Genomic DNA, 144179 nt, shown 5'->3' with positions numbered 1-144179 from the left:
CTAAGTTAATCATCTCAGACATTTCGTGATAATGATTGAAAACTGACTAACATAGGAATGACTTAGAACCCAAAGTGATCAAGACTAGGAGCTGTATGTGTCAATGTGTACACATGGGAGTGCACACATGGGCAGTAACTAAGAAGAGGACTGAGGGGAAGGTCGGGTTTCACTCTTCATCTCATCCCTTTGAGAAAGATCTTTCACCAAACCTGAAGTTTGACATTTTCCAACTAGGCTGGCAGTCAGCAAGCCCCAGAAACCCTGTATCCCCCTCCCCATGCACCCCACCTATCGATGGGGGAGCAGGCATGTGCACTCACACCCAGCTTTTTATGTGGGGCCTGGGGATCCAAACTCAGGCCCCCATGTTTGTGTAGTGAGCACTCCCATTCAATAAGCAATCTCCCTGGCCCAAACACAGTATTTTATCAAAACCTACAAGTCATTTGTGTAATAGTCTGAGAAACTCATCAAAATTTCTTTGCTTAGTTTGTATTAGTTCTTCCCATTGTGGCAAAATACATGACAGAAACAACCTGTGGGAGGGAAGACTTATTTTAGTCTATGATTCCGAAGGGCTCAGTCCATAACAGGAGGGAAGGCATGGTGAAACGGAAATCAGACAGCAAGGTACCAACAGAGCTTTGTGACCAGCCTGGACTACACAGTGAATTCTAGGCCAGCCTGGACTGCATACAAAGACCTTGTTTCAGAATCTATATCAAGACCCAAGAGATGGCTCAGTGGGTAAGGGCACTTGCTGTTAAGTTTGAGGACCCAAGATCCCCGAAGCCCCCAAAGTAGTAGGGAAGCAATGTTCACAGGTTGTCTTCTGACAGTCTGGTGCACACACAAATGTAATCTTTTTCAAAAAGCCCATTTAGTCCAAGTGTCTCCAGATAGTCTTGAGAGCCTGCCCTTTCTCCACCCCATGTTTGCAACCTCACTCCTCTGAAGGCAGAGCAGGCTGGCTAATGGCACTTTACCCATATCAGTGAGCTCTGAGTTTGATTGAGAGACCCTGTCTCAATGAATACAGAGGAAGAGATTGAGGATGATTTCTGACTTCAACCTTGGGCCTTCCCGTGCACCTTCACATATGCACATGTACGTTAGCCTGCGCACGAGCAGAGAAACATGCAAACATGCACATGCAGCATACACATACATACTAATGGGTAAGGTCTCTGAAGATCCCTGTTTGCCGAGTTGAGGTAATGACGTAACAGAGTGGAAATGACGCGTATGGGAAGGTGAAGTGTGTGTTGGCGCTGGCGCTACAAACCTGGGAATCATTGCAGACCCTGAAAGCCGCAGAGAAGACAAAGGGGAGTGTGTGGAGGAAGTAGAGGGTCTCCATAGATTTAAGAGTAAGTCCCCCGTGGCAGGATAGAGGAGAATCTGAATTGGAGCAGTCAGTTGTCACTGATAGAAACCATGGGGTTCCACGGAGCAGGAAATGGCTTCTGATTCAATGGCCAAATGCTGCCCAGAGACCAAATAGGATGAAACCAGAGGAGAGGCCGCTAGAGATGGCTGAAGGAGCCTCTGAAAGGAAATTGTGTGAGAGGTGGGAGAAAGGGCAGGCTCCTAGTTTAAGGAAGGTGGATGCCAGCTTAAGTCACAGTAAACTGTCTCACCCCTGCTCATCTGCCCGAAACGATAGTATCTGAGCTGTAAGAGACATCGACACATACATGAGAGAGGCTTAACTGAGAAATAGGTCCGGAGATGCACGAGAGAGCAGAGGTCGGAATCCGTGTGGAGTGGGGCGGTCTTTGCTTTGTCTGTAGCCATGTCCTGTTGGCTATTGACTTGAAGCTGCCTGACTGAGAAGCTCTGGCAGGGCACAGTGGGGAAAAAAAATGAGCCTGCATCTAAAACTGGCTTTAGGAACAGGAGAAATGGCTCGGACTGGCGGCTCTTCCAGAGAATCCGATTCCCAGCACCCACACGCAGTACCTCAAAACCGTCTGTAACTCCAGTTCCTGGACATCTGACGCCCTCTTCAGGCTTCTGTGGGCACGGCATGTATATTGTATATAGAAATAAGCAGGGGAAACATGTACACATACAACTAAATAAAATTTTTAAAATTTAAAAACTAACATTAAAAAAGTAATTTAAATGAAATGAAAGACTTGAAGTGAATTAATGAGCATTTCCCGAAGGTGCTTTGAAAAAGCTCTGAAAACGCTGTGAAACGTGCTCGAAGAAATGAGTGACAGAACTTCGGAAGACCCTGATGATCAGAAGCAGTGCGGCTGTCTAGACTTAGAAAAGAGGGGAAGGAGCGCCCTCTAGCGTCCTTTCTCTGATGGAGCGCGGTACTAACGAAGCCGGTTGAGAAATGCGAATTTCTTAACTTTAGGCGACATTCTGATGACAGCATTACTGTCAAACACCAGTCATGTGCCTGCTGGATAAAAGAAATGTGGAAATATATCGTGATTCTGGGATCCTATGAAGGATTCCCTCCTAGAGGGTGGGTAGATGAGGTTCATGACTACAACCAAAGATGGATGGAGAGAAACAAGAGGAAGGCCACAAACAGAAGAATCAGACCTGGAAAGGACAGACATCAAAGTTCATGTGGGAGTGGAAATGTGTGTGGTTTAGACTCTTGAGACTACACTGGGCTTTATGTGAAGGCTCCCGTTTCATCTTTTTCTTGTCTCTTTAAGAGAGTTGGCCCCTTTACAGCAATCCCTCTACATGTGCACATAAATAAAATATTTTAAAATATGAAAAAGAAGAAAAAGAAATTATCTGACAATCCGATTTTCTTTTCTTTGTTTGTTCTGAGACAGGGTCTCACTATGTAGCTCTGTCTTAGAATTCACTATGTAGACCAGGCTGGCCTCGAACTCATAGAGATCTGCCTGCCTCCAGAGTGCTGGGACTAAAGGCATGTGCCACTCTGCCCAGCTAATTCCAGTTCTTGACAGTAGCCTTCAGTTGCTCTCTGAAAGCACGTGGAAACACTACAGCTCTTATCCTCCCAGCTCCTTGCCAGCACCTCCTCTGCTCTCTATGCTATGGGGAGAAACGGAAGGATTTCTAGCCCAAATACCGAAGAAGGAGGCACGGCAGAAGGGAGGACGAATCCACCTAACAAGGGGCAACTGTGAGGTGGGAAGAGATGTTCTTTGGAGTCTGACTCTCATAGCATAGCCCAGACTGCGACTCCATCTTAAATCTCCCAACTATAAAACGAGGGTGCCGGTTCTTCCCTGTTCCTCCTTCCTCTCTTCCCCCTCTCCATTCCACTAAAGGTCCTGTGGCTTCTGAAGTCTATAGTTTCTCTCTCTTCTCCCCCCAGCCTCGGGATGAGCCTCTTGACTATCCTGCAGTTCTCACGAGCTCATGTCCCTGGGATGTCCAATACAGTTGCACGCCCAGCAGGATCGCTGTCAAACCAACACCAGCTGCAGGGGAAGGAACTGTTTGTTTGCATTCCAGGGCAGGGTGGTGTGGGAAGGCCTTTCTGGACCGCCCTCATTACTTCCCCAGAGTTTCCGAGTGCCAACGCCAGGCACCCGAGATTCTCTCTCACCAACCTTCTCCACGTCTCCTAGTCCTGCTGTCGCTCTGATTCTATATCCTTCTAGCCTTTGGTCTCCCTTCACCCCTTCAGTTTAGCTCACTGACCTCTCTTCTCTAGAGAAAGGCGGGGGCTCTGCAACGTCCTTGGCACACCCCCTCTTTCCATCTACCCAGGCACCAGAGCCCTCTAAATGCAAGTCTTCCCAGGTAGCTTCCCCATTTAAAAGTTCTTATCAATTGTTCAGTACCTAGGGTGAAGCCTTGACTTCCTGGCAGGGCTTGGCTTCCTGTTTGGGCTCTTGATTAACTTTCCAGTTCTCTCCCCAACCTCAGGGCAGCTCAGACAGGTTCCTGTGGACGCCAGCTCTCGTGGGCCGTCCAGTCTCCAGAACAACTCATGGCAGCCAAGGGGCTTCCTAGAGATGGTTCTTGTTTTCAGCTTCCTCATCTTTCTTCTCTTTCTTCTTTCCCTTCCTCTCGCCTTCCCCTCCATCATTTCCTCCATCTCCTCCTTACATTCCTTTATATTTCCCTCCTCTCCCTTCCGTCCTCCCCCTTCTCGTCTTACCTTTCTCCTCCCCTTGGCTTTGGCGGAGCTGAGGATCATACCGTGGGCCTTGCATTTGCTCTCACTAAGCTATAGATCCGAGCCCCCTGAATGTGGGCTTTTTAGTCCTGAAGCCAAGCCATACCTGGGCAAACCAGGATAACTGACTCCTTGGTTTCTCCCTGGGTCTCTGACTATTTTGTTGGGCCATTTCTCTCTCGGAAATGTTCCCCCTTGCACATCTCACACCACTTCCGTTGACTGACTCATCCTTGTTTTTCTGCTGGAGCATCCATCCCGTCTGTAGCTCCTCCCAGACGGCTTCGTCTGTCTGTCTGTCTTCTCTTTGAGCTCTGCTGGAGGTACTCTGTTCAAGGATCGCTGTATTGGAATGACTGCCCTCTCCTCTCCCCGGCTTTTTAAGGTCCTTAAAAGCAGGAAAAGGTTTATTTCTCACAACCACAAAGTTAGATCTCTGTATCCTCAGGTTCTGCATTCTTGGGCTCTAATACCCACACACGCGCGCGCACGTGTGCACACACACACACACACACTGCTAGGAAAAGTTATCACAACATTGCTGATATACATCCACCATGCAGCCAGGCCTGCTATGTTCAGAGCTGTATTGAGCGTCAGTATTGTCTCATTTAGTCATAGTACAAAAGACACTGCACAACAACTACTCACATTGTGTTACTCACATTGTGTCACAAGTCCTCTAGAAATGATTTTTTTTTAAAAAATGTATATATAAATACACCGTAGCTGTCTTCCATGCACACCAGAAGAGGGCATCTGATCCCATTACAGATGGTTGTGAGCCACCATGTGGTTTCTGGGATTTGAACTCAGGACCTCTGGAAGAGGAGTCAGTGCTCTTAACCGCTGAGCCATCTCTCCAGTCCTAGAAGTGATTTAAAGTCTACGGGAAAGGCTGGGGACATAGCTCCCCTGCACAGCTTGTATATAAGACCTTGAGTTCAATCCACAGCACTGAAAGAAATAAAAATGACTAAATGGGAGGGGCTAGGGATATTATGATGTTAGTGGAATGCTTATCTAGTGCCCACAATGCCTGGGGTTTGGTCCCCAGGGTCTCATAAACTGAGTGTGGCAGTCCAACACGAGGAGATAGTTCAAGATCATGTTCAGATATATACTAAGGTCAGCGTCAGCCAGGGATACTTGCAGCCCCCTCAGATCCAAGGAGGGCAACAGAAATAAATGGGAAGCTGGTAGGAAAAGTATGTGAAAACCAGATGCATTTGCATGAAGTTCATTTGGGTGTCTGTGGGCGTCCTAGAAACCATCGTGTTCTTCCAGGACCTTGCAACCCTGCAAACTCCATGTTATCTTTGCTTTAAATTGAGCAACTGTCCAGCCAACTAAAGAAACAGAGTGACACTATGAACCTCCCATGACTGGAACTTCAAAGGTCACTCAGGCTCCACCAGGCTCACACCTCTGCTTGAGGCTTTGAGACGGGAACAAAGGCTCTGCCTGCAGCCTTCACTGAGCTCCTAGTGGATGGCTCACACCAAAGTCACGGCACTCCGCCATCTTGGATAGAGATCTTTCACTCTTCTCCGGGAGGGCCGAAAGCTGCATGATGAAGCAGAGCTAAGTTCTGCACACAGAGTCCTGCCCAAACTCAAAATTCATGAAGACTACAATCAACTCCTCATTGTAGTAGCAAGTAAGGGACAGTCTGATACACAGGGATAAACCGCTGAAATTCAGCCTAAGACCACTTACAGAGGCTGGCACTAACTAGATAAGGCATGCTTGACCTTGATAGCTCTTGTTCCAGATGGTTCTGGTTCATATTTCAAAGGGAATGACCCCAGCCTGGCTCATTTACTCCTAATGTGTATCTAGCTTATGACATAATCAAGGGTCCCCTGGGTGAAAGAGAGGTCCATCTGCAAACCATCCAGCTTCTCCATCTGCCCATGGCTCCTGGTATATTCTTCTGGAGCCTTGCAACTCTCCAGAGTCTGTGTTCCCTTTGTTTCAAATGGAACAACTTTCTGGCCAACTAAAGAAACAGAAGTGTCCATGAGGACACAGGTTCTGGGAAGAGGACACCCTTCCTATGGGAAAGGCACAGATCTCAATGTGGAATGATGCTTCAGTGTCACCCTATGTGGGACAAATGAAGCGATTATTACTAGATCGAGTTTTGTCCCTACACACACCACTTCATTCTGCACCATCTGGGCCACTGTTCAAAACTCTTTCTTTCTTTTTTCTTTTTTTTTTTTTTGGTTCTTTTTTTCAGAGCTGGGGACCGAACCCATGGCCTTGCGCTTGCTAGGCAAGTGCTCTACCACTGAGCTAAAACCCCAACCCCTCAAAACTCTTTCTGCGCGCGCGCGTGCGCGCGCGCGCGTGTGTGTGTGTGTAAAAAGATTGTCTGGCATCACAATGGACGGCCACGTTTGTCATCTTTTTCAATACTTTGCAACATATCTAAAATAGACAGCTTGCAGAGGAAGGATTTATTTTGGCTGCTGGCTTCAGAATTTCAGTCCTTGGCCACTTGGCTTCATTGATTATGGGCCCAGGAATGGGAAGGCAGAACAGTACAGAAGAAACCAGAACCACTCACCTCGTGGCAAACAGGGCAGAGAGTAAGACAGGAAGGAGCTAAGGACAAGTCAGACTCTTCAAAGTATGAATTCTGGCACCTACTCCCTCCAACCAGTCCCTACCTCCTAGAAGCACATTTGGTGTAAACTCTGTAATGGATTAGCTCACTGATGATGTTAGAGCCCTCCTGATGTAATCAACCCCCCAGTGACTGGATTTGCCACTTAGCAACCAAGCCTTTAATGCATCAGCCTCTTGGGGACTTTTTCATATTCAAACAATAACAGCGAACACTGCCTTTCTGTTATTCTACTTCACTTAGGTAACTGCATCTGCAAACAGCAGTTTCTGGGACACTGAGGGTAGGTACATGGGTAGGTGGCTTAGTGTAGAAGGTAATGTTTCGAGGCAAGCCCACCAGAGACCACCACAAGACACTTATAAAGTCAAAAAGGAAGTCGTTCTTGCTGGTCAGTGGCTGCACAGGGAGCTTGCCAAAACCATGCAGTACCAAGCCTTACAGACCTTTGCTATACACAAAAGCCACATCCTGGTTGTCACACATTGGTTAGTAAGGAGCAGAAGTAGAGAAGCCCAAAAGCAAGGTTAGTAATCTAGGGACTTTCCTGGAACTATGGCCTAGGTCTTTTTCTTTCCATGTTGGCAGGTACTGGGGCCTGCGCTCTGGGCTTTAAGATCAGAGCAGTGCCTTTAGCATACAACAGTTGTGTTGATGTCTGGGGTCTGTTACAGTAGCATTCATGTCTTCGTACTAAGTTGTTGTGGATTTGGTTTAATGCTTGCATTGTGTTATTTGGGTTTCCAGAATCACACGGGAATCTGCACGTTTGTATGTAAGACATGGAGGGTCCCTGTCCCCAGTTGCCTTTGATTGGTAAATAAAGTTGCTGGCGGCCAATGGCTGGGTAAGGAGACAGATGCGAGATTCCAGGCAGGGCTGGAGGAGGAGGAGAAGGCACCATGCTGGGGAAGGAGAAGATCCAGGCCTGAGAAGTGTAGGACAGATAGACAGAGAGACAGACAGACAGACTGCCAACATGTAAGAGTCAGAGATTGTGGTCCAGGAGGGCTGTGGGCCTGGGTCCGGAGTGGCCAGAATGGAATATCGGTTTCAGTGAGTAATAATTCAGGAATATTGGAGGGGAGAGTATGCTAGCAATATGGAGGATTACAAATCTACCTGCTGACCCCCTAACTCCCATACCTTATAAAGGGCCTGCATTTAACTTAGAGGAAGAGACTCTTGAAAAGACAGGGAGAAGATGGCCAATAGAGAGAGACTTTGAGACCTTGGTGTCACTTGCTGATATATCATCTCAAACTTCCAGTATTCAGATTGTGAGCTAATGCACTTCTATTGTTGAACCCTCTCGGCCTGTGCTGTAGCCCAGCACCCTAAGCATGTCCTTTACCAACGACTGAAGAGGCTCGGGGGTGTCTCCCTCTGGGGCCTGACCTTCCCAGTATCACCAACGAAGACATCAGACGTCCCCTCATCAAACCCAAGGCGTCTGTTGCCATATTTCCAAGGGTCTGCGTTTAACACCATTTCCGCCATTCATTCTCTTTTCCCGAGACACACAGACTCACAGGACCATTCACGGGGAGGTACTTAGGCCAAAAGAGTTTAATAGAGGGACTAGTTAGAATCCAGGTCTGAGCTGTGAAGAACACCTTGTCATTTAGAGAAAAGCCCTTTTCCATCCTTAAGTCAGCTTTGACTCTGGAGCCTCAGAGAGGGTGATGGAAGCCCAGGGTGATTCTGATGGTGCTCCGTGAGAACTTCGGTTGTTGCTTCGTGATCTGAGGGTGCCCCTGGCAGATGCAGAGGCCAGGCGAGACGAACTGGAACTTTTGGAGGGGAACTCAGGGACATCTAGGGAAGAAGGAGTGCCTGTTAGAGGGAGGTTATGGAAGTGCCAACGGAAACCATGTACTTAAACTTCTTATAATGAACGATGTGACGCGACGTAACGCAGTCGTAAGGCAGGTGGGGATTTCTAAAGTTCCCCAGGAACCTCTACATCACTCCCATGCCGTCTTCACTTTGAACTACAACTAGTAAATTTTCACCTTCAAATGGGCTTTCACAAACTCAATGTGTGTGTGTGTGTGTGTGTGTGTGTGTGTGTGCGCTCGAGCTCGTGTGTGCGTGCCCATGCACATACATGAGGACACTGAGTTCATTCCTCAAGAGTGACTCACTTAGGTTTTTGTTTTGTTTTTAATACAGGGTGGGTCAGTGGTCTGGGGCTCACCAGTTAGTCCAGGCTGGCCAGTGAGCCCCAGGGATCCGGCTGTTTCAACCTCCTAAGTGCAGAGATTATAAGCACACACCAGCACACTTCGCTTTTTACATGGGTACTGGGGGTCAATCTCAGGTCCTCATGCTTGCCGGGCAAGCACTGTACAGACTGAGCCATCCCTCACCCCCACCACATTTTATTTGGACCTCAAGAAAATCATGAAAGAGAAAGGGAGGGAGGAGCTATTCACAGTCTCCACTCTAGAAGTAAATGCAAGGGAGGAACACGCTTGACAGCTACAGGGCACAGTCACAGCTTCAGTGTCACAGCTGGCTCCGGAGACTTCCGAGTCTTAGACCAGGGGACACCAGGACGGTCCCCATGCTTCTCACTCTACGCTCTGCACGCACCCTTTTTAGTATATGTGCTGCCGAAGCGAGCACGCATGCACCCTTTTTAACAAGGCAAATGGCCCAAGGTGACATCCCAGCCCCAACTCACAGTGACAACAGATCTCTCCTTGACATCTGGCCGCGTGCGGGAAATGGGAGAGGGAAAGAGGGAAAAGCGAGAGTAAAACATAAGGCAGGCAGAGCGTGAGGCCAGGGGAGTGCCTTACAAAGTTTGCCATTGAGCCAGGCACATGGGAGGCAGAGGCAGGGAGGTCTCTGTGGACTCGAAGCCAGACTGGCCTGCACAGTGAGAGCCTATCTCAAATAATAAGTTAACCTTCAAAAGGTTTGCCCTTGAGCCCATTATGAAGGCCTACATCTATAATCCCAACTGTCTGAACTTAGAGGGAAGGCTGCCGAAAGTTTCAGGCCAGCCTGGGCTACAGAGTGCTAGGCTTATCTGACTCAAAACATACCGAACAAACACAAAAAGCAAACAGTTCGCCTCTCCCTTGGCTTAAGTTGTGATGAAAGATGATTCCCGTGGCCACAGCCCCTCACCTGCTGTCATTCCCTGCCAGGCCACCCTACCCCACCCCCTATCCCCGTGTTCCCCCTGATCCCCTACTCCATTTTGTCAGGCAAGGGACAGATCCTGTGACATCATTAGTCCATCTATGCTCAAGTGTGCAGGCCTCCCCTGAATCTCGGGAAATCTCTTCATCGATTCAGAAACCAGTGATTGCAGTTGCTTGCTCTCTCCTTAGCTAACTTGTCCCTTAAGGTTGCACTGTGTGGAATGGTCCTGCCCCACACCTCTGACCTGCCTTTCTTTCTATCTGCTAACTCACCCTCCAAGGTCCACTTTCTTCTAGAAGTATCAATATACAAGATCTCACATACCCCAGGTTGGCATTCTAGTGACACATGACTATACCCAGGGGATCTAATGTACTGTATGTGTTTTCACATACATGTGTATGTGGAGGCCAGAGGTTGACATCAGATGCTTTCCTCAATTGCTCTCTGGCTTGATTTCCAAGGCCTGGCTTGCTGAATCGTCTGGACTGACTGTCCAAGAAGCCCCATTCTTGCCTCAGTCTTCCCGGAGCTGGGGCAGTGGGCATGCTGAGATTGCAGGCACACACCACTATGATCGATTTATGTGGGCACTGGCTGGGTATCAAACTCGGGTCCCCATGCTTGTACAGTAAACATTTCATTGCCTGAGCCATCTCCTCTGCCCTGTCTTTGTGTTTTAGGATGAGATTTCTCTGTGTAGCCCAAGTTAGCCTTCAACTTGCATCAATGCTCCTGTTTCTGCCTCAAGGGCTGGGATTATACTTGTCCATGAGCCTGCCTATCTTGAATATGTTCATCTTCTGGGCTTCCCAGAACATCACTGAGCTCTCCATCTTGGCCTTGGCGACTTGGTCTTGTGCATCGATGTTCACTTCTGTGTTTTGGTCTCCCTGCCTGCAAAGCTGGGGTCTTGGGCTTCACTGTTTCTATGGGGCCATCTACAGAGAGGTCCAGATAAAATTAGAGCTAAAATAGCAAGTATCTAAGATCAAAGAGTCAAAGTATCAGCCTTGAGGGTCGGAGCAAGGGGATGAGAGCATATAACCTCCCACTGTTTGACATTGTCAGTGTTGCTTTAAGATCCCTGTAGAGGCTGATGGGATCCTGCAGAAGACCGAGGCAGGGAGGTTAGAGTTCAAAGCCTACCTGGGCTACAAGAAAGAGTTCCAGGTCAACCTGGGCAATTTAGCAATTTAGCTAAATCTTGTCTCAAAATTAAGCTGGGCATGGTGGCATACACCTTCAAACCCAGAATTCAGGAGGCAGAAGCAGGTGGATCTCTGTGTGTTTGAGGTTAGCCTGGTCTACAGAGTGAGTTCCAGGACAGTCAGGGCTGTTACACAGAGAAACACTGTTTTGAAAAGAACAGAACAGAAAAGAAAGGAAAGGAAAAGAAAAGAAAAACCCACCTAGAAAGAGTGGGAGGAAGGGGAAGAGGGAGGAAGGGAGGGAGAGAGAGAGAGAGAAAGAGAAAGAGAGAATTCAGTGGTAGAACAATTGCCAAACGCCAAACGCACATGAGACAATAGGTTCAATCCTCAACACCACAAAAAGGAAAACAAAGCAAAAACAACCAAAAAAAGCATAGAGCAGTTGATTTCAGATCCACACAAGGCAAGGCAAGAGAATAAGCCAGAGTGTCCTTTGTGCCCTCTCAGGAACAATACAATACAAAGTGCTGCCTGCAGAAGAAGGACCAGGCCGGGCTCTCCTGATAACAAGACAGGGCTCGTCTGCTCTCACCTGTAACACTTTCAGGATTAATCCTATTACTGAGCCCTGCTTATCTGTCACTGAATTAGAGGAACCCTTTGCTCGGAGCCCCAGGCAGGCACAGGCCTGGGCAGGCTCTCTGCAGCTCTCCTTCTTGATGGCAGGTCCCAGGGGCTCCCACCGCCTTGCTCCCCCATGGTAGCTGTCACCACCTGTCCAGACTGTTGGCTTTCTCTTTTCTGCTGAGAGCAGTTCTGGGAAGTTGGTTTCTTATATCTACTTTTCTTGTCCTAGAAAGCAGTTTACAGACCCTCTCCAGTTTAAGGTTGAGTTTCTGTTTGTTTTGTTTCTTGGGTGTGTGCAAGATGAGTGTATGTCCATGTGGAAGCCAGAGGACAACCTCCAGTGTCATTTCTCAGTGGCCATGCATCTTATTTTTTGAGACAAGATCTCTCAATGGCCTAAAACATGACTGACAAGAGAGGCCAGGCATTGACCTATTTGTCTTTACTCTCCCAGCTCTGGAATTACAAGTGTCCACTGCCATGACCAGCTCTGTGGTACACACACCTTACACAGGTGCTGGGGACCAAACTCGGGTCTCATGCTTGCAATGGAGCCATCTCCCCAGACCCAGTTTACGACTGTAGTGTCAGCCTGATGGTAGTGGTGCACACCTTTAATCCAAGCACTTGAGAGGCAGAGGCTGGCAGATCTCTGTGAGTTCGAGGCTAGCCTGGTCTACAGAGAGAATTCCAGGACAGTCAGGGCTACATGGAGAAATCCTATCTTGAAAAGAAAAAAAAGAAGACGACTTTAGTGTCTGCCTTTTTTTTTATTGTTGTGGCTGTGTGTGTGTGTGTGTGTGTGTGTGTGTGTGTGTGTGTGTATGTGTGTGTGTGTGTGTGTGTGTGTCTGTGTGTTTCTTAGAGACAGTGTCTTACACTGTAGCCCAAGCTGGCTTGGAACTTATCAATATAGCACAGGCTAGTCCTAAACTCATAGCAATTCTCCTGCCTCAGCCTCCCAAGGGAGTACAGGTATGAACCAAGATTCAAAAGAAAAACAGGGGAAGATACATAAAAGGGTAAAAACCTTAGAGGACTGGACCATGGTCTGTAACACCTGACTTGCTGAAATAACTAGAAATGTTCCTTATCCCAATACCAGGGCTCCCCAAACCTTCTCCTTCCTACTGACCTCTGCTATCTTGCCATGAGCTCCCCAAAATGTCCACCTTCTCAAACATAAACTTAGCAATGAGGAAAATTTTAGGAAGGTACTGTCTTAGGGTTTTAGTGCTATGAACAGACACCATGACCAAAGTGACTCTTATAAAAGACATTTCATTGGGGCTGGCTTATAGGTTCAGAGGTTCAGTCCATTATCATTATGGTGGGAAGCATACCAGCATGCAGGCAGGCATGGTGCTGGTGGAACTGAGAGCTCTACATCTTACTCTGAAGGCTTTTAAGAGAAGAATGGCTCCCATGTGGCTAGGAGGAGGATCTCAAAGCCCACCCTCACAGTAACATACTTCCTCTAAGAAGACCACACCTCCCTGGGCCAAGTGTATTCAAACCACCACAGAGACAGAACTCCTGATTTCGAGTGGTTCATTTGACCTCTGAGCACCTTGGGTTAGATCTCTCCCCCCTACATGGGGTTTCTTCCCTACCAGGTGTCTCCAACAAGGCTTCAGAGATTTTCCTCCCTTCCTTTAAAATTAGAGTTTCTTTATTTCTCGCATAGGCTACTTTTCTGGGTGATTTAATATTCAAATGATGAGAAAGGGCTCAATTAAACCTCCCCCCCAGTCATCTCCTATGTTCCCTTTCACAAGGCCAGCCAAGGTTATCTGCTGCTTTATATCTTCTAAAGATATCGTGTGCAATCACTATGTCCACAATAAATATAAGTGCAAATGTACACAGAAAATGCAAGCACTGTCCACAGGAGCACACACGCACATGTGCGCACACCACACACGTCAACACAAACATATTTTTTTGGTCTCTTCCTTGACAATTTCAAAATGCACATTATTTTGACCATATCTGCCCCCATTACCTTCCCTGACTCCTCCTACTCCCTCTGAATCTCTTCTTCCCAGTAAGTTCTTCTCCTGCTTTCATGGGCTTTTAAATTTTCATTATTATAACTCTGAGTTTAATTAATGTTTTCTGGGACAACTTACCAGTGGCCACAGTACTGAAGAAAAATGACTCCTGCTCCTCCAGCAGCCATCAGTGTCAACACTCCTTAGCTAGAACTGGGACTGCATGAGCCCACCCCTGTTCGTGATGGACTGTTGAGTGGCCCCTTCTTGTGCGGGTCTTGTGCGGCTAACCACCGCTGCTGCAAGTTCAGCGTTTTTACAGTGGAATCGATGGAACTGGCTTACTTTCTGGGCAGCTGGTCCCTCAATCATCATGGCTGAATCTACTTCTACTCTTCATTCTTTTTTTTTTTTTTTGGTTCTTTTTTTTTTTTTTTTTTCCTTTTTTTTTTTTCCGGAGCTGGGGACCGAACCCAGGGCCTTGCGCTTCCTAGGTAAGCGCTCTACCACTGAGCTAAATCCCCAGGCCCCTACTTCTACTCTCTTCCTGAGTTCTGGCTCTTAAGTCCAGACCTCCTCTGAATGGCACACCTGGAGACCACAAGTCCCTCAAACCTGTCGCATCTGCCAGGTTTCTAGCCTCAGTTGGTGCTTTCCCCCTCTAGCCTATAAACCACCAGAATGCCAGACTGGGTCTTGTCCTGCTGTTTCCCTAGTGCCTGGTCCAATGCCTGCCAAATACTTGTTGAATCAGTGAGATCTATGCCAGTGGCTCCTTCTTTTATTACAGGGCAATGGCTGCAGCAGGTAGACTCTGAATAAGGACAGAGGGTGCTGCTGATAGGTTGGGTGCTGGGAAGGTGAGTGAGAGGACCCAGAGGCTGCCAAAGCTGAGAGATCCATGATGTACTAGTGCCCTAGAAAAGTGTTAAGCTAGAAACCACCCGAATAAATAAACTGATACACAATCAGACCTGCAATTTTCATCCTGTAGCTGACTTAAAACAATTCATATTATGTATGTGCAGCCACTTGGAAATTATCAGTTATATGAACGACACCATTGGATACGCCCGTTGGTCAATGAAGAGAGTTAGGAAAAGTATTTCATGAGTACGGTAAACAAGCAGATACAGTAATGAGAGCAGTATGTAAGGTGCGCCAGCCGCTCTTCCAGAAAGCCAATGGCCATTGATGTAAGCACCTGGACTCAAACATTCATTCGTTCTCTTAATATTTCCAGCACTTCTGTCATGTGGAGAAGAAAGGGGCAGAGCTGGGCATAGGCATGAGCCTAGTCCCAAGTATTTGGGAGGCGGAAGCAGGAGGATCATTTGAGTTCACTCGTTTGAGGCCAATAAAATGAGATTCCATGTTGGAGAGGTAGGAGTAGAACATGGCAAATCTTTACTTTGTAGAAGACCTCGCTGCCTTTATCAGTGTTTAGGAATGGTGTCCCTTATTGTTTATATCATGACTTCTAGTTCAGATTATTACATGTGTCATAGTCTATCATGACTCCTAGTTCAGATTATTACACTGTGTCTAAGTGTGGATTATTATTTGACAGAGATGATTTAAGCACTGGCTGGTGACTGTCAGGGGAGACGAATTGCTGAGTGAATTCTCACTTCTTCTGAGCAGGAGCTGTGAGGGGTGATGGCTGAACTGTTTATGCCCGCTGTTTTGTAAGGAAGACCCCTGCCCTACTGCTGTGGAGCCTGGAAATCTGCTCAGACCCATCTGGTTAGGACCCTGCTGTGGTCAGCACCTGTGGGATGGTGTCCCCTTCCTCCCCTCTTGTCCTGGAGAAACAGAAATGATGCGTTAGGAGAGATCATCAGCACAGGCAGAAGATGACTCCAGGATGGCTTTATTCTTCCTTTTCCTGAGGCAAAACCATCAGCTGCAGAGGAAGACAAGGCAATATAGCCAGGGTTTTGAAACTGTAACCCAAGACTTTAAATCTCTGTCACTTAGCCATCCAAGTAGATGAAATAAGGCAGATGCATTACAAAATGTCCACAGGCCATATACACAGGCCTAGGATGACTCCTGATTCAAAACACCCACATGGGCTTCTACCAGATTTTTCAATAAAGCCCCATGTTACTAAATGCTGCACACACACAGAAATACATACACATATATATACACACATATACATAATATATGCATACATATAAAAACATTTACATATGCAATACATAGGCATACACACAAATACATATAAACATATACAAACATAAACACATAAATTCTCACAATACAGATGTATATGCAATATACATACACAAATCCACATGCATACACATATACATATATTTATATATAAATGTACACATATACACACATACATTAACACAACACATACATATACATACACACAAATATACATTCACACATATACACATATATTCACACATATACACATGCATGTATACACGCATTTTCACGTACATACACATGCATGCACATACACAGATGCATATACGTATGCACCCTCCACTACCTACATTCACATATAGTTTAAACACTATGAAAGGAGTGATTAAAACCTGTTCTCATGGATACGCACATAACTAGTATCATATAAGTCACAAGTAAAATTCTTTCCTGGTAGATTCTAAGTAGATGCTACTTGTTTTGGTGCCAAATGTTTTGGTTTAAATAGCCATTTGGCATCTATCTAAATGTTTGGTGACAGAGAACCAGGAAGGCGCCTCTTAGTAGGAAATGCCAAGGTCATTCATTATATCTAGAATGCTGACACAGGAGGCGATGAGACGGAACATACACTCTGCTTTCTGAGCAGTAAGGGAGAAATGCGGCTCTAGAGAGGGGTTCCTGGGCCTTTTCCTTTCAGGCATCAACATCGACAGCCAAAGTTGTAGTTGGTGAATTCAGTACACTCTGCGCTTCAGTATGGGAGGGTGGAGTGAAGCACAACTGTATCAAGGAGCCAGTGCAGGGAATGTACACAGATACACAACATATATACAGATACACAATATGTATACAAACAGAAACTGATACACAGTGACACAGAGGCCGCCTGGGCAAAGAGAACGCATGACTTGCACTTCCTCTTTTTTTTTTCTTCCTTTTTTTTTTTCTTTTTTCTTTTTTTCGGAGCTGGGGACCGAACCCAGGGCCTTACGCTCGCTAGGCAAGCACTCTACAGCTGAGCTAAATCCCCAACCCCTTTTTACTTCCTTTTGAGACAGAGCTTCTAGCCCTTGAACCCCTGTAGTCAAGGTTGACATTGAACTGATTATTCTTTCTCCATCACCTTAGAGCTGGGATTACAGATGCAGCCACCATGCTCTGTTTATGTGGTACTGAGGATTGAATGCAGGCAAGTACTTGAGTAACTGAGCCCCAGCCCCAACCACTTCAGAAGGCGAAGAGAAAAGAAAACTGGGGGGAAGATGGGTATGGTCTGAACATTCCTGAGACTGGTTGGAGCCCCTGGCCACTACCTTCTGTCTGTAGGGCTGGTCTCTCCGCCAGTTCCTCCTTGGTCTGCTTCTCAGCAGCTGTCCCTCAGACCTGCTGTGTGGTACCGGGCATGATTTATTATTATTATTATTATTATTATTATTATTATTATTATTATTTATTTTTGGTTCTTTTTTTTTTTTTTTTCGGAGCTGGGGACCGAACCCAGGGCCTTGCGCTTCCTAGGTAAGCTCTCTACCACTGAGCTAAATCCCCAGCCCCTTATTATTATTATTATTATTATTATTATTATTATTCTCCAGTTAGTTACAGTAGTCAGTATCTGAAATGCTGGTTTGGGAACATTTGCATATGGGTGATGAGACACCTTAGGGATGGGCCCTGAGATAGAGGAAATTCATTGATGTTTTATGTACACTGCATACATGTATCCTGAAGGTGAGTATCCATGATATTTTCTATACACTTTATGTTTTTCTGTGACCTGTGTTGGGAGGTCAGGTATGGAATTTTCCTGGGCGTCACTCGGAAAATGTGATTTTTAGCTTTGGTTGTCAACTTGACACAACCTGAAATCATTTGGAAAAAGAGTCCCAGTGACAGATCACCTAGATCAGGTTGGCCTACAGACATGTCTTTATCGCCTTAATTGAGGTGGGAAGACCCAGCCTGAACAAAACAGTGGGCAGCACTGGTTTGGGGTTCTGGCCTTTACAAATGTAGAGAAATACCAACAAGCATGCATCCCTTTTCTCTCTGCCCTCAGATATGACTCGATGCTTCTAGTTTCTGCCTTGACTTTACTGCAACAATGGATTATAACTCAGGATTGTGAACCAAATAAACTGCTCCTCCCTTAAGGTGCTTAATGTCAGGGTATCGTACACAGCCAGCAGAGGGGACATGAGAACACAGAGGGTTTCAGATTTGGGCTTGTCTAATTAGGGATGTGCCATGCATATTACCGTGACTGGCAACCACTGGAGGGTGCCCCCTTTGAGCTAAGAACTAACTGCCTTGCCTTCTCCTAACCCTGTATTAGTCCTATTAACTGTCTACATTTTTTCCAGATGGGAAAATAGTCCCCAGAAAGCTTAAATTCCCTGGGTTAAATTTCCGAGCTATTAAAGAAGTGATACTGGGCGTTGAGCCTAGGTTATCTGAGTCCTACTCTGTGTTCTTAGACAGCAAAGTAATCGAGAAAGATGGTGTGTAATGGAGAACACAAACACATAGTAGGTGCTTGTGATGGCTAGTGTTGCTGTCAGCTTGACAAGATCTAGAATCACCTGGGAGTGGGGTCTCTGAGTCTATCTGTGAGGGACTGTCTTAAGTTAATGAATGTGGAAAGACCCATCTTGACTATGGGTGAGACCACTGCAAGCAGGGAATGCAGGACGGTACAGAACGGAGAGGATACACTGAGCTCTAGTGTGTGCTCATTTGTTCACTGCTTTTGGGGCTTGACTGTGAATGTAATCTGACAGGCTGTTTCAATTCCCTGCTGCCTTAATTTCCCCGTCATGATAAACTATAAAGCTAAATGAACTGTTTCCCCATAAGTTGCTTTTGTTAGAGTTTTTTTTTTTTTAAGATTTATTTATGTATTACGTATGAGTACACTGTAGCTGTCTTCAGACACACCAGAAGAGGGCACCAGATCCCATTACAGATGGTTGTGAGCCACCATGTGGTTGCTGGGATTTGAACTCAGGACCTCTGGAAGAGCAGTCAGTGCTCTTAACCACTGAGCCAGCCATCTCTCCAGTCCCTTGTTAACACAGCAACAGAAAAAGAAACCGGTGCAGACATAGGTAGACATAGGTGCTTTTGCTGCTGTTATAAACCCAATCCTATGGCTCCGAGGCCTTTGAACTTTTTTGTGGGAGGAATGTGAAAGGCTCTGAAACTGTGCTAGAACAACCATTGAGTGCTGGGGTGGTTTGAATAGGTTTGGTCCCATAGACTCATATGTTTGGATGCTTGGCCCACGGGGAGTAGCACTTTTAGAAGGTGTGGCCTTGTAGGAGTGGCCTTGGAGGAATTGTGTCACTGTGGGGTGGACTTTGAGGTTACATAGTGCTCAAACACCAGTGTGGAGTATGAGTCTCCTCCTGGCTGCCTGTGGAAGACAGCCCCTCTTGGCTGCCTGTGGAAGACGGCCCCTCTTGATCAAGATGTAGAGCTCTCAGCTCCTTCTCCAGCACCGTGTCTGCCTGCATGATGCTATGCTTCCTGCCTTGATGATAATGAACTGAACCTCTGAAACTACAAGTCAGCCCCAATTAAATGTTGTCCTTTATGAGAGTTGCCTTGGTCATAGTGTCCCTTCACAGCCATGAACCCCTAAGACAAAAGCTATAGGACCTCTGAGCCAAACAAATTCTTTCTTTCTTAAATTGCCTTCGTGAGGGTATTTAATCACAATAACCACGAAAGAAACTAACACGATCCTTAGTTATATCCTACATTTATGTGCTGACACCAACCCTGCAAGATAAACGCCATGATTTCCATTTTACAGATGGAGAAAATGAGGCTCAGAGAGGCTAACTCACCCACTGTCATGCCATTTAGCAAAAGATCCTAATGTCATCTCTATGCATAGCCACATTCTTTCTGCCTCCTTCCAAATGACATCCCCAGATGTTTTCTTGTGGGAATTAAACTATTTAAAAATCTCTCTGTGAAAACGTGTAACTTTGTATATCCAAAGCAAATAGATAGTATAGAACAAACAGGGAGTGTTTGCTGGAATTCGAAAGCAGTCGTTGACAACTGTCAGGAAGGAAACCGGTTTAAATTCTCTTCTGTAACCTCTTTAGTCTTAGTGAATCATATTTCCCAAAGTTCAAAGAAAAAGATAGGAAAGTAAACAAGAATTATTGGCTTAAAAATTGGATTCTCAAATGGAATGGCTTTGGTATTCTATCTCATGGCACTTTAATCACAGCCGTGACCTCCAGGAAAGGAGAGAGAAGGACGCAGGAGCACACTCATTAGGCACCTAGGGGACCCTGCAGGGTCAGGATCCAGCCTGGAATGTGTGCACGCATGTCTGTGCGGTTGTAGGTGAGAGCCAGACAATCTCTGGTGTGGCTCCTCGAATATAATCCGCCTTGTCTTTTGAGATGGCCCAGGACTTAGCAGTTAGACCAGGCTGGCTAGCTGCTGAGCCTCAGCTAGCCCCTCAACCTTGCCTACCCAGCACAAGGACTGCAAACACATAACACCACTCCTGGCTCCCCCCTCGCCCTCTCAGCCCTGTGGGTTCTAGGGATGGAACTGAGGGATGGCCACATTCTTGAAAGGCAAACACTTTACCAATGAATTATCTCTCAACCCCCTCCCCGCCAATGACATTGTTAAAGTATATTCAAATTCTCAATCTATACACGGAAAGACAGAAGAAGCTCTACAAGATCGACTGTTAAAGAGTTGAAACTGAACCCTGGCTTGTTCCATTCTTCCTACCACACCGTCCAGAAGTCGTTTCAGTGTATATTTTCTCTCCTATTTGATTTAACGAAGCACAATGAGAATGCTCAAAGAAACATTAAAAAAAAAAAAAAAAAAAGAAAAAAGGTCAGGACACTAAGAGTGAAGTGATCCTGGAAAGAGGTGAGGAAGGTAATTGCCTTCTGGAGGCTGGAATTAGCAGCGGGTCTTATCTAAGGCAATTAGAGAGAATCAGCAGGTAATTAAAGGCTCAACAGCTTTCTGAAATCCCCAGCCCAGACACGACCTGGAAAGCAAGGACTAACTTCCAAGGAAAAGTCCAATGGAGACAAAGGTGTGTGGGTTTTATACTCAACCTGGTGGGAAGGAGAGGTCAAAATAAGAGGTCAGCTGAGGGTTCGGGGTGCAGCACAGCTGGAGGGACGGCTCAGTGGTTAAGAGCACTGGCTGCTCTGCCGGAGGACCAAGGTTGGGAGTTCCAGCTCCACACAGCAGCTAACAATCACCTGCAACTTCAGTTCCAGAGGACCTGACACCCTCTGCTGGTGTCTGTGGGCACTGCATAATGTGGGGCGCCAACATACATCCAGGCCAAACACATGAATGTGTTAAGATAAATATCCTCTCTCTCTCTCTCTCTCTCTCTCTCTCTCTCTCTGCATATATAATGCCATCTGTGGACCTACGATACTCACAAACTGTATTTTTGTGTCTTCTCAAAAGACTTCTGTTTTCTTGAGCTCGGAGACTTGTAAGCCCTTATTTGAATTTGAAGAGGCTTTACCACAGATCTTGTCCCTGGTCTCAAGCACTGTAGGCTTAGGCCTTCCCTCTGCATCCTGGTGTCTGCTAACACCATGCTCTTCCTGCCCCATTTCTCTCTACAAAGTCACCAAACCCTCCCTGCAGGGAGACAGCCTCTCCTCCTTCTCTAAATGGCATTTAGAGGGAAGCTGTCAAGATATGTGTGTGTGTGTGTGTCTGTGTGTGTGTGTGTGTGTGTGTGTGTGTGTGTGTGTGTTGATACCAGACTGGAAAACCTTTGAAGTTTAAAGACAGGGCATTGCGATGTTTTGCTTCTCACTTGCTCTCTTTTGGGATGGGATACCGTCATAACTAATAGTAGTGGGAATTTCTTCATCGCTATGAAAAGTTCCCAGAGGGGCTGGGGATTTAGCTCAGTGGTAGAGCGCTTGCCTAGGAAGTGCAAGGCCCTGGGTTCGGTCCCCAGCTCCGGAAAAAAAAAAAAAAAAAAAAAAAAAAAAAGAAAAAAGAAAAGTTCCCAGAAAATCTTGGAGAATTCAAAGCATTCCCAACGAGATCTAAACTTGATTCTCATCTTCTAACAGATGTTAGCAGTCTGCTACACCCTAGGCAGCCCCTGGGAATCTCATGTAGAAGAGAGAACACCAGAGAAAGCGGCTTCCAATGACTTCATAGCTGTTAAGCAGGAATGTGCACGCTCACAGTTCCACGTGTGAATTAGAAGCGGGTGCCCTGGGGATGTTTCTCCTTAGACTGAGCCTTATCTCAACTTGCTCTGAGGAGTGACAGGCAGAGGAGAAGCTGATCTCCGCAGCTGCAGCTGGGACCCTAGAGCAACAGAGCATTTGTGGTGCTCTGTCCTAGTGCGGCTAGGCTTCCTTCTTCCCAGGTCTTTCCATCTAACAACACTACCTTCTCCAACTATCACACGTCCGTCCCTCTCCCACAGGACAGGCACGAGTCCCCGATTACTGTAGTCCCTGGCAGTCCTCTGCTTGGGTGAGGGAGGCATACCACTTTAATTTTGCAGCTAGCACCGATTCCTCCCCAAACCCATTACTCTTCCCCAGCAAACCTTGAAAGAATCCTAGAATTTCCCATCAAAGTCCCTCCTTGGAATCACTTGGATGTGTTCACATGTGTCACAATATTCCCCTTCCTTATGAGGGATAATGTCTTCAGTGCCTGTTCCCTCCCCTCTCCAGGCTCCCACAGCATCTCCTCACTATCACTAGTTGGGGAGGGAGGTCAGGCACTGGGTCTTCTGTAGCCCAGGTTGACCTTGAACTTGCTACATAGCCAAGGATAACCTTGAAGTTCTGCTCTTCCTGCCTGACTTCCCCTGACTGGGTTTAAAGGTGTGAGCCACCATGACCAGGTTATGTAGTGCTGGGGATTGAACCCAGGACTTCATGCATGTGAGGTAATGGCTTTTCCTTTCCCAGGACTGGAGCCTACAGTGAGGGCAAGCTGCCACTCTGTAGGAGAGGGGTCCTGAGCTACCACATTGCAGCCTCAACAGCCAAGCTTGTCGCAGGCCAGCATACCATAGGCATGAGTCAAAGACCACAGTATGGTTCTGGGGGATCAGTTAATTATACTCCGTGTTCTTTATCAAAACTACCAAATGTATGTAGTAATTATAATTAGTGTACTTATAAAACCAAACAAGTAGATATGATAATCATGCGTTTAGTAATTGCTAATTGTCCTCGGTCGCTAATTCATCTGGTCTTCCCTGTTAGCCCTAATTAGCACAACCTCTTCATGATTATTACATTTATTCACTCACTCATTCATTCATTCATCCATTTAACCACTTATCCATCCATCCATCCATCCATTCATCTACTCATTCATTCATTTTTTTAACTATGCTTTTGAGGCAATGTCTTGCAGTTGGCTCTGGCTGGCCTGGAACCTGTGAGGATGCTTCTCATGCCTCAACTTCCTCAATGTTGGGATTACAGGGTGTGTTGGCACACATAACCATTCTTTTCCCTTTTGCATTTCAAGAATTTCTTTGTGTAGCCTTGGCTGTCCTGGAACTTGCTCTGTAGACCAGGCTAGCCTTGGACTCACAGAGATTCACCTGCCTCTGTCTCCTGGTGCTGGAATAAAGGTGTGTGCCACCAATGCCCAGTACCTAACCACTTTTTAATGTTTTTCCTTGGTGATGGGGGTACAGGGGTCTCACCTAACCCAGGTTGTCCTTAAACTTGCTATGTAGCCATGAATAACCTTAAAGTTATCCTCCTGCCTCATCACCCTGGTACTGGGTTTATAGGTATGAGCCACCATGACCAAGTTGTGTAGTGCTGGATTGAAGCCAGGACTTCATGCATGCGAGGTAAATACTCCACATGCCAAGTTACATCTCCAGCCCTCTACTTTTACATCTTTTTAAAAATAATTTATTTAATTTTATTGTATGTACATTGGTGTGAGGGGGTCAGATATCTTGGAACTGGAGTTACAGACAGGCATGAGCCTCCATGTGGGTACTATGAATTGAACCTAAGACCTCTGGAGCAGTAGCCAGTGCTCTTAACCACTGAGTATTTCTCCAGTCCCCATTTCTGAATTCTAAAGTCTACTTTAAGAAACTCTGCTACTGTTTGATAGATGGCTAATGTCCAAAGTCATAGACTTTTGTGCTTTTCAAGCTGGAGAAACAACTCAATTGCATTGATTATTTCTAAGCATACATTGCCACCAACCCTTATTATCTTTATATTCATATTCTCTCTCTCTCTCCCTCCCTCCCTCCCTCCCTCTCTCCCTCCCTCCCTCCCTCTCTTCCTCCTTCCCCCTCTCTCCTTCTCTATCTTTGTCTCTCTGGTAATCCTGTGGGCCACTGCATCTGACACAAATTCTGGTGGAAATAAGGTAGAAGGTTGTTGTTGTAAAAATATATTAATAAAAAATTACGGTTGTCTTTTATCCCACTGGGTCTACACCTCGGTGCCCCATGGATATCTGCTAGATATCTGGCGGAAACACATCCCAGCCGCACACTTTCCTACACTCAAACCCTCACATAAAAGAACACACAACATAATAATCTTTGACCCAATTGGTAAGATATAATTGCCCACTTAAATGTACAAAGCCCGGTACCATCCATCCCTTAGGAACATTGATAACAACCTGTAAATACACAGAGCAGAATCTTAACATCACCTGCCATGGCTTCTCCCCTCTCTCCGTCTCCTCTCTCTCCCTCCTCTCTCTCCTAGTCTCCTCCTCTTCCTTCAAACTTCTCTCCCGCCCATCCTTCCTTCTCCTCCAATGACAGGCCTCCTTCTATCCTGTACCTGCCCCTCACCTCTACTTTACAAATTCAATGGGGAGGTGGTTCTGGTGAAGTCACCTGAGTTCTGAGTCCTTGACTAGCTGTCCTTGGGGCAGTGGAATTAGCATCAAAATACAGATAACTTCAGGGCAAACCACAACAGAAGGTCTTGCAATGGCCTATGTGATAAGATTCATACTGTCTGCTGTTGCTGTTGTATTTCTACTTAGGTTTTTGCAATCAGCAGATTCATGGACAATGTTACTGCTTTGGTCCAAGCTTCACAGCCTATACATACCTACAAGGAGCCTCCCCCAGTGCAGTAGAACTGGTCTAGCACACAAGCAGGTCTATTTCTATTTTAAGAAGCTCATCTCTCTCTCTCTCTCTCTCTCTCTCTCTCTCTCTCTCTCTCTCTCTCTAATGTAACACTTGAAAATACATTTCAGCAGAAAGTAACAAGTTCTCAATCAGAACTGTGGAAGAGATTTACTCCCAAATGGGTGCAGATTATCCCACCAATTGATATCCATTCTTTATTAATTTTCTTGGAATGTGTTCTCGGTTTTTCTCTCTGTTATTATTACATTACATACATTTTTTAATTCCACCCCTATCCTTCTTACTTTGCTCTCAAACCTCTCATAATTTGATAAAAGGGACCCCCTGTGGTCCAAATCACAATCTGGGAAATTCTGCTACAAATTAACTGTGTTCCCTAGATACAGTTACTGACATTATTACCTTGCTGATTACCTGTTATATAAACTAGAGACAAAAAAAAAATTAACTCAGTGTTTTGGAATAAGTTTATCCATTTATTTATTCATTTCTTTTTGAGTCCAGGTCAGCTTTGAGCTTGCTATGTAGCCAAAGATAACCCGGAACTTCTAATTCTTCTGCCTCTATCTCCCCAAGGGCTGAGATTACAGGCAGGTGTCACTGAGAGTTTTTGGCTGTGCTGGTGATGGAAGCCAGGACTTCGTGCTAGCAATCACTCCAGCAACAGAGCAGCACCTCCAGCCCCAGAGACCAAGGTTTAAACAACCACTTGATGATTTTGATTTAGCCAACAAATTCAATTTCACAAATAGGATTAGGGATCAGGGTAATTTCCTGATTACAGGAGGAGTGTTCTGTTAGCAGACTTACCAATGACTGTGCTTTCCTGAGCCTGGCTCTGTCTTGAAGCTTATTTTTCTTATCTCGAAACTGCTGCTTGAAGTCTGGGGTCACTTCCTTTCTTTTTCTTCTTCTGCAAAATTGCAAAGTAAAGGATACATTATAACGGATCATTTTAAGTCTTTAGCAATCCACATAGTTATTTTTTCATTGTGTTGACTCTTGTTGGTGCAGTGATTTTTTAAAGACTGCCTGCACCCCACTGGAAATGAATCGAATGTCCGTCTATAGAGAGCTTGTTCAATTAATCCTGCATAGTAACACAGTGGATGGCTATGAGCTGTAAAAAGAAAAGCAGAACGTGGGGCTGGGGATTTAGCTCAGTGGTAGAGCGCTTACCTAGGAAGCGCAAGGCCCTGGGTTCGGTCCCCAGCTCCGAAAAAAAGAACCAAAAAAAAAAAAAAAAAAAAGAAAAGCAGAACGTTTCTATAGGCAACCAGAGTGAGCCTCAGGATACAATGACACATGAAAATCAGGTAAAGAAAGGCAAACCTATCATATGCTGCCATTCATCTCAGGAGACATCTAAAAACATGTCTATTATTTGCCAATACTCTTTCAAACATTGTTTTAATTTTATGTGCATGAGTGTTTTGCCTACATGTTTGTATATGCAGTGCCTGTGGGAGCCAGAAGAGGGCGTCAGATCCCCTGGAACTAGAGTTACAGGCCATTTGGGGCTGCCATGGATGGGGCTGGGAACTGAACTCAGGTCCTTTGCAAGAACAGTAGTTCCTGGACTTTCTTTTTTTTTTTTTTTTTCTGGAGCTGAGGACTGAACCCAGGGCCTTGCACTTGCTAGGCAAGCTCTCTACCACTGAGCTAAATCCCCAACTCCTTGGATTTTCTATTTGTTAAATTTTATTATTAGCCTTTTATGTACTGTTTAGTTATTAACATGTTTGTTTGTTTGTTTGTTTCTGAGGCAGGGTCTTACGATATAACCCTTGCTGGCTGTTTCTGAAACTTGTGTGTAGACCAGGCTACCCTAACTCCTGCTGCTCACCCTGTTTCTGCCTCCCAAGCTTTGGGATCACAGGCTTGCACCCATGTCCAGCACCTTGAACTTTTTAAAATGGAAGAATGATACAAAAAATTTGAAAAATCATTAACAACAGGTAGGATTCTCACGTGAATCCATCAGAAACAATCTGGAGTCTTAGGGGCAAAAGCGAGACTCCCCCAAACATAACCTCATTTTGTATGCTTGACTTTAGAACCATCTAAAATGTTCTCCAGAGTATGAGCAAAGATGACAGAGAGGAAATAATAAAAAGCAAAATTAAACAAGTTTGATCTTGACCACAAAGTTGGTGGCACTGCCATATACGAAGCAGGTTTTTCCTTTGCTTTTAACACCATTATTTATCTGAATATTCTTTGTTTTTGTTTGTTTGTTTGTGGGCGTTTGTTTTTGACAGGGTCTATTTTATATAGTCCTGGTTGGTCTGGAACTCATTATGTAGACCAGGTTGAGTTCAAACTCACAGAGATCCACCTGGCTCTGCCTCTCCCTGCCTCTGCCTCTGAGTATTGGGATTAAAGGTATGCACCACCATGCCCAGACTATCTGAATATTCTTAGTAGGATATCTCCCAAAGATAAAAGGACAGACCAGGAAATCTGAAATTGTTTCAATAATCATGTGTATTAGTGCTAATACTTGTTTACTAGCACACATGACTATCCTACATGCTAAAAGAAGGCAGGGGCCATTAATCCTCCGCCTACAGGGAAAACCAGCCAAATTTCGTTCACAAAGTTGTATCAGAAAACAGTGATTTGTGTATCAGAAAAGATGGCTTGTTTAGGCCATCTTTCAGGCTATGTTATCAGAGCTGAGCGGTTGTACCAAAGAGCATATGTCCTGCAAAGTCTAAAATATCTCCCGTCTGGCCCTTTATAGAATAAGTTTGCCCAAAATAGTGGAGCTAGGTAATGCGCTTCCATGGTTACCAACAATACAGAAAGAACCAGAAAAGGAGGTGCATGTCTTTGTTCATATATTCTAGGTCTTCTAGTTCTGACTATTAGTGTGGTCGGGGAAAGAGGACAGGGGACATGAGAAGATGCTCAGTGGTAGGGCACTCTTCAGAGTCCAGCATGCAAATGACCAGATTCTTGCAACCAACTGCAAGAAGGGGTGGGGCCTAGAAGGAGGAGGAAGGGCCAGTGGGTCAGCGTGGGTGGGGCAGGGCAGTTGTAGGGTGGGGGTGTAGGGTGGGGAGTCAGGAAGTAGGGGTTATAGGGTGTAGGGTGGGAGGGTAGGGGGATGGTGAGACACTACAGAAGAAGTGACTAGAAGGCTAACTTATAATTCAGATCAAGAATGAATATATGTGTGTTGGGGGATTGCAGTTGGGATGTAGAGTGAATTTAAAAAATGAATTAAGGAAAAGAAAAAAATGGACGCATGAGTCAAACACAGCATGTATTCGACACCTTATCTGGAACCTGGTTAAACAGAGCATTCATAAAGAAGTTAAGCATCTGTGTGACATTCAAGGAACCCTGAACACGGTTATCCTTAATTGTATTAAGGAGATATTCATTGAGTTAGATGAAGATGGTGTCTGTCTATGATTTTTGTAAAGGGTCCTTATCTTTTAGGAATACAAATTAAAATATATGACATGAAGTAAGTCATATATGAAATAATACGATGTTATTTATTTAAAAATAATTTAGAAGCCTGTCAGTGGTGGCAAACACTTTTAATTCCAGCAGAGCAGAGATAGGTGGATCTTTATGAATTCAAGGCCAGCCTGGTCTACAGAGTGAGTTCCAGTACAGTCAGGGCTACACAGAGAAACCCTGTCTTGAAAGATACAAACAAATTAACAACAACAACTACTACTACTACTAATACCACCACCACTATTTATTATTATTATTATTATTATCATTATCATTGTCATTGTCATTGTCATTACCATTATTAAGGGGAACCAGACATTGTGACAAATACTTGTGGTCTCAGCATTGGGAAGGTTGAGGCAGGAGGATTGGGAATTTGAAGCTAGCTTGGAATAGCTTCGAATTCTCAATCCTGTCTTAATCAGCAGTAGCAGCAGCAGATAGGGGAGGGGCAGAATAGGTAAGGAATAAATTACTCTGGACAGGTTACGGGTTAAGAACTATTAACAGTTGATGACAGCCAAAAAAGGGTTAATTTTGCTCTTTTATTCTCTATCATCTATTTGAATATCTGTCTAAAAAAAACTTTCTATTTAAAAAGAATGCATCTGCCCAAATATTACTGGGCACTTCATCTTCCAGACGTCTCCCCAGTTCTAATGGAGGCGTTTCAAGCAGAAGAGCTGGAAGACTCGCATAGGGGTCCCAGCCTTAAGTAGGTACTGACAGCACTTGGCTGTTCTTGGCTTTCACTGCACCCTGCACAGATAGAGGGTTGGGTTCCATGGTGGAGGTAGTTGTTTGCTTAATTGCAGAAATGACACACCCCTCCTTAACACGTCAACACTCAGCTCCTAAGGTGAAGACACTTGTCTGCCCAGTCACGCTAGCACCATTATGTCTTAAGAAATAAACATTATTTAATATCACTTAATACACAGTCCATGCTCAAATTCCTGCAGTTGTTCTAAGAATGCCTTTTGTTGTTTCTTTTTTCTTTCCCTCTCTCCCTTCTCTCTCTCTCTCTCTCTCTCTCTCTCTCTCTCTCTCTCTCTCTCTCTCCCTCTCTCTCTCTCTCTCCTGTCTATTCCACTAGGAACTTCTCTAGATTCAAGCTACATTTGGTTAAAGATCCTAGAGCTTTCCCTCACCTTCTTTCCTCAATACACAGATTATTTTTTGGAAGCCAGCTTCTAAAACATCCCAGAGAACTTAGCACAGGTTAGCTCCTCTTCATTATTTCCTTATAGTATCTTTTTTAATATATTGTTTATTTAACATACATGAGTACACTGTAGCTGTCTTCAGACACACCAGAAGAGGGTATCAGATGCCATTACAGATGGGTGTGAGCCACCATGTGGCTGCTGGGACTTGAACTCAGGACCTCTGGAAGAGTCAGTGCTCTTAACTGCTGAGCCATCTTTCCAGCCCCTTATAGTATCCTTTATTTGTTTCTTCATTACGTATACGTTTACAAAAATAGAAAGTTCTGCCAGACAAATGATTAGTTTCCAGTCAGACTTTGGGTAAGGTGTTTGTATTTAAAAGTCTTATATTCTATCAGAATAGTTGATGATCAGGATTTTCATAGTGATGGTAACATTGATCACTTAACTAAAGTGGTGACTGTTGGCTCTCTCATAAGTGTTGATACATTTTTTTGTTTGTTTGGTTTTGGTTTTGGGTTTTTTGCCATTCCTTTTTTGCCTTGTCTTATAATTTTTAGTGCTATTTTGTCATCCTGAGATGACAGGATGGTACCTCACACCTGTAACTCCAGCACTTAGGAGGTTGAAACGAGAGAATTGTGTTGAGTTTGAGACCAGCCTGCCCATTCTAGAACAGCCTATTCAGGCTACCGGGTGAGACTTTGTCTCAAAAAATGAAACAAGGAAACAAACAAAAGATAACCAACAAAAGCAAGTTCTTGCTAATTTTTAACTTCTGCCTTCCTTCTGTCCTGCATCTGCCTGTCCTGTTTCTGGTGTGCATGCAATGCTTTGTGTGCTCCGGGAAGAGCACACACTCTGGACCCTGAGTGCCCGTCTCATCCCCACTCTCTATTTCAAATGAGCAGGATGGGAAGCTAACTTCCAGACCGTGTTTAATCCTAACTGCCATAAATTGGCATCGTCTGTCTGACTTTGCCACACCACCCAGCTTGGCCACACATAGGAAAAATGAACAGCCACCAAATTATAATTTGATGAAGAGTGTCAATTTAGAGAAATTTCAAATGTACAGGAAATCCAGGCATAGTGGCACACATTTATAACCCTAGCACTCAGGGTTCTGAGGCAGGAGGAGCACAGGTTCAAGACAAGCCTGGGCTACAAAAGGAGACTCTAATTCCACAAACAAAGCAGTCTCCTAAAGGCAGGCAAGTTGAGAGACGAACAGTGCAGTGAGGAGCCATACTGTATCCATTTCATTTCAACAACTGGTAGTGTTTTACTACATATACAGCCACCCTCCCCCAACACACACACACACACACACACACACACACACACACACACACACACACACACTAGCTAATATATACCTATATATTCACTAAACGATGGGCTGGCCAGATGGCTCAGTGGGTAACAGCCCTTGCTATACTTGCCTGAAGATCTGAATTTGATTCCCTGAACCCAGGGTGGAAGCAGAGAAGTGACTCCTAAAAGCTGCCCTCTGACATCCACACGCATGTGCCGTGGCATGTATGCACAGTAGCCACAGTATTTAAAATACTAAGGAGCTTGCACTGCTGAGACATTAGAGCTGTAAGAACCAGATGGATGAGGATGAAAAGGACAAACTTCTTAAGAATGGTCAGTCCGCATCCGCCTATTGAAAAGCTTGTGTAGTTCACAGTGAGTTACCTCCACCCCCCCCCCCCGCACCCATCTACTCAAGTGTCAATAAATTATTCTGAAAAACAAATGGGCTGAGAGAGGCAAGGGGCTTCTCACCCTAGCCTGAAGAGCTCTGGGTCACAGTTGTCTAGATAATTAAAGCGGATGATGTCTGTGGGATGCTTGTCTGACGATCGCCATGGTGGAAGCTCTTTCTCCCCAGGGTTATTCTTCTTTCTTAAGGAGGAGGAGGACCGAAAAGCTAAGGAAGGGGACTGCTTCTCCTCTGGAGAACTGCCAGGGATGGGCTGAACATCGGCAGTTATGAATCCATCCTTTGGAGGTGTCTAGAGGAAGAAAATGAATCACTTCAACTCACAGAGTACTGGAATAACAACACCAGTAGACAAAGAACATGAGAACCTTCACCTCCTTCCCAATTATCCTCCTCCTCACTAAGACAATGCTGGTGAGGGTTACAGTCACTGTCCCAGGAGCACTTGGATGTGTGTATACGTTTCTTTGTGTTTTCTTATTCCATCTTTTTTTTTTTTTTTTTTTCTGGAGCTGGGGACCGAACCCAGGGCCTTGCGCTTGCTAGGCAAGCGCTCTACCACTGAGCTAAATCCCCAACCCCTCTTATTCCATCTTCATTTATCATTTACTTACACTGGGTCACGTGTAGCCCAGGCTCACCTCGAACTCCATGTATAGCCCAATGTGACCTCAAACTCCTGATCTTCCTGCCTCCACCTCCTGGGATTGCAGGCCTATAACACCAGGCCTGATTTACCTAGCGCTGGGGACTGAGTTTAGGACTTTGTGACTTATAGGCAAACTCTCTACTAGCCGAGTTGTATTACCAACCTTACTACTGGTTTAGAAGGACAGTTCTCAGTCTGTGACCCAGGCTGTCCCAGAAGACTCACTGCAGTCCTTCCCAACCCCAGAAGTGCTGGAGTTACAAGTGTGACTCCACGTCCACCCTTCCCAGTGAAGTCAAGAGAACTCGTCATTGCTCTATTTTACAGAGGCAGAAACCGAAGTCAGAAGAAAGGACTTAACTGACCCACAAGGACATAAGTAGAATTTGAATCCGAAATTCAAATCCTAGGTCTTACCCTTAATGGCCTAACACATTCAAGAGGGGTGGACTGCAGCTGTGGCGATTATCCAAAGACAAGCAACTCCCCGAGAACAATTTTATTCCACTTCCAAAATTAGAAGTCTTTTGTACACTCAGTTCATAAAGTGTTTTCAGTGTGGGTTTAGCCTGAGGGAGGTGGTACTGGTATGTTGGGAAGCCATTAAGAGCTCAATTTTTGTTCATTAAGAGATTAGGGGAGCTTTGCTTAGTAAATTGGCTTGCTTCAAATGTGAGTAAAAAAAATCAAGAATTTCCCCAGTTGGGACTGGGGTATAGCTCTGAGGTAGAATCTTTGCTAGGGTCTTATATTCTAAACCCAGCATCACCACCAAAAATAAGGAAGGGAGGGAGGGAGGAGGGGAGGGAGCAGAGAGAAGCAACCCTCCTAGTTCCCCAAGCATAACAAGGTAGTTATGCACTGTTTGAGACGCTCCTTGTTTGTTGACTTCATTTCTACTCCAAGATTATCCTTAGTATTAAGTGTTTCAAATATAGCGTTTATTTGGGTAAGTCATGGCTACCAGACCCAGTTCTGTGGAACTCTTGGTTAGTATCTCTGTACTCTTAACACCTAGCACATGACAGTGTTTGATAAATATTTACTTAATGAATGGCTATGGCTGTATCAAGATTGCTGGCTGCTGCTCTGATAAACCCCATGACCAAGAGCGACTAGGGGAGGGAAAGGCTTACTTTGTCTTACAGGTTACAGTCCATCAGCAAAGGAAGTCAGGGAAAGGGCCTGAAGCAGAAACCATGGAGGAATGCTGCTTGCTGGCTTGCTTGCAGGATCATGCTTAGTTACCTTTTGTATACAGCTCAGAACCACCTTGCCTAGGATTAATACTGCCCACAGTGGACCAGGCCCTCCTATATAGGTTCATAGTCAAGACAATGCTTCCCAGATACGACAACAGGCCAACCAACTTGTATGTCAAGTTGGTAATCAAGATTACCCCTCACTGTAGCCCAGTGGCCAACTAAGAAGACATTTAATATTTGCAAAATGCTGTCTTATACGGGTCTCACCAAGAATGGGCATTCATTTCTGTAACCTTATTTAGAAAGAAATCTTTGTCTTTTTGCTGGGGGGAGTTCGACTTTAATCCTTGTTGAAACTATCAATTTGACAGGACCTAGACTCACTTAAGAAACAAACCTCTGGGCACCTTCTGTGAGGGAGTTTCTAGACCGAGAAGACCCACCCAAACTGGGACAGCAGCATTCTAGGCACTGAGGTTCCAGACAGAACTAGAAGGAGGCGGTGAACTAAGGACCAGCTTTCAATGTCAGCTTCCTGGCTGAGGAAGCAATGTGACCAGCCACCTCAAGATTCTTCAGTCGTGACTTCCCACCATTATGGCTGTATGTGCCCTTGAAGTGGGAGCCAAAAATAAACCTTTCTTTCTCTGACTTGCCTTTGCCAGGTATCCCATCAGAGCAACGAAGAAAGCAAATTAACACAACACTATGGGGAATCAAATAAGACATTAAAAAAAACAAGGTGAGCATTTAAGTATAAGTGATTGTAACATACAGAAAAATCATTCCGAAAGGCACAAAGTGCTTGGCATGCTCACACACTGGCGACAATGAAATCCGCAACAATGAAGTGAGCAGGTTTTGCTCTTACCACTTGAAATCTTCTGTGCTAGAGCTGGGGTTAAACCCTGGGCCTGTGCATGCTAGGAAAGCACTTAGTCCAACGCACCGCTGAGCTGGATTTCCAGCCTGAATGAAGTCTTTCAGGAGTCCTGTCATCATGAATGGATGCTGAACTTTGTTACATGACCTGTTTGAGTATCTGTATTAAAATGATCTTGTATCTCTTCTTTAATCCTGTGAATGCTCATATCAAATGATTGTGTGTGTGTGTGTGTGTGTGTGTGTGTGTGCATTTGTGTGTGTGTATACAAATATGTGCACATGTGTATATGCCCACATATGTGACTATTATTGTGGAGGACAGAGTTAAATTTCGGAGTCAGGGTCTCTCAGTAGGACTTGGGACTCTCCCATTTATCCCAGCTAGCTGTCCAGTGAGCCTAAGAGTTCCTCCTGTCCCCATCTCCACAGCCCTGGGCTTACAATTATGTTAAACTACTTCTGGCTTTTTTTAATATAGGTGCTGAAGATGGAAACTCAGGCCATGATGCAAATGCTTACATGAGGCCCTAGTGTGGAACATCCATACCAGTGGATAAATAAATTAACAGCCAAGCATGGTGGTATGTATCCATAGTAACAGCATCCCTAATGCTGAGGCAGGAGGCTCTTGGGGTCAAAATCAGTCTAGGCTACACAAGGAGACATCATCTCAATCAGTGAACTAATTAACCCACTGACTGACCAACCAACACACTTCAGCATCTTATAGAATCATAGCAAATATGAATGTGTCAATTCTAATGGACCATAACTGAACACGATGCAGAATTCCCATGTCAGAGCTGTAAGGTGTCTGGGGGAGAGGCAAAGAAATTAGGGGTGGAGACACAGAGAGAAGTACCCAAAGTCCTCACTTCTAAAGATCTCTGTGATCAGAAGGCATCGGGCAAGAGCTCTTGGTAACATAACTATCCTGAGGAGGTGTGTGAAGCCTCAGAAGAGAAGCTTAAATTCACGGGGTATGTCCTTTGGCCTTTCCTACATTTCAAGCTGGACGACGAACTCACAGTTCTAGTATTTGCTACGGCTGCCAGTTTCTTAGCGTGCTGCTTTCTGTCTCAAACTTGCCTTGGGCTTGGTGACGTGAAGTTCTCTCACCATCTGAATGTAGTGCTTTTTCCAGACACCCTGCTCAAAGGGCGTTGGGGAGAAGCTGATGTACCAGTTAAAACGCAGGCACTTGAGCATCCAGAGCTGGTCCAGCTCAGCCAAGCTCTTCCAGTACCAGCTCACCTGGGAAAACAAAGCAGCCTACTCAGTTCCCAAACTCATTTCCTCCACTTCTGGAGCTGCTTTGTGGGATAATGTCTGTCATCTGTTGTTTTCCTTGAAGGCTCAGCTCAGTAACTTAACACTTCTGACTCTCCTGCGGTGTGCTGGAATTAAGGCACGCCCCACCAAACCTGCTTTACAGGTTTATATCTTAATTTAAGTCCAGTGTGATTTTTATGATTTTTGAAATGTTTATTTTTACTCTTATGTGTATGAGCATTTGCCTGTGTGTATGTATAGGCATACAGTCTACAATATGGAGTCAGATTCCCTGGAGCTAGAATTGTAGACAGTTGTGAGCTATCATATAGGTGCTGAGAACTGAACCTGGATCCTCTACAAGAGCAGCACGCGCTCCTAACTGCTGAGCCATCTCTCTAGCCCCTTACCTTTAGTATAATACAGTAAAAATTACTCATGAGAAATACTAGCCTCCTTTTTTCCCCAATCCCCTGAAGGTATACGGGCACACTCAGATCTACCTATATTTCTTTCTGATTTTTTTTTTTTTTTTTTTTTGGTGAGACAAGGCAGGGTAGTCCTGAACAAACAATGGTTAGCCTTAGCTATCCAAGTGCTGAGTTCACAGGTAGGTATGCAGCTTGGCATAGATACCTTTCACTGTCATCCTCTGTATATATCTCATGAACACCCTCTTTTGAGCTTTTCTATTTACAGGTGCCCCGCACTGCATAGTCTGGGGCAGCCGTTTGCAGCATGTAGGTCATGACCCGTTTAGGAAGTCAAATGACCTGTTTCACAGAGGTCACCTAAGGCCATTGGAGCACACCGATATTTACATTATGATTCATAATGGTAGCAAATTGAAATAGCAAGGAAAATAATTCTATGGTTGGGGATCACCACAACATAAGGAACTGTTTTAAAGAGTTACAGCATTGGGAAGGTTAGGAACCACTGACTGTAGGGTGTTATTGTAGCTGTGTGGGAAGTGGCAATGCTGTCCTGCTGAGCACACACACACACACACACACACACACACACACACACACACACACACACACCTGCTAGTAGTTTTCCTTTGCTCCTACAAAGTTAGACCTACCAAAAATAAAAGGTCAAGGGTCATTCAAACTGCAGAACAAAATCTATTGCTTGGCTTTATGCACAGGCATGTGGGTTCATCTTTAGGTTATTTCCCTTTCAGAGTTTCCTAAGGCTGTCCCAACTGACCTCCAAGTGCCACTGCGGTTACCTGTGCACAACGGCAAAGGCTCCGGGGATCCAGGAAGGAAAAGATGTAGACAGATAACACCCTCGGAAGCTTGGTAGTAAAGTCCAGGGCCTCTGCTGGAATTTTTTCCTGCAGTTTTCGACAACAGAACTTCTGCTGGGACAGGGAGCAGCGCTCTAGCAGGCCTGTAAGAATTCTTCTCCTTTGAGAGTCTGTCCATTTGTCAAACTGAGGAAACAGAACAAGAGAGTCTCATAGGTACTGTGTTCAACTATAGGGAAGAGAGTGGCACAGAAAGTGAGTATAGTAAGTTACGGCTAATGCATAGCATGCATTTATTTCTGTCTCAGCTCAGTGAATTCCACATTTCATTACCTGTGTCTCCTTTCTCACCTTTCAGTGCACGCGACTAAACAGCAGCTGCAGAAGTGCTTCTGACCTATATCTTCAGTGTATCTGAAACGGTTAGTGTCAACCTGACACAATCTAGAACCACCTGAGCAGGGTGTCTCATTGTCTAGATCAGGTTGGCCTTTGGGAAGATTGTCTTGATTATGTTAATTGTTGTGGAATGATCCAGCCTACTATGGGAGGTGCCATTCCATAGGCAAGAGATCCTGCACGCCCCAAACGCAAAGACAAAGCTGAGCACAAATGTGCATTATGCACTTATTTCTCTCTGCTCTTGACTACAGATGTGACTAGCTATTTTAGGTTACTGCTTTGCTATCCCTACTTTGGTGGACTATAATTGGAACTGTGGACCCAAGTGAGCCCTTTCTCCCATTAACTGCTTTTTGTTGAGGTGTTTTATCAGAGTAACAGACATGACCCTAGGAAAGTATAAATAAATAAATAAATAAATAAACAAACAAACAAATAAATAAAATGTGTATATAGAACAGAGAGAAATGAATTATCTTTGATTGCTCTTAGATAACTTTTTCCTGTCTGACATAGTTCAAATGCTTATGTGCAAGAAATGATACTACCTATAGGACAATCCCCCACAGACATGCCCTTAGGTCAACCTAGCCTCAGTTTCTCAAGTGAGACTCCCTTCTCAAATGAGTCTAGTTTGTGCAAGTTGACAGTTAAAACTTTCCTTCACAGTAAGCATGCAAATTCACTTTTCTTGGTACACAGATATGAGAAATACCACTTAGACTTTGCCCTTCTGGCCCTCACACTCCTTTCCAATTTCAAAGGAACCTTTCTTTAAATAATTTAAATCACCTAGTGATGACTTTAGAACTTGTCTATAAAAGTCCCATTTTTTTTACTTTCATGCAAACATTGATTCAGAGCTATTAGAACCAGTGTCTCTTGGATTAGTTTCCCAGACCTCACATAAAGTTTGCTTACACATTCTGAGTTTGGATTGTGTACAGGAGTACTCAAGGGCTTGCTCCCAATTTTCTACTGTTTGTAATATTCAAATTGTCCTCATTTATACATTAGAGGTCATTATATCTACATTGTAGGACATTGAGTGAGGATTTCATATATGTGTGTATGTATGTGTGTGTGTATACATATACTATGTGTGTATGTATATGTACATATGTATGTATATATGTGTGTAATTATATAAAAGACAATTATTTTATTCTAAAATGCCATAGCGATATTAAAAACAATATGTAAGTGGTAAATCAATGTAAAAAAGATATACAAAAAAACTCTAAAAGCACCAAGCTGTCATGTTTGTGCCTAGACGAGAATGGGGCCAGGAAGACTCACCAAATTTCCTGAATGCCACAGAAGAGAATGAACTCAAATTATAGTGTGACTTTAAATGAATATAAAAGAACATAAGAATCATAAAAACCTATAAAAGAGAACACTGAAACACTCTCCCTGGAGATTAAAAAGATAATTACACGGGCTCTTCATTTGTTTCCCTGATCAAGAAGGTCCAGGGTAATTTACATTTGGCTCCGATAGGTGTTTTTGCCTCCCGGATATTCCTTTCTAATTGTGTATGTTTAAGCTAATAGAAAATGAATCTGCATTCCTTGAACCCCTACCAATTCAAGGTGGGGGCCTGACTCAGAACACTGAGCGGCAGGGGAAAATGTTTAGAGAGTGTTAGGACAGACCGGAAAGTAGAAAACCCATGCAGATTCACTGCGCAGGAATTTAATAACCTCGCTTGTTTCTTGCACCAATTCTCCAGTAACCCTGGAGCCCAAAAGTGAGGGACCCGCATGTGAGGCTGGGGAGCCATTAGAGTTGTTCTCACAGCCTCCTGTCACACAGTATCGGGGTTCACTCTGGGACGACCCTGTTCTTTGAGGTACACTTGGTAACTGCATGCTACTTTTCCAAGTTGCTGAAGCTGGGGCTGTCAGGGTTCACCAATCTCAAGATGAACGGCCAGCACTTGGAACGCATAGGGAGGTTTCCCACCTGTGTGGTATGTGTCCAAGATTGATGCTGGGAATCACTGGCTAGTACTCTATACATCGAGGTGGGGCCCGCCAGAGGAGCATTCACAGCCAGGGTCATCCTTCTAGACAGCTTACTCGGGGGCTCCTTGGCTCTCCCCTCAGAGGCTAGACTTGCAGGCAGGTACCTAACCTACCTGGAATTTATCTGAGCTCTGGGGACCCAAACTCCCATCCCCACATTTCTGATGTGATCTCCCTAGCCCTACAGAGGATTTTTAAAAAAAGATTTTTATTTATTTATTTATTATATATAAGTACACTGTAGCTGTTCAGACACACCAGAAGAGGGCATCAGATCTCATTACAGATGGTTGTGAGCCACCATGTGGTTGCTGGGATTTGAACTCAGGACCTCTGGAAGAGCAGTCAGTGCTCTTAACCACTGAGCCATCTCTCCAGCCCTTTTTTTTTTTTAAAAGAGAGGGTCTCATTGTGTATCTCAGATGGCCCCATGAATTCACCATCCTCCTGCCTCAGCTTCTAGAGTGTAATTCCACACAGTGCACTTCCACACACGGCTTCAGTTTCTCATTATTTTGTTTGTCGTTATTCAAAATATTAAACAGAACTATGTGAACATATATGAGCATAAATGAAATTATTTATGGGGCTGGTGTGTTAAGAGAATACTGTTCTTGCAAAGAACCTGAGTTTGATTCCCAGTACCCTTGTCAGACGGTTCACAACTACCTGCAACTCCAGCTCCAGGGATCTGACTCGGTTTTCTGGACTCCCTGGGTACTGACGCTCAAGTGCACATACCCTGCCCCTCACATGTACACATAATTAAAAATAAATATTTAAAAATGTTAAGACTTTCGAGAGAGAGAGAAAGAGCAGAGAGGAGAGAGAGAGAGAGAGAGAGAGAGAGAGAGAGAGAGAGAGAGAGAGAGAGAGGAGGGAGGGAGAGAGAGAGCAGAGAGAAGAGAGAGGAGGAAGGGAGGGAGGGGAAGAGAGAGAGAGAGAGAGAGAGAGAGAGAGAGAGAGAGAGAGAGAAGGAGGGAGGGAGAGGGAGAGAGGGAGAGAGAGAGAGAGAGAGAGAGAGCAAGAGACAGAGAGAGAGCGCTCAGTTGGTAAGGCACTTGCTTGCCTTGCAAACCAAAGCTCTGAATTTGGATCCCAGCAGCCATGTAAAAGCTGGGTGTGCTGACACACACCTGCAATCCCAGGGTTGGAGACACTGAGACAAGGGAATCCTTGGGGCTCAATGGCCAGTGGGTCTGGCTGAATTCATGAGTTCTAGGCTTAGTAAGAGACCCTGCCTTAAAAGTAAGGTGGCCTAGCAGCTAAAGGAACATGATGTACATACAAATTCGGTGACCTGAGTTTAATCTCAGGAATCTACACAAAGGTAGAAGGAGAACAGAGTCCACAAAGTGGTCCTCTGGCCTCCACAAGAACATTGTGGCATATGTGCCCTTATACAGGTATCTCACACACAGCACGCACACACACACACACACACACACACACACACACACAAAGGAAAAACGTGTACAATAGACTGCATTTTAGTATATCCAGGAGATCACAAAGCCATCACCACTGTCTAATCTCAGCACATTTTTATCCCCACCCCAAATTAAAAACAACAACAACAAACAGACATGGTGCCCTGTTCTCTAGGGTCCCTTAAACCCATTTTTTATCTGTCATCTGCTACCTTTCAGAGACTCAGTGAGCAAATATCCCAGTCCGTGAGCCATGAAGCCATCTTATTGTCCATGTGTTTGGAGTTCAATCTCACCCTCTCCTCGGATTGTAGGTGAGACTCTCACAGCAGTGTCCTCCGTGAAGCGAACAACTTCACTCTTACTTTATACGTTTTTGAATTCCCATAAAAATTCCCATTATTAAAACAGTTGCCATTAAAATTACCATTATTAAAGAGAAAATAATTTGAGGAAAGGAATAGATAAGCATCACATTCTACTTTAAGCTTCTTTGGGGGAGGGACGTTGAGGGCTGGGGGGGATTGGTTTGTGAAAACAAGAGTCTCACGAGCTCAGGTTAGCCTGGATATTGGTATGCAACCTGAAGCTGGCCTTGTTCTGATTCTCTTGCTTCTGCCTCCCAAGTGGTAGATTACAGGCTTTTAGAACCATGCCTAATCAATATAAAATAAATATAAAATTCACAATGTTAACCATGTATGTGTAGAGTGGCATTTAAATAGACTCACATTACAGGGCAACCATCAGTATGACGTGTGTCTGGAACTTTCTCAGACCCATCAAACACTAGCTCCCCAACCCCTGGTCCCCTCTACTCTATTTCCTAGCTTTATGAATTTGCCCACTCTAAGCACCTCATATAAAGTGGAGCTGTACAATATTTGGCTTTGTACCTGGCTTGTTTCACTTAGCACACAATGCCTTCAGAGTCTGTCCACATTATAGCACACGCCAGAAATACTTTCAGATTGTCGATGAATAACTTCATCCTATGAGCATAGCACATTTTGTGTATTCATTTACCTGTGGATTATCTGTGCTTTCGACTGTTTTGAATACTGTTGCTATAAACACTAATGTGTGAGTTTTTGTATGTCCATATGTTTTCAATTCTCTTGAGTGGTGGAAAATAGTTAGTTGAGACTGTAGAGTAATTCAACAAGTAATTTGTTGCCCAGAAACACATAATTCGACATTATCCAGTCATGGGTAATGACCTTTGGGACTCTGTCTCCTCGTTAGAGGAACAAATGAGAGTTGCTCATTGGTGACGAAGGATAGCTGTGTCTTGTTAAGCGAAAGTGTGAAGCCATTAGTGTTCTCATGTGGCGGTTCAGTGTATACAGAAGGGTGCTGCCTGGATGCTGAGAACCCAATGGTTACTAAGACACCATCTCTTAGATCCAAGCCCATACCAGTTAGCTCTCTGCTAAATGCTGCCTGTGAAGAGGAAGGCACTAAGGGAGAAACTGAGGAAGAAGAGACATATTCCTCTCTGTGTTGCCTCCTGTTCATGTCAGAACTACCTTTGCCTTGATCCCTGGCTCCAGCTTTTCCTCAGACAACCCAGAATCATCATGCTTCCTTGGATATCAGACTCAACTGGCTGTGAGATGCCTACTTTATTCCTCAGGGGTGTGGATTCCGGCTGGGTTGGAGCCCTTCCTTCCAAAGTACAAGGAACATTGGCATTAGCCCAGTTCCGTCTCCACGGACCGTCATCAATCCCTTCCTGAGTCTTTGTTTTCGATATTTGTTCAACATTCCTTTTGATTAAATTATGGCCATTAAAACAGGAGATGAGTTCTGTTTTCCAGGTAGAATCTAAATGGAAATCATCAGTCATGCTTCCCAGGAAAGGGCCAGCATTGCCTAAGGTATGCATTCCATAGGCGCCAGGATAATGCTACAGCCTTAATGTTTATGTTCTGGAGCATTCATATGTTGAAATCTTTTGTTCATTCATTAATTAATTTATTCATACCAAAGCCAGACACCCTCTCCTTTCAGTCGTCGTTCTCAGTCTATCCCCCACTTCCCCTCTCCTATAAGAAGGGGGAGGCTCTCCCCAGGGCAACCTCCCACCCCACACCTCCTCGCTCTCCACTCCACATCCCAACACACTAAGACATTGTAGGATCAGGCACACTCTCCTGCCACCAAGGCCAGACAAGGTGGCCCAGCCAAGGGAACAGGATCCAAAGGCAGACAGCAGGTTCAGGACAGCCCCTGCTCCAGTAGTTGGGGCCTGAATGAAGACCAAGCTGCACATCTGCTACATGTGTGTGGGGAGCCCAGGTGCAGCCCATGTTCACTCTTTGGTTGGTGGTTCAGTGTCTGGGAGACCTCAAGAGTCCAGGTTAGTCAACTCTGTTGGTCTTCCTATAGAACCCCCATCCTCCTCAGGTATCTCAACTCTTCTACAAGACTCCCCTTAACCTCATCTAGGGGGAATAGCCACTCCTATAATCTGAGATTTATAGAGCTGAGATAGTAAGATTCCTGAAGGTATATAAATTTGAGGTCAGTATGTTCTTACCCAGTGAGCGCCAGGCCAGCCAGGAGCTACAGAGTGAGACCCTGACTCAGACAACAACAGTGAGGGCTACAGAAACGATTTAGCAGACCCAGATTTTGTCCCAGCACCTACATGGTGGCTCACAACCATTTTAAACTCCAGTTTCAGAGGATACAATGCCCTTTTCTGGCCTCCATGGGCATCGGGGACCCAAATGGTACATATATACACATGTGGGCAAAACACTCATATGTGTAAAATAAATTTAAACAAGAAACTAAAACAACATGAAATTCTAACCTTCAGAGTGAGGGATGGGGAGGTGGGGGTGGAGTGGGGCATAGGTAGGACCTCTGGGAGGCGGAGCCCTCAACAGGATCAAACCAGATCCCAAAGAACCCTTTCCCCTTTCCACCATTTTAGGATGCTGCTCTCACCAGACACTCATCACTAGCATGTTAATCTTGAGACTTTCAAACTCCAGAATTAAAAAAAAAAAAAGAATGACTAGCTGAATAGCCTTGGCCTGATAGTTCCTTGGATAGACTAAAACAGATAATATGCCACAATACAGAAACACTCTCACTCTCTCTGTCTCTGTCTCTCTCTGTCTCTCTCTCTCTCTGTCTCTCTCTCTCTCTGTCTCTCTGTCTCTCTCGTAGTACTGAGGACTGAACCCAAGGCCTTGCACATATTAGACAAGTGCTCTGAGGCCCAGATATCCCCAGCCTTGTAATATTTTAAATTCATTACCCATTTTCCAAGCAGCGCTCTTCGTTCTTCAAACACCTATAGCAAATAAAAGAAAGTAGGGTCATTTGTGCATGTGGTTCAAGACATTCATTCTAGACGACATCACTAAAGGGTCCGTGAGTAAGTATTCATGATCCCAACTGAGTAGGGAGAGACACATTGCACTCCAGAGGGAATTTTACTTATTTATTAAATGACTTGAACTCTCTACGTAAGCCAAGGATGACCTTGAACTTCCGGTCTTCCTGTCTCTTCTTCCAAAGGGCTTGGATTACATGCCTGGTTTATGCACTGCTGGGATTAAACCCAGGACTCTGTGCATCCTGGGCAAGCACTCTACTGCTGAACTACACTACCAGCCCACTTTGCTTACTTTTAACCCAAATGAGGCCTCTTTCTCTTTTTAGTTTTTGCATATGGAATAATTCATATGAAAGAAGTAATCTACCTCTCTTCTTTCTTCTTATCCTCCTTCTGTTCTTTTTATTTTTTACTTCTGGACAGTGTCTTAGACTCTGTAGTCCAGGTTGGCCTGGAATTCACTAATAGCCCAAGCAAGCCCAATGGACTTGATTTTCCTGCTGCTGTCTCCCAAGTGCTGGGGTTACAATTATGTACCACCATGATGACTCACGGGGACATTGTTCTTTAGGAGAAGTGAAATGTGAAAGAGAAGGAATTGTAAAGAATATTCAAGTCTCAAATTTGAAGGGTCATAAACTAACACCGATAAGCAAGAAAATGGAGATCCTGGAAATTTTCAATGTTAATCACACAAGAATGTATAAAATACATGAATGAGCAGCCCCCCCGCCCCCCGTGTGTGTGTGGGGGGGGCATGGGTGTAGAGGCCAGAGATCAACAATATCAGTTATCTTCCATAATCTCTCCCAACTTATTTTTTGAGACAGAGCCTCTCACTGAATCTGAACTCATCAATTTGGCTAGGCTGGCTGACCTGGCTGGCCAGCAAACCCTAGGTATCCCCTTGTCTCTGCCTCCCAGACACTGAGATACAAATGCATGCCACTGGGTTGAGCTTTTTTGCAGGTTCTGGGCATCGAGCTCAGGTCCTCATGCTTGCTAAGCAAGCAGTTTACTGACCGAGCATCTTTCCAGCTCTGCTTTTGGCTTTTGCCCCTCAGTGTATACTGATACACACAAACATCCAAGGCCTTACTAATTATAGAATTAGTCATTTCTGTATGTGTACCTCTGGGCTTGCAACTTTGTATCTGCACAGATCTGTTCTTATACATTATATTGGACAAAAACCATGTCTGCCTCATTTGACACACTCAAGCAGAGTGCTGGTATAGCATGTCATGGTAAGAACTGATGGCCTTCTGGGTGTTGCAATATAGTGTTAGCTAATGTACATGTTGGTGTTTTTCTGAGCCCCAGAGCATATGTGGATTTGAGCAAGTGAAGAGAAGGCCAACGTGGGTATATTTGGCAGATGAAGGGTTATGAAGAGAGGAGGAGGAGAGGATAATGAACATATGTGACTATCTCTGCAGCGCCAACACAGATCCCCTCTGTCAGCTTTCAAGTGGGGATCAGTGTCACAGCTCTCGTGCAGCTCTGCAGGGACAAGGGAAGGCGAGGCTATGCAGACCTTGCACCCTCCTGGCTGTGGAGGTTGAGAAGCTGGCTTCATGCTGCCAGAGGCTCATCTTTTCCTTTCTTTCTCATCACTTACACTCCAGTTGCCGAAGGCATATTGAAATGGGGGCTGGAATACCGGCTTCAACAAGAGCCATGAGAGGTCCTCACACTCTCCTGTGCGAGGAATCCCATCTATCTCATGCAGAAGCTTTTTCCATACTAAAGAAGGAAAATGACGCTTGCATCCTCCTGCCCCACTCACGCCACTGAAATGTTATGGCCCTATAGTAATGGCAACAGATAAACTCAGGATTATGCATCAAATTGAAGAGAAAGTAGAAAACACAGAAAAGAGAAAACTAAATCTGGATCCAAATGTTTCTGGAGCTCTTTCTCCTCCAATACCTCCTCCCAAGCCAAGCCACCAGCGCCAATGCAATTGGATGCACAGGGCCCCTCCCTTTCTGCTCTACTCAAGCTCCACAGGGACTAAAGAGTGTCTGGGGTTTTTTGTTTGTTTGTTTGTTTTTGTTGTTGTTGTTAATTTTTTTGAGACAGGGTCTCTCTATGTAGTCCTGGCTAACCTAGAATTCACTATGCAGACCAGGCTGGCCTCAAACTCACAGAGATCCTCTTGCCTCTGCCTCCTGTGTTCTGGAGTTAGAGACATGTACCACCATGCCAGGTTGACAGTGTCTGGTTTTGCCTCTCGTAGCTCTTGTTCATTTTACCTTCCCATATACCTGAGACCTCTTTCTCTTACATGTTCCCTGGAACCAGCAAGAACAGGTTCCGTTATCGATTCTCTATGACACTTCTGGTCAAGCAACAATAATGAAAAGGTTTTTGAAGTCAGAGGAGCTCAGGGCTGAAAGAAATCCTAAGGAGGAGCTGGAGAGATGGCCCAGGGGTTAAGAGCATTAGGACACTTATATCAACCTGTAACTCCAATTCCAGGTGATCTGACACCCCCTGCTGGACTCTGTAGGCACTGCACTCATGTGAACATACTCATGCACACATATACACATACATAAAAATATTAAATAAAAAACCCTAAAGAGATTTTTGTTCAATTTCCTTAGTTTAGATACTACATGTGGACTTCCATGAAAGTTGCTTTGTCCAGATTTTTAAAAACATAACAAGTCATTGGGTCTAGCATGGTTGTCTAGATTAGGGTTTTACTGCTGTGAACAGACACCATGACCAAGGCAACGCTTAGAAGAGACAACATTTAATTGGCGCTGGCTTACAGGTTCAGAAGTTCAGTCCATTATCATCATGGAAGGAAGGATGGCAGCATCCAGGCAGATATGGTGCTGGGGGAGTTGAGAGTTCTAAATCTTGATCTGAAGGCAGCGAGGAAGACTGGCTTCTGCAGGGAACCAATGGAGGGACTCTTCCGCACTGGGGGAAGCCTGAGCACAGGATCTCAAAGCCCACCTACATAGTGACACACTATCTCCCACAAAGCCACACCTATTCCAGCAAGGACACACTTCCTAATGGTGTCACTTCCTGTGGGCCAAAGATTCAAATACAGGAGTCTATGGGGGCCAAGCCTATTCTAACCACTACCGTGGTGCAGGACTGAAGTCCCCACACTCAGGAGACAGAAGCAGAAAAACAGTAAGTTTGAGGCACAAGCGGGATAACAAAAGACCAAAGGCCAAGCGTGGTGGCACACACCTGAACTCCCAACACTTAGAAAGCAGAGATAGGAGGATGTATGCAAATATATCCTCTACTACACAGTTTAAGGCTAGCCTGGCTTACATGAGACCAAAGACAAAAACAAGCAAAAAAGGAAGGAAGGAAGGAAGGAAGGAGGGAAGGAAGGAAAGAAGGAAGGGGAGGAAGGAAAGAAGAAAGGAAGGAAGGAAGAAAAGAAGGAAGGAAGGAAGGAAGGAAGGAAGGAAGGAAGGGGAGGAAAAAGGAAAGGAGGAAAAGGACCCTGGTATCAAACTCCTGTTCAGCTTAACTCTGCCCTGGTCTTTCCATCCTGACTGCTTGGTACTTATCGTGTAGCCCAGATGGCCTGGAACTGATCCTTCTCCTAACTCAGCTCCCTGAGTGCTGAGATTAGAGGTGAATACCACCAAGCCTGCAGCCCTAAATTCTTAAGGAACTTCTGCCAGTGTGCTACCTGGCAGTGGGAAGAAGACTGGGTCTTGACATCATAACCACATGGTGGTCTCCATGGGTATGGTTCATGGTAACCAAGGGCACCGGTATTCGAGGGGAAGACAGTCCACAGAAAGTTATCAGAAAAGGAATGATGTGGGCAGTGGGTTCTGTCACGCAGCAGGCTACAACAAACACAATGTCTGACTAAGCCAGACCTGGTGGTGTAGGCTTGCCATCCAGCTACTCAGGAGGCTGATGCAGGAGGATCACACACTCCAGACCTGCCTGTTTATATTTAAATAAATAATTTTGGCAAATCGTTCTGTAGTCATCAGTCCTCAGCTGGATTTGTACTCTTATGTGCCCTGAATTACAGTGAATTTTTATGCCGAAGATGTGCAGTCAGGGTCTTCCTTTTTAAGAAGCTGGAAAACAGACTATCTCTTTGAAATGGCAAATATTAAAATGGCTCTTCTCTCACAGACGGCTGCAGTCTGTTTATATCACAGTTTACTCACAACCTGCTGTTAAGTCAAAATCCCTTGGTTGGTTATTTTAGTCTGTTGACATTGAAATTACATATTTCCTTGTGTGACATCATTACGGCAGAGGAGGGAGCTATTTTGGAAATCCTAAATTATGATCGATGGATGGCAACAGAGGCGCTGTCTCCCAGGACACGCTTTTCTCAGGCACGGTGTGGTGCATGATTCCATGGCCCCAAAGAAGTGGGAATGTGCACTTTTCATGTTTTAAAATTATATATATTTAAGGCGAGCAACATGATGTTTTGGGATGCAAATACAAGAGAGAAATAATCGCTAGCGTCGAGGCAATTACCCTGCCCATCCTGCCCATGGCTAACTTTGCGTGTAGGGGAAGGCGAGCCTTCTAATTACAACACTGGCTGGCAGGACAGGTACTATTACAACACTCTCCCCTAGGAATCCTTGGGGCCCAAATTGCTCTGTAATCTGCTGCATTTGCCTACCTTGACGATGCTTTTTTTTTTTTTAAGTTATCTAAATTTGAATTCAGTCTCTCTGCTGAAAACCTGCTGTGAAGTTAAAACCCCGAGTCTCTTATTTTTAGCCCGAGTTGGTTATTATGTACTTCACATTTTACTACAGAACAGAGGGAAGACAAAAGTTAAAAACAAAATGAAGGAGTAGAGATGTAGCTCAGTTGGTGGACTCATTACTTAGCGTGCATGATGCTTGCCCTGGGCTCAACCTCCAGCTCCTCATACACGGTGCTCAGAGCTCTTAGACTAGGAGGGTAAATTCAGGAGGCTTAGAAGTACAAGGTTATTTATGGCAGCATAATGAGTTCAAGGCCAGTTGGGCCTACATGATACCTTGTCCCAAAAGAGGAGAATAGGTGCTGTAGAGAGGGGGCACAGTAGTTAAGATCATGTGCAGCTCTTGCAGGGAATCTAGGGTTCAGTTTCCACACTCAAGTAGGGTAGGGCACAACTGTCTGTAACTCCAGCTCCAGGGAATCTGACCTCTTCTGGTCTTCATAAGCTCTCTCTCTCTCTCTCTCTCTCTCTCTCACACACACACACACACACACACACACACACACACACACACACACTAAAAGTAAAATACATATTTTTACAAAGGATTTCATGATGGTATATATACGTTTTCTAAAATTCATTTGAAACAAGAAGCTAACTAAATGATATTTTTGCATCTGGGAGTTATGAATGGTGAGTATTTTCTCTAAAAATTATCATTAGATGTGACAAAAACCATTAAAGAACAAAGATAAAAGTCATGCCACGTTTGCTATGTTGTATTGATCCTTTCTAGAACTGGGGGATGTATTTAGTATCCATTGGGAGGCAGCTGGTTGACAGCCAGGAGTTCAGGAGCTGCCTTAGGCCAAGGTCATGACCTTGGAGGGGAGAGCAGCTGGCCACTGAAGGGTAGTGTAAACTCCAAAGGCCAGGCCTCCTTGCTGAGTTATGAGATGTCTCTGAGGAAACCTAACAACTGGTACCCTGTGGGGCCAGTAGAGATGTCATAGGGATTGCACTGCAGTCATCCTTTGCCACAAACCTATACCTTAGTCAGAGTTCTCTAGAGGAACAAAACTTACACACCTATATGGTATTTATTAGAATTGCTTACAGGCTATGGTCCAGCTAGCCCAGCCATGGCTGTCCAGGAAAGGAAGATCCAAGAATCCAGGAGTTGTTCAGTCTGTGAGGCTGGATGTCTGTCTCAGCTGGTCTTGAAGAAGTAGGCTCTATTGCCAGTGAAGGAACAGACTTGCCATTGAGAGCAAGCAGGCAGAGAGCAAGCTTCCTTCTGCTCTGTTCCCTTTGTTATTCTGGCTGCCACCAGAAGGTGCAGCCTGGATTAAAGGGAAATCTTCCCACTTCCAATGACTGAAGAAACAATCCTTCATGGGTGTTCCCAGCCACTTGGGTTTTAGTTAATTCCAGATGTAGTCAAACTGACAACCAAGAATAGCCATGACACCTTCTCCCCCCTTCTTTAGGGTTAACTCCTGAAGCTCTAATGTGCTCTTAACTGTGGCGCCATTTCCCCAGCCACCAAGTAGAAGGAAAAAAAAAAAAAAAAAAAGGGAACAGAGACTTGTATGCAGCCTTAGCTGGCCTGGAACTCACTCTGTATACCAGGGTGACCTTGAACTCACAGACATCCTCCTGCCTCTGAGATCTGGGATTAAAGGCATGTGCCACCATGTCTAGCTTAAGATAATGTTTTATTATTTTTTGTTTGTTTGTTTGTTTTGTTGTTTTTTTTTCACAGTGGCCAAATTGATCATGACTGTTCTTGGAAATTTCCTGAAAATCGAGACATTAAACAACTTTGTATTTCAACTCAAGTCACTTTCTCACACATGTGCAAAACCTTCACAATTCAATGAAGGAAAACAGATTTCCAAATCTGACACTGAAGTTAGAGGAATAAGCTGTTATATAAACTGTTGGGGAGCTGTGAGCATCACAACAGGTGCTCAAGAAATAGTTGTTGTGCTGAAAGGAAAAGATTTCCATACGTTCCTTTGTCGCTGTAAGGCCAGGCTCCATCTGCCTCTGCCTGTCCTTTTGTTCCTGAGTCCTCCTTTCTTCCACCAACCCCTTATGTCATTTCTGCATCTTTTTCTTTTATAGCTTCTCCCCACTTTATTTCTCAGGATTCCAGTCTCTTAAACACACACACACACACACACACACACACACACACACACACACACACACACACCTCTTACTCCTGTAGCACATCAGAGTAGGAGAACGTTTCTAGTTCTAAGATGAGCCAGGTTTGACTATGAGCTTTGCAAAGGGGATCAATACTTAGGATTACAGCAACAACAGTCCACCTCCAGCCAAGGAAGGAGCTGGAAGGCCCAAAGATAAAAGTCAATGATTGGGCCCAGTAGGTGACATACTTGCCAAATACAAGGACCTCAATTACATCCCCCAGAACTCCCACTAAAACACCAAGGGTTGTGGTGCGTCAGTGCTGGAGAATCAGAGACAAGCAGATCCCTGGAGCTCACTGGATAGCCCACAGCGCCTGTTTGGTGAGATGCAAGCACATGAGAGACCCTGTCTCAAAAATCTAGGTAGATCACACCTGAGGCATAAGAGCTGAAGTTGTCCCTTGGTCACCATACCCATGCATGCACATGTGTACTTACACACACACACACACACACACACACACACACACACACACACACAGAGAATGGTGGGATGACTGGACTTGTGTTCTGGAAGCCACATCCAGACTTGTGTATTCTGAGAGACTTGGAGAAGAGTATGTTAGTCTTGATGGGCTAAAGCTGAATGGGAAAGCCAGCAACAACACTGAGAGAGAAAAGGAGACAGGAAGTGGTGGTGCTGCTGAGGGGATAGTGAAGTGACTCACAGGTGATGGGCAGGAGCTGTGGCGCTGTGAACTTCACCTGGCTGGCCTCAGCTGCTAGGGAGTAGCAGCAGGGGTCTGGGAGGTTAGCTGGGTGCCAGGGTCTGAAGGGACCTTGAGGATGTGTATGTGTGGCGGGGTTGGAACATGCTCTTTGGAGTAGACTCCATTTTCAGCTTCACCTAGTAAGATTGGTACTTCAGAAAGATCTTTCTGGAGCCTTACTAGAATGGGTTAGAGGCGATGATAAGATCCAGGATGTTATGGGACTGTGCCCGGCAAAAGGTGGTGGTGAGGATGTGAACCGAGAACATGGAGCTGGGCTGACTAGAACTAGAGAAGAGTCTCAGACCCAGAGAACATGTTGGGAACGGTGTACAGATGGATGTTCCTCCACGAATTTCTGGATTCTAAGAGTCTGGGCATGCTGAGAAGCCACGGCCCTGAGAATTCTGGGACCTGTTTCCCAAGTTCCAATGCAGGAAGGCAGCCTAGAGGGAAGAGGAGTTTGCGTTTGACGCTCACTGTGAGTGGTAGGGTTCCCTGTGCTCACCAGTCTTCAGCGGCCAGGAAACCCATCCTGTGTTGGGCATTCATCTGGGTGATATGTGTCACTCAGCGGGTCAAGACTGACCAGGAGAACCAGTGGTTAGGCTTGATGCAGAATGCTCACCCCGACAGCTCTGCTGTGAGGGGAAGTTCTAGGTCCCTGCCCAGATTCTCGTGTACTTTACTGTGACGGAATAGTACTGTCGTTGGTTCCACCAGCAACAGGCTCACTGTAAATTATGGTCCCACACCTGACAGGGAAAGGGGAGATTTTCTGTACGGTGCCTGGCAAGGGGTGGTGGTACGGCTGTGAACTGAGAACATGCAGCTGGGCAGATGAGATCTAGAAAGAAGACTCACAGACTGAGAGAACATGGGACATGAAGGCAAAGGGCTGCAGATAGATGCTCCTAACATGGACCCAAATGATAAAGCACCTCGTGATGGTACGAAGTGGGGCTTTCCACCTGGAGGAAGATAGTGAGGTTGGTTTTAGACACTGAAACTGGTTGTTTTATTGCCAGGTAGGTGTGGTCCTGGGGTTCAGGGACTGATCAGAGTTCTGCAGTTCCTAGAAGCAGGGATAGAATACCCTAGAGGGCTGCCATTCTCACCCCCTCCCCCAGCCACATGCTTCAATCCTTTATCAGGGGTATTTTACATGTGTCTCACCAGAAGTCAGCTGGGAAGACTTCTTGGGAGAACATCAGTCTTGTGAGTACTTGGCTGAAATGTATTCATTAAGTGACCTCAGTTTTATCCAGAAACTGGGGGATTCGGGCGGGGCGGGAAAAATCCCTTCTGGACATCTTTCCTCCCCTCCCCAAATTCTGTTGGCTCCAAGGAGATCCAGTAAGGATCCAGTGTGGGAAAGAATGACAACGTTTCCCTTGGGCAGGACTCTGATCTATTTTCAATCTTGTCTACATAGCAAAGATACAAATAAAGTTGTTGTTTTTAAATAAACCTTTTGTCTTTTGTTCATAGATTGGTGCCATCTTAAACAATTCTTGCTCATATTCTGATGATCAGAATTTTACTTTTTTCGCCCCCCCATGGACCCAAATGATAAAGTACCTCTGGCCACTTACCTGGTCGTTCAGAAGCTGATGATTTAGAGGTGTCCAGGTACTCATCTTTGTCTGCATTTTTGGGCCATCGATGCTTTTGGGAGGTGCAAATGCCATCATGAAATGAACTGGTGTTTTTCCATAAGAAAGACTACACCTATCGGGAGAAATGAATCATTGAATCTTCTGAGAACCAAATAAAGTTAATGGGGTTTTTGTTTGTTTTTGTATGTTGAGGGAAGGTACGGGTGGGTAGATTATTTACTGAGGGCTTTGTTTATGTCAAAGACTTTAGATGTCTGATCAGCACAGGTGTGCAATGAGCTGGTGGTAAGGCTGTGGTTCAGTTCCTTAGACCACGAGAGAAAGTGAGGCTTACTGAGGTTACACAGCCTATCCAGGATCACCGTGAGAGGAAGAGGAATGGAACCACAGGCTCACAGGGGAAGCTCAGAGGCATCCTTAGCTCAGAATATAGTTTGCTGGCCAGAAAGAGAAGTGCTTCAAATTGTGAGGGTCACAGTGCAACATAACACCCTTCACCCCAACATTTGAGAGTCAGAGGTAGGTGAGCCTCTTTGAATTTAAGGTCATATTGGTCTTCACAGAGATTTCGAGGCCAGCCCTGGCTATACAGTAAGATCCTGTCTCAAAACAAACATCTACTTTTTGTCTTTGTGTCATTAACTCTTCTCCTCTGAGAGTCAGCCTAAGACATACTCAAGGAGCAGACATGTAGTGGTCAAGGCCATGGCTTTGGAGATGGACAGACATGCTTATTGGGGAGAATTCTGCCAGTTTAGATGATCTTGTATACAATCTGCCTACTTTTGATCAAGGTAGCTTAATTTCCATAAGAAAATGGTGTAGGTTGGTTGGCTGATTTTAGAGGTGTCTAGTTGTTGCTTTCTGTCTTCCTTTGGGGGCCATCATTAGCCCTCTCATGACGACAGGCGGTGGGTGATGGACGGACCATGGCTTATCCTTTTCTGCATTAGTCACCTGAGCAGACTGCAATGCTGCCCCCCAGGAGCTACACACCCTTTCCTCTTCTGCATTTATTGGCTAGATGCTGTGTCTAGTTTTGCAACTGTTTTTTTTTTTTTTCTTTTTTTCGGAGCTGGAGACCAAACCCCAGGGCCTTGTGCTTGCTAGGCAAGCGCTCTACCACTGAGCTAAATCCCCAACCCTGTGCAGTTTTTAAAAAAAATACTAGTTCTCTTCTATTCCTTTAAAAATTTCTTAAATGTATTTATTTTTGTGTGTGCATGTTTTGTCTGCATGTATGTATGTGTACCTCATGCGTGTTTGGTGCCTGATGAATTCAGAACAGGGCATCGGGTCCTCTGGAACTGGAGCCATAGATGGTTGTGCACCATCATGTGGATGCTGGGAATTGAACCTGGGTCCTCTACAAGAACAACAAACACCCTAACTTCTGAGCCATCTCTCCAGCTCCATTTTGTGCAGTTTTTTTAAAAAAATCTTATGTATGTGTATCTCGAAGATGATGCTTGGGAGGTAGTGAGAGAGGAAAAGTCTTGCAATAGTGGCTGAAGGGAGGATGGCCTGAGTAACTAGTAACCTCCTTCAGTCTTTGTTAGAACTTATCAGATATAGAATGCCCAAAACCTGTACTTTGGGGGACCATGATGGGATATTTTACAATGGACAGTAGTACCAGTACCTGCCTCAGTGTTTCCACCCTCTCTCCTCTCTGAAGATGGGTTTACACACACAAGTAGAACTGGCTGAGACGACTCTCTACATGAACAGTGTTGAGAAGTGTTCAATAGTCAACACCTTCCACAGTTTCTTCCTGCTACCAATGTCCTGGTATGAAGGGGCTCAGATTAGCCTTTGGGAGTTTCTCAGCTCCTAATGTTTATCTAAGTCACCATGTTTTTGGCTAGGTTACAAAAGGCACAGGAAATGGTTTCATTGCAGCACCATTAATTAGCAGCCAGGGATACACACACAGGTGAGAGCAGCCAAACTACAGATACAAAGCTATGCCACCAAGTTCATATCTTGCCCAGGTAAAATTGTATACTGCCTGTTGTTTTTATTATTTTTATTTTGAGACAAGGCCTTAGCGTAGTCCAGGCTGCCCTCAAACTCAAGATCCCACCACCTCAATCTTCCTTGTGCTGTGATTACTGGAGTTTGCCACTGCGCCCAGCCCCCTTCTTCTTTTAAGACGGTATCTAGTTTAAAAAAATCTTTGAGAGTCGTAAAGACTCTGGGACAAAAGCTATGCATCTCTTCCTAGAAAAATACACAGGAAACTAAAATTCTGCTTCCCTCAGGTTAAAAACTTCTGCATTACACTGAGATGCTCCCTTGTTTCCCAGTGTGTTTGGAAAGCCATTTGTGTATTCCATTTCTGAATGAAGCCAAAGCAGCTTTCCTCAAAGGCGCCCTAAGGGTCTGTGCCCGCTGTTTTCTTGCTCCTGGCTCCTTGGGTCTGAAAACCACTTTAGATTAGGTTTCCTTCGAAGCAGCTGTGGTTTCCAGAAGGTGGGCTTAGCCAGGAGGCAGCGCTCTTGGTGTCACTCATAAAGAAGCGTGACAGTGGGGATGTCTTACCTGTCTTACGTAATCATCCCTTTTACAGTTTTTCTCCCGTAATCATCCTTTCTCCGGTTTTTCCCTCCTCCCTCAATCCCAGAAGATGAACAGCGTCCATAGTTTGTATGCACACACAAGTTCACAAACAGACCACTGGCTACTATTTGAAACACAGACATTTTCACACAACACACACACTAGAAATAATGGTACCTTGTCTACCAAGACAACAACTATTGTCTCATCCTTGTCCTCAGATACGAGCTGCAGGTACTTATGGCTTCCTTTCCTTTATGGCTGCCTGTCACTGTGTTTCATGTTCCTTGGGATACAACTGTAGAAAGAAGGCCCAGGGTCTTCAACATGGTTCCAGACTCAGGTTCAACAGCCAAGCAGGGGTCTCAATCGTCACATATTTCCGATTTGGCCTTCTAAACCTTCTGAGCCGTGGTTCACGCCATCCCCATTACACAATAATTTTACTAAGGATCTATCCCAGACCTACTTATGTAGTCAAGGACAACCTAAACTTCTGACCCTCTTGCCTGTGTCTCACAAGTTCTCGATTGCAGCTGTTCGACACCTGATTTCTGCAGAGTTGGGCTTGGGCTTCATGTGTGCTGGACAAACATTCTACCAAGGGTTCGATATTCAAAGCCCTAAGGTTTGTTTCCTCTGTCTCGATTTTGTTTTTGTTTTGGGACAGAGTCTGCCTCATATCCCTGTTTGGCCTGGAACTTGCTATGTAGACTAGGCTGGCTTTGAACTAACAAAGATACACCTACCTCTCCCAGTGTCTGTGCTGCCACTCCCAGTTGTTTTGTTTGTTTCTAAATGATCAGTCTGTGAAGTCACTTTTCAACTCAAAACCTTCTCATCTCACTAAGGACTGGAATTCTGATTCCTCAACGTGAAGTCTGGGTCAACTCAATATAACTATTTCAGCCCTCCCCACCCCTTTTCCTGTACTCTGTACAGATCTCGGTAAGGATGGTGGCATGAGACCCTGAAGCTTTGGGGCTCCTGTGTTCTGGCACTGCTCATTTAAATTCCAATCACAGTCATACATAGTAGTTGCTCAATAAATGTTATTCGATGGAAGGAAAAATGTCATGGTAGAAACTTGAGGATTAAACCTTGTGGGACTGTACACTGAAACTCAGAACATGATGATCCTGTCACAGAGGAAATACTCAGGGTTGTCAGAGTTTTATTTGGAGGTTACAACAAAGACTAGGATTGAGTTTCTCTGCTAACATACAATTCACCCACAGTACACCAGACAAAGGGAATCTCACCCGGTATCAGAAATAGAGGGCGGGTAGGTTTAAATGCGAATTCACCCTATATTCAAACATTTAAAACCTAAATAAGCACTGTAACGCATGGTTTTTAAAGCTACTGCTTGACCTGCAAGTAGTTGTTGGTTGTTAATTTCAGTGGTGTGAAGCAGCCATTGAGACTGCAGCACATTTTAATCCCCAGGAGCCCCGGCAAGCTTTTGGGGAGCTGGGGAGCTCTCTCAGAATCTCCATCTTTTTCCTGCTCTAAGCACTGCTCACCTCAGCAGCTGGCCTCCTTCTTCAAGCCTCTGGTTCTGGGGTTGCTATCGTTGCATTAGGACAGCTTTCCTTGACTCCTTTCAGCCCCCACCTCACCGCTTCCAGCAGTCCAATCGCCACCTATAAATCCTGTCGCTGGCATCCGGGGTCTCTTAGGCAACAATGTGTGGCCTCTTGATTGGCCAGGGCATCTAAGGAAGGCTGGCTCCAAAACTGGGCACAGAGATAAAAGGAGAAAGTGTGGCGGTCGGGTGAGTAGGAGGAGCTGTAACATCTTGATAGAATTCTTGGAGGAAGTAGTATCCAATCCTGAAACCAGCAGCCTTGAAAAATCTTCCTTCAAGGCTCGCTGTGTTTGTGTTCCAAAACAGCTCTTCGCGACTGAGCATGCTCAGTTATGTTGCTCTGGTCACTCCGGAGCTCCGAAACGCAAACTCCATTGTGCCAGGTTTTAAGACTGCCCAGACTGTGGAAGAGGGTTGGAGGAAATAAAAATTGGCTACGGTTGGATAGGGAAAAAAGCACCTGCAGAGGAAAAGGGAGGTCGTGGGGGAACAGCTCCAAGCCTAGTGACAGATACGCCAGGGAACCAGCAGATGGCACGCCCTTGTAAGAATAACTCCGAACTTTTAAGACCCAGTCCCATTTAATTAGCTAAGTGTATCGAGCACCCTCCTTGTAGTGAGAACCAGAGAATGAGAAGATTAAAAAAAGAAAAAAGAAATCTGAAGGCGGGCATGGTGGGTCAAGGCTGCAATCCTAGCACTCCGGAGGTGGAAGCAAGAGGATCAGGATTCCTTGGAAAGCTTTGGCTCTACAAAGGGAGTTGGAGACTAGCCTGAACACCAAAACCCTGTCTGAAACATAAGAAATCTAATGAGAGAAACTGAACAGTGCAATGTGCAAATAACCAACATTATTAAGCCCAGGGGTCTAGTAGCTGTGATAATAGCAAAATCTGGAGAATTCCAAGAAGTTCAAAATCCCATGCCTGCATCCACAGTGCAAAGTGGTTTTGATAAGAAGCCGCAAACCAAAACTTAACCCAAACTAAAATAAAATACTCTCTTTGTTTGCTAAAACAATGGACATCTCCATCTTAAGCAGTCCTACAGATCCTAAATGTTTCATTTTATTTTTTAATAGTGTAGTTTTAAACTTACGTTTATTTGCCTGTGTGTATCTATGTTTGGAGTATTGGCCTGTATGTGCCACATATAGAGGAGATCAGAAAACAACTTTCAGGAGCCAATGCTCTGCATCACATATGTCCAGGTCCAGGGCTCAAACTTAGGTGATAAGGCTTGCCACCAAATACCTTTACCTATGAGTCATCTTGCCAGCCTTATGTTTCATATTTCTTAAATAGCATATCTCCCGTTTGAATGGAAAGGGGACAGTGGATCTCATGGAGGTTGGCGCTTTTCCTAAGTTAACAATGGATCGGTAAGTGGCCAAGCTGAAATGAGAACCTAGGTTGTCTGGATTCCAACTTAGTGGTTTTTCCAAATGACCAGCTTGTATGTAAATGAATAAACAAAGCCTTTGGGGATGTGAGGGGGTGGCCTGGGGGAGGGAGGTAAAGATGTCATACTAAATTACCATGCATTACCAGTTAACATTTATGGTTTCAAAAAACGGGTTCATCCAGAAAGGGACCAGTTTTAACAATGCCTAGGTGGCCGAGTCTCTCTGTGAAGTTCCCGCTTGTTAAAAGCTTTCTATTAGTGGTTACAACATAGAAGCAAAGGGAGATGGGACACAGAAAGCATCTGGAGTTATCCCCGTGGGATTTGAATGTTTCCATTCCTCATAGAAGATGCCTTTTGTCTCTGCTCTTCACAGCACCTTCTGGGTCTTCTCATGTCCTACAGCTCCTCCAACTGACTGCCTGCTCCCCCAAAGGGGAATGAGTCACCTCTTTCCCACTGTGTTCCTTGTGAGTCACCCCATTCCCACTGTATTCTTAGGGAACAGGCACACATAGCCCAGTGTCTTGGGATACTTTGACATTACTTCTGTGTGGAACAGACCACACATAAGAAAAGCTTAGAGACATTTATAACAAATACTTGTCTCTCCACAGGGATGTTAAGATGTTTCCATTATATGATGCTTCTCTCCCTCCCTCCCTCTCTCTCTTTCTGTCTCTCTCTCTGTCTCTCTGTCTCTGTCTCTGTCTCTGTCTCTGTCTCTCTCTCTCTCTCTCTCTCTCTCTCTCTCTCTCTCTGTGTGTGTATGTGTGTGTGTGTTTACAAGACGTAGCCCTTTCTGCACACAGATCCCATTGTCCTTGTCTAGAAAACCATTTGTGCACAGCCTTCTTGTTCCCCCCCTTTTTTTTTGACAGTTTCATTAGATATATGTTCCCTCTCGCTAGCGATGTATTCTTGCCAGGTTTTAAAGATGCGCCACCACTTACATATAGTAGTTTCCTTTTCTGTGACTTGGCAATGTTGATATATTTGTAATTGTGCTTGTGTCATTCCCATCTGCTGATATGAGCAGTGGCATGGCCTGTGTCTGTTTTAATAGCCTGATATATACACTGAGTGAGAAGGCTCTTGGCAGGCACATTTCCGGTGCTTTAGTTATGGGGATCTAGCAATACATAAAGCTATCACAAAGTTTCTCCTCCGTCCCCATCTACCACCTGCCTCTTTATTTACTCTCGTCAGGAGACACCACTGGGTTCCTGGGGTATGCTGACTTGCCTGGAATGGCCCTAGGAATCAATTATTGTCCTAAAAATGTTGTTGCACATGTGTCAATAAGGAAATTGTTGTTTCAGATTTTATTTATCATGTTGGCTTATCAATTCTATTAATTCTGATTTAAGAGTGACCCAAGCACAAGATTTTTCAGTATTTGCTACATATTTGAGAACCTTTTAAAAATTATTATATATGTCTTTCTGTCTTTCTCTCTGTGTGTGTCTCTATCTGTCTTTGTCTCTGCCTCTCTGCCTCTCTCTGTCTTTCTCTCTCTCTTTGTGTACCTATAGGCCCCAGGTAAACCAAAGGTGTGTTAGTTGGTTGTTCTCCACCTAGTTTTTTTGAGACATTTCTCACCGGCCTGGGGATTCATTTAATGGGCTAGACTAACTGAGAAGCTAGCCTCAGGAATCACCCTGGCTCCACTTCCCCGCACTGGGATCACAAGTGCCCGCTATTAGAACTGATTTTTTTGTGGGTTCTGGGAATGTAACTCTGGTTCTCCTGCTTGTATAGCAAGTGCTTTACCAACAGAAGTGTATCTCTCCACCCCATATGATATCACCTTAGTCATTTATAGACATAAGGCTCAGTAGTGTCAAGTACACAACAGGGCCAATGCTGCTATAAGTCCTGTGAACTACCAAGAAAACCAAATAATAACCTGGACTCTAAGTTGAAGATGGACATAAAGAAAGATAGGTAAAGTGCTGTAACAAAGAGAAATGCAATCACGATGAATTGAATCCAGACTCTTCCATTAAAATGCTGTGTGACGGGGTTGGGGATTTAGCTCAGTGGTAGAGCGCTTGCCTAGGAAGCGCAAGGCCCTGGGTTCGGTCCCCAGCTCTGAAAAAAAAAAAAGAACCAAAAAAAAAAAATGCTGTGTGACTTTAAGTAAGACATCCAACCTTTCTGAGCGTTCTTCTCCCCTATTGGGGAAAAATGTATTTAGATGACCTCTAAAGAACCTTTCAGTTCCTCAAGTTGTGTATGTAGCAAAGGGGTTGGGGAATCTTCTAAGAAGATGATGAGGCATGCCGCCAGTGAGCACAAGCTCCATCTGTTTATAGTAAGGTCTCCCTGGAGAGAACGCAAAGCGTGCACCTGCTTCGCCGGTCAGAGTGCAGCGTTGCAACAGGCCGGGTGTCCCTTGCTACCTGTGCGCGGCACTACTCCCCAACGCGGGTCCGAGGTTGGCACACTGGCTCTCAGAGCAGGTGTTGGCGGACTCGCACAGAGGGCTTAGCTTGGGAGGGCTTTGCAAGGAGGAACGGGCACATGTCAGATGAATGCCTCCAGCGCTGGGAACCACTAAGCCGACGCTCAAGGCGTCACTACCACCTAGAATGCCAGGCTGAGAACAACGAAGCCGGTCAGCGCTGCACGACTAGAATCAGGCTAGAGGATTGGGCACAGCGCGCATGCGCGGCACGTGCGCGCGCACCTTCCCGGGCCGCGCGCCCCGACGCTCGCGAAGGCTCGGCGCGCCGGCGGTCCTCGGCCGCTCGGGGGACCTGAGGGACGCGCGGCCGCCTGCGGGGCCAGCGGTGCTACCCGGGAGAGCCCGGAGGCCGGCGGTGAGGTGAGTCCTGCGGCCGACGTTTCCTCCGGGGCCGGGACAGGAGCAGAGCGTGAGGAGAACGCCGAGGCTCCTGTCCCAGCCCGGCCACCCCTCGTCAGGCGGCGCTCGCTGCTCGCGTCGCGGCCGAACAAAAGCCCGAGGCCGGCGCTGCCGAGGCGAGCGCGGAGCTGCGGCTGGCGAGCGGCCGGGCCCGAGTGGGGTCGGAGTGGGCGGCGCGGAGTTCGGGGCCGCGGCCACGCTAAGCGAGGATGCCCCGGAAAGCGGCGGGGCCGGTACGTCCCGCCCGCGCCGGGCAACCTGTGCGAGTGTGGGAACGCGGTGGGTCCCCGCGCCTGTCGCCTGCGGGGAGCGAGGCCGGCCCCAGCCGGTTTCTGCGCTCGGCGCCACGGGGGCGTGGGCGGGAGGACGATGCGCTCGGCTCTAGCGCCACTGCTTCCCTGCAGCCCCCGGCCGACCCCTGCCACCCAACGCCCAAAAGTTGTCCCCTGCTGCCCATCAGTTTGCAAAGTCGGATGCTCCCAGCGTCGCGCGCTCCCCAGTTATCCCCGCGGTGGGGACTGGGGTTGGCGGATTTGCCCTGGGATGCGAAGGTGAATTCATAGCCTCTGGAATATAGGCACTGGGATGCGGGTAACGTTAAGGTTGTAAACATTACATAGGCATTTCAGATCTTGGAACTCTTGGAGGTAGGGACTTCCTCAAGGGAAGAGAAGAGGGCTTTTTCATTTTTCTTTCCCCTTTTCCTATTCCCCTTTGTGGGTAGAAAAAGAACAAAAGCGCATGCTATTAATTAGGCAGAAGAGACTTAAAGTTGAAAAATCCCACGACTGGAGATGTCTGGGTTTTCGCCCAATGTAAATGAAAAAAAAAATCAGAATTTGTAGCTCCCTTCTCAATTTCTCAGGCTGCCGAACAGACGCACCAGCTCTAAATCTCACGGTAGAAAAGTCCTTCAGTACATCCGAAATGTTTGTTGATGGGAATTGGGTTACTTTGCAAAGCTAGTGCATGAGAGCCAGGAAACAAAGACCAGCTGGACTTTAAGGATGCTACCTCCCTCCTCTGCCTGCTTTGGTCCTCGGTGGTCTGCTGGTGGCATAATGGGCTAGAAGAGGACTAGATAAACCCCGAGTTGTGTATTAAGAAGCAGGTACTCAAGTCGAGCATAATAATGACTCATGCTTGTAATTTGAGTAATCGGGAACTGAAGTAGGAGAATCACAGAAAGTTGTAGGCCAGAATAGGCTGTGTAGTGGACCTCTTTCTCAAAAAGAAAGGTGGGGAGGTCCTCGAGGCGATAAGACTTTACATTCCTTCTTTACCTTTAAACAAATCAGTTTTACTGCCTGAGAAACAACACATTTACTTGAACCACAGCGTAAAGGTAAAAAGATTCAGGGTTAAGGAGCCAGCGAAAGAAGTGTAAACGTATGGAAGGATAAAACCAAGATAAAGGGGTTGGGGATTTAGCTCAGTGGTAGAGCGCTTGCCTAGGAAGCACAAGGCCCTGGGTTCGCAAGGCCCTGGGTTCGGTCCCCAGCTCCGGGGGGGGGGGGGGGGGGGTGAACCAAGATAAACTAGAGCCCAGCTGTAGCTCTTACCATGCTTCCCTATCCTTAGTAAAACAGTGCATAGTGTTGATCTATCTCCTAATGCTTTGAAACTGTTTAGGAAAGCAGGCATATTTTTAAATAAAGTCTAGAATTCTGTTTCATCTTTCTCATGGCTAATAAGCAGACGCCATTGATGAAAGGAAAAAGTGACCATGGGCTCCGCATTCCTTTTATTCTTTTCTCATATTTCTTTGAACTTTATTTTCTCTTTTGGGTCTTCAAGTGAGTTCTTTTTTTTTTTTTTTAAATTCCATTCTTGAGATATTTGAAGAAGAAAGATTTGAGAGGAATTTAATAGCGAAGTGTATAATACAGTATAATTCTTTGTATACTACAGCATGACTGACGCCTTTATCGTCTAGAAAGAAGGGGGGGGGGTTGCTTACAAAAGGTTGTTTCCCTGCTTTACCTCTAGGGCTTGGGAATCTACCCAATTTACATTTCATATTAGTTTGTTACTGAAACTCTACAATGATTTTGTATGTAAAACTTCTGAGTATGAAATAAAAGGCACCTGCCTTTTATCCCAGCACTCGAAGGAGGATCTCTGTGAGTTCAAGGCTGACCTGGTTTATATAGCAAGTTCCAGGATAGCCAGGACTACACAGAGAAACCTTTTCTCAAACAAAACAAAACAAAACAAAAAACAAAGAAAGCCTTCTGAGCGTATTGATTATTTTAAGGAGGCAGGTGGTAGGCAACAGTTCTTAGCACATCGTTATCTTCTGTCAGTGGCAATCAGGGCAGATAGATATAGTAAGGTCCTGAGGAAAGAAAATGAGAGTTTTCAGTGGAGGTACTTGTGAGGCTGGGAATAGTAACTCTTCATTGACTCCCAGAGTTAGCTGCTGTTTCAGAAATGCCTGCCTCTCTGATTTCCAGTTTATCATTCTGGGAACCACTAGCTTTAGTGTATCCAGGAATGCACTATAAATGAAGCTTTTGAAGACCATAACTCAAGGAGTGAGCTTAACACATTCCAGTCTCCCCCTCATTATGTCTCACCAAAACAGTACTTTAGTCAAGGCACACAAAGCATATGGTCTTGTTAAGAGAAAACACGAGGGGCTGCTATTTCCTTACAAACATTAAGAGTTTTCTGACTACCTTTATTTATTCTATTTATTTTTTGGCCAGCCTCTATTCAACTTTAGGACTGGGGATACAGCTCAGCTGGTAGAGTGCTTACCTGGCACCCACAAGACTGAGTCCAGTCCCCCCTACTGCAAACAAAACCAATCAAGCATATAGAATTTATCTTTGAATTTTCAGTTTTATTTACAGGTTAATTTTGAAAGATTGTTTGCTTTTCTTAGTTTCAGAGTTTAGTAGTTTGTCAATCTGATTGAAATTTGGTGCCTACCATTCATTTTAATTTGGAATCTAGAAGTACTATTTGGTTTATTTCTTTAAGCAATACCACTCAGCACAATGAGAGATTAGATGATTGTAATTAGTGGCATGAGAAAATGAAATTTAAAAGTTAGAAAGGTAACGAACACTAAGGCACATCCCTGTAATTGTAGCACATGAGTGGGGCGGGGGGAGCCTCAGGAATCAGATGATAACCCTAGCTACAAGAGATGCTCTTACTCCATGTCTCAGGTACAAATTAGATTGTTATAGTAAAAAGATCAGAGAAGAATTACTCTGATATTAATACAAATGTAGATTCTATGAATTAAATATGATATTACATAAACTTTTTTTGCAATAGCTAAGAGACAGTTTTCTGAGGATGAATTTTTTTTTCTTTAACTGTGAGATATAGAAGCCTGGGGAGGTGGCTTCATTGATAGAGTGTTTGCTGTGGTGAATGAGGACCTGGATTCGGATTCTCCACAGCCATGTAAAAAGCCTTATGTGGCAGTGTGTGCTTGTAACCCAGTGTTGGCTAGAATGGAAAAGATCCTGAGGGTTTGGGGGTCTTCTAATATAGCCAGTGAGCTCTGGTTTCAGTGAGAAACCCTGTCCCCCCCCCCAAAAAAAAGGCAGAAAACACTAGAGGAAGACACCTGGCATGTGCAGGAACACACGTGAGTGCAGACACACATATAACACCTGGCATGTGCAGGAACACACATGAGTGCAGTAAGAAATGGAAAATAGCAGGCTAAATACTGACTGGGCTTTAGGAAAAGGCAAGTGATACTAGAATAGGACATAGGAATATTTTTCTTATCAGACAGTGCTTTCCTTCAGAGAGACTGACTTAAAGCAACCCATAGCTAATCCTTTGCGATGCATTCTTGAAAACGTGTCTGAAAGAGGAGAACATCCTAGCTTTCCACACTGTAGCTATTGTAACTAGCATTACAACTTACAGATGAAATTTCTGAACTGCTTGTATTTACAGGATGTCAAAATTAAATGTAAGCTAAGAATAGTGAGATGGGCCCCGTCTGTGGAGGTGATAGAAAAGTATTTATGAACATAGTCTTTTGTTGCCATTTTTTCTTGATATGCCCCTTGTGGCACACTTTTCCCCTGGTTGCATCTGGGATCCTCCTGCTTTTTCCACCTGAGTTGTCTGGTTCTGGCTTTGATAGTCAGCCTGGGAAGACAGCCTTTCAACATTTCATTCATCTTTTTCTTGCTGTCCTTCAGATCATGTGCTCAGCTAACTTTCAAGACCTTTACTTTTTATCATCAACATGGACAACAATTGGAAAATGCCAGATTCCCGATGACCTATATTCATAAAACTAAAAGTGTATACAGATCTAGTATTTCCCATGCCCTCCTAGAATAGGAGCTCAAACCACATGCTAGGAAAGCACTTCAATACCAAGCTGTGCCCTAGCCTTAGTCTAGAATGTTACCAAGCACTAACAATCAATTTTGCAAATATTTTATATTGCTCTGTGGAGAGGTGAAAGTGCCTCCTAACCCACAGTGCATGAACTGTCAGAACATTCATTTTTGCTTGGGCTCTGGTGCCGAAACTGCTTACTCCTTCTGTTAGCTCAATGGGCTTCTTTTTTTTTTTTTTCCTTTTTCTCTTTTTTCTTTTTTTCGGAGCTAGGGACTGAACCCAGAGCCTTGTGCTTGCTAGGCAAGTGCTCTACCACTGAGCTAAATCCCCAACTCCTCATGGGCTTCTTTATTCTGTTGGAATCCTACAGATTCTTGCATATATATATATATACATACATACATACTCAAAATATTACCTCCAACAACCTTAACCTTTATTTAATGGGTTGCCATATTTTATCTTTCTGAGTCCAGAATTACCTGTTTCCTGCTTTTTCCGCCTGAGTTTGTGTCTGGCTTTGTTAGCCAGCCTGGGAAGAGTCTTTCAACATTTCATTCATCTTTAGATTAGAGCTTTTCCATGGATGAGCCTACTTTTTGAAAAATGGCATATTCTCCTGATTCTGATTAGAACCAGGTATTTCGGGGACTATAGAGATGGTTAGTCAGTAAATACACAAATGAGGCCTGATCCTTGGTACATACATAAAAGAGATGCCCTGTATAGAAGGCACATGTGTCTAGGTCCAGCTTCAGAGACAGGTGGATTGTTGAGACTAGCTCACTAGACAGCCTACCTGGCTCTTGGTAAGAAACTTGGTCATCTCAGCAAAACAATGTGGATGCTTCTGAGAAAGATACCTGGGACCACATCTTACCCCCACATGCATATGTGTGTATGTGCACACATGTATTTCACTTTTCAAACGTGATGTGGAATGTGTGCAAGATACTTTAAAGCACACGCACCATTTTTGGGCTGATAGGTACCCTTAATTTTTCAGTGTTAAAAAGGTCAAGTTTTGCTTGGCATTATGTGCATGCCTTAATCCCAGCACTTGGGAGGCAGAGGCAAGAGGATCTCTGAGAATTTGTGACCAGTCTGCTCTACAAAGTAAGACAGGACAGTCAGGGTTGTTAACCGAGAAACCCTGTCTCGAAAAACAACAGCAACAACAAAGTAATTTTGTTTGGTGTTTTATGTGTGTGTGTGTGTGTGTGTGTGTGTGTGTGTGTGTGTAAGACAACATGCATGTGGAGATCAGAGGATAACTTTTGTAAGTTACTCCTCTCTGTCCTGTGGCTTCTATGGATTGAACTCCTGTCAACCAGGCCCAGTGGCAAGTGCTTTTACCTGATTAGCTGGCTGGCTGGCCTGAAAAATCCATTTGAATCATACTAAATTATCACTCCTGCTTTTCTTACTACCTGCAGAATACAAGTCGTATATCCCTGGGCTTGTTGCTTTAATTACCAGCCAATAAACTGTTGAACTAGCATTTTTCCTTGTCTTCTACTCAGCACACATTTGTAGATTTGAAGTTATGTACCATATACACAAAGTCATATAAAGTCAGGTCTTTCATAAAATTCCACAAGGCACTTATATTACTTTTAAATAATTGAAATTCCCTTCCTCTTTTAAAGATGGTTTTATTTTGTAGCCCAAAATAAGTGTATATTTGTGTGTGTGTGTGTGTGTGTGTGTGTTTAAATGTGTAAATGTAAGAGTACTTGTGTAGTGGCACATGTCTGGCAGTCAAGACCACTTTGGATGTCAGTTTTTACCTTCCATCAAAAGACTGAAACAGTCTTGCTTACTGCTGTATATGCCAGGCTAGTTGGCACTCAGGCTCCCAGGGATTCTCCTGTATGTGCTCCTCTCCCTGTCTGCATGCTGGGATTAGAGATACGTGTTATCATATCTAGCTTTATGTGGGTTCTGGAAATTTGAACTCATTGCTTCATGCTTAACACCACAAGTGCTTTGCCTACTGAGCATTTTTCCAGCCCTATTTTTTTTTATCATATGTTACTATGTTAATAAATACAATCCATGCACATCTTTTGGAAGGGAGGAGCAGTGTCAGGGATTGAACACAGGTCTTTATGGTGTTGAGAGCACAGGTGTGGTGTGCTTTTAGGCATGTTTATCTTTTTAGTGTCTATATAGTCCATCATGTATTATACCACATTAGCCAAACTACTATTGGTAATTTTTTTTATTATTTTCAGGGGTTTTTTAGTCGTTATAAATTACTTATGTTAATATTTCAGTTGTATACCACATACACTTGTATCCTTAATTATAAATAGGTTCTCTGGATCAAGTTGTGCCCATTTGAAATCTTTTGGTATAAAAAGTCACTAAAAATTATTTACTTATGTATACCATGTGCCTGCATTCAGAAGAGGGTATTGAATCTCCTGGAATTGGAGTTCCTGATGGGTGTGAACCACCTGCAGCTCAGGAATTAGACAGAGGTTCTCTGGATGAACATTATGTGTTCTTAACCATTGAGCCATCTTTCCAGCCCGATAAGTATCCATTAAAAAAAAAAAAATCAACTAGTTTAGATTCTTATCTAAAATGCTAAATATAATTTCTTCCCTAAAATCCATGCCATACTTTGTTCTGTCATTGTTATTTTTGTACATCAATTAGCAAAAGTATTATGTTTGCCCTTTTTATTTGAATTTTTTTTATTAGTGAAGTTAAACATCACTTGATGCGTTTCTTGGCCATGTGTGTATTTTGGTCTTTGATACTTTTTCTAGTATTCTCTAATTATTTTATATGTATGAGTGGTTGTCTTCATGATGTCTATGCACCATGTGCATTTCTGGGGCCCTCAGAAGAGGGCATTGGATCCCCTGGAACTGGAGTTATGGATAGTTGTGGTTGCTGGAAACTAAAACTGAATCCTCTGTAAGAGCAACAAGTGCTCTTAAGCCCTTAGCTATCTCTGTAGCCCTATTAGTTATTTTTATATCCATTTACTTCTTAATTTTATGTAGATTATTATATATAAATATACTTTTTCTTTTACTTGTTCTGGTTTAGCATAGCATTTCTCAAGACCTGACTTATTGTAATTAGGACCATACTTAGGAGGTATTCCTCAGGTAGAGGTCCTTAGGTGATGCCTCTCTTTCAGCGGAGCTGTGCAGATTAAAGGAAGTTACCACTAACTTGGAATCACTCTTAGTCCTACCCTGGCTTGTATACATAGCTAGGCTGCAGGTGACCATTTGTTGGTCATGTGTTTGATATGCAAGGGGAATAAATATGGCATTATATTTTTGTGTTATCTAAAATGATGCAGCATTGGCAAACTGAATGGCAAGACTTTTAGAACCTTCTATTTGTTGTTGGTTGATAGAGGTGGCCTTGTCAACTGCAATTCAGTGCCCTATCTAATTCGTAATGCTACTTTTTTTTTGATACATTATCTCATAATTTACTTGTAGATTCTTGTGTTGGAGAAGTGATGTGTAAATAATTTTCAGGGAAGAAAAATATGGGTTAAGTGACAGTGTTTACAACGTAGTATTAATAAGCAGCTTTAATCTCTTCCCAGACCTTTCACAGTTGCTTTCTATCAAGTCAGTTAACATAAAAATGTACTGCGAAAGACCAAAACATGGAAAATAAATGTGAAATTCCGTAGTTTATTTTACAACATCATTTAAACACAGTTTGGGACAATGGAAAAAGCATTCAAAATGGATCAACTATATTTTGTGACAAAATTCTCTACCATGTGTTATATATGTAGCTTTGGATATAAAATTATAATTATAAATTAAATATTATTTAAGGACTATTTTTAGTGTGTGTGAATATATGCAATATATCATATATGATAAAATAGAAAAACTTACTTTGCGAATACCCTTGTATTTTCTTTATTAAATCAGGATGATGCCTCATCAAATATTTTAATGTTAAGTCTGCAGTATTTTGAGAAGTGATTAACTTTCCCATTTTCAATATTTTTCAGATATTTCAACAAGAAAGAAATCACTCTCCTAAGATGGAATCTGTGATTTGGGAATGTGGTTGATCAACTTGATATGCTGGCCAGATGTGCCCATGTAATAAAATGAAAAGAAGATACAAGATGATGTCATTTTCCCGTATTGTGAAACCAAAAACAAATGCCCTTTGTGAGACCAGGTTAACAGTCCTTTGATAGTACAGGGAGTTTTTAGCAGATATAGAAGAGGATACTTTCAAGCTGAGACCTGCTGGCATATACTGATCTAAAGCACATCTTGAGTAGATCTGACCATCCGAGGCTCATTTTGATCCAGGAAGAATGGCTGTGAGCTGGATTGTCTTTTATCTTTGGCTCTTGACTGTGTTTCTGGGGCAGATAGGTGGGCACAGTTTGTTTTCTTGTGAACCTATAACCTTGAGGATGTGCCAAGATTTGCCTTACAATACTACCTTCATGCCTAATCTTCTGAACCATTATGACCAGCAGACAGCAGCTTTAGCAATGGAGGTAAGACACTCCAGGAAATGACCTGCACTGACCACATGACTCACCTAATGTGTTTGATAGAACAGTAGGAAAATAGTGCTGCTTTCAACTTTATCTTACACATTTGAAAATATATATAGTTTAGCGCATACTAAAATAGATTGAAGAATTTGTGTTTAAAGAGATTTTACTCTTGAGTTTATTTTTAGACATGTTTTTATATAGAATTTGAAACACTAAAACATGGGTGATGATACCTCTTCAGAGATTGCATCTCTGTTATTTAATTACTTTAATATAGATAGCAGAGTATAATAATATTACATAATGTTCGGTAGCTGAATATAGAATGTAATGAAATTTGTTTTGTTTTGTTTCTTCAAGTCAGGGTTTTTTTGTGTGTAACACCGGCTGTCCTGGAACTCACTTTGTAAACCAGGCTGAACTCAATTCAGCCTGCCTCTGCTTACCCAGTGTTGGGATTAAAAGTGTATATTATCACTCCAGCATAATTGGCTGAATTCTTGTGTTTGCACTATTCTGTCCGTCCCCCCCCCCCCCCCATCTAAGATGATTTCCTGGTCATGTGAAGTTCACATCAATTTAAGAGTAACTTTCAAGCAATGAAAAAGGTTTTGTTATGCTAATTTTATTCCTGATGGTTCAGAATTCTATGTAAGTTTGTTGCCTTGAATTTTTCTTATATTAATTCTTCAGGTACTTCTTAATTTTGCTTCAGAAACTATGTCCTATTAATGGATATGGTTGATCCTGGGTTTAAAAGTGTCTGCTGGGGTTGGGGATTTAGCTCAGTGGTAGAGCGCTTGCCTAGCAAGAGCAAGGCCCTGGGTTTGGTCCCCAGCTCCAGAAAAAGAAAGTGTCTGTTATGGTCTTACGTTTGAGGACAAAGATATATTTACTAGATAGAGATGAGGAGGCAGTAAAAGTCTATGAAGAATATGTGCTTAAGAGACAGGAAACCAGTGTTTGAACCCAGGCCGTGGTACTTTGGCAATTTGTTTGAAACTTGCCAACCTAGTTCCTTTGATTTTAATAACACCAATAGCCTGCTGCTGCTGCTGCTGGTGGTGGTGGTGGTGGTGGTGGTGGTGGTATAAGCCAGTACTTGGAAGGTGGAGGCAGGAGGATCAGGAGTTCATGACAGTTTTCTGCTACAGGATGAGGTAAAGGCCACTGGCCTGTGTATAACCCTGCCTCAAAAAACAATAAAGTAAAGTTAGTAATAATGACACAAGATTTCATAGTACAAAATTAAAATATGCCTATAGTCTACTTAGTACATACTAAACACTCTTTAAGTGATGGGTTTTTCTATTTATTTATTTAAGACAATGTCTTACTCTATAGCCCTGGCTGACATGGAGACCTGCCTCTGCCTCCTGAGTTCTGGAATTAAAGATGTGTGCCACCCATGCCCTGGCTATCTATATTTTTTTTTCTTCTTTTTTCTTTTTTTTCGGAGCTGGGGACCGAACCCAGGGCCTTGCACTTGCTAGGCAAGCGCTCTACCACTGAGCTAAATCCCCAACCCGGCTATCTATATTCTTATATTAGCATGACCATGTAATATAATTTGGACGTTTTATATTTTTATCAGTTTGACAGTGTTTTCAGAGCCTATATTTGGAATTCTTCATTTTACAGTAAAACACATATTCACTGCTTCAAAGTCCTATATAAGTCTGGTGAAATTTGTAAAAAGGTTATTATTCATAGTATTTCAAAGTATATCAGGCATGTTAAATTATCCAAATATTTGATGATGCTGTAGAAGTTGAACAAAACATTTTCTGCTCTTCCTATGACTGTAAAAGGTCTGACTAATAAAGTGAAATAATTGTCCTCGACCATCAGACGAGGATATATGAAGGGGGTATTATCTGATGGCCATAAGTTGCCTTGGCGTGATAGTTGTAGTCTTTGCTATGTGCTGAAAAGATTGAAGTAGAAATACCCTTACATCTAGTATCACTGCAGAGTCAAATTTCCTTGGAAACAGGTGATAAGGATGCCTGTGCTAACTTAGGTTCTGCTTTGACTCTGTTGTGCATACCTGTAAGACTTTGGACAGCTTGCCTATCATTCCTTCATCTTGTTTTCATAGCGTATTTTAGACAACAAAAATGAAGAGAAAAAAAAAAAACCTAGACGTGTTGTGAGGATTAAGTGAGAGATTTGTAAGTAGACGTAAAATGCATGATTTACATATATTTTTTTTTTTTTGGTTCTTTTTTTCGGAGCTGGGGACCGAACCCAGGGCCTTGCGCTTCCTAGGTAAGCGCTCTACCACGATTTACATATTTTTACTCTGTTCCTGATCCTGTCTCTAACTTTGTCAGAGTTGCTAGTCAGGAGACGCACTTGCACTGTTACTCTTAAGTTCATAGGACATTCTTAATGATGGTGCAGTAGGCTTTCTCTGCCTTTTTACATTTGCCCAAGTACCCTGTGTAGTTTATTGTCAGTGCTCTGCCTCTTTGAATTTCTGACAGCCTAGGAAGCATCCATAAGTGGGAAGTGGTTCCTGAGAGAAAGCTTCAAAGATTTGATAGAACTCTGAAGAAGTTGCTTATTTCATGGCTGTCATAGGAGGGTAGGGTTGCCTCTGTCAGAATTATCAGATACAGTTTGAGAGTGTGAGTTTCATGCAGTAGCACAGGACTTGAAAATTAGCAGACACTGCAATGCTCACAGCTGTCTATCAGCTCAGTAATTCTATTCAAAAATTTTTTCCTAGTGCTGGAGATCAGGCCAGCACTGTTTTGTTTGTTGTTGTTGTTGTTGTTGTTGTTGTTGTTTTGGGTGGGGATGAATTTTTGAGACAGAGTTTCTCTGTGTGGCAGAACCAGGGTCCTAAGCTGCTAGAAAGATATAAACCATTTGTTTTGAGGGGCTGCTAAACTGCTTTCTGCAGTGGCCGCAGTTTCAGATTCCAGGTAACACAAGGATTCCTAATTTCTCTCATTGCTCATGAGCACGTGCCTGCCTTTCTTCTTATTCTTAAAAAAATATAACAGGTACACTGCTCCAGTGGCTATGATGTCTTTGGTTTTTAGAGCTGTATTGGGTTGAATACCATTTCTTCACTCAGTACTTACTAATGAACACTGGGGTTTTTTTTTCTGTCCTTGCTCTTACAGCATGTGCCACACATGGTTTTTTTTTATATATTTTTGCTAATACAGTTTTGAAATGAAATTCAGATATTCAAAGAAAATATTTTCATTGATAGTTTTAAACTCTTGATAGAAGTTGTCCAGTAAGGTTTTTTGTTTCTGGTAGCAATGCATGAGAGAACCTGTTTCTTATCATTAGTAGGATCTGCTCTCTGCCTCTGTTTAGACTGTTACTGACAGAAACCTACAGAAATAGTGTAAGGATAGAAAGGGTTATTTTGGCTCACAGTTCAGGACTTCTGTGGGGGATGGTGTAGCGGAATGACTCAATTCATAGTAGGTGTTTGTGGTTCTGCTGCTCACATTGCAGTGGACCCACAAGCAGAGAGAATACTTGAGCCAGCAGCGGAGTTTAACCCTAAGATGGTCTCTAGTAGACCTACTTCTACCAGGTAAGCCCCACCTTCTAAAGCCTTCCAAAAGAGCCACACCTGCTGGGACCAACTGTTCAAAACAGGAGCCTCTGGGAAGATTCAGATTCAAGTCATAGTATTCTGTGGTAGTACTAAACCACTATTGTAGCTGGAAGCTAGCATCTCAATGATCTTTGCACTTCCTTTACAGAGACAGAATTTGCATCATATGCAAAAGTAGTTAAGTAAAGATTAATTACACTGTAATGAAGAGGGGAGAGTAAGAAGTTTAGAGGTGCAGTAATTCAAGTCCAAGTTTTGTTACTTACAAGCAGTGTAGCTGGGACTAAGTGTCTCACACCACCATCATTAGAATATATTGGTTACAAAGATCAAACAAAATAGGAAAATTACTTTTTTAAATAGCAGTGCCAATTCTTGCCCAGAGGATTCAATTTGAAGCATAATAGACATTTGTAAATGGCTTCTACTTTAACAGTTAGTCTCAGTGGTCTTAAGAAGCCTTTTACCACACTTGCACAGTTCCTTGACCTTATCAAGTCATTGTAAACACTACATTTGCCTGGAAGGCTCTGCCAATATCTGGGTGATACCTTACTTATTTTTCAAGGCCTGGCTTGGGTCTGATTTTGATTTCCTTTTGGAACCTAGGAAGACCAAAGTTTGTGCCCTTAACCACCATACTTAGCAGTATGCTTTGCTTACTCCTGGTGTGTGTGTGTGTGGGGGGGTGTTACAGTATTTATTTTTTGTTCCCCCTCACTCCTGGAATTTGGAGGCTTGTCCTTAACTTACCTTTGTATGCCTAGTACTTAACCCAGAGCTTCACATAGAGTATTTACTAATAAGTAAATGTTTGAATTAAACTGTAAGTTTCTTAGTAATGATAGTAATCATAATTATGTTTCACAGCTATATCCAAATCTTACTCTCTTGGGGTTAAAAATAGTTTGGTGGGATAGTGATACTGGTCATAGTTTCAAGGCTACCAACTACCTGTGAACACTAGTGTGATATTTCTTTGTCTGTCTGTCTATCCTTTTTTGGTGGTTGTTTAAAGTGATTGGATTTCAAGGTATGTGTTTGCATTTTATAAATAATGTAACTAGTAAAAGAATGAAGCAATAGAACTTTCCTTTCTCTAGGATCTTGTTTTGCTTCTGCTTAAGTGTACCTTTGTTTGTCCAAATCTGTTGTTCTTGATCTGTTGTTAAGTCTAAGAAAAAAGTGCACAGGGTGTGTGGCTTAACCAAAACATTTGTGATACTGTGATGGTTAGTTTTTTGTCAGCGTGATGCAAGCTATAGTCATCTGAGAGGAGGGAACCTCGATTGAGACAATGCCTCCATAAAATCAGGCTGTAGATGTGCCTGTTGAACATTTTCTTAATCAGTGATTGATGGGGGAGGGCCCAGCTCACTGTGGGTGGTCACACACACACACACACACACACACTGCTGTAGTGTTAGGTTCTATAAAAAGGCAGGTTGAGCAGGCCATAGCAAATAAGCTAATAAGCAGCACCCTCCATGGCCTTTATATCAGCTCCCTTTATGTCCGCTCCTGCCTCCAGGCTCCTGCCCTGTTTGGGTTCCTGTCCTGACCACTCCAATGAACAGAGATGTGGAGGCTTAAACCAAATAACCCTTTCCTTTCTACATTGTTCTGGCCGTGGTGTTTGATAACAGCAGTAGTAACCCTAACTAGGACAGACTAATATAAGAACCTTCTAAATTAGAAAACAGAAAACCCATAATACAGATAGTGGAGAATTATTTGCAGTTATTTCTGGTTTTAGGAACAAAAATAACAGCTTTTGAAATTTTGAAATGTACCCCAATGTAACAATACCAATCCATATGATAGGCCTTTTAAGAAAGAAAATGCTTTTCTTTGAGCTCATGTTTTTAACTCTAGAATACACATTTACTTACTATCTTTTGTTTAGGTAATTCTTTTTTTTCTTTTTTTTGAATCAGGATTTCTCTGTGCAGCTCTAGCTGTCCTGGAACAAGATCTATAGAACAGGCGCACCTCAAACTCAGAAACCCACTTGCCTCCATCTCCAGAGTACTAGGATTGTAGGTTGATTTTTTTTCCTAAGCAAACAACATTGTAGTGAAGTGACCCATTTTATTATCTGTATTTGTTTTTGCAATGCTGGATATCAAACCTAGGGCCTTACATATGGACCTACATCCCTTGCCCTAATAGATATGGCTTTGGAAGCCAGTTTGTGACTAGAGTAAACCAAACAGAATTAAGAAGCTACTAAATCGCCTAGCAAGCACAAAGCCCTGGGTTCGGTCCCCAGCTCCAAAAAAAAAAAAAAGAAGAAGCTACTAAATCAAAACACACACAAGATAAAGAATTGTTTGTAGTTTCTGATTTTAGGAATAAAAATAACAGCTTTTAGAAATTTTGAATTGGTTTTATGATAAATTATATTAAAGGAACTTTTGAAATTCTTGCTTTAAATCAGATTATTAAGTGGAGTAAGATTTGTCTTATAAAGTATTATTTTTTAAGTATGCCATAACAGAACATTCCACAATAGTGTAATGTTAAAAAAGTATACTAACCAAAGAAGAGTATTATGTAGTGTTTTAGGAGCTGTACTTTGACTTAGGAAAGTGAATAGATTCCTGGGATAATGGCACATTTCCAAATAGATTATTCAGTTTCCCAGGCTATTATCAGTGAGTAGACTACCATGATCCAGTTTCGAAAATTAAGGTTTGGGAAAAAAAAAAAACAGTTACGGAGTTAAAGGTGTTTCGGATTTACGTTTTGTGGTTTTTGTTTTACCTAGAGGTTTTTGATTTAGTTTGTTTTGTCGAGACAAAAAACAATTCTTAAAAGTTTTGGACCTTACATCATCAGAAACTTTATTGTTTCAGAAGGGGAAATTAGATTTGAGGTTTTGTTTTGCTCTGCTTCGTTTTGATTTTTAGAGTCTCTTATAATTTTATTTACATAAAATTATTTTTATAAGTTGTTTAGAATAACTTCTTATTCTAATTGGATCTAAAGCAGCTATGAATAGGAGTTTTGAATTTTAAGACTGTTCTACATTGGTTCACATTTAGTGAGTTTAGTCGTGTTATTCCTAAACCTAGTGTGGCACAGTTTCCATAGTTACCAGGCTCTTTGTACAGTGACAAAGATTGGAATTCTGATTCTCCTGAGTCAGATTTTGTCCTTTGACACTGTCCCCTTTTCACACCCTTGTTAAGCTTGGACTGTTGCTATGCTTGAAGGCTTGTCAGTTAGCAGGTTGCTATGGTGACGAATGGAAATTTGAGAATAGAAAGAATGGGAGCACAATGGCTTGGTTGATTTGAATTTAAACAAAGAATGTGAGGTTCCTCGAAGTGCACCTTTGTTGTAGAAATCAGAACTCTAGTTTTAGAAAGTTACTTTGCAGTTTGTAAACTTCCTATACTCTGGTCTTGATTTAGGGAATAAAAACATCACTGCTTAGAGAAACACTCAGGAAGAATTAGTTAGAATTCAATCAGCCATGTTCTTTTCTCTTTCACAGATTGTGAGTTCTGTTCCTTATGATATATGTGTTCTCAACCTAAGTGTCCAGGCCACATCATTTAATTTTTATTTTGCTGTGGTAAGAAATTGTTAAGGTTAAGACCAAGATGACTTGCTTATTTTAAAAGTATTAGACTTAGCTTTATTGAGTTGTACCATATATAGTGAACTACACTTAAAGTGTTTCCTTTAATGAGTTTTTAACCGCTCCCATGTCACCAAAGTGCAGAACATTTCTACTACATCAGAAGCCTTCTAAATCCCTTTGTAGTCCATGATCTCTGCTCATGCTTCCAGCCGTCACAGATGTGCACTCTGTCCTTGTGGATTAGCGTGCATCCTAGTGTTGTATAGGCATGGGCTCATACATACATGATGGCCTTTTTAGATTCCATTTTTAGTTATGTATATGTGGGTTTGTGCAGATGAGTACAGTGCCCATGGAGGCCAGAAGTGGTCATCAGCTCTCCAGGTGGCTGGGAGCTACCTGATGTGGGTGGGTGATGGAAGATGAAGTCTGTCCTCTGCAATAGTAGTTTGTGCTGAGCCATCAGTCCAGGCCCACATTATCTACCTTTTAATATCTGGTTTCTGTCACCTTTGATCATAATTCATCACTATTTGGGGATTGGTTACCTACTTCGTTTGACATTAAAAAAATAACTCCAGTTGATTTTCCCATTTGACAGTTGAGAATAGGGAACAAAAATGACTCTGCTATAGCCCTGCCATACATGAAATTATTCCCTTACGTTTTGTTTTGGTGTCTTGAGTCAAACTTTACTTATTATTATTAGTGTGTGTGGAGGGATGTACCACAATTTGATTATGAAGATTAAAGAACAACATAGGAGTCAGTTCTTCTTGATGTGGGGTGGATTCTGGGGATTCTAACTCAGGTTACAAGACTTGTTCAGGTTACCAGTGCCTCTACATGCTCAGCCATCTCGTTAACCCCTGAGTTATTTATACATTCCAGATACAAATCCCTTCTAACTATAATCCCAGCACCTGGTAAACTGAGATAGGATTATGTTCAGGCCATCTTGGGCTGTGTGGCAAGATTCTGTCTCAAAAAAAAAAAAAAAACCTAACTCAACTAAAACAAACCAAAATCTTTTATAGTATATAAGATTGCAAAAACTGTATCCTAATTTAAAGTTTGTCTTTTCATCTTTTCAGCAGTCTTTAGAACAGGAATTTTCTATTGTCTTTTTGATTGTGATACTAGCATTTAATGGCTGGGCCATCTTTCCACCTGAGGAATTTACTATTTTATTGAAGTCCAGTTTATTCCCCCCCCCTTCCCCAACACACATTATGGATGTTTTGAGTTTCGTTTCTAAGACCTCTTCACCTTGTCCTAGTTCTGAAAGATAATATTAGCGTTTTCCTTCTCTGTCTCCTATCCCTCCCTCCCTTTCTCCCTCCAGTCCTGATGTTCTGTAGTTGTATTTTTAGTTAACACTGGCTCAGTGCTTAGACTTTGCATGCTTATTTCACCAGTTCTCTGTTCTTTTGGTTTTTTTGAGACCAGGGTTTCTCTGTGTACTGGTGGCTATTCTAGAACTCAATCTGTAAACTCAATCTGTAATCCAGGCTGGCCTTGAACTGAGAGATCCACCTGTCTCTGCTTCCCTAGTCATCAGGACTATATTTTTTGGCTTATGCATATTCATTAATTGAAGCACCATTGTGTCTAAAAGCATATATTTTGTCATAAGTTGTAGAAAAAGCTTGGTTTTGTCTACTAAAAGCCATGCTAAGTTTTTGAATATATGACTATTTTTTGTAGGCTGAGGATCAAACCCAGGACCTCATATATAGAAGAGATTTCATTATATTTTACAAATGATTTGGAGGAAGAATTGGCATCTTTACATAAACTCTTGTAGTCCATGAACAGTTAAGGGTTTGTATCTCCCTGAAATGCATCAAACATTGGAGTCCTAAACCTAGTGTCTCACAGTGTGACTTTATTTCAAAATAGGGTCATTCTAGATGTAATTCCTTATGGGGTAATACTGAAGTACGAAGGCTCTTGATATAACGTGATATGACTAATCTCCTTAGATAAAGTGGAAATTTGGGTGTAGAGAAAGGCACACCTACTGGGAAAATGATTGGTAGCCATGGGGAGAGTGCTAAGTGAAGTGATCCCCACCACCAAGGGAAAAACTTCCAGAAGTAAAGAGTTCTGGGACAGGTTGTTCTTGGTGGCTTCAGATAGAACATTGTCTCAGACAGAGATAATGAAGTCCTGTTGCTTAAGTCACTCCACTTATATCTCCATATATTTGAGTAATCTTGATTTCTGTTGTCCGTGTACAGTTTTCAGTTAACAGATACTATGCCTTACTCCCAGATTCAGCCAGTGCCTTCATTTAAATGTGGTTGCCTTTCAGGCCTTGTGGCCACACTCCCCTGCTCTTTGAGTGCATGGCTCTTGGGTTCTTTTTCATGAGTAGTCCTCCATCAGCTTAAGTAGGTAACTTAAAACTTATCTTTTAAGTTGTTCTTCATGGGAACTGCTCTATCATTCTTGGAAATGATTGTTGATTGTTACATGTTAATTCTGTATACCTTGCAGTTAGTTTCTTTGGGATTGATTTAACTGACTCTTGGTTTCTTGATACATAGAAACAAATTCTTAATCAGTAGATAATCCCAGTGGTTAGAGTATAACCAGTTCACAATCATCTATAGCTCAATTAATTTTCAAACAACTAGAAAGATATTCAATAGTCAGAAATACAGGTGTACTTTTGGGGGAACATTTGATCTCTTCCTTGGTTACAGTAGGTCTCCTGACCTAGTTTTATATTTGGGACCACAAGTTTTCATCAGTGTAGTGTCAAATTGTAGCATTAGCTATATTTACAACGTTTGATTTCAATTTAAATAATTATTTAGAAGTTTCAGTTACTTGTGTTTAAAAAAATACAGACCAGTCAGCAAAATGTGAGAGCTGTTTCTCTACCAGAACACCCTGTGTGCAATTTCTGGATGCAACTATTGAGAGACCTTTCCTACCCCCACCCTTTACACTCTAACTACCTGTCTTCTCCCTTCTTGCCTTCCCAGAACCCCTTTCTGCTACTAATTCACTCTTTTTGATTGAAAGAAAATAGAGAAATTGAAATACATAAAAGAAAGTTAAAACCCTTACAGTTCTACCAGCAAATAATAAAACTATAATCAGGGGCTGGGGATTTAGCTCAGTGGTAGAGCGCTTACCTAGGAAGCGCAAGGCCCTGGGTTCGGTCCCCAGCTCCGAAAAAAAAGAACCAAAAAAAAAAAAAAAAAAAAACTATAATCATTCTTGAGCTTTAGCATGTTCTTATTTCTTTTCCTTTTCCTATATTAAACGAGCTGTATTATTAGTAATTTCTAGCCTGCTTCATTAATATCACCTGTAACACTTAAATATGTACAAGGATTTATCAATTCTGTCATAGTCTTTGGATTTAACCGAAATAAGCCCCTTGAGAAATAGCTCAGAGAACATTTATTTAAAAAAACTTAAGAAATAATCAATATTCTTGAAAAGTTTTTAAAATGAATAAAAAAGAAACAAGTTGTTAACATTTGTCTGAAGCTTTTTATCTAATTATTCAATTTTCATTTTTTCCTAGCCATTCCACCCTATGGTGAACCTGGATTGTTCTCGGGATTTTCGGCCATTTCTTTGTGCACTCTATGCCCCTATTTGTATGGAATATGGACGTGTCACACTCCCCTGCCGTAGGCTGTGTCAGCGTGCCTATAGTGAGTGCTCAAAGCTCATGGAGATGTTTGGTGTCCCCTGGCCTGAAGATATGGAGTGCAGTAGGTATGGGTCATATATTTATGCTAATGCATGTCTTCTCTCTCTCTTTTTTTTAAAGATTTATTTATTTTGATATGAGTACACTGTAGCTGTCTTCAGACATACCAGAAGAGGGCATTGGATCCCAGATGGTTGTGAGCCACCATGTGGTTGCTGGGAATTGAACTCAGGACCTCTGGAAGAGCAGCCAGTGCTCTTAACCACTGAGCCATCTCTCCAGCCTGCATGTCTTCTCTCTACTTTATTTCAAAGAGCAGGGTGTTTTTTTTAATGTATGGGTTTTGCAGTACGCAATATTTATATTGCAAAACAATGCTCAAAACAGTTGAACACTGTTCATGGTCTCATTCTGGGGGGGAGGGAGGGGTTGAAAAAATAGAGCACTGTTTCATGCTCTCAATTTTTTGTAGATATTTGGAAGAATTAAAATGATAGGAAAAAGGGGTTGGGGATTTAGCTCAGTGGTAGAGCACTTGCCTAGCAAGCACAAGGCCCTGGGTTCGGTCCCCAGCTCCGAAAAAAAGAAAAAAGAAAAAAAAATGATAGGAAAAAGATACTTCTGTGGAGAAATTTATAAGAATTAAGAATTACATAAACAAAACCTTTGGTTGATTTTTTTTCTACTTTTAAAATACTTTTCTGGTCTTAGAAGTAATGCCATTCATGGAAAATTACCAAATATAGAAAAGAAAATAATTACAACTATCATTTTAGAAGCTTAAATGTATTTAATACAGACATATTAATATCTAAGGCTGTTGTGTTGGCTTTGTGGTTTTGTTTTTTCATTTTTTTCTATCACTAACACCCAGTTGAGAAAATGTTGGGTGCTTTTCAAATCTCATCTAATACAACTGTGAGCTGTTACAGAAGACTTAAGGATTTGTTCTGCAGATGTTCCTTTAGTGTTGTAGGAATGAGCATTGTTAATAGAAATAACATATTACTATTAGTAATAATATAGTTTTTATATGACATAACCTTTTTATTGTCTGAAATATTTAAAAAATAAAGAATAATAAGGAAATATTTATGTGCGCATAATGATCTGCCTTTTTCTCATCTCAACAATTTGTAATGTTTGCCTTCAGATCTTCTTTTAAGAAGTAGAACAGTATAGATACAAGCTGAGCTTGATGATGTTTGTAATCCCAGCATTTGGGAGGCTGAGGCAGGAAGAAGATTGTGAGTTTTAAACCAGCATAGGATACATAGTGGAACCCTGCCTGGGGTGAGGTGGGGTGGGGTGGAATGGGATTGGGGGACTCTACAGTACAGTTACAGGTTTTGTTGGTCCTTGTCTTGCTTGCATTCCCTTCTTTTCTCCCCAAGGTAAGAAAAACATCATGGTACATTAATCATTAATTACTTCTATGCTTGGTTTTATACATAAAATATAAACATATACATATATTCCATGAGCAAATGTTTTCCCCTTTTATCTCTCTTCCTCTCCCCCTCCCCTGCTCTTCCCCACCCTTCTCTGTATGTGTGTGTTTATATGCAGGTTTGATTCACTTTTTGTAATTACTTATTAGAAGCTAATATTTGATAGTTAATTATGTTAATATCCTAAGTTATTTAGCCATCTTCTATCGATAATTACTTAGGCTGTTTCACAATTTTCATTAAAAACTGTTCATTTCTTCTTTAAAGTAATTTTGACTGTGATCTGACAGTAAGTAGTGGAGGCATATACCATGTCCTCACATGGTAAAAGGTAGAAAGCAAGAGGTAAACTCTTTGCCTTCGTAACTAGTCCCACTACAATGAAGATTAAAATTCAGCTCGTGAGATTTGAGGACATTCAGACCATAGGACTCATTCCTCAGCTCCACAGACATCCTCCATTTCTTCCACACACTCTATTTTTTCCATTACTTAGTGTAAGCTTTGTTGCCTATCACTTGAAATGATATTTTTGTTGAGAATCTCAGTTCATTCTTTCCTCTGTACTTGTCCTGCTCTCCGAATGGAGTGCTCTGACCCACTTCTTATAAATTAATATGCTGTGTATTTATTTCAGGGACTTTGTTCTATTCATTGCATGTCTTCATCATTCACAAGAATCAGGCACACTGAAAATGCTCCATATTTTTTTTGAAGAAAAAGCAATGTGGCAGACAGATTTAACCTGAGCATGTTTATGTAGAGAGCCCAGTTGGCGCATAGTAAATACTTTTAAAAAACAAAAACAGCCAGGTGAGGTAGTGAAAGTGAGGCAGGTCTGAAAGTATTCAGAGGAAAGCAGCAGAGTTCATAACTAATTGGCTATAGGGATTGATTTGCTGGAAGCTAAACAGAGAGTACCTACAGAGAACTAAGAAAACAAAAGACATACATTTTAGGAATGTTAAAATTGAGATATTTAAGACAAATTTAATAATTGAGATCCTGGCATTTATTATCTAATTTAGAATCTAATTTAAACTTTAGAGTATCGTATCGAGCTGCTGTATTACACTGTATCAGACCAGTCAGTCTTGTTTCCTTTTTGTATCCTCTTCTTATGTGTTCCTTGTGTTAGGTCCCTTACAGGGTTCAGATCTTGCTTTCTTTTAAACTTTCCCTGGAATCTCACAAATAAGAATCAGCAAAATAAGAAAAGTGAAACAATTATGATTTGATTATAATGAAATAAAACTAGAAATCAACACCTAGAGATACTATAAAATACATAGGCTCATGTAGATTGAACAGCACACTATAGAATGATGAATGCATCATTGAAGAAATCAAAAAGGAAATATTTTTAATGCCTGAAGCCAAATGGAAATGAAAATACAGCTATGAGCTATAATGATAGCGGTCCTAAGGAAGACATTGTAGCTTTCTGAAATAAGATTTGTGGTGATAGGGACATACAGCTTTCTTTTTAAAAAATCCTTAATTTTATGCATAGCCATGTTTGGCAGTAACTGACTTTAAGAGTACAGTGGGTTGATGAGAAGTTGTCAGGATGTTAGGAAAAAGTGAGGTGACATTAAAGACCTTAGGTGCCCGTTAGTTCCCTAGGAAGATAAATGGAGACTGGGCTGGGGGTCACTTAAGTGGTGAGCACTTGCATTCATAAAAGCCCTAGATTCTAAACCTGGCATTGCCGCCCATAGATGATAGAGAGTGCATGAAATGTAAGTCATTCGTGAGGTTGTTCACCACTCATCTAGCTCACAGCACTGTGGACATGGAAGGAAGCATTAAAGGAAGATTTTTCAATCTTAGGTTTGAACTTTTAGTTGCCATCCTTTTGGTAAAATATATTTGCGCGCACACACACACACACATATTGCACATTTGGAAATTATAAAGATTATGCTAAGTACACATTCCATGTTGTATATTATTAATGACTGGATTGACTGTTTTAATGGAGTGCTGATTTTGAAGGTAAAACAAATTTAATTTTAAGACTAATGTAATTTAAAATCTATTTGAAGCCCTCCAGAATATGCCATTTTCTTTATTTCTATTTATTGTAAGTGATAGGAATAGATGAGGTCATAGATACTAAATTTAGAAATTGAAATTGTCAAGTGATGGCGGCAGATTTCCCTGGAAGTAAGTGTGGTTCTTGTCTTTTGATTTTAGGTTTCCAGATTGTGATGAGCCATATCCCCGACTTGTGGATTTGAATTTAGTTGGAGATCCAACTGAAGGAGCCCCAGTGGCAGTACAGAGGGATTATGGTTTTTGGTGTCCCCGAGAGTTGAAAATTGATCCTGACCTTGGCTATTCCTTTCTGCACGTGCGAGATTGTTCACCACCATGTCCCAATATGTACTTCAGGAGAGAAGAACTGTCATTTGCTCGCTATTTCATAGGCCTGATTTCAATCATTTGCCTCTCTGCCACATTGTTTACTTTTTTAACCTTTCTGATTGACGTCACAAGATTCCGTTACCCTGAAAGACCTATCATATTTTATGCAGTCTGCTACATGATGGTGTCATTAATTTTCTTCATTGGGTTTTTGCTTGAGGACCGAGTAGCCTGCAATGCATCTAGCCCTGCACAGTATAAGGCTTCCACAGTGACACAAGGATCTCACAATAAGGCCTGTACCATGCTCTTCATGGTACTCTATTTTTTCACTATGGCTGGCAGTGTATGGTGGGTAATTCTTACCATCACATGGTTTTTAGCAGCTGTGCCAAAGTGGGGCAGTGAAGCTATTGAGAAAAAAGCATTGCTGTTTCATGCCAGTGCCTGGGGCATCCCCGGAACTCTAACTATCATCCTTTTAGCGATGAATAAAATTGAAGGTGACAATATTAGTGGCGTGTGCTTTGTCGGCCTCTACGACGTAGATGCATTAAGATATTTTGTTCTTGCTCCCCTCTGCCTGTATGTGGTAGTTGGGGTTTCTCTCCTCTTAGCCGGCATTATATCCCTAAACAGAGTTCGGATTGAGATCCCATTAGAAAAGGAAAACCAAGATAAGTTAGTGAAGTTCATGATCCGGATCGGTGTTTTCAGCATTCTCTACCTTGTCCCACTCTTGGTTGTAATTGGATGTTACTTTTATGAGCAAGCTTACCGCGGCATCTGGGAAACAACATGGATACAGGAACGCTGCAGAGAATATCACATTCCGTGTCCGTACCAGGTAAGGGAACCCTTGTTACAATTCTCAGAATGTGTGGTCGTGAAAGGGGGGTTACTATAAAGAGGGGAACTTATCTATTGTTTCCTTTGTAATTCTTCATCAACATTTAGCATGCCCATTAAAGTTTTAAAGTGAAGATAATTGATAAGTATATCATAGTAAATATAGGCATATTTGTATAGAGATTCATTTTAAAAGTTGATTTATATTTCCATCCTAGGAGCTTAAAGCAACTTATTTCCATTATCACAAAATATTTATTGATTCTTGGAAAGTCAGGCTTTATAGGGGAGAACACTGTTTCAACTCTGGGGTAAGGGTCTTTTGCAGAAATTTTACTGGTGTCAGATTAGTAATTGTTTGAACAGTTTAACATCAATTCAATTACATAAACTCTCTTGTCATCATTTTTCTTGTTTGCATACTGAATATTTTGTGATGTAGTTTGAAGTTTGAAGAGTCACAGAATCAGAATTTTAGATGTAGAAGTTTAAAGATCATTTTTTGGATTCTGTATATAATTTAAATCTTTATACATGCCTATTTTGTTTGAATATTCGAAATACTGTGTGATTGCTTAGTGCGTGACCAGCTGGTAGTTAGTCCTAGGAGAATAGCTTAGAGGATCCCGTCCCCTACCTGGTACCTGATCTTCCTTTAAATTTTTTTTTTTTTTTTGGTTCTTTTTTTCGGAGCTGGGGACCGAACCCAGGGCCTTGCGCTTCCTAGGTAAGCGCTCTACCACTGAGCTAAATCCCCAGCCCCCTGATCTTCCTTTAAAAGGAGTTTTTTTTCCTTAATCTTTTAAGGTTTGTTTATTTAATTTTATGTGTATCAGTGTTTTGCCAGCATATATTTATATGTGCCATATGTGTGCCTAGTGCCAGTGGAGTTCAGAAAAGGGTGTCAAATCCCCTGGGACTTGACAGGTGGTTGTGAGCCATTATGTGGGTGCTGGAAACCAAACCTGGATCCTCCGAGAGCTGTAAGAGCTCTAATGGCTGAGCGCTCTCAGCCCCTCACAGGTTTTCCTAAGAGAGTGTTCTGACATGGCGTCCATTCCCTGTCTTTTAAGTACACCAGTCATTTACAGCTCCTGCTGTTTCTCAGACTTCTAAATGCTATTAAAGGGCTTACATCTTAGACTTAGTTCATGTATCCTTCTTCACAGTAGACAGTGAACTCTTTGAAAGCAAGAACTTTTTTTTCTTTTATTGAAATTAGAATCTATTCTCATATAATATATCCTGATTATAGTTTTCTCTCCCTAAGAGATAACAATCAAACATGAAAAAATAAAATATAAAATGAAGTGAAACCCATCAAATTGAAGTTGGGCACAACAGTCCAGTAGGAGGAATAGTCCCAAGAGTGGGCACAAGAGTCCAAGACTCACTCGTTCTCACCCTAAGGAATCCCATGAAAATACCAGGCTAATAGCTATGATGTACACACAGAGGACTTGATAGACTAATCAAGACCCTTGCTTGCTGCTTCAGTCTGTGTGTGCTCAGATGTACCTTGCCTAACTGATTCAGAGGGCCTTGTTGTGGTTTCCACCATATCCTTTGGCTCTTGCGATCTTTCTGCCTTTTTCATGGGATTCCCTGGACTTGTGGGAAATGGAGAGGGGGATTTGATGGAGACCTCCAGTTTAGACTTTCTCTTTGCATGATGTCTGCCTGTGGGTCTCTGTATCTGTTCTTATCTACCACCAGTGGAAGCCTCTCTGATGACGACTGGCTATAAAGCACTGATCTGTGAGTATAGTTGAAGATCATTAGAAATCACCGTACTGATCTTTTTAGACCAGTAGTGTTTGGTTTTACCCTAGGTCTCTAAGGTCTTTGGTTCTTGGCTACCCAAGCAGTGTTGGGTGTGGGTTCTTTCTCATGGAGTGGGCTTTTCAAATCAGATATTGGTTGACTACTCCCACATGTTTTGTGGCTGGCGGGGTTGGTGCCATGTTTCTCTTTCAGTAATGCAGAGTACCTTCCCACACCAGAGACTAGAAGATAGGGTGAAAGTTCCGTGTAGGCATCAGCTCAACTTATCCATGTTCAGTGAGTTGTGCGCATGTTGTCCTTAGCAAATGGAGCACTACTGTCACTTTGCAGAGAGCCATCCTTTGTCTCAACAACAGCCTGGGTGGTTGGGGGTTTTTCAGGGACCCTTTTGGCCAATTCAATTGAATGCAACCTTGCCCCACTACTGGAAGCTTTGCCTGGCTACAAGAGATGGCCAGTTGAGACCCTATATCCCTCATTACTGAGAGTCTTGGTTAGCATCACCTTCCTAGAGTCCAGGAAGTTTTCACTGAACTACATTTCCACACCATCCTGCAAATGCCTTCCAATTCCAGCTGTCTCTTCTAGTATTCTCACACTCCACCCCACCTCCCACCACACATGACTCCCAACAGTCTCATCCTCACCCCTCTCCCCACCCCAGTCTACTCGTAAAATCCATTTCCCCCTCCCAGGAAGAGTCATGTGTCCCCGCCAGACTTCTCCTCATTATCCAACCTCTGAGTCTTTGGATTATAGCTTGGTTGTCATTTAGTTAATGACCAATATCTACTTATAAGTAAGTACTTGCCACATTTATCTTTCTGAGTCTGAGTTAACTTCATTCAGGATTTTTTTTCTATTTCCATCTATTGGCCTGCAAATTCATTTTTTAAAAAAGCTGAGTTATATATACTCCATTGTGTAAATGTACCATATTTATCCATTTATCTGTTTAGGAACATCTAGATTATTTCTAGTTTCTGGCTATTGTGACACGGGCACTTGCTCAGCTATGTTTATAGAATGGAGTGTCTTTAGGTGAATGTCCAAGAGTGGATAGATGGGTATTGAGATAGATCAATTCTGAGGAATCATACTGGTTTCCATAGTGTCTGGGCAAGTTTGCACTCCCACCAGCAATGGAGGAGTGCTTCCCTTGTTTCTCATTCTCACCAGCATGAGCAGGGCTCTGGGTCATTCTAGAGGGTCCCCCTACCTCCCATTCCCTAAGGTTGCATATTTTCATTCTTTCTGCTGGCTCTCAGGGCTTCTCTCCTGTTTCCACCCCCCAATACCTGATCATGTTTCCACACCTACCCAGATCCCTCCCTTCCTGTCATCTGTGATTGTTTCCTTCTCTCACTCAAGTAGGATTGAAGCATCCTCACTTGGGCCCTTAAGCTTGTTAACTTTCTTGAGTTCTGTGGATTCTGTACTTTTTTGGCTAATATCCACTTATTAGTGAGTACATACCATGCATATCCTTTTGGGTCTGAGTTACCTTATTCAGGATGATATTTTTTAGTTCCATCCATTTCCTGAAAAACTCATGTTGTCCTCATTCTTAATAATTAAGTAGTATCCCATTGTGTAAATGATCCACATTTTCTATATCCATTCTTCCACTGTGTGACATCTGAGTTGTTTCCAGCTTCTGGCTATCACAAATAAGGCCTCTATGAATATAGTAGAGCACTGTCCTTTGTGGTATGGTGGAGCATCTTTTGGGTATATGCCCAGGAGTGGTATAGCTGGGTCTTCAGGTAGATCTATTTCCAATTTTCTGAGGAACCCCCAGATTGATTTCCAGAGTGGTTATACCAGTTTGCAAACCTACCAGCAATGGAAGAGTGTTCCTCCTCCACATCCTTGCCAACATTTGCTGTTACCTGAGTTTTTTATCTTAGCGATTCTGATTGATGTAAGGTGGAATCTCAGGGTCATTTTGATTTGCATTTCCCTGATCACTAAAGACTTTGAACATTTTTTTTAAGTGCCATTTGAGATTCCTTTGTTGTGAATTCTCTGTTTAGCTCTATATCCCATTTTTTTGAATGGGTTCTTTGCTTTTTTGGAGGTTATCTTCTTGAGTTCTTTATATATATTTTGGATATTAGCCCTCTATCAAACGTAGAGTTAGTGAAGATTTTTCCCAATCTATAGGTTGCTGATTTGTCCTGTTGACCATGTCCTTTACCTTATAGAAGCTTTCTAATTTCATGAGGTCCCATTTATCAATTCCTGATCTTAGAACATGAGCCTCTGTTTATCCCCCACCCCCGTGCCAATGAGTTCGAGGCTCTTTTCCATTTTCTCTTCTATTAGATTCACTGTATCTGGTTTTATGTTGAGGTCCTTGATCCACTTAGACTTAAGCTTTGTGCAAGGTGACAAATGTGGATCTATGTTGCTGTAAAATTATTTAAAAAAAAAAAGCTACCGTTTACCCTGCAGTAGGTCCAGCACTATAGTGCCCCAAGGTATTTGGTACATATCTTCATCTCAGTCAGCAGAGCCTCTCCCTGCTTTGCTCTATCCCATATCACTCTGCCGATAGCTTCTCTCTGAACCTGGCAACAATCTCTCTACCCATGTAGTTCCCAAGGCAGGTTTCCACCATGCCAAAAATATATATCCCAATTCCATGGTGGTCCAGTGTCTCCAGCCACCACATACTCTCTTGAACTTAAATTGCCACATGAAAGAACACATAACACAATAACCTCTGATTCAATTGAAAATATATAATTGCCCACCTAGACATAAAAAGCCCTGTACACATCCATCCCTTAAGAGTATTCATAACAACCTGTAAATGTGCAGAGAGGAATCTTAACATCTGCCTCCATGTTTTCTCTGTGCTTCTCTCCTCCCTTCGGTTCCAGTCTCCTCCCTTCTAAAACTATTCTCCCGCCCATCCTTTCTTCTTATCCAATGACCTCGTTCTATCTTGTACCTGCCTTCACCTGTGTAATGACATCATCTTACAGATCTATTATCATTTTTCTACATATAAACTGCCAGTTAGACCAGCACCATTTATTGAAGATACATTCTTTTTTCCATTGTATATTTTTGGCTTACTTGTCAAAGATCAAGTATCCAAAAGTGTGTGTTTTATTTCTGGGTCTTCAGTTCTATTCCATTAATCAACCTGTCTGTCTGTGTACCAATACCATGCAGTTTTTATCATTATTGTTCTGTAGTATAGCTTGAGGTCAGGGATGATGAGTCCTCCAGAAGTTCTTTATTGTTAAGAATTGTTTTCACTCTCCTGGGTTTTTTGGTTTTCCCATATGAAATTGAAAGTTGCTCTTTCTATGTCTTTGAAGAATTGTGTTGATATTTTGATGGGGATTGCATTGAGTCTGTAGATTGCTTTTGGTAGGATTAGCATAGTAAAAATGGTTTGTTTTTTCAAGACAGGGTTTTACTGTGTAGCCTTGGCTGTCCTGAAACTTTCTGTAGACCAGGCTGGCCTCAGATTCACAGAGATCCACCTGCCTCTGCCTACTGAGTGCTGAGATATGCCACCACTGCCCAGTGTATACCCTGTTTTTAAATTGATTTTACACTGCCCAGTATAAACCCTGTTTGGTTTGTTGATGTCTAGTTTCTTGAGTTCTTTATATATTTTGGATATTAGTCTTCTCTCTAATGTATAGTTGGTAAAAACTTTTTCTCCCACTGTAGGCTGAAGCTATGTCCTATTGACAGTGTCCTTTGCCTTACAGAAGCTTTTCAGTTTCATGAGGTACCATTTATTAATTTTTTATTTCATCTTCTGTGCTAATGTGTTCAAAGCTATTCCCTAATTTTTCTTCTATCAGATTCAGTGTATCTGGTTTTACATTGAGGTCTTTGATCCACCTGGACTTGAGTTTTGTGCAGTATGATAAATATGAGTCTATTTGTATTCTTCTACATGCAGACATGACCAGTACCATTTGAAGATGCTTTTTTCTAGCATGTGTTTTTGTCTTTGTTTTTGTCTTTATTAAAAATCAGGTGACCATAGGTTTGTGAACTTATGTCTGAGTCTTTGATTTGATTGATCAATGTGTCTGTTGATTTTATTACTATAGTTCTGTAGTACATCTTGAAGTCATGATGGTGGGACTCCCACAGTTCTTTCATTGTTTTTATTTTATTTTTACAATTCTTTTATTATTTTAGCTGTCCTAGGGTTTTTGTTTTTTCTGATAGAGTTGAGACTTGTCTTTTCAAGTTCTGTAAAGAATTGTATTGGAATTTTGATGGGTATTGCATTTAATCTGTAATTTGCTTTTGGTAGGATGGCCCTTTTAATGATGTTAATCCTACTGATCTATGAGCATGGGAGGTCTTTTCATCTTCTGATGTTTTCTTCTTCAAGTTCTTTCTTAAATAACTTGAAAATTTTAATACAAGTCTCGCACTTGCTTGTTTAGAGTTTCTCCAAGATATTTTATATAATTTGTGGCTATAGTGAAGGGTGTTGTTTCCTTGATTTCTTTCTCAGTCCATTTGTCATTTGTATATAAGAAGGCTACTGATTGACTGACTCATTGATAGATTGATTGATCTACTTTTTTAGTTAATGTTATTTCTAGTCATCGTGCTGCTGAAAGTGTTCATCCACTATACAAGTTCTCTGGTAGAATTTTTAGGTTCAGTTATATATACTATAATGTCACCTGCAGGTAACAATACCTTGACTTCTTAATTTCTATCCCCTTGATCTACTTCAGTTTTGTTATTGCATTACCTAAAAATTAAAGTACTGTATTGAATAGATATGGAGAAATCTTGTTTCTGATATTAGTGGAATTGTCTTATGGTTCTCTTCATGTAAGTTGATGTTGTCTATGGGCTTCCTGTAAACTGCCTTCACTATGTTGATTATGTCTCTTGTATCCCTAATCTCTCCAGGATTTCTATCATGAAGAGGTTTTGGACTTTGTCAAAGACCTTTTCTGTATCTAATGAGATCTGTCAGGTCTCTAAACACTATTAAAACATTTATATCTCTTACTAAAGGGCTCGTGTTTGTGTATCTTTTCTTCCTGTTAGTCAGTGAACTCTTTGAGAACATATTCTGTAAATTAGTGAATGATAGTAAGGATGTGGATACAAAGATGGAGAAGAAAGGCCATCTTAGAGAAATAGCAACAGTGCTGGGGTGTGAGACAGTCCCTGCTGACAATAGATGCTGAGAATGACAGTTTCCCTGCTCTTATGTGGTAAAAGACTGCCTTATAGCCAAACATTGTTTCTTTACTAGCCCTAAAAGGACATAGACTGAATACTAGGTCATATATATTGGGAAGCAGATAATGTGATTCTGCCACCTCTTTCATTTACTTTCCGGTCTGAAGATTGTATTAAGACGTTTTAGTAAGCAAGAGTGGTAAGAAAAGTTCAATCACTGTTTTCCCCCAGCCTACAAATTATTAGTTTTAAAGATAGTAGCTAATATTTTTACAAAGATAAAAGCATTGTACATACAGAGACAAAGCAAACGAGAAAGTGTCACTCATCATCTATGAGCACTGACTGTGTTAACGTCATATCTACATCCCTAGCACTGCAGTTACCATTTCCTCAAAATGACATTTCTTCTTTATCTATAACCCACGTTTTTTGTAACGTCCCAACAAAACCCACAATTGTTGCATTGTAGGATTCTTTTGAATCTTCAACTCAAGTGGCTATTTTACTTCATATTCAGACATTTGTTTCTCTTTTATATGGGTATCAGGCATGAAAGGTTCTGCCAGCCTTTAAAGTACTACCCCAGTGCTGTAGTGCTCACCCCCTGTGTTACTGGAAGATATTTCTGTGTGCCTGTTGTGCTTGTGGCTTCTCCTCTGTGGTTTGCCTATTTTGTTACCTTTGTTCACTGTTCTCGTGGGTTGTTGGTTTCCAGTTGTTTGCATCACAAACATCTTCAGGCTTTTGTGATTTAGAATTTTCATTTGTTTAAGGTTTTTTTGTTTGTTTGTTTGTTTTTAAGAAGTTTTAATGCAAGTCGAATCTAATCTTTTTTTCATTGGAAGATTTTCTAAAACTTTTTTTTCTATACTCACCTTTTGTGGTTTTGCTCTTTTTTGTTTTTTTGTTTGTTCGTTGGGGGTTTTTTGGTCTTGGGGGTTTTTTGCTTTGTTTGTTTAGTTTTGGTTTTTGTTTTTCAAGACAGGGCTTCTCTATGTAGCCCTGGCTGTCCTGGAATTTACTCTGTAGACCAGGCTGGCCTCAAACTAAGAGAAAGCTGCCTGCCTCTGCCTCCTGAGTGCTGGGATTAAAGACGTGTGCCACCACTGCCTGGCTTGCAAATGTTTTATTAGTACAGTGTACACAAAGTATAAAGGAGTAAGAAGTTTAAATATCTGCACAACAAACAGGTGGCAGTTCAGTATCCTCGGTGGAGCAGTGCTGGAGGGAGGCTGCAGCAGATTGATTCCCTTATGGAAAGAGCATCTTCATAGGCGAGGAGGTGGGGGCCCAGGTTCTGCAGCTTCTCAGGCTCCCTCTCTCTCTCTCTCTCTCTCTCTCTCTCTCTCTCTCTCTCTCTCTCTCTCTCTCGTTTACTCCATTCAAGGGGAGGGGTGGGATCTTCTGTTTCTCAGACAGGTCAAAACTCAAAAGTCTAGCGTAGTGATTCTCAACATTCCTAATGCTGCAACCATTTAATACAGTCCCTCAGGTGGGTACCTCCAACCATAAAATTATTTTAGTTCCTATTTCGTAACTGTAATTTTGCTGCTGTTATGGACCATAATGTAATATCTGATAAGCAGGGTATCTAATTTGTGATCCCTGTGAAAAAGTTGTTTGACCCCAAAGGGATTGCGACCCACAGGTGAAGAGGATCTCGGGGTGAGAATGTCTCTGTTTCTGGGTAGGTGACATCAGAAGCAGGAGCAGAACTTTGTGCTTTAACAGTTTTCTCGTGATCTTCACAGTGAGAGTTGGTTGGTTTTGTTTGAGGGGTCTATTAGTCTTCACTGACTTTTCTGTAGCTCTTTCCAGCCTTCCTGCCAATGTCAGGTAAGGCTGGTAGACCACTTAACACTTTGCCAACTCGTGGGTTTTTTTTGTTTTTTGTTTTTAATTGATTTATTTATTTTATGTATGTGAGTACACTAATCACTGTCTTGAGACACACCAGAAGGTGGCATCAGATCCCATTACAGATGGTTGTGAGCCACCATGTGGTTGCTGGGAATTGAACTCGGGACCTCTGGAAGAGCAGTCAGTGCTCTTAACCGCTGAGCCATGTCTCCAGCCCCAACTTGTGGTTTTAAAACCTGCTATTTCTATTTCCCATCTGAGGTTTCCCTACCAGACTGTAGCCTCAACCCATTCTTAGCCAGGTGCTTCCAGATTCTCCATTATCCTCATCAACAGAGACCAGAGTAGCCTTCCTGGATTACTCTAAGACTGCTCCATGTTTTCTAAAACTCATCGGGGACATTTTGCACATTCACATCTCATGGTTATGGACACTCATTTATATGCATACATTTAAATTTTTCTCTGTTAATTTTTCTTCCATATTAATATTAACCTTTTTCTTCAAATAGTAGTGCAGTCTAATGAATTCCTTTGTGATTTCATAGTTTTTAATCTTGTTTGAGTAAACGAGTGTTGAACCTGTTCGAAAAGGATGAAGTACTGTAAAGAATTCACTTGTTCCATTGACTTGGTGGTGGGTAAAAGCCAATGATGACATTTGGTATGCAAAGTAACTCATAAAGTATGTAATGTGGCCTCATTCTAAAGCACTTGAAGTTTTGTGACTTACACGGTCACATTAGGTAAGAGATTAGCAAAAGTGACCTATTCAAATCACATTTCAGTGACTACAAGGCTGGCCTCATGTGAGTGTAAAAATACATATTATGATCCTCACCCTTTTGCTTTCTTTTTAAGACAGTATTTTATGTGGGCCAAGTTGGCCTTAAACTTACTGTTTAGCCAAGAAGGACCAAGTTTATAAAATGTTAGGGATGGAACTCAGGGCTTTGTGCTCGCTAGAGTGAGGGGACGAGAGATGCTCACCAATTGAGCTATACTTGAGTCCCATTTAAGCATCTTTAAGTGTGTCATTCCGGGGTTGGGGATTTAGCTCAGTGGTAGAGCGCTTGCCTAGGAAGCGCAAGGCCCTGGGTTCGGTCCCCAGCTCCGAAAAAAAAAAAGAACCCCCCCCCAAAAAAAAAGTGTGTCATTCCAAGTACATTCACAATTAGCAACCCTCCCTAGCATTTTTTTTTATTAACTTGAGTATTTCTTATATACATTTCGAGTGTTATTCCCTTTCCCCGTTTCCGGGCAAACATCCCCCTCCCCCCTCCCCTTCCTTATGGGTGTTCCCCTCCCAACCCTCCCCCCATTGCCGCCCTCCCCCCATAGACTAGTTCACTGGGGGTTCAGTCTTAGCAGGACCCAGGGCTTCCCCTTCCACTGGTGCTCTTACTAGGATATTCATTGCTACCTATGGGGTCAGAGTCCAGGGTCAGTCCATGTATAGTCTTTAGGTAGTGGCTTAGTCCCTGGAAGCTCTGGTTGCTTGGCATTGTTGTACTTTTGGGGTCTCGAGCCCCTTCAAGCTCTTCCAGTTCTTTCTCTGATTCCTTCAATAGGGGACCTATTCTCAGTTCAGTGGTTTGCTGCTGGCATTCGCCTCTGTATTTGCTGTATTCTGTCTGTCAGGAGCGATCTACATCCGGCTCCTGTCGGTCTGCACTTCTTTGCTTCATCCATCTTGTCTAATTGGGTGGCTGTATATGTATGGGCCACATGTGGGGCAGGCTCTGAATGGGTGTTCCTTAAGTCTCTGTTTTAATCTTTGCCTCTCCCTTCCCTGCCAAGGGTATTCTTTTTCCTCATTTAAAGAAGGAGTGAAGCATTCACATTTTGATCATCCGTCTTGAGTTTCGTTTGTTCTAGGGATCTAGGGTAATTCAAGCATTTGGGCTAATAGCCACTTATCAATGAGTGCATACCATGTATGTCTTTCTGTGATTGGGTTAGCTCACTCAGGATGATATTTTCCAGTTCCAACCATTTGCCTACGAATTTCATAAACTCGTTGTTTTTGATAGCTGAGTAATATTCCATTGTGTAGATGTACCACATTTTCTGTATCCATTCCTCTGTTGAAGGGCATCTGGGTTCTTTCCATTTTCTGGCTATTATAAATAAGGCTGCGATGAACATAGTGGAGCACGTGTCTCTTTTATATGTTGAGGCATCTTTTGGGTATATGCCCAAGAGAGGTATAGCTGGATCCTCAGGCAGTTCAATGTCCAATTTTCTGAGGGACCTCCAGACTGATTTCCAGAATGGTTTTACCAGTCTGCAATCCCACCAACAATGGAGGAGTGTTCCTCTTTCTCCACATCCTCGCCAGCATCTGCTGTCACCTGAGTTTTTGATCTTAGCCAATCGCACTGGTGTGAGGTGAAATCTCAGGGTTGTTTTGATTTGCATTTCCCTTATGACTAAAGATGTTGAACATTTCTTTAGGTGTTTCTCAGCCATTCGGCATTCCTCAGCTGTGAATTCTTTGTTTAGCTCTGAATCCCATTTTTTAATAGGGTTATTTGTTTCCCTGCGGTCTAACTTCTTGAGTTCTTTGTATATTTTGGATATAAGGCCTCTATCTGTTGTAGGATTGGTAAAGATCTTTTCCCAATCTGTTGGTTGCCGTTTTGTCCTAACCACAGTGTCCTTTGCCTTACAGAAGCTTTGCAGTTTTATGAGATCCCATTTGTCGATTCTTGATCTTAGAGCATAAGCCATTGGTGTTTTGTTCAGGAAATTTTTTCCAGTGCCCATGTGTTCCAGATGTTTCCCTAGTTTTTCTTCTATTAGTTTGAGTGTGTCTGGTTTGATGTGGAGGTCCTTGATCCACTTGGACTTAAGCTTTGTACAGGGTGATAAGCATGGATCGATCTGCATTCTTCTACATGTTGCCCTCCAGTTGAACCAGCACCATTTGCTGAAAATGCTATCTTTTTTCCATTGGATGGTTTTGGCTCCTTTGTCAAAAATCAAGTGACCATAGGTGTGTGGGTTCATTTCTGGGTCTTCAATTCTATTCCATTGGTCTATCTGTCTGTCTCTGTACCAATACCATGCAGTTTTTATCACTATTGCTCTGTAATACTGCTTGAGTTCAGGGATAGTGATTCCCCCTGAAGTCCTTTTATTGTTGAGGATAGCTTTAGCTATCCTGGGTTTTTTGTTCCTAGCATTTTTTTTAAAGAAGTGTTTTCATTTTCTCAATCTGAGGCTAAACATTTACCAGTGAGTCCACCCTTAAACGCCCCACAGTCTCTGGCACTCACAGTTCTACTTCCTTTGTGTGACTGCTCTAGTACCTGGATCACAGAATCACAGAACATTTGTCATACTTTATGGCTTTTAACAACCAAATATTAGGATATTAATGTTCATTCAGAATTTCATTGTAGAGGAATGATACTGAGTATTCTTACTTTGAAGTAATATTGAACATTTCTAAAAGAACATGCAGGAAGGTCTGACAGTAATTTCTAATGGGAGGTTTTAAAGTGTTTTAAACAGTAATGGGGTAGCTGCCTCAGGTAACTTAGACTAAATAGCATTTGAATGTGTTTGATTAAAATTACTGACATTGCAAGCCCAGTGGGGGGCTTTATACCCATAATCCAAGCACTAACATTTAAGGACAGCCTGGTCTACATAGTGAGACCATAAATAACAAACAATGCACAGCAGGTGGGAAAAAAGATTTCTGGCTTCTAAAAAAATAGTAAAGCTGGCCTCTGATATCTAAAAATCAAGTTTGTGAAGTAATTTATCACATTGTTTAAAATACCAATTGGATTTAATGCAAATCACATGTACATAAGTTATGATTTGAATAAAATGAGCTAAATATAAGTCAGTTTAAAAATCTTTGAAATGAATGTTCTTCCTGAAAATGGAATTTCACTGCCTATACTTGCACTGTTTTTTTTTTTTTTAAAGAATGTTCATTTATTTTTTTAAATGTATTCAGTCACACTGTAAAAAGTATTATTTATGGCCAAGGATATGTCTCAGCAGTAAAGTGTCTAGGAAGCACAAAGCCCTAGGTTTCACCCTGAACAGCATGTAAACCCACTGTTATTGGGGTGGGTGTGTGTGTGTGTGTGTGTGGGTGTGTGTGTGTGTGTGTGTGTGTGTGTGTGTGTGTGTGTGTGAGATCCCGGTACTCTAAAAGTAGAAGCAGGAGGGTCAGAAGTTCAAGGTCATTCTTGACTGTATAGAGAGTTAAAGGCTAGACCGGGATATGTGCTATACTGTCTCTAAAGATTAAAAAATAAAAAAAGAATATTCAATCCTACATTTACTCAGTAATGCTTATTTCACAATTGAGAAAAGGAAAAGGGCTGGAGCCATGGCTTTGCGGTGAGAGTGTGTACAGTTCTTGTGGAGGACCTTACTTCATTTTTCCAGCACCCATTCTTGCCCTCCAGGGAGATCTGACTCCTCTGCCCTCCATGGGAGCTGCACATAATTTTAAAATGTCTTTCAAATCAGTGACATTTACTTCTGGAGCAGGTGTCCTGTTGGTAATTTCCCAGGTACTTGGGTATTTTTTCTTTGTTTGTTTGTTTTTCCTTAAATTCCTTTTATTTATTTAGTGTGTCTTAAGAGATTTGAAGCGTTTTACAAAAGTTAAATTTCTCAAAAGTTGTTGATAATCCTGGAAGAGATTTTTAAGTGTAACTGGGACAAATGAAATAGATTGATTTCACACCAACTGTTTACCATTTATTCATATAAGGAAATAATATGTTACCTTTTAAGTTGCTATGAAGACTAAACAAGATAAGTTTTAATCTTTTACCTGAGTGTCTTTTATAGAGTATATTTTCAATGTTAGGATAAGTATATAATTCTTGTTGTGTTCTCTGCTATAATCATTAGATTTTCTTCCAGACTTTAATTTTCAAAAGCATTTTTTTTTTCATTTTTTTCATGGCTTTGATTCATCTAACCAAGGAGTACTGTGTGTGTCCCAGGGAGTCTGACACTGGCGCTTTTGTTTGGGTCATAGAAAGTAATTTGCCATAGTACAAGCAGCTTAGACTGTGAGTTCACATTAGGACCATTTGCAGAATCTAAAGAGATACATTTTTATAGAACAACAAACATCATTTACCCTTCTAGACACACGAGACGAGCCATCTGTTGTTTATCTAGTCTTGATTCAGAAAAATATAAAAATAGAATGACATTAAATCTAATATGTTGTGATTTTAGCTTCATTTCCCAATATGAGTTTTCCCTTTGCCAGGAAGCTTCAAAGGAATCAGCCATGCTAAGGAAAGGACTGTGAGGAACATGGAGTTTTTCTTCTTACACCATGAAAGACAGTGAAGGATCTGTCTTGTAAATATATAGTTTTTCTCATGTTTTGACAGAAATATCTTCAAATCTTTAAAGTGGAAGCTGTCTTACTTGTTTTAAGTTCAATAAATTTATTCTCACATTTTGTAGTTTCTGTTAGAGAAGAAAAGAGTGAGGATGAAAGCTCTGCTGTGTGGCCTCTGTGGAGCACAGCAGCTTATGCTCAGTGGGCTCAGTTAGGTAGTGCTCTGTAGATACGCCTGGTGTACACGCTTAGCCCTGAAGACAGGACGCAAAGCTAGATCTCATTCTTGCTGTGTAGCTAAGGCTGCCCTTAAACCCCTGATGTCCTGTCTGTGGCCCCAAGTGCTTGGGCTATAAGCATGTGCTACCATGCTTGGTGGATTCCTTTTTCTCAGTGTAGTTGTGCCAATCTACAAAACGGTGCTGCAGCCTCTCTATAAAGGGCCAAATGTAAATAAGGGGTCTTGGGAGGCCAGGTGCTTAGCTCCGCTGCTGTCTGCAAACACAGTCATAAGCAAGGAGGCAAATGTTGCAAGAAAGTTTTACTTACTGAAGAGTGACTTAACCTACAGGCTATAATTCCCCAGCCCCTACCCAACATCAAGCATTATTCCATATAAGTGTGGGTATTATATGTTAGGAACTCCTAACGGCAGTTAGTACTTATCGAGTAAACTGTCAGATTGCAGTCGTACTACTTTGGTCATCATTTTATTGCATAATGGAACTAAAATATTTAGTATAGTTTAATATTGCTATGTCACTGTACTAAAAAAACAAACTGACTTACTTATTACTATAATGCATGTCAGTAATGTTTGCCCCTAGCAGTCTTTGAAAGTTTCACTGTGCCAGTTAAAGGAAGTCAATTTTGGTAGTTTATGCTAATCTAATGTCAGCAATACAGTTTAATAATTGTAGTAGCTGCCAAGGTGTGTGTGTGTGTGTGTGTGTGTGTGTGTGTGTGTGTGTGTGTGTGTGTGTGTCTATACATGTATGAGGGGTGTGTATGTGTTTTCCAGTATGTGTTCATGCATGTGGAGGCCAGAGGACAACCTCTGGTGATAGCTGACTGATAATGGAGTCCAAGAATAATTTTACAAAATAAAGAAACTAAGTGTGAAACACAGTTTAACCAAAGTTATATAGCTTGCATCCTTGATATTTTATGCCTTTTTCTATGCAAGAACACTGAGGTATTTCAAGGGCATTTTCCCACTTTTGACTGTGTCTTTCAGAAGCTGGGTCTTTAGGTCAGTCACTTGTTTATCATTTCTTTAGTTCTAATTTGCTTGTTTGTTTGTTTGTTTGTTTGTTTAAGACAATATCATGTAACCCAAACTGGCCTCAAATATACTATGTGGTGAAGAATGATCTTAAACTTAGGGTTTTCCGCCTCGGCCTCTCGGGTGCTAATACTAAGATGGGTGCTCTCACACCCAGCTTATATGCTTCTGGGCTTCGTGGCAAGTGCTCCACCAAGTGACTACGTCCTGGCCTCAGCTCTGAAGTCTTACAAGATGTCTGAAGTTCTTCTTACGTGTAAAATTAAATGAATCTAAAAACTGCCTTCCCATACACTACAGTGTATATTTTCCCTTTTAAAAAGCTCAGTAATTCAAAATGACTGTATCTCTACTCTTCTGACATGTTTATGGTTGCTATGGAAGGTAGGAGTGATTAAGATACAGCCACTGTCTTTAAGGAGCTCATAGCCCAGTGGAGGGAAGTAACAGAGTCAGGTAACTCTAAAACTAAGGCAGAATAATGTGTAAGTTCTTTCTGTCTTTAGTTCCTTAGAAAATGAACCCTTTGGCCAGGCGGTGGTGGCTCACCCTGGCTCACGCCGTTAATCCCAGCACTTGGGAGGCAGAGGCAGGCAGATCTCTGAATTGGAGGCCAGCCTGGTCTACCGAGTAGGACAGCCAAGCCTACAGAGAAACCCTGTCTCAAAAATACACACCAAAAAATACTTTTTAAAACATACACCAGGATAACAACAAACAAACCTGGAAACATCTAGTAAAAACAGCTTAGAGATAAAAAAAAAATTTAGTTTCTATAGCAAAAATTACAAAGTTTGTTAAGTGTACTAGATTGTATTTATCTTTCTAGCTCTTGCTAGATTAAGATGTCTCTGAGTAAGAAAACCTTATCCTGAGGTTTAGAAGTTTAGATTTACAGACAAGTGTTTTATTAACTCTACTTAAAAAGAAAGCACAGCAGTTAGAGGCTGGAGAAATGGTTCCACAGAGGACCTAGGTTCAGGTCCCAGTGCCCACATTATGGCTCACAGCTGATGGGGCAGTTTGTCTGTCTGTCGTCTGTCTGTCTGTCTGTCTATAAATCATGAAGTTGTGAACAATTACTGTAAGTTTTAAGATGTAATTTATAAGCCTGCTCTGCCCTTGCCGTTGAGCGTAAGGCTGAGGAGGAGGTTACGGATTTATGACAGGGTTTGGTAAGAAAGAGTCCTTGTTTTGTTTATTTTCCTTTTCTGATTATCTTTTAGTCTGCATTTGGAAAAGACAAAACCTTGCAAAATAACTTACTTTTTTTTTTAATAACTTACTTTTTGTGTGATGTGATTTCTAAGAGAGAAATAACACTCTGCCCGTGTGAGCATTGTCATTACGCTGCGTGAGGGAATCATCCCTGATGTTCCCCACTTACTGCATCACTATTGTGTGATCTGTGTGGACAGTGTTGTTCCTCCACTTTCTAGCCATCCTTCCCTGTGAGACACAGCATCATCAGTGACGATCAGCACCAGTCATGGAGAAGTGGATGGAAGTTCAGGATGTCGCCCTTTGCTTAATCAAATATAACTTCTTCATAATGCCAGCAAGACAAAGGATGGGAGAATTGAGATGGCTTTATTGTTTCTGTTCTCATTTTGCTTCGGGCAGTTTTCTATGGGGTTACCTAGATAACAGGTGTAGTCTTTATGCGTGACAAATCTGTCGGGTGGTGATACACCAGGATAATGTCTGAGCATCTGCACTCTGCTGAACATTTCCTTCTGAATCCGGTGGCAAGTTTTGCTCTCCTTCGTCTCTGTCTTCTAAGCTCTTCCTTGAGAAGTTGGGAAGTTAAGGGTTTGAATAATATGCAGATTTGATCTTTTTTTCTTCAAGTCATTGTATCTTTAATAACCGGGCAGTAAATCAAAACATGGAAAAAAAAATCGTTCCTTTTACAGGCGATGCCCATCACTACATTCTAAACAGCATGGGAAGGCTTCCAGGCTCACGGATTGAGGTGTTTGGTTGCTGATAATTGGCCAGGGGACAAGCAGCACAAGAGATTAACAAGCCCTCAGAGGGACAGGTCGTGGTTGCTGGGTCATAAGCACCTTGAAGCGTTTCTTGATGGTGATTTGGTGTCTTGAGTATTTGTCATCTGGGGAGAACCGAGCAGGATGGGTAGAGCAAGTCTGTTGTCCCATGGGGTCAAATTTCTTTAGAGTATAGATGCGATCGCCCTACTCACTGAGGTAATACTGGAGAAACATGACTGCCCCTCAGCAGAAAACACGCCAGCACGTTTACCGCCAGCTGCGTTCACCCAAAGTGCTGTTTTGTTTTGTTTTAAAGATTTATTTAGGGGCTGGGGATTTAGCTCAGTGGTAGAGCGCTTACCTAGGAAGCGCAAGGCCCTGGGTTCGGTCCCCAGCTCCGAAAAAAAGAACCAAAAAAAAAAAAAAAAAAAAGATTTATTTATTTATTATATGTAAGTACACTGTAGCTGTCTTCAGACACCAGAAGAGGGCACCAGATCTCATTACAGATGGTTGTGAGCCACCATGTGGTTTCTGGGATTTGAACTCAGGACTTCTGGAAGAGCAGCCAGTGCTCTTAACCTCTGAGCCATCTCTCCAGCCCCAGATTTGATCTTTATTCATTAATTTTCACATTTTATTTACTTAAAGGCTGACAGGGAATAGTTATTCAGCAGTCATTGTAAAATTACTAGAACCCAAGTTGTAGAACAAAGGGCCACATTGGCTACTCCTATTTTGTATGAAGTAATTATTTTAAGATGGCAGTCTCTTGTTTAGAAATTCAAAGATTATTTATAAAATGTTTGAAAAGCGGGGGTTGGGGATTTGGCTCAGTGGTAGAGCGCTTGCCTAGGAAGCGCAAGGTCCTGGGTTCGGTCCCCAGCCCCCCCAAAAAAGAAAAACAATGTTTGAAAAGCAAATTTATATTGATTTCCTTCCTTTAGTGACTGAAGGAAAATCTGGAGGTTGAATCTACTTTATTACACATTTTTCACAGTGGCACAAATAAATTGATGGTCCAAGGATTGGAGAGTAAAGATTTAGAGAAGAGGAGAAACTAAACTATGAAAGAGTGAACTGCTAACAGCTTTTTACTTGCCCAGCCTTGCGGGGCTCTAATTTAAAGCCATTGCTTTCCTAAAAGGAACAAATTACAGTATATAAGCTGTGCCTGATGTGCAGGTAACAGCATTTCCTGACTACTTCATCCCTGCTCCACTTGCTCTGTATTGCTTCCTTAGTCAGACATGAAGAGTTCACAGTGAAACTTGCTACCCCTCTGCTCCATGGCCTGCTTGTCTCTCTGCTACATTATCTTAATTATTATAACATTGTAATAGGCTTTATGTCAATAGGGCAAGTAATTGACTTTTCAAAGTGTAATAAAAGTAAAGGCTGATAAAGCCACATGATGTAATTAAGGAGTGTATAAAAATTTTAACTAGAAGCTTCTATTCAAGAACTGTGGCAATGGTTGTGGCCCAGAGCATTTGTCTGAACATATAGAAGGCCCTGGATTCTATCCTCAACTCCCAAGAAAACAACAAACAAAGGAATCCCCCCGACTCCCTTCGTGTTACTTGTATGACAACAGGCTGCCCAAACCTGATTAATAGTTTATTTTCATATGGTTTTATATGATTATAGGCTTGATATAAGTCAGGATTTTGTGATTAACATTTTAAAAAATAAAAGCTAATTCAGCACAGTATGTACCTCCATTAGAAAAATACAGTTTTTTCTTGGTAAGGGAAAAGAACTAAAACTTGATTCAAAGCCAAAGCCTCAACAGTGTAGGCCACCAAATAATATGATTATACCTTAGGTGGTTTCCTTTTTAGTCAAGACTTTTCCCTCCTTAATATGAGTAATTTTTTCCATTTACCTCAAAAGAATTTAAACCGCAGGGCTTTGTTAGGTTATGAATCTAAATAGGAAATCAAGATATAAGTGAATGTTTTTCGTATGACGCTTAAATAAAACAATTGGCTAAAATTAGAGTGATTGTGAAGATAGTGTTTAGAAGATTATACATATAGTTTATAGTTTATAATCTACATATAGATTATACATATAGTTATAGAAGATTATACATACAATAGCTAGCCAGGCTATTGTACAAAAAGAAAAGATTAGTAATCAAGGTCAATGCCGTTGTCTTCTTTGTCTGGGATTCTCCTTGGTTTCCTAGGTGACAAGAAATACATCAGATGAACTGAGTTGTTTGGGTTCTCTGATTGTCTGTTTTGAATGTCAACCTGATGCGGTCTGTTCAGAAACCACTCCAGAAGACCACCCTCAACAAAGGATGGTCTAGATGGTTGACCTGTGGCTATGTTGGTAGGGAATTAACTTAATTACAAGAAATGATGTGGCTTTGAAGGTCCAGTCGACTGTGGGTAAACACCATGGGTTTGGGTTCTAGACTGTAAAAGTAGAGAGAACTAGCTGAGCAGCAAGCATGGATGCATTCATTGTTTCCTGCCTGTATGGTGTGGTGTGGCCACCTGTCTCAGTCCTTCTGTTGTGACCCCACCCCCACCCCTGGAGCGGTAGACTGTAACCTGGATCCTTAACTAGGATAAACTCTCTGTCCCAAAGTTGTTTTTTATCAGGTTGTTTTATCACCACAACAGAAACACAACCAAGACAGATGATATTTTATAACGTGAGAAAGATCTTGGCATTTTCAGGAACTTTAAGGAAAAAAACAATTAAGTGCTTCTCATTTGTCCTCTTTACTATTTAAGGACTGACTTATTTTTCAAACAATTGATTCAGTTCATTATAAGGCCGTTTTAAACAAAACTGAACATATATTCCTTTTCTTTTATTTAAATACACTTATTTGATGGGCTTTCCTTGCGTATTATGTTTATATACTACCAACCTTCAGTATTTTCGTGCTCTCTACAATGTATAACCAGATAATGCACTCTCCAGCTCTCTTTCTCAGTCATAGAAGGGAAGGTCAGGCTGGAGAGATGGCTGACGTTAAGAGCACTGACTGCTCTTCCAGAGGTCCTGAGTTCAATTCCCAGCAACCACATGGTGGCTCACAACCATCTGTAATGGGATCTGATGCCCTCTTCTGGTGTGTCTGAAGACAGCGACAATGCACTCACATACATAAAATAAATAAATCTTTTACAGAATCCCTTGACCATTCAATGCCTCTGTGTCTCGGACTTCTGTTCCAATATTCCTACATTTTTTTTAAAGATATATTTATTTATTATATATATGTACATTGTAGCTGTCTTCAGATACACCAGAAGAGGGCATCGGATCTCTTTACAGATGGTTGTGAGCCACCATGTGGTTGCTGGGAATTGAACTCATGACCTCTGGAAGAGCAGTCGGGTACTCTTAACCGCTGAGCCATCTCTCCAGCCCTCCTACATATTTCTTGAGTCACTGTCTTGCTTTTAAAACCCTTGTTATCCACAGGTGCTGACTTGTTTCCCCTGGAATTTTTGCACTTAAATGGAATCTTGTGATACAAACTGTTGAGTGCTAAGTCCCTGCCCTCCTTCCTATCTCCCTGTGCTACTTGTGTAAGACTGAAGTGGTGATTGCTTTGGGTATTGCTGATTTTGTTTTTAGTACTCCTTCCCTTCAGTTCAAGCATTTTATGATGGGATTCTTAAGAGTGTGCTATACAGCGTATGGCACTAGAGGAAAGAACTTGGAAACAGGATTTTTTTACCTATGCTGTTGTCCCCTCCCTTCTAGATAGTCTTAAGCTCCCCATGTTTTAGGTGTGTATGTAAGCTCCAGAGTGCCCATTTGTGTGATGTTTCCCAGCTCAATTTAGAACTCTTACTCTTTCTCCTAAAACCTGATACCTGCATCTCACCCCCCGCAGCTCCCCTTCATTGAATGGTGTATGCATTCCCTTGGTGCTCAGACTCAGAATTTGGAGCTGTCTTTGAGCCCTGTCTCCTCTCATACTTAGCATTTAACCCATTAGCTTTGTACAGCTTCCGTTTCCTCACTACTTGTTCAGTGGCCTCCTAACTCATCTTCCTGCTAACATTCTTACCCTTGTACAAGAAAAGTAAATGAACTTGGTTGCCCCTTTGGACAAAGCCCTTCAATGGATTCCAGTTGTTCTGGAATAATCTGTATTCTTACCTTTGCCTGTAGGACCAGATACATTTGGTTCCTGTTACTTCTCTGACTGTATCTCCTGCTGTTTTCCTTGCATGCTCAGCTCGGGCTTTACTGGCCACTTTTTCTTCAAAAACAGCAGATTTTCTTAAGATTACCGTTATCAATGTTTCTGTTTGAAATGCTTACGCTTCAAACCCCGAACTCCCATTTATGTATGTCTGTGGAGAGAATTTGACCTTGATCTGATATCTAATCCCTGTCTGTCATTCACATCCTAATGATCCTCTTCTCTTTGCCCCTGACTGCTTCCTAAACCCCCGACTTTACCTCGTTCTTGTATAGTAGCATTCTACCCTGCCTCTCCCTAGAATGGAAATTGAACAAGGACACAGGGTTTTGTGACTCCTCTGCTGTGGGACATAGTAACACTCCAAGTTTGAATGACTGAAGGTGCAAATAAATTTAACCTTAAGATGGATCATTTTACATTTCTCTACTTTGATCCATATGTATGAAATGAAGGCTTACACAAAGTCCATGAGCGTTCATTTCAACTTCAGATGACCATTCCCTTACAGTTAGTTAGGTTCAAGGCATTTAACTTTTCAAGTGATTTTTTGAGGACACATTGCTCAGGCCACTACTTGACAGTCACAACACTCTCGGGATTATATGATCTCTGATGTGCTCTCTCCCACTGTACTTTGTTACAGTTTTCCCAGCTCTTATTTTCTAAAGTTACTATCCATCGTCTGCTTCTTTGTATTATTATTTTAATTTCATTATTATTATTATTTATGTGTATGAGTATTTTTGCTGCATGTATGTTATGTTTATGCCTAGTGCTCAGGGAGGCCAGAAAAAGACATCTGATCCCCAAGAACTGGAGTTTATATTATAGATTGTTGCAGTTCACCATGTGGGTGCTAGGAATCAACCCAGGCCCTTTGGAGGAACAACTAGTGCTCTTAACTTCTGGGACCTCTCTCCAGACCCTTTGTATTACAGAATTAAATTGCCTCTCAACGTTTAAAGTATTTTTTTCTGATCACTCCTCATTTGACATTCATTGGATATAAGCAAATGTGATTTGAAGCATATTTCTTAGCTGCTTCATTCTTGCTCTGTAGGGATTCCTCTTCTCAACTCTCGCCAGATACAGGCACCCCTACTTAACGCACATGTTAATTGGTTTGATCGATTTTTAAATCATGGAAAAGAAAAGAAATTAGATGTTAAATTTAGTCTCTCATTTTACTGTAAAGTTTTTCTAGTCCGGATGTGGTGTTGGTGCTTGGGAAGTTGAGGCAGGAGAAACAACAGCTCAAGACCAAGCATACACAGAAGCTCACCCTGTACTGTGCACCCCTGTAGCAGAGGAGGACGACTGCCACAAGTTCAAGACTAGCTCGGGCTTCAGAGTGACACCTTAGCTTAAAAACAGAAGCAGTAGAGCCAGAGTGTAGGAGAATGTGTGTGTGTTGGTTCAAGGGCAGCCCGTATTAAAAGACATTGTTGGGGCTGGGGATTTAGCTCAGTGGTAGAGCGCTTACCTAGGAAGCACAAGGCCCTGGGTTCGGTCCCCAGCTCCGAAAAAAAAGAACCAAAAAAAAAAAAAGACATTGTTTCAGAACAGAAAAATAAAAAAATTTCTGAGGTGAATAAGCTCATAGAGTATTGGATGATGCCTAGAATGTGGCCTTACCAGCTTCAGACTAAAAAAAAAAAAAAAAAAAAAAAAAAAAAGTAAACAGAAACTTCAACAAACTAATGTATAATCAATCCTTCAAGAGGTGATTATAGTATCTATGTTTTATTTCACTACAGAGTATCTTCTTTAAGCTTTATTTTTATTTATGTCTGAGTGAGTATTTGCCACATGTGTGGGTGCTTGAGGAGACCAGGGAAGGGTTTCAGATCCTAGGGGCGTTTGTGAGACTCCCCATCATAGGTGTGAGGAGCTTAAGTCAGCAAGTGCACTTGATGCTGAGCCCTCTCTGCAGCCTCACACAGGAGACAGCAGTGCTCCGTGAAACAATCTTTGAACATTTACTGGGTAAAGCACTGTTGTAACTATTTATGTATCATTTTTTTAGGGAATATACATTTGTTCTTAATATTTTAAGAAAGTCATCTGTTAAGAAAACATGTTCTGGGGTTGGAGAGACGGCTCAGATGCATAGAGAAGTGGCTCAGAACACTTGCTGCCAGTGTAGGAACCAAGCATGCAAAGAAGTACAGATAGGTGTACATGCAGACAAAACATCCAGACACATAAAATAAGGTGTGTTCAAGCTGGGCATGGTGACACACACCTTGAATCCCAGCAGAGAAGGGTGGGTCTCTGAATTTGGAGACATCAGGGCTACACAGAGAAACTCAAAACAAACAAAAAAGTAGAAATGGGAGGTTGATGGCTCGGGCCTTTAATCTGAACATCTGGGAGACTAACAAGACTGCTAGTTAAAGGCCAGCATGGGCTACACAATAGGCTGGACTGGCTGGATCAGAATTAGATCCTCAAAAATAAAAATACTGTAACATATCAGAGAATGAATATTAGATTATGTAGAGAGATGTCTGTAAATCTTGTGTATGAATAAATGCACTCTGTAAGTTTCTACATTGGTTCATTTACAAAACTTTTCTATCTAGTTGATTTTTTGTATCTTTGTTATCTTTAAAAATTTATGATATAAACTATATACTACAGACTACCTATCAATGTAATTATTGTAGACCATATATTGATGTGTGCCATGATCAAATGTATATTTTATTTTATGAATTTTTAGCATTTCATTAGAACATTTTAAGAGTTTTTCTTATTAAATAATTTGTCAAATTTAAATATACAAGTAACAATTTTACACTTAAAAATATTGACCCAGGCATAGTGACACATGATTTTAATTCTAGTTCTTGGGAGGCAAACATAGGCAGATCTATGTGAATTAAAAGCCAGACAAGGTTGGTTATATAGCAAGATTTTTGTCTAAAAAAAAAAAAAGCTCCAATTTTCTTTAAAGATTTATTTATTTATTATATATGAGTATACTGTAGCTGTACACCAGAAGAGAGCATCAGATCTCATTACAGATGCTTGTGAGCCACCATGTGGTTGCTGGGATTTGAACTTGGGACCCCTGGAAGAGCAGTCAGCGTTGTTTAACCACTGAGACATCTCACCAGCCCAAGCTCCGAAATTTAAAAACAACAACAAACTGTAAACTATGCCCAGAGGAAAAGCTTCTCTTCATCAATATAACTATGATTTATATTTTATATACTTTTCTAGACACTTTGGTTCTATGTTTGCTAATGTTCAGAGATGCCCACCCCCCAGACACTGTCTGCAGTCTTGTGCTCATCAAAGCCTTTGCTTTGAATTAGATAGTCCTTGACTTGGTTTTGATTAATAGACTTCGACAAAGGTGATTGTTTCTGCATGAACCTGAGGTACTCAGATGGAAAAAGGATCTTGTTCCAGATTTGCTAAGTAAAATTGTATAATGCCTGTCTCAAAGAAAGAAGGATGGGTGGATAAGAGGGAGGGCAAGAACTAGAGGCACTCTTGGGATGAGTGTAGAAATTTTTTTTTTTTTTTGGTTCTTTTTTCCGGAGCTGGGGACCGAACCCAGGGCCTTGCGCTTCCTAGGCAAGTGCTCTACCACTGAGCTAAATCCCCAACCCCGAGTGTAGAAATTTTAATAGGGGCTATGTAGAAAATATTAAAAAATGTCCATCTCCTACTTAGCAGTGATGTTAGTGGGGCTGAAGAGGCAGATGTCCTCATTTGAGGAGGTAAGTGTTGCTATGTTAAGTAAGACCCTGGCAGGGGGCTGGGTGGGAGCAGGTGGAAACCAGGAAAAGCATCCAACAGCCTTAACCCTCAAAACGGAGTACTGATTTTAATGGATCCTGTTAGAATGTTTGATATTCTTCAAAATGTAAATAAAACAATGTTTAGGAACATGATAGTAATCAGGATGACAGTTGAATATCAAGAACTGATTAAGCATAAATAAAAGTGAAATACAAAGTTTCAGAGATTAATCAGCAGATGAGAGTAAAGCCTAAAGTCAACATGGATGAAGAAAGAATTATTCAGGTAAGATATGGATCTGAAGAGTTTGCCCTGAGTATAGAATAGAGAAAAATCTTCAAAACTACGTAATGATTCAGTTGGACATTAAGAAAAATTGAGAAGCCTCAGTTTGGGAAGGTGGCTGTGAGAAAGACGAAGTGATGGCCTAGAAGCTAAGATAGCTTCGAACATTGCAGAATTAAAAATTTGGTTAAAGCCAGGTCATGGTGGCCTACACCTTTGGTCCCAGCACTTGGGAGGCAGAAACAGGTAGATCTCTGAGTTCAAGGCCAGTGTGGTCTATAGAGGGAGTTCCAGGACAGAAAACTGGTTGAAACTACAATCAGAATCCTAGTGATAAGTAAAAGTCAACTACTGTAGGAGCATTGAGTGCAAAGTTAAAGACACCAGAGACCAGAAGTCTCAAGGAAGGGAGGGGCTTCTCCAACAGCAGTACAAACTGCACAAAGTGGACTTTTAAGATGCTAACAGGTGTTAACATCTCTGTGCTGTATGTCCATTAGGTTAAGGGATAGAGGTGCTTTTAGACCAAGGCTTGGCATACTGTACCCAAGAAGGCATCCAAAGGGCATTATATGAGTAGGAAAGGCAGGGAAATCAAAAGGAGGAATCCATAGTTTGGGGCAGTTTGGGGTACAGTGATGATAAAATATTTTGTGAAAGTTACTCTGAATACTTTGAAAAATATGCAGAAGATAGCTAGCTATGGAAGACCTATCTTATGAAGGGGATTGTGGCACTGAATAATTTCTATAATACCTTGCTAATAAAACCAAAAATAAGTAGCCGGTATTTAATCCCAGCACTCAGGAGGCAGGTGGATCTCGGTGGGTTTGAGACCAGCCTGGTCCAAGTATAGAGTTCTGTATACTTACAGGGATATGCAGTGAAACCCTGTCAAAAATACATATGATTTATTGAGTATCAAGCATGTGTTGAAAACTGCTTAAGGCAAGGGAACCTCTGTCTTTACATTTTAGTAATGTAAACTACACACTACTTTTAAAGGTCACAGCTAGTCCAAACACAGGACTTCCTTAGGAAGTTTATGAAGATGGGTTGGGAAATCTTTGAAAACAAGTTGATGTGGGTAAGCAAATAGCTAATGATGGACAGTGTTAAAGTTAGACAAAATGTTAGGTGAAAAAGCGTTAACAGGGGAAGACAAATGGTAGAGCGACCTCCCTTACCAGCAGAATACAATGCGACAGTTGACAGGATGAGAATAGGCAGGTTCACAGTCTTGTGAGTGTCTAGTGTATCTCTGAAAAACTGAAAGGGAGTCAGAAGATTAGTCAAGAATGTAAGATTTATGGTTAAAGAGATAGCTCACTTAAGAGTACTTGCTGTTCTTTCAAGGATAAAGAAAAAATAAATTTTTTTTTTTTTGGTTCTTTTTTTTGGAGCTGGGGACCGAACCCAGGGCCTTGCGCTTCCTAGGCAAGCGCTCTACCACTGAGCTAAATCCCCAACCCCCAGAAAATTATTTTTAAAACTTTATAAAGATACTATATTTGTAACATAATTTCACTATTGTCTTTTATGTTTATAATTTCTATAATTGTCTTTAATAGATGCACATATTTAAGATGATTTTCTTTTATCTCCCTGCAGGTTACTCAGATGAGTCGTCCAGACCTGATTCTCTTTCTGATGAAGTATCTCATGGCTCTCATAGTTGGGATTCCCTCTATTTTTTGGGTTGGAAGCAAAAAAACATGCTTTGAATGGGCCAGCTTTTTCCATGGGCGTAAGAAAAAAGAGTAAGTTAATGAGTTTTCACAGTATTAACAGCCCCTCTGTGTGTGTGTGTGTGTGTGTGTGTGTGTGTGTGTTCGTGTGTGTGTGGTGTATTCGTGTGTTCACTCGCTCACATGTTGGACTTGAGAAGTATTCTCAGAAGATTGTAACTTTATCAGCAGTGACTGATAACATTGGCATAATAGCATAATTTAAAACAACTAGCTGCCTCATGCCTGTAATCCTTGTTATTGATTAGAGTAAGGCAGAAGGATTAGGAGTTCAAGGATAGGCTGGGCAACATAGGAAGATTCCATCTTTAAAAAAAAAAAAAAAAAACAATTGAAAGCCTCATTCTGAGAAGATGGTTGAGGAGAGGCATGCAAGAGTTTCAATATTCTACTCCTTTATACTGGAATTATGGAACATTCAAAGTATAATTTTCTTGAAACTAGAAACAAGTGGATGCTTTCTCTCTTCCTATTGCTGGCCTTCCTGACTTCCTGTGAAGGTTGCTTCGTGTGTATTCTCATCTTTTCTCAGAGGAGAAAACCAAAAGCAGTGGAAATGCCTGCTGTGCTACGCTGTTCGCTATGAGAGGAACTTCTACTTCTGTCAGTTTTCCATTGCTCTTCCAGGTCTGTCAGACATGTGAAGAAATAGACTATGCCATTACAATTCAGTGCAAGTTCAGATTTTATTGGTTTTAGTTTGGTTGTATTTTTTTTTTCCTTTTGAAACAAGGTTTCTTTGTATAGCCTTGACTATCCTGAAACTAGCTTTCCTCTTTTTATCTAACTGTAGTCTGAAGCTATTGAAAAAGTTAGTTAAGAGTGATCATAGTATATAGTATATCATATTCCTGATTTTAATGAAAGTATTTGTAGTTAGCCAAGCAGTGGTGGTGCACACCTTTAATCCCAGTACCCAGGAGGCAGAGTCAGGTGGATCTCTGAGTTTGAGGTCAGCCTGGTCTACAGAGTGAATCCCAGGAGCCAGGCAGGGTTACACAGAAGCCCTGTTTCCAAAAAAATCAAGTAAATAAGTAAGAGATATTTCTAGTAGTTAATGCTTTTCATTAAATAGTTTGTAGCTTTTGGAGTTGACATGTTTTCTCTCTGTAAGAACCTACTCCTCATCTGTTGGTGTTCTATTATGGTTTTAAATATCAAGAATAACGGGGTTGGGGATTTAACTCAGTGGTAGAGCGCTTGCCTAGCAAGCGCAAGGCCCTGAGTTCGGTCCCCAGCTCTGAAAAAAAAAAAAAGAAAAAAGAAAAAAAATATCAAGAATAACTTTAAATGGAGGAAAGAAGAAATCTATGTAAAGTACTCATCAAATATCAGTCTCCAGCCTTTCAACCCAGTACTGGAAACAGCAGGAACTGTAGCAGTGCTGCTGATTTGAGACTTAACACACTTTCTCAAACACCTTTTCAGTATATGATCCAGTCTTTAAATGTTGGGGGTGTGGGTTTTTTGTTAATTTTTGTAATTGCTTTGTTCAACATCATGCACATCTAATCTTTACCCTTTCTTTCATAGCATTTGAAGACCTTTTTTGGTTTTTTGAGACGGGGTTTCTCTGTGTAGCCCTGCCGGTTCTGGAACTCACTCTGTAGACCAGGCTGCCCTCGAGCTCAGAGATCAGCCTGCCTCTATGTCCTGAGCACTGGGATTAAAGGCATGGCCACCACTGCTTGGCCACTTTTAAAAACTTTTACCTCTGTAATCTGCCCCTTTAAATTGTTTAGGACTTCATTGAATATTTGCTTAATTTACTATTTCAAATTCTAGGGCTCATGTTCTAAGGTTGACCACTCATGATTATTCTAGCTTTGGGCAGCTATTCCCTCCACAGAATCAAGATGGAGTCTGAAAATGCTCTTGCAAGTTAAAATTTTACCCAGTTATTGGGAGGCCCTTATTACTTCTACAAAGCGTGAAAAAGCCCACTTTTTTCTCATATATGTGTGTGTGTGTGTGTGTGTGTGTGTGTGTGTGTGTGTGTGTGTTTTTTTTGGAGCTGAGGACCGAACCCAGGGCCTTGCGCTTGCTAGGCAAGCACTCTACCACTGAGCTAAATCCCCAACTCCTATTTTTAAAAATATTTTGGGACCCGAAGGACCACAAGGGTCTAGCAGAAAGAGCCTTTTAGAAATAATGGACTTACCAGCCTTCTTTTCATAGATAAAACGAAGGAAAGACCAGGATAGCAGTTGCTGAGACTGCCCTCACAGAATTGGAGCTGCTGTTTTGTCACACCACCTATTGGGCTTGTTTAGTTGTGTTTTGAGGGGAGGTCTTAGGTATGTAGACCAGTTTAAAGATGGCTCCTGATCCTTCTATCAACATCCCAGATGCTAGGATTACTGGCATCAAGTCTAGTTTTTGACAGGGATTTTTGTTATATTCTGTCCTCTGCCAAAACTGTTACCTCAAATTGGTCCCAAAGACTTAACTTGGGGACAGTTAACTTCGACTAGTAACGACTAGTATTGTGGAGCAGTAGTGTCTGCTGGTCCATAGGCATGTTAGTTTACATCTCACACCTGCTGTTGTATTGTCTAGGACAGTGAATGAGAGCCGGCAGGTGCTCCAGGAACCTGACTTTGCTCAGTCACTCCTGAGGGACCCAAATACTCCAATTATAAGAAAATCAAGAGGAACTTCCACTCAAGGGACATCCACACATGCTTCTTCAACTCAGCTGGCCATGGTGGATGATCAAAGAAGCAAAGCAGGGAGTGTCCACAGCAAAGTGAGCAGCTACCATGGCAGCCTCCACAGGTCACGTGATGGCAGGTAAGTTCTGAGTGCAACCCAGTTTATGTACTCAGTTAGGAGCGTACAGATTAGGAGCCAGTTCTGAAGTAGAAGTGGAGCATTATTAAGCTTTTTAAATTGGGTATAGTTGTTCCAGACTAGGGATTTAAAGCCAAAGGGTTTAGCCCTCATACATCAAGCAGTATGATTGATGTTACTGTAGGGCACTGAGTCAAGATAAGAGAAGGCAGACTTCTTAGTTTAGAAAGATGCATTTAATTGGGTGGTGGTGGTGCACGCCTTTAATTCCAGTTCTTGGGAGGCAGGGGTAGTGGGTCTCTGTTGAGTTTGAGGCCAGGCTCCAGGACAGCCAGGGCTACACAGAGAAACAAAAAATAACAAAGAGGAGGGGAGAAGAAGAGGAGGAAGAAAAAGAATTAATAAATTGATTAATTAATTTAGCCAGCATTTCCTATGCTGGTACTGTGTGAGCCTCTGAGAATAGAGAGGTTATGTGCCATGATCTTTCCACTTCATAGGCTCCTAACTTAGAAAGATGAAGTATTTGGGGTTATAGTTAAGAATGTGGATCTGGGAAGCTATGGAGATGGCTTAGCAATTGAAATTACTGGCTATTCTTCCATAGGACCTGAGTTCAGTTCCCAGCACCCACATCTGGTGACTCAGAACCATCTGCAACTCCAGCTCCAGAGGATCCAATACCTCTGGCCTCTATAGCAACCTATATGCATGTGCATGTGCCCTCATGCAGACACACACTTATACATAATTAAAAGATCAAAAGTAATCTTGAAAAAATATCTAGACTGTAAAGCTTAGTTTCCTTAGCTGTAAAGGAGAAATAGTAGTAGCCACCCCTTTAGTAACGTCATAAAAGCTCAATGAGATAAAGTGCCTAGTCACTAAAAACAGAGCCTGTCTCAGTGTTAGACCACGGTTCAGTTATTAATGTTAATAAATACATGTAGTAAAATACAGCACAGGGCTGGACCAGTGTTTAGGAGCCATATAGTCAATACTTTAGGTTTTCTAGTTAAAGTGACAACCACTGCTCAGTCCTGCTGTTGGCAGTATGCAGTCAGACAAGAAGCATCTCAGAACCTTATTTATAAAACCAGGAGGTAGCAGATGTGGCCATCAGACTGTCAACCCTGCTGTTTGGTGGGAGATACTCTGGTTTAAACCCAGGGCGTGGAGTGTGCTGCATCCCTGTATCCCAGCACCCAGCTCGTGTTTATTAGGAGCAGTGGAAGCAGAGACTAGGAGCAATTCTTAGTGGTATCATAGAAAGCCTCTCAGAAGATACTTTTACAGAGAAAGCTTGAGAGAAGCCTGGCTGTGGGCTTCTCATTAAATTTGACTTGGGATACGAGACCTAGGAACTGTTTCAGAGGTGCACATTAAATCATTTGAGAAAGAATAAGAGTTTATCAGAGAGTTGAGAAGCAGTGGGAAAGTGACTTGAAAGGTATATTTTTAAGAAAACTAACATAAATGTTGGAAGGATGGAGAGGAGATGGGAGGAACATTGCTGGGGAGTATTTAAATCATTCCTGTCCTGTGGGCATCATTATGGAAGCCCCTCAGAACACTAGAAGTAGAACTGCTTTATGACTCACTTATAGGACTCCTGAGAAGTCAGCATGATGCAGACAAGCCTCTCCCCGTGCTTGCTGCACCACTGCTCAGAGTAGTCACCTTGTAGAGTCAGCTTAGGTTTTCATCAGTACATGAGTGAGTAAACAATTTAGCCATAAAGGACAATAAAATAATTCTTTGTAGGAAATTAAGTGGAGCTAGAGATTATCATTTTAAATGAAATAAGCTAAATACTGAAAAACAATTCTTTCTCCCTCTTACAGAGAACCTAAATTGTGTGTGTGAGTGTGTGTGTGTGGGGGATTGGCACAAATGTGTACAAGATGCTTTAGCATCTCAGAGAAGAGCACCATCTACCTCCTCACGGACAGTCAGAAACAGCTTCACAACTGATGGCACTTCTACTTCAAATAGAGGTCAGAGGAGACACTCGGGAATGAAAGACAAGGGAACAGCATGCAGAGCAAGAACAAGCAGGCAAGGTTCAGTGTCTGGGTTGCCCAGAGCATGGTGTGTGTTGGGACTTTTAGGAGACAAAATCATGCTAGGGGTTTGTTTCTCTCTGACAGTGAAAGGATATTACAGGACTTTGAGTGTTAGAATAATGTAGCCTGACTTGAACTGTAGTACCATCCCTCACAAATAGCATGAGAAAGGAGAGTATAATGAAACCATCAATTTGTAGTCTTAACTTTGGAGGCTGATGAGGAGATAGGGGATCTGATCTCCTTTGGCATATACTTCATCCATGAACTCTTAGCAAAGACACTGAAGTCAAGATCTTTCCTTTTCAGTGATGAACAGACATTACTATCACAGTTGTACTTCTGTGCCTATAGAATTCTGTACAGAAATACATAGAAGAGGAAGGTTTGAATTTCTATATTCTTGGACCACAGTCCCTTATAGAAAAAGTATAGTCCACACATCTGAAGCAGAATGATGTGGATGGAGTTTGTGGAAGGCATTGTACCTGGGTGAGTGAATATTCGTCCACAGGACTCTCTTCAGTGCCCAGAACTGTAAGGCAGGTATGAGAGGTTTCAAGATGATGTGGAAACTAGAAGTCTGAACAAGGACATTCATGATCCAGAAGGCCATCTCATGAGGACTTGTGCTTCAGTCAGGCTTTAAATGTGTGTTGGTGCTGTCTTCTGGCCATGGGTCACAGATTCCCAGTACTCACTCTGGTTCACTACTTAGATAATTATTGATGTGTGTACTACATACACCTACGTGTAAACACCACTTCAAAGAATAAGTAATTGGTAGTTAGATAAGAGGATGGGTAGAAGAGAAAGTAAGTGGGTAGAAGTTTTGGAATGGGTGACTAGATTGGTACGTAGGCAAACTGCAAGGGAAGCTATGGAGTGAATAATAGCAGACTGCTGAACAGCGTTTGATTTCGTCATTTAGATGAATGAGAGCAGAGAGTAAAGAGAACCAAAATGAAAATCATCAACTGATTCTGGAATGCCCATACTATAGTGTTGAGGTTTGGTCTATTGCTGTGTATTGTAACGGTAAATTTTATACTGGAAGGTCTAGGCCTAGGAGTGACTGTTGATGTTTACAAGCTTTCATTGTGAAAACCTTGCTCCTTGATTGGAAACTATTGGTTAAATAAAATTGGCTACAGCCAATTACTAGAGGGATTAGAGGTAGGTGGGTTTGGAGTGACCTGCTTGGAGGAGAAGGGGGCGAGAGGAAGCTGTCACAATGTACGATAAATCCTTGAGAAGTTAATTTACTTTTTTAAAATATTATTTGCAGTGTCTCTGTGGGTAACAGTGGTTAACTTGTAACCTTTAACTTTGGGGATAATGTAAGAGAGGTGTTTGTGCCTAGTTCCAAAGTGCACTTTTCTTTGTAGCATGTCTAAGATCAGAAATACTTAGTTTTTTGTTTGCTTGGTACTGCCTGACTGACCAAAGGAAGATGGCTAGTATTTAGTTGTTGGGGCCTCAATAGGCCCCTCAGTTTGTTTTCTAATGGCAAGAGGTTACTTTGTATGTTTTGGGGTGACCAACAATTTTTAGACCAATGTTTACCCTTTTTACAGTTGTTACAATACCCTGGAAGTCTTTGGAGCTCATAGCAACCAGAACCTGTTTTATTTTATGAATACCATATTTTCTAGCCAGTGTACCTGTTATATTGAGCTCTGAATCTTTTAGCCTTAATTTTTTTTTTGAAAATCACCAAATTTACCACAATTAAAGCATCAGGCAGTTTGATTTTTGAAATTTTTAGCTATGATTTGCCCTATGATACTGGCATGTGCTTGAGAACCAGTACCAGTTGTCTCTCTTTTCCATTTGTCTGTTGGGGCTCCTCCTGTTTTTAATGGTCTGATTTCTCTCTTACATTTGATATTTGTATTTTTTAATCAATGGCTGTCTGGTTTTAGAGTCTAATATTTACAGCTGAACCCAGCCTCTATAAGAATTTTCTAAAGATTTTTCTTTTTTACCCTCCAGATTTTATTCCTCTCCCGGCCCACACCCCAGTCCCCAGAGTTCCACATTCCCATACCTCCTCCCTGCAGCCCTGCACCCCCCCAACCCCCACACACACACTCCACAAGAATGTCCCCACCCCACCAGTCCTCTATAGTTCCTGGGGCCTCCAGATGTTAGATGCATCTTCTCTGGCTGAACCCAGACCTGGGAATCCTCTGTGTTGGAGGCCTTATCTCAGCTGGTGTGTGCTGCCTGGTTGGTGATCCAGTGTCTAAGAGATCTCAGGGGTCCAGGTTAATTGAAACTGCTGGTCCTCCTACTGGGTTGCCTTTCTCCTTAGCTTCTTCCAGCTTTTCCCTAATTCAACCAGAGGGGTCAGCAGCTTCTGTTCATTGGTTGGTGCACATATCTGCATCTGACTCTTTTAGCTGCTTATTGGGTCTTTTGGAGAGCAGTCATGATACATCCCTTTTTGTGAACGCTCCATAGCCTCAGTAATGGTGTCAGGTTTTAGGGCCTCCCCTTGAGCTGGATCCCATTTTGGGCCTGTCACTGGACCTTTTCCTCAGGCTCTTCAAAAGACTTTTCTAGAACCCTGTATTATCTTAGTAAATGGGTTCCCCCGCCCAGGCTCCCCAGCCATACCCAAGCTCTTTTTATTATTATTATTATTATTATTATTATTATTATTATTATTATTATTATTATTAATTTGAGTATTTCTTATATACATTTCGAGTGTTATTCCCTTTCCCGGTTTCCGGGCAAACATCCCTCTAATCCCTCCCCCTCCCCTTCCTTATGGGTGTTCCCCTCCCAACCCTCCCCCCATTGCCGCCCTCCCCCCATAGACTAGTTCACTGGGGGTTCAGTCTTAGCAGGACCCAGGGCTTCCCCTTCCACTGGTGCTCTTACTAGGATATTCATTGCTACCTATGGGGTCAGAGTCCAGGGTCAGTCCATGTATAGTCTTTAGGTAGTGGCTTAGTCCCTGGAAGCTCTGGTTGCTTGGCATTGTTGTACTTTTGGGGTCTCGAGCCCCTTCAAGCTCTTCCAGTTCTTTCTCTGATTCCTTCAACGGGGGTCCTATTCTCAGTTCAGTGGTTTGCTGCTGGCATTCGCCTCTGTATTTGCTGTATTCTAGCTGTGTCTCTCAGGAGCGATCTACATCCGGCTCCTGTCAGTCTGCACTTCTTTGCTTCATCTATCTTGTCTAATTGGATGGCTGTATATGTGTGGGCCACATGTGGGGCAGGCTCTGAATGGGTGTTCCTTCTGCCTCTTTTTTAATTTTTGCCTCTCTATTCCCTGCCACAGGTATTCTTATTCCCCTTTTAAAGAAGGAGTGACGCATTCACATTTTGATCATCCGTCTTGAGTTTCGTTTGTTCTAGGCATCTAGGGTAATTCAAGCATTTGGGCTAATAGCCACTTATCAATGAGTGCATACCATGTGTGTTTTTCTGTGATTGGGTTACCTCACTTAGGATGATATTTTCCAGTTCCAACCATTTGCCTACAAATTTCATAAAGTCATTGTTTTTGATAGCTGAGTAATATTCCATTGTATAGATGTACCACATATTCTGTATCCATTCCTCTGTTGAAGGGCATCTGGGTTCTTTCCAGCTTCTGGCTATTATAAATAAGGCTGCGATGAACATAGTGGAGCACGTGTCTTTTTTATATGTTGGGGCATCTTGTGGGTATATGCCTAAGAGAGGTATAGCTGGATCCTCAGGCAGTTCAATGTCCAATTTTCTGAGGAACCTCCAGACTGATTTCCAGAATGGTTGTACCAGTCTGCAATCCCACCAACAATGGAGGAGTGTTCCTCTTTCTCCGCATCCTCGCCAGCATCTGCTGTCATCTGAGTTTTTGATCTTAGCCATTCTCACTGGTGTGAAGTGAAATCTCAGGGTTGTTTTGATTTGCATTTCCCTTATGACTAAAGATGTTGAACATTTCTTTAGGTGTTTCTCAGCCATTCGGCATTCCTCAGCTGTGAATTCTTTGTTTAGCTCTGAACCCCATTTTTTTTTCTTTTTTCTTTTTTTTTTTCGGAGCTGGGGACTGAACCCAGGGCCTTGCGCTCACTAGGCAAGCGCTCTACCGCTGAGCTAAATCCCCAACCCCTAAACCCCATTTTTTAATAGGGTTATTTGTCTCCCTGCAGTCTAACTTCTTGAGTTCTTTGTATATTTTGGATATAAGGCCTCTATCTGTTGTAGGATTGGTAAAGATCTTTTCCCAATCTGTTGGTTGCCGTTTTGTCCTAACCACAGTGTCCTTTGCCTTACAGAAGCTTTGCAGTTTTATGAGATCCCATTTGTCGATTCTTGATCTTAGAGCATAAGCCATTGGTGTTTTGTTCAGGAAATTTTTTCCAGTGCCCATGTGTTCCAGATGCTTCCCTAGTTTTTCTTCTATTAGTTTGAGTGTATCTAGTTTGATGTGGAGGTCCTTGATCCACTTGGACCTAAGCTTTGTACAGGGTGATAAGCATGGATCGATCTGCATTCTTCTACATGTTGACCTCCAGTTGAACCAGCACCATTTGCTGAAAATGCTATCTTTTTTCCATTGGATGGTTTTGGCTCCTTTGTCAAAAATCAAGTGCCCATGGTGTGTGGGTTCATTTCTGGGTCTTTAATTCTGTTCCATTGGTCCATCTGTCTGTCTCTGTACCAATACCACACAGTTTTTTATCACTATTGCTCTGTAATACTGCTTGAGCTCAGGGATAGTGATTCCCCCTGAAGTCCTTTTATTGTTGAGGATAGTTTTAACTATCCTGCATACCCAAGCTCTTAAAGCTGTAACAAGACAATTGGATTTGTTTTGTAAGTCAGCACAACACCCTTTACCAGCCCTCCGCTGTATTTTTTTGTTTTATTTCCACCACCACAACCATTACAATTGCTGTCCAACTTTCAGTACAGCTGATACTGTACTGTACTGTACTGTACTGTACCAGGCCACTCCAGACCCACCTACCTCTAACCCCTCCAGTAATTGGCTGTAGCCAATTTTATTTAACCAATAGTTTTAAATCAGGGAACAAGGTTTGCATAACAAAAGCTTGTAAACATAAAAAGGCACTTGTAGGCCTAGACCTTCAGGTATTAAATTAAACATTCCAATACATAGCCATAGACCAAACCTCAACACTGTATATTTAACAACAGCAAAATGGCTGCTAATATTTTGCCTAAGCATAAATTAAAATTATATTTCATGTACTATACTATATAAAATATGCATTTTAATCTTGTATAGTATATAGTCTTATTGGTTTAAATGGCTTTTAAAAGGAACAGAAATTTGATGATTCCTACTATTCAGGTTATACTAAACATTGTAATTAAATTTTTTTTCTGTATAATTGGTTATTCATCCATTGGCAGAATATTTATATTTTAGAATTTTGTGTAGTCATATGGCTCTCAGACATAATTATACAATGTAATTTTTCTTTTGAAAACGTATTCTTTTGGGGGTTGGCAGTAAGTTCAGTTCCAACAGCACACATAAAAATGTCAGGCACAAATGGCACATGCTTTAGTCTCAACACTAGGGAGATTTTGTTTTTGTGTGTGTTTCTATGTGTGTGTGTGTGATACAGAGGGCATCGGATATCCTGGAAGTGGAGTTACAGACAGTTATAAGCTGCCTTGTGGGCTCTGGGAACTGAATCCAGTCCTCTGGAGGTCTCCATTTCATATTTTTTAATGAATTTTCTCTGCTCTTCCCCCCTCCCCGCTGTGCCCTCTTTCCCTTGAAACCTTTTCTCTCTTTTTGCCTCTCTCTTTTTCCATTCCTCCTTAAACCCCACGACTTGCACATAGTAGCAAGTAATTTACAGTTGAATTTCATTTCCCAGCCAACCCCTTTCTGACTTTTAGTGTGTATGGTGTTGGTGCTTGTCCGTGCATGATGTCTGCAGATATGTAGAGATCAACAGTGGGTGTCCTCATCCTTTTTGAGATGAGGTCCCACACTGAACCTGGCCGGAACTCACTGACTGGGTTAGACTAGCTGCTAGTAGACTCCAGGAGCCTGTGTATCATTCTTCCTCCCCAGCTGGGACACTGCTGTACACAGCCATGCCAGCTTTTATGTGGTTCCTGGACACTGAACTCAGGTCCTTATGCTTGCATAGTGAGTTCTTAACTACTGAGCCATTCCCCAGCCTCCCTTTTTTTGGTGGGGGTGGGGGTGGTGGGGGGAGATGGTTTCTTGCTATATTGCCTAAGCATGTCTCAAACTTGCCAGTCCTCCTGCCTCAGTATCTATACCACACAGGCCTTGGGTTTATGGGTTTAATTTTTCTATCATTACTAGAACATTTGCTTTATTTGCAATATTTATATGAAATTGATACTTAGGAAGTCATTGAGAGGTAAAAGTTGGCAAGTCATATTTGGCTTGAAGAACAATAATCATTATGCAAAATAATAATTTAAAAATAGATTCCAACAAGCTCACTGTGACATATTTGCATTTGCAAGCATTCCGATTATTCTACTAAAACATTTAGTACAAATGTAAATGTCTCCAGGTTCTAAATGTAAAATATCATTTTTTTTTAAAAAAATTAGAAGCAGGGTAGGTCTCTTGTAATCCTGGTTAGCCTTGAAATTCAATATGTAGCCAAAGCTGAGTTAATCATTCTGCCTCCACCCCCCAGTTTCTGGGATTACAAGCATGTGTGCACAGTGCCTAGCTAAAGTGTTTACTCATTAATATGAGAAAAATTTAAAACATTGAAATATGCATCTGTCCTGGTTAGTTTTATGTAAGCTTGACACAGCTAGAGTCATTTGGGAAGAGGAACTCCAAATAGAAAATATCTTCATAGATTGGCCTGTAGGCAAGCCTGTCTGACACTTTATGGTAGAACCCAGTGCATTCTCAGTGATTCCATCCCTGGGCAGGTGGGCCTGAGTTATATAAGAAAGCAGGCTGAGCAAACCATGGAGAATAAGCCAGGAAGCAGTGTTCCTCCATGGCCAGTTCCTGCCTTGAGTTCCTGCCCTGACTTCTGAGTAATAGACTACACATTGTAAGCTAAAATAAACCTTTTCCTCCCCAAGTTGTTCTTGATTGTGGTATTTTTTAATCACAGTACTAGAAAACCCAAGACAGTATCTTTATTTTTTTTTTTTTTTTTTCGGAGCTGGGGACCGAACCCAGGGCCTTGTGCTTGCTAGGCAAGCGCTCTACCACTGAGCTAAATCCCCAACCCCCAGTATCTTTATTTTTTTTTCTCTCTATTCAAACTGGAAGCAAGCCTGGCAGGCCTTTGATTCCAGCACCCAGGAGGCAGAGGCGGGTGGATCTTTGAGTTTGAGACCAGCCTGATCTTCAGAGCAAGTTCTCAGACAGCCTGCACAGGGCTGCAGAGAGAGACAGGGTCTCCCTATATTAGCCTTAGTAGGCCTTGCACTTGTAGAGATCTGCCTGCCTTTGCTTCCTTGTGTATGCTGAAATTCAAAGTATGTGCCATCATGCCTGGTTCCTAGGATAGGATTTTAAGACTGTTTTCAAAGGACTTCTCAATTTTAAACTCTGTAATTGAGTGAAAACACCCATTGGCAAGCACTGCTATAGCTAGATGGCCACCTCAACAAAGTTCATGGATCTCTCCTTCAGAGATCTTAATCTTACTAGCGATTCACCTTAAGTCATGGCATCTTTTATAGTTATGATGAAAGAGTAGTAGGTGAGTGCTTTTTTCAAGCAGTAGTCCTTTAGCGGCTTATAATGGTTTATTTTGATGACTATTAGAAAGGGAATGAGCTGGGCATGGTGGCACACACCTTTAAACCCAGCTCTCAGGAAGGTTAGGCAGGAAGATGTCTGCAAATTCACAGCCAGCCTGGTCTACATAGTGAGCTCCAGAGCAGCTAGAATTATTTAGAGACCTTGCCTGGGAAAGAATGAATGAAAAAGGGAGCGAGACTGGGACTCATTACTTCAGTGAGGGTCCCTTGCCCAGTATGCCCAAGGCCTTACTTTAATCCCCAACTCTATAAGCAAATCAGACAGACAAAGGCCAGAATCATTTGCTATATTCTGAGTTGTTGTTTTCTTTCTTTTGCAGTGTTAGGGATGAAACCCAAAAACACACGTCTAGGTCAGCATTGTACAAGTATACTGCATGCATTCTTTTCCCTTGGTGTTGAGACAGGGTCTCATGTTGCTCAGGCTGGCCTTGAGTTCTTAATTCTTTTGTCTCATCATCCTGAGTGCTGGTATTATAGGCCTAACAAATATTCCGGGACCTGATTACTTTTAGAACATTACCTAAAACATTGTATCTAGGCAGGACTTGTAGCCCAGGGCCTCTTAAAGACCCTGTACTATCAACAAAAGCAGCATATTCATTAAAGTCATCAAAGATACTCAGTTACTTTATTATTCTAAATTATGTTTTCCAAAAGAGTATGTGTATGAACAAACATTTTAGAAAAAAATTTCTCAAGGTTCTAAAGATTAAAAGATAAAATAAGGGACTGAAGAGATGGCTCAGTGGTTAAGAACACTGGCTGCTCTTCCAGAGATTCTAAGTTCAATTCCCAGCAACCACATGGTGGCTCACAACTGTCTGTATTGGGATCCAATGCCCTCTTCTGGTGTGTCTGAAGACAGTGACAGTGTACTCATATACATAAAATAAATCTTTAAAAAAAGATCCAGAAGAGAGGGCACCAGATCTCATTACAGATGGTTATGAGTCTCCATGTGGTTGCTGGGAATTGAACTCAGGACCTCTGGAAGAACAGCCAATGAAAACCTCTGAGCCATCTCTCTAGCCCATTGTTTTTTTCAGGTCTTGCCTCTGATATGTCTCTGTGAGTCAGGATTCCAACAAAAGAAAATCTGAGCAGCCACTGTTGCATTTCTGGATAGGAAGACTACCTGTAGTAAGCTGTGTAGTCCAGCTGATGTGTGCAAAGCCCAGCTAGGAGTACAGATAAATCAGCTGATGAGAGAATTGGTTACAGAGTATCAGGATGCAACTTCCAAGTAGATCAAGTAGATGTAACTTCTGTAAATTAGTATGGTCACAGCTCTAAGCCTGAGGAAAATAATTAAGATCATTTTCAGGTGACTGATTCAGTTGTTAACTAGCTCTCATCTAGATGATATGGGCACTGATGTCATCAGTGCATGGCAGTTCATTCACGGATATTTAACTTACTCCTAATTTCTCCTCTGGTTCATGTGTTCCTTCTTCCAACTCAAGTAAAACTGACGTTCGCACTGCTGCTGACTTTACCAATCTTGAAGAGTCTAAAGGCAGCGCCTCACTCCCTTTTCTCATCTCTGAACCCAGTGTTTTTGAAGCATATTTGAATAAAGAAAGTATCCATATTGACTTAGCATAGCCCCAAGTAGGCCAGCCTTACTTATTTACCTTTTGCCCTTTGTCAGGGAATAGGACCTTCATCCTGGACCTAAGTGTATTATCTCTCCTGTTAGCCACATTGGATAATTTCACAGCGTAATGGAATTACTCTAAATAATCATGTCAGCGATTGCCTTCTCACTGTTGATTTACTGAGCACTTCAGTTACTAAGGCATAATAATAATGAAAATTGTTAGTCTATTTTCTGGTGTGTTCTGTTACCCACTCCAAAACCACCTCTTGTGCAGGTACACTCCCTGCAGTTACCGAGGGATGGAGGAGAGACTACCTCACGGCAGCATGTCACGGCTGACAGATCACTCCAGGCACAGTAGTTCTCATCGGCTCAATGAGCAGTCCCGACACAGCAGCATCCGAGACCTCAGCAACAACCCCATGACTCACATTACACATGGCACCAGCATGAACCGTGTTATTGAAGAGGATGGAACCAGTGCTTAGTCTTGTCTAAGGTGAAATGTGTGCTGTGGAAAAGCAGGTGTTAGTCTTGGCCTTCGCATGGCTGGCTGCTGTTACTTGCTGTCACTCTGCTTTCTCGGGCAGAGTGTGCCCACTGGGAAAGTAGATCTTTGCTCTTTGTGTCACATCAACCTTGGGATATGAACACATCCAAAACACTAGGAATCATGTCATCACAAAAGTAATTCTTTTAGGCTGTGGAGAGATGACTGTCTGGTAAGCATTTTTATAAATCCGCTTATTTTATATCTAGAAAAATCCTCTATGTGTGGTGACTGCTTTGTAGTGAATTTTCATATAATATGAACTAGTTGTGAAATGACATTCTGGTAGCTCTGTTAATAAAACAAAGTTTCAGAATTAAAGAAAATTTCTATGCAAGGTTTATTTCTGAGATGAATATTAGGACTTTGTAGGTTTATTTCCACAGAGTGAAGAAAGGAACTGTTTATAAACTGTAGAAGACTTTTGATAAGCCAGCAAGGGTATTTTAACTAATAGGATAACAGGGCCACAGAAGATCTGGTTAGCCTGTGGGAGGTTCTGTCAAAGTCTGTCAATCTACCCCCAGATGTGCAGGCTGTGGATGAGCACTGGTGTAAAGGCAGAGATGAGCATTTCCCCTGTAGTTGGATTGGGTTTTGTTTTGTAAATATTACTTTTATGGGCTATGCTTTTACAGTATCCATTTGCATGATAGAAACGTTTTAATTTGTGGCCATTTTCCCAGAGAAAAGTAGACAACTTCATGTTCATGTATGTTCTGTGGAGGCATGCAGTAAGATAAGCATCACACGTTATAAGGGGTTTAGTGGTCAACAAATTATGAATGGCAAAATATTTTCTGTGTAGTCATTGTCATGTTTTTCTACAGTGAGATGTGATCTTGCCAAAGCCATCAGACCTTGGTACCCAGGCCCTCCTATAGTGAGCTGATTGTCTGCACCGAATTCCCCAGTAGTCACTTGGCTACAGCTTTTGCCCCACATCCCTGTTTTCTGAATTACTGTGATTTACAGCTGAAATATATATACTCTAAGTCCAAAATGGTGATTGATTTGGGTTCTTGAAAATAATTTAACTAAGTGGAGCATGGTTACTCTTTCTGTGAATACCGGTTAATCTTAAAAATATCAAGTAAAAACCTCTTGACATGTTATCTTGTTAAGCTTAAATGATTTAGGATATGAACTGTGAACTTTATTTGTATGAAATTGATCGGGAAGAAAAATTCTTGAAAATGCTAATATGTTATTCAGAAAACGTAAGTGATCCTCAGCCCTGACTGCAAGTACGAGTCACTCCGGAAACTCTCCATAGCCAGCATCTTTCTGTCAGGTTTGAGCTGATGATTTAAAAACAAGCAAACAGCTTTCCAATCGTTAATGTGGTCAGACTTGAAGCCATTCTTTTAAGCTTGCTTTCCCCTAAGGATGGGCTGATAGCATCACATTCCACCATGGAAAGATGAGCCAGGGTCAGTGACACACTTACCTGGTTTCCTGATGTGCAGCTGTCTCTTACTCTGTTAGAATCCACTATAAATGCAGAATTCTCAGCTCTGTCTCTAGAGAGTCTTACTCAGTAAATCAAGGGCAGTAGGATTTCACAAATCTGTATTTCTAAAAATACCACAGAAGAGTCTTAGCAGGTTATCCAAGAATCACACTCAGAAAAAATACCCTAGACTCTGGAGAGGCCTGGCTGTGAACATGTCAGCCTCTATGAGCCTAACTCTTGTTTAAAGATGGAGATTGAAGACGAATATCTCCTCTACCTACCTCACAAAGTTGTCAGATTGAGTTCAAATGAAAACAACAGTCTGGAAGCTCTTTGGAACTGTGAAGTGTTGTGAAATGTGCAGGTTAAGATTCTTGGGGACTAAAGAGCTTTATTGGAGGTCTACTGTAGTACATTTCTTGACACATATTTAATTCTTGTGTCTGCTTCTCTTGCCCTTTAACACTAAGAGTGCCCACATGACAGAAGAGCCAGTTTCCTGGTGGTCAAGATAATTATTTGTGTCATGTCGCTTCTTAGAAGTACATATCAGAGATTGCCCATTCTTCATAAGACACATTTGAGCATTTGACCCCAAATGTTTTCTCTTTCCTCTGTCCTATCTTTCTACTTGGAACTGGTGTTACCACTTGGAGAGGCCTGAAGTCCCTTATAACTGATAACTTGTCTATAAACAAATCAAACACTCATGAAGCTCTGTCTGAGAAGCTCCTAGAACAGCACGAGCAAACCAAAACAAACATCCACAAACAAAAATAGAAGTTAAGATAGGAGTACCAGTTTGAGCTCAAAGATGTCATCGTCTGCCACCATCTGCATCACTACTGAATTGCCAAGTGTTAATTGGTTGTCTTTTAAAGTGGGCCAAGTGTAGACAGGAAAGTGTACATTGCCATGAAAATCTCACCTTTGCGCTTCCAGAGTTTATGTGTGTCATTGTATCTCCTCTTGCTTCAGCTGGTGGTGGTGTGTTTATGAATAATGTTGGCCTTACAGTCACCTTCAACAAGTGCCATCGTTCACTTGTTCTGTGCAGTCTTAACATATTGTTTTAAGTAACACTGTTCAATATTGGCATGTTCTTTACCATGCTAGTGCTCCGGGTTTTAAGATTTTTTTTTTTTTTTGAAGAGACCATTGAAGAACTACAACAGAATAGTTGATTCCAAATCTTAACCCGTTTAACTTGTCTTGAACAAGTCTGGACAGTTTTCTTACCATATAGGTTACTTTAATTTCTATTGTGATTGGCATAGGTTAATACTAAAGTGTTTTCTTTGTTCAATTGACAATCAAGAAAATGATAGTGCCCTCTAAAATGTTAATATATTATCAAAAGAGTTTTGAAAAGAACTTTCATTTTAGCAATAAGGTTTTATTCAATAATTAGGCAAAAGGTCCAAGGCAGTATTAAGCTCAAAACAGTAATTTGTTTCGGAGAGCAGTTGATGCATAGCAATTAGCATAGGGCTTAGTACAGAGTAAGCCTTCCAGTCATGTCTAGCAAACAACTAACTACATGGCATTCAACTTGAGAGAGAGAGAGAGAGAGAGAGAGAGAATGAGAGAGAATTTGTTTAAAATCTGTGTAAAGAATCCTTTTCAGTTTCACACAGAAAACACAAGAGATAGGAGGTTTATAGAACCTAGGTTTATCATAAACTCGTGATTCTTTTAAGCTTCTTTTATGCCTTTTGTGGTTAGCTAAAATGGGAAAAACTTGGGGTTGTAGAAACGGTTCAGTGGTTAAGTGTACTTGCTGCTCTTTCAAAGGACCCAAGCTCAGTTCCTTGCACCCTTGTTCTCCCAGTGCCTGCAGCTCCAGCTCTGGGCAGCTAGCTAGCATTCTCTTCTGGCCTCCTGACATCAACACACTTGTCTCACACACACACACACACACACACACACACACACACACACACACACACACACACACACACACACAAAATAAAGTAAATCTTTTTTAAAATATGAAGAATGTTTATTTAATTTAACTGTGTATGATGTATATACGTCTACATAAATGTGCTTACTGTATATGGAAATGCATTGGCGTTTGTTCATCTCGTCCTGGTTTTTCTTCCTTTTAATTTTTTGTTGTTCAGTCATATGAGTACTGGGAGAGAGGCATAGGAAGACTAGACTCCTTCCCCATTTACCAGACTATAATTGCTTTCTCTAATCTAATTCTAATCCTATGTCTCGTTAGTAATGATACTGATACAAAATAATGCTTATCTTTCAAGATCCAAATCTGGGGGGGAAAAAATTAAAAGTCTGTTCAGACCACCATTTTAGTAGATATAGGTGCTTAGTTAACTTATAGACAGCACATATTAGTAAGTATGTTTATTTCTGTGTTTTCTAACTAGAAAATCTGGCTTTAAAGATTTTTTTAAAGTTTCCCTAATATTTTGGTCAAAGATCAAGCCAATACAAAATCTATTAAGTTCAATCTATTGAACTATAATTATCTTTACCTTTTTTACCTAAATAGTCACCAAAACCTCTCTTGCCCTTTTCACGGATTTTGGAGGGGATGGTAGAGTTGTTTTATAGTTGACTCTGGTTTTATTAGCACCAGTTCCCATGGTTAAAAATGTTTCCTACTTTCTAATAATTTAAAAGTTTAAATTTTGCCAGGAGTAGTGACACACATCTTTAATCTTAGCACTCAGGAGGCTGAGGCAGGAGGATCTCTTGTGTGGTCAACCTGGTCTACATAGTGAGTTCCAGGGCAGGCAAGACTATATAGAAAGACCTTGTCTCAAAAGATAAGTACAAATATTCAGTGTTCTCTTATTCTGCTCATTGCCACCAACTATTGAATTAATTTTTTCAAACTTGTTATATTTCCTAAGGAAGATAAAGTTATTATCTTATTAATAATATTGTGTCCTAAGCTTTTTGGTGTGTAACCAGGCTTACGCAGATTTGCAGACTTGCAGGTGTTTCGTTGTTCTATGCTAACTGGCTTTTTAAAATTTACAACTCAGGGGCTGGGGATTTAGCTCAGTGGTAGAGCGCTTACCTAGGAAGCGCAAGGCCCTGGGTTCGGTCCCCAGCTCCGAAAAAAAGAACCAAAAAAAAAAAAAATTTACAACTCAATGGCTTTGCTTTGACCAAGTTTTAATTAATAACTAGTAAGAATGCATTGTGTTATTTTTAAAAATATCCAAGGATTTGAATCAGGAAAGCTGATATCTAGTTTTGCCTCTCCTTCCAATGAGCTCTTCAGACAAAGCACTTTTGTTTGCAGTTGAAAGGAACTCAGGGATTAGACTAGGAGTCTCAAATTCCACCAGACTCTAATTTGATTCTCCCTTGACCATTTTATAGTCATTACTGAGAGCTCACTTGTATTCTCTTCCCATAAACTCTGTTTGCTTGATCACCTTACTTAGGCTAAGGCAACTGGACTCCAAGACCCCAGTGTTAGAAAAGTATCCTGCCACTGAGCTACATTTCCAGCCTTCACAGAATACCTCAGGCTGATCTCAGGCTTAGGTATATATCCCAGGCTGGCTTTGAACTCATGGTTCTCTCACCTTTGCCAGGCAAGTGCTGGGATTTCAGAGGTGCCACCATGCCCTAACTTAAGCAATTTTTAAAAGAGGAAAATTGTAGATAATAAAAGTAAAAGAAGTTATAACCAGACATGGCTTTTAATGGAAAAAATTTAAATATCAACATAGTTGATAAAGAAATGACATGATATTCATTATATTTGTTCTCTTAATTATGAATATAGATGTTTTTAGTCAAGCCCTTCATACCAAATGCATTCTGTAGAGCTGTAGTGTAGTTCATTGGGAGAGTACCTCCCTAGCATGTGTTCAAAATAAATCAGTGAACAGATTGGTGACAGCACTGGCCCCTTTGATAACTAAAAGGCTGTCAGGTTTTACCAACTTTCACATGATTATAAAATCCATGACTATCATTATTATCATTGTCATTTTGTTATTACTCCTTCTTCCTCTTCCTCCTCCTACTATTATTATTACTATTATTATTTTGTTTTTTCAAGACAGGATTTCTCTTGTGTAGCCCTGGCTATCCTAGAACTTGCTCTGTAGAACAGGCTGACCTTGAACTGAGAGATCTGGCTGCCTCTGCCTCCCAAGTGATGGACCTAAAGGTCCGCGCCACCACTGCCCAGATCAATTATAAAATCTAAGAAACCTAGAGAAATGGAATAGAACTCTTTAACTGCCTCCCCAAATTCATCGAATATGTGTAGTTGCCAAATCGCTACAGAAAAGTAAAGGCCTACTTTAAAATATTAGCAGGATAAGGATTTAGCCCAGCAATAGACAGGGCCATGTGTTCAGTACCAGCGCTGAAAATAAAACTCATAAAATATTGTTAGAGATAAATGTGACTTGTTATTGTTAATTTGTCCTGGCTTTGCAGAAAATATTGCCATAAAGTTTCCTTAGTTCTCTAATAGGGCCAGTGAGGTGACTCAGCAGGTTGAATTGGATCCTAGAGGCCCATGTGGTGGAGAAAAAGAACAGACTCCCACAAGTTGTCCTCTGACTTCCACATGTGAGTTGTAGTGTACATGCGCATGTAAGCACACATGCACACAGATAAACACAATAAATGTAATAAAAACCTTAAGTATTTAATAAAACAGAGATTCCAGTAGCTTCATCCTTTCAACAGAATTCCCTTGTAAATTAATGCTTTCCATGAATTGAGTCAAGGAAGTCTCACTTGCTATCTTTAATTTTGTGTGTGTGTTCTGCCTGTATCTGTGTCTGTGTACCATTTGAATGCCTGGCATTGAGGGATCCCCTGAAATTGAGATTATAGAGGGTTGTGAGCCACTATGTGGGTACTAGGAATCTAACCCCAGTCCTCTGAAAGATCACCTAACTACTGAGCCATCCTTCCAGCCCACCCAGTTGGAAGATGAGTTTCTTTGCCGTCTGCATCAGTTCATATGTCTTGAATGCTTTGGACTGTATGTTTACAGTGTACAGTTGAGTCTGAGGTCCAATGAGTATATAACAGTAGAAAATAGGATAGGTTGGTATACTGGCTTGTAGTGATTTTTTTCTAACCATGTCAGCTTTGATGCCCCTCCCTCCCCCTTTGGTTCTGGTGAACAAGCCTAAGGTCTTGCATATTCTAGGCAGCCATTCTACCACTGAGCTATGTATATGTCCTCAGCACCTATTAGATTTCCTTAATTACAGTTTAATTCCTTGTCTCAGGTCTGTCACTGGTCTTTCAGTAATTAAATTAGATGCTCTGTCTCTGAGATTCTTATGGCCATATGCTGCATCATGATGCTTTAGTCATTTTTAGTTAGGAAACACATGGCAGCCTAAGGCAGGAGGATCACAAGTCTAAGACCTGTTTCAGACCTCCTGTCCATACAGCAGTGGTCCCATAGGGTCATATCACTTAGTAACATCATAGTCATATGACTTGGTGAGTGCATGCTCTGATGTTGCAAAGTGACCCAGTTGCTTAGCAACATATTCCTCAAATGTATCCTGCCATTAACCATAACTGTTACATTTTTTTAAAAATTGTCTCTAAAAACAACACATTTATTTTCAGTTTTCTGGCTCTTCAAGTCCTTGTTTTTGCATATATTGAAATCCAGTTTCATGAATATTTGGGGATTGATAGAAGGAGAAAGGTGTCAGTCAGACTCTGGAAGTTCTCCTGTCAGTGGATATTATTTCTTGTATATCTTACCCATGAATTAGAATAAATCTGAATTTTCTTATCATTTCTCTTTACAGTACTTCCAACTTCCCCAGAACCATCCAGCTTCTCATGTTTTGTGTTTGTTTATTATTTCCTCTGGTACTGGGGCCTTGCCTGCTACTAGAACCTTGTATATACTACACAAGTGCTCCAACTCACCAGGCCGTGAACTTGATGTGTTGTCCAGGCTGGCCTAGGAGCTTACAGTCTTCCTGCGTGGGCCTCCTCAGTGCCAGGGTTGCAGTCATGAGCTTCCCGTGTGCTTAACATCAGCTTATATTTTTCCTTCCCTTCTTTCCTTCCTAATTGGTGTGTTGTGGTGTATGTGTGTGTGTGTGTGTGTGTGTGTGTGTGTGTGTGTGTGTGTGTGTGTGTCCGTCCATGTGTGACTGATGGTGGAAGCAGGCCTTTCTTTTATTATCCAAACCTTCTGCCACTGAACCATATCTCCTTTAGTACCAACTTCAAACACCTTTTCTGCTTTTATTTTCAGTTTCTAGATTTTGTTTTTTTCTGAGTCTTACTTTCTCACTGAAACTTTTGTTTCCTCATGATAAGGTACCCTGTTGTCACCTCCCCTTCCCCTCCTCCCCCTCCAGAGCACAGCTCACTGGCCGCTTCAAGCCTTGTGCTGGCTTACTTTGTTTGTAGGGGCTATTATAAAAGCTAATTCTTCAAAATTAAAAATTTAAATTAGGAAGTGTTGTATTCCAGCCCAACAAAATGCATGTCTATAACCCCAGCCTCTAGGAGGCAAGGCTAACTGGGGCCCAAGGATTGCCAGGAATTGACAGCCAGCCCGAGCTACATAACAAGATGGAAAGAAAACACTGTTGATATTTTAATCTGATACATTGTTTGGAGGAGTATTTATATGAACATGTATCTGTGATTAGTAGTTATTTTATTGTCTATGATACAGAATATCTAAGCCCCATGTTTACTTAATGAGCCGGCTCTTACTTTCTTATCTCGGCAGACAACCCTGTTGTTAAGTGATTTTTCTGACAGTCAAGCTCAAGATTCTCTGTCTGAATAGTTGGAAAATATTCTTCTAAGCGTGTGAAATTGCTATCTTGGGGGGAAATAACCACATGTTAGCAACTTATGAGAACACTTAAGTTACATAAGCTCTTCACCAAGTCTGTGTTTGATTTTCAAGCTTTTATAAGCTGACATACTGTCACAGTGTCAAAGGAACAGTCAATAAATACCATTTAGAGGTGATAATCTCCCAGGGTGATGTGCACTCCATTTCTGCTAACTACAGAGTTTTATCCTCAAAAAACAAAAAACAAAAACAAAAACAAAAACAAAAAACCATGTTATACAGTCAACACATTTTCTATAAGTTCTCATCTAAGATTTTCTTTATACTTACAGTTTTGGTTATGGGAAAGGTATAGAAATATAAACACACAGATAAGAATATGAAACTCCTAACCAGGAAATTCCCGGCTTTATGGTCCAAATAGGTATAAAACTAGGTTGTTTCAAACTCAGACTAATTTGTCCCATATTGCTGTAAGTAACTAAGATTGTTCCTAGAAATCACTACTCAGCACCCATTATACTCTTGGCGTTGCTCTGGGTGTCTTAGTTTTTGATGGATTCTTGTGTTAGACAAAGGTACTTCAATTTCAGTAGAGACTTGGTACACTTCTTCCTCAGTGATGCCCTAAGTGAGCCCTAATTTATCTGATATGATCCCCAAATGCTCACCCTGAAACCTTTCTAGTTTTCTACTCATCCCAGCCGCTTCAAGCAATAGGAAGAAGCAAATTCAGAAAATTCATATTAAATTGTCATTGACTATAGTCTTATTGTCTTGCTGAAAGAGAACCAATCATATAAACATTGACAGCTCCGCTCAGTGACAGGAAATTTACAGGTGAATACTGTCCACGCTTGCTCAAAAAAACACTTTCCCTGTTTTCTGTTGACAATTTTTCAAGGAATTTGGAGGTAGGAAAACCACTCCTTTTTCATTATTCTGAAACTTATTTTTAAATAACTGGTACTTGGCAATTTAGTTTTTAAAACACCATTCTGAATTAAATTGCTGAGGTGACTAAATTCTAAAACTAACCTCGTTTTATCATACAGACATCTAGTTAGAAAGTGTTTGTGGTGAAGACTTGTATCTTGTGGCATTAGTTCTTCATGTTTCTTCTCCATACGTCGGCTAAAGCAGTTCATTTCCAGCTGAGTGGAAAGTTGCTGTGGTTGGTCTGTGTGGGCAAGCACACCCAGTTACAGCACGAGCAGTAACTTCATGGTAGCTGGCTGTGCTTTGCACTCTGCTGTTGTAGATTTATTCTGTTTACAGTAGACTGATGTCAGTTTTGTAAATGTTTTTCTTAGCACTTTAACTGTGAGTGTAAAAACTGATTTTAAATGTAGTGGTTGTATATTTTGGTTATAAATTGGAAATTTTTAATAAAACTAAATAACTTGTTCCCTTGTCTGTCATTGGTATATTATTGAACATAATTTCCTATGTCACGATCCAGACTTAGTGTGTAACACATTACACTACTTTAAAAGTTCCGTTTCAGGTGCCTGGAGAGATGACTCAATGGATAAGAGCACTGACTGCTCTTCCAGAAGACCCAGGTTCAGTTCGCAACACCTACATGGCCTCTCACAATCATCAGAGGAGCCAACGTTCTCTTCTGGCCTCAGCAAACAGCAAGTATTCATGTGGTACACAGGCTTACATGCAGGCAGAACACCCATACACACAAAATTATATTTAACTTTAAAAAATAAGTTTCTTTTTTTCAGTATTTTTATTTATAATTATATAAGAAACATTGAACCTGGAATCTAGAAATATATAATCATACATTGCCTGTTAGGAGAATGATCTGTGATAACCCTTCAGTTTTGAATGAGTGAATTTAAGTATTCAGCTAACAAAAGTAAGAGAACAAAGAGTGAGCAGAGAGACATGGGTGTAGAAGCTTATAGCATCCATCAGGAATGACGGTGGAGGCCCAGCTTCATCACACAGGCCTCCCCAGTTGAGAGATTTCCAGACAGGTCTGTTTCTCCCAGCTCCCCAAGATCATTTACCAGTGCAATTCACACTATCCTCTATTTTCTCTCTCGTTTTTATCAATATAGACTACATATATATGTGTATATGTTCATTATAGTATTTTATCTTATTGCAATATAATACAGGCTCAGTAAATGCTGGTTGAAAACCACAGCCCATCAATTTTCTCTAAGCAGATAGTTTCTTAGGTGAATTTGTTTTCAAACACAGGAAGGCAGATTTCTCTCTCTGTCTGTCTCTGTCTCCCCCTCTCCCTCTCCCTCTCCCTCCCCCTCTCCCTCTCCCTCCCCCTCTCCCTCTCCCTCTCCCTCTCCCTCTCCCTCTCCCTCTCTCTCTCCCTCTACCTCTACCTCTACCTCTACCTCTACCTCTACCTCTACCTCTACCTCTCTCAAAAATGACTACATCCAGCCAGTCATGGTCATACATATCTGTTAGAGGCCAGCCTGGGTGGCCTACATAGCAAGGACCTATCCAAAAATTCCTCAATTGTTTTGTGCCTTGGCTGTGATGGTGCTCACTCAGATCTATACATGAGAAAGTTTATAGATATGTGCATACACATGAGTGAGTTTTTCTGTAAGGAAAAAATCTGAGTAAGATAGGCTGTAGCTATCAAACCAGCTTCCCGGATTTGATACTGTATTGTGTTTACAAAAGAAACATTGCCACTGGGGGTAAAAATGGGTATAGGCATTTTTCAAGTTGCATTTAAATTACTATAATAATAATAATCTCAAAATGAACATACTTCAGTGACTTTTTTAGAGTGTCTTGTTAGGTACCCTATACTGGCCTCAAATTCTAGATTCTTCTGAGTCTCCCACATATTGCAAACAGGAATCACCATGTCTGACTCTATAACATTTTTAAGTACTAAGTTAAGGTGGCCTCTAGTTTTTCCTAAAAAAAGTATGCTCCATTCACTTGCTCCTTCCCTTCAATTGCATTAAAGGATATTTCAGAAGTTATGCAGAGGTTTGACTCACTCTTGTTTGGCCATCTCAATTCAATATTCTTAAAAGAGAATTATACTCTGCTAAAATATTTATATAAAGAAAGTAGTCCTTAGCAGCATATGCTAATCAGCTAGTTTCAAGTCTCTCAGAAGCAGTGACTCAGACTGCATGGCAGTGCTTACTCCCTCCCCTCACCCCCAGTGGTGCCCGGTCCATAGTCCCAGGACCTGTAAACAGTCTACCTCATCTGGCAGAGAGACAGTTCTGGTTTGCTTGTCTGCTGCTGTGGTCAATGCCATAACCAAATAGCTTGAAGAGGAAAGAGTTTATTTCTGCTTCCAGGTCCACAGTCTGTCATCAAAGGAAGTCAGGGAAGGAATTTGACACACAAACCATGGAGGAATGCTGCTTACTGGCTTGCTCCCAGGTTCACATTCAACAATCTTTTCTTAAGCAGCCTAGGCCCACCTGCCTCGAGAGATATCACCCACAGGGCTGGGTCCTTATATATCAGTTAGCAATAAAAACAAATGCCCTACAGACATGTCCATAGCAATCCCTCCATTGAGGTTTCTCCTTCCAGGTCTGTCATTGAAAATCAAGATTACCTTTCACAGGGTCTTTGCAAATATGACTGGAGAGACAGTCTGGAGTATCAGAGGGATCCCAGTCTGGTCAACATGATTTGGTAAAAATCACAGGATGTTCTTGGCCTTGTAGAGAGTAAAAAAGATGTCATATTGCAAGGACTTACTCTACTGTCTCTGACTTTAAAGATAGAAGAAGGTTGCCCTGGATGCACTGGGAACAGCTTTCAGTGACAGTTAACAAGGATGAGGAATAAAGTCACCCCCACCCTAATCTCCAGAATGGAACTGCTGGCACCTCACTTAGGCCCCCTAAGACCTTCAACGTTAGAGCTACAGAACTATACCACAGCTAATGTGAGTTGTTGAACCCCTGTGGTGGTGATGATCTGTTAGGACAGCAGTAGAAGATATACCTGATTTCTACAAGCTGTAAAGCATTCAGTGAATGAGTAATGAGAAGTGGTCCAAGGAATCCATTAAGAATGGGACAGTTCATAGAGCTGGCCAGTTGGCAGTGATGCTAGCAGTTGACAGGATGGAAATTGAGTAAGAACAACTGGTCCCCTGGGCCTTTTAATCCACCAAAACTAAATCCGTTTCTATTCCATTGTGTTCATATCTTGAAACTTGAGTTCTTCATACTTTCCTTCAAAACTGCTCCGTTTCCTCTCTGGTCGTCTAGTCAAGCATGTGTCCTCATCAGCATGCATTGTCACCGCAAATCCAGCCACGTGGGGAGGAGGTCAGGCCTTAGGAAAATACTGAGACCTTAGAAGAGAACACAGCTCTGATACCTGGTCTCTGTGTACTCCCAGGTAGTAGTCACAAGAGAGAATTATATGTGAAGCCATTTATTTAAAAAAGCAGAACCGGGGCTGGGGATTTAGCTCAGTGGTTAGAGTGCTTACCTAGGAAGCGCAAGGCCCTGGGTTCGGTCCCCAGCTCCGAAAAAAAGAACCAAAAAAAAAAAAAAAAATTAGATAAAAAAGCAGAACCCACAGTCAGAAACTTGTGTTTTGAAATATTTGGACACAGGAAGCTCTTGGCTAAGGTCCATAATGAGTCACCATCATCTGCTCCTCAACCGGAGACTTAATGCTTCATCCTCTCCATGTCTGTAGATTGCTCAGTCTAACATCAGATGGGACTCCTGGGCATTCTTCAGCCCCCAAATACTATTAGATGAACTGCTGTGTCGTAAATACACTAGACATATCCAAACACTGTACATGAGACGGATCAGCGAATCATATGTATTTTAGGAATTTTTTTGATAGCAGACTTGTTAGAAAATTGTTTGCTAAATATGGGAAATAAATGAATGCGCTAAGTCTGGAGGCAGCTTCTGCTTTCCCATATGTCCAGACGGAGAGGAGTTGTCTCTAACAACAGATTGGACATGGTTGAGCCCGTTTAAAGGAACTGTGGTGATGCATGTCTGTGCCAGCCATCGGTGGAGGGCAGCTGTCGGTCAAAGACCATCTGAATGAGCCTGTCATAATGACAAGGCCAAGTCCTGGGGGAGGATGAGCATTTCTGAAAATCCCCAGGGCCACAGGCTGTAGGAAATTGCTTCCTTCCTGGAGCCTTCACTCTAGTTAAAGTTGATTAACAAATCCAGAGGCACTCAAGAGAGCAAGCTGAATCCTCCCATGTAAAAGCCCTTCCTCCGCCTCCTCCAGTTCACGGATAGTTGTTTCCCAGAAACAAGATGGAATCAAGTAGGAGTCTGTTTTAGCTGACATCCTTTTGGGTTTCTTTAGAGGGAAGGGTCATATTTATATTATTTTTTCTTGTCTGTAGGTGAGTTATTTGGGGAAATGTTTCAAGTCTCTATGACTATTCAGCTACATATATTCATTCATTCACCTACTCCATACTCCATGAGGTAAAACTGGTTAGAAAAAGAAAATGGTAGTTTCGACAGTTTCTTGCAAAGCTACATTGTAATGAGTACGCTTCCTACACTTAGCACTATACACCGCTTTTCCCAAAGTTGGTGGGGGCGCAAATGTGGAAGAAACCAGTTTTGCCATAAGGAATGAGTGTACAAAGAACGTTATAGAATATAAATGATGAGAGATTAAATCAGCAATTATTTTTTGATAAAGTATTAGTTGCTGCCAGGGGAGGAGGGATGGGATGGGGGTTTGTGGAGGGCAAACTAGGAAAGGGGACAACATTTGAGATGTAAATGAATAAAATATCCAATAAAAATATAATTTAAAAAAAGTGTTGGTTGCTGGGACTATGGTGTGTTAGTTGGTTCCTGTTGCTATAACAGAACACTTGAGGCTGGACAGTTTATAAGGGGGCTTCTATGGGATACAGTTCTAGAAGGTGAAAGTCCCAAACTGGATGGCTGTATATGCCTGGCACTTGGATGACGGCCCAGTGTTGCTCCATCTGTGGAAATAAAGCAAGAAGCAAGGAGACACATGCAAAGAAATCTCTTATTGATCTTAATATGTGTGCATGAGTGTCTTCCCTACGTGCATGTTAAATATACCATGCGTGTGCCTGGTGCCCACAGAGATCAGATGTAGAAAGCCTCTGAGGACCTCAGAAGAAGAGTTACAGCTGCTATGTGGGTGCTAGGAAGTCAGTCAGAGGCCTATGGATCAGTAATCCATGCTTGTACTCACCGAGCTGCCTCTCCAGTTCCAACATGGAGTGTCCATGTGCATGTCCGTGTGTGTGTGTGTGTGTGTGTGTGTGTGTGTGTGTGTGTGTGTGTGTGTGTCCATGTGCCATCCACCTCGTTGAAGCCTGCAGGGTCTCTGTTGTTTCTGTCATTCTTTGCCTTACATCACCCATCTCACCTTGGGAGTACTGGGATTGCAGACACACTACAATCCAACTTTTCATGTGGGCTTCAGGGATCAGACTGAGGTCATCAGGGTCACTCAGCAAAGGCTCTGCCCACTGACCCATCCCTCCAGCCATCACATAATCCTTTCACATTGCGTTCAAGCCTTACAGGGGGCGTGCAGAACACTAGAGGGGGAAAGCTGCCATAGCAGAGCCAGTTAAGTCACAAAGGAACAGCGCTTTACTGAAGACTTCCTTCTGCACAGCAACAGAGGACAGGAATATCTCTTCTTCATTTGCTGAGCAGAAAACTATACTGTACATAAGATCTGTAAACAGCAAATGTGTCCCTTAACAAGTGACAAAATCTAGGTCTGAATAGTCAAGGACTCTGGCCACCTACCCCAGACCCGTCCCTTGGCTCTTCTTTTTATTGAAGTGGAAGAATATAACTGCACCAATCCCACCGTTAGCATAACAAGACGAGCTTGTGGCATAGGAGAGAACCGTATTTTATAGGAGACAGTTCTGTTGCAGAGCTGCCAAGCTGCAATGCCAGGGTGTCCAAAGGAGTCAGGGACGGTGAGTGGGGCCTTGAGAACCTAGGAACATTAGACCGATCATAACAGATGGAGAAGACTCCAGACAGAGACTGGATCAGTGATCAGATATGCCACATTCTATGCCTGACCTCTAAATAGCAGTAGATCCCAGTCTGAGTGTTCAGGAAGGGAGGTCAGAGCTACACCAGTTGGGAGAGGAGACACAAGCACATACAGATGATACTTAATAGCTAGTAGCATCACATAAAGACAAAGAATCCAGAAACTCATTCCTGGACACCACCACTGGGGAGTTGGGAACATGAGGAGAGGAGGAGAAGGATCATCCACATGTGCAGCAAAGTGAGTGACAAGTTTGCCAAACAGGAGCATGACTCCATGACTCCTGCTGCTGGTCAGACAGGCAAGCTGAGGGCTTTGTGTCCATTCAACTCTTAACGGATTTAGCAGGTCCTGGGTTCGGTCCCCAGCTCCGAAAAACAATAAATAAATAAAGACCCTGAGATGTGATTTTCAGTAAAGAAAAGGCAAGAAATTCGCTGAAGAGAAATTATTATCCTTAATTATTTAGTGGGTTGAAAGTGGGCATGCGCACACCACAGTGTGCATGTGAAGGTTAGAGTACAACTTGTGGATCTCTGGGTTGGCAGCAAGCAGCCTGACATTTATTTATATATTCATTCATTCATTCATTCATTCATTCATTCATTTGAAACAAAGTTTCTCTATATAGCCCTGGCTGTCCTGAAGCTCACTGTATAGACCAGGCAGGCCTCAAACTCAGAGACCCGCCTACCTCTGCCTTCCAAGTGCTGAGATTAAAGACGTGTTCCAGTACACCCAGCTTGTC

The 144179-nt window shown here is 42.1% G+C and overlaps 2 protein-coding genes and 1 pseudogene across 9 annotated transcripts; 1 reads left to right on the top strand and 2 right to left on the bottom strand.

Moving 5' to 3' along the window:
• Window positions 1–8321: 8321 nt before the first annotated feature.
• Fbxo16 (F-box protein 16) lies at window positions 8322–58211 on the bottom strand. 7 transcript variants are annotated; one of them, XM_063274289.1, is made up of 10 exons: window positions 57212–58211; window positions 55863–55983; window positions 53100–53235; window positions 43811–43846; window positions 36654–36860; window positions 35234–35398; window positions 31468–31697; window positions 25838–25940; window positions 9460–9485; window positions 8322–8588 (listed from the first exon to the last, which is right to left on the bottom strand). In XM_063274289.1, exons 3-10 carry the CDS (start codon window positions 53196–53198, stop codon window positions 8579–8581), a joined length of 876 nt encoding a protein of 291 aa, XP_063130359.1. In that variant the 5' UTR covers window positions 53199–53235; window positions 55863–55983; window positions 57212–58211; the 3' UTR covers window positions 8322–8578.
• Window positions 58212–61370: 3159 nt separating this feature from the next.
• Fzd3 (frizzled class receptor 3) lies at window positions 61371–128456 on the top strand. 2 transcript variants are annotated; one of them, XM_063274036.1, is made up of 7 exons: window positions 61371–61510; window positions 69885–70391; window positions 81123–81319; window positions 84905–85922; window positions 113224–113372; window positions 115920–116153; window positions 117998–120323. In XM_063274036.1, exons 2-7 carry the CDS (start codon window positions 70203–70205, stop codon window positions 118017–118019), a joined length of 1809 nt encoding a protein of 602 aa, XP_063130106.1. In that variant the 5' UTR covers window positions 61371–61510; window positions 69885–70202; the 3' UTR covers window positions 118020–120323.
• On the bottom strand, window positions 103394–105909 carry LOC134482134 (H/ACA ribonucleoprotein complex subunit 3-like; annotated as a pseudogene).
• Window positions 128457–144179: the final 15723 nt, after the last annotated feature.

This window comes from Rattus norvegicus, chromosome 15 (assembly GCF_036323735.1).
Source record: "Rattus norvegicus strain BN/NHsdMcwi chromosome 15, GRCr8, whole genome shotgun sequence".
NCBI lineage: Eukaryota > Metazoa > Chordata > Mammalia > Rodentia > Muridae > Rattus > Rattus norvegicus.
This window is presented reverse-complemented; position numbering and strand designations above follow the sequence as displayed.

What these genes read in the sequence shown, in the direction of transcription:
- Fbxo16 (XM_039093332.2), bottom strand. Translation starts at nt 53,198, where the DNA reads ATGATGGCATTTGCACCTCCCAAAAGCATCGATGGCCCAAAAATGCAG. An exon ending in TTCACGTCACCAAGCCCAAG is followed by an intron (nt 31,698 to 35,233) that starts GCAAGTTTGAGA and finishes TTCTTCCTCTAG; the next exon opens with ACACCTCCAAAGGATGGATT. An exon ending in TCAGGAAAGCACAGTCATTG is followed by an intron (nt 8,589 to 25,837) that starts GTAAGTCTGCTA and finishes CTTCTTCCCTAG; the next exon opens with ATGTCCCTGAGTTCCCCTCC.
- Fzd3 (XM_063274036.1), top strand. Translation starts at nt 70,203, where the DNA reads ATGGCTGTGAGCTGGATTGTCTTTTATCTTTGGCTCTTGACTGTGTTT. An exon ending in CAGCAGCTTTAGCAATGGAG is followed by an intron (nt 70,392 to 81,122) that starts GTAAGACACTCC and finishes ATTTTTTCCTAG; the next exon opens with CCATTCCACCCTATGGTGAA. An exon ending in CACAGGTCACGTGATGGCAG is followed by an intron (nt 116,154 to 117,997) that starts GTAAGTTCTGAG and finishes TCCCTCTTACAG; the next exon opens with AGAACCTAAATTGTGTGTGT.